Genomic DNA, 144179 nt, shown 5'->3' on the forward strand with positions numbered 1-144179 from the left:
GGATGCAAATACCCTTAAATTAAAGCTGACAGTCTGCAGTTAAAGCACATCTTGTTCGTTTCATTTCAAATCCATTTTGGTGGCGTATAGAACCAAAAATGTTACAATTGTGTCGATGTCCCAATATTTACGGACCTGACTGTAGAAGGATCAGAATAGGTCATCAATATCCGATCATGCGAGCGCTGCTTCCTCTTCATTAAACTACGTGTCATCTCCTCTGGAGCAGTGGTGTAGTATAATTACAAGTACTTGCTCCATTCAAGTGAAAGTTATTACACTGCACTGCTGTTAACTTCTGAGATATGGGCAGTGTAATGAACAGGAACCAGCGCTTGCATAGAGCATCTCTTCACTCTTTCTCCAGACCTTGGTTTCCAAATAAAATGCCAATTTTACTTTCATCTGAAAGCAGGACTTTGGCCCACTGTGCAACAGTCCAGTCCTTTTTTTCCTTAGCCCAAGAAAGACGCCTCTTATGTGGTCTCTTGGTCATGAGTGGCTTGACACAAGGAATGCTGTAGCCCGTGTCCTGGATACATCTGTGTTTGTTGTCTCTTGAAGCACTGACTCCAGCTGCATTTCATTCCTTGTGAATATCCCCTAAATTGTTGAATGGCCATTTCTTGACAAGGCTGTGGTTATTCCTGTTGCTTGTGCACCTTTTCTACCACACTTTTTCCTTTCCATTAATATTCTTGGCTATAACCAGCTTCTTTAGCGCCTACATTTTTTGGCATATCCTCCTTGTGTGCCTACATAATCATTTAAAGAGGACCTTTCACTAGAATAAAAAAAAAGTAAAACTAAGCATACAGACGTGGAGAGCGGAGCCCAGGGATCCCCCTGCACTTACTATTATACCTGGGCGCCGCTCCATTCTCCCGGTATAGGCTCCGGTAGCTTCATATGTTCAGTTCAACTGGGTGGAGCCTGCCGGCGTCTCCTTCTCCCAGGCTGTAGCGCTGGCCAATCGCAGCGCTCAGCTCATAGCCTGAGAGAGAAAAAAAACTTTCAGGCTATGAGCTGAGCGCTGCGATTTGCCAGCACTACAGCCTGGGAGAAGGAGACGTCGGCAGGCTCCACCCAGTTGAACCCTTACGTGTTTTGTGTCGATTAGCTGGCTACAGTGCGACATCATGAGTCTACAATAGTCTAATTTTCTGAGATACTGACTTTTGGGTTTTCATTAGCTGTAAGCCCAAATCATCAACATTAAAAGAAATAGATCACTCTGTGTTTAATTAATCTATATAGGAGTTTCACATTTGAACTGAATTGCTGAAATAAATGAACTTTTCCATGATATTCTTATTTATTGAGATGCAACTGTATTCTAGCTTGACCTCTGCCTGTTTACCACATTATACCCCCCACTGGCTGACCTGACCACTGTTGACTCCTGCTGCCAGCACGGACCTTTGGCCTTATAACTGTATTGAATGATCTCTACCTGTCAGACTTCAGCTTGTCCACCGACAGCGATTTTGCCTGTCCCTCAGTGCCACGCACTGGTGTCTCTTTCCCTGTCTGGGTCAGCTGTCATTAAACAGAGACTACTTCAAAAAGTAGCAACTTGGTGGCTCTCCCTGTATAGGTGATACACGGGGAAAACTTATATAATGGCCTTGGAAGTATCCCCAACCCAAATCTGTTGTTCAGTTACACTGTGGGTCCATACCTACTTGTGACACAGGTATACTACAAATAGTCAAATAATAGGCTTCAGATTTTCAGGGTGTAGCTGAAACCATGTTGTTGATAATTTCTTGATAGGAGTTTCAGTATATCAAAGAATAAGGGCTCATGCACACTAACATTTTCTTTCCTTGTCTGTTCCGTACCGTATGCGGAGCCATTCTTTCAATGGGTCCGCAAAAAACGGAAGTTACTCCGTGTGCATTCCATTTCCGTATGTCCGTTCCACAAAGAAATAGAACATGTCATATTATTGTCCGCATCCCGGACAAAGGATAGTACTGTTCAATTAGGGGCCAGCTGTTCCGTTCCACAAAATACAGAATGCACACAGAAGTCATCCGTATTTTTTGCGGATCCGTTTTTTTGCAGACCACAAAAATAGCATACGGTCATGTGCATGAGCCTTAAGTCGGCAGTCCTCAACTGATAGATCATAATCCAAATTCCACAGATCTGCAGTCGTATATGCATTGGAGGAGGGCCGTATCAGTGTCAAGATATGGTCTATGGCCAGGGCAAACAAAGTGATGAGGATTTGGGAGCAGTAAAAATATGTTTTTTCCTTTTTTTATATCTGGTCAGAATTAATTTAAGAGGCTGATCTGACCTTGAGACTAATTAATTTTAAAAGTCTGAATGAGCTTGTAACAAAGCACTGCTGAGTGACCTCTTGTCCAGTAGATGGCACCAAAATCCAGGTCAGGAAATGTGGCTGGTAAAGGAAGAAGTCTGAGAGGTGGAAGGAGGCATCCATGGGCAGAAGGAAGAGGAGGGGAATTCGGCCAGAAGGAGGCTTGAGCAAGCCAAGAGTATGTTGTTGTGCATTACTGTTGACAGAGACTGAGGCCATTTAGGGCTGCAAAGTAAAGAGCAAGGGATTTGCTCAGTGCTTCAGTGCTCCAGTGCAAAAGAACAGAGACACAGCCAGTGCGTGAGGTCTTAGTACACATGTGGATGGAGAGAGAGTCTCCCGTCCCACAAGAGCACTGCCGGAGAGACAGTCACTGCCAAGAAGTACTAATGCATCACGTTTGGTTAATTGTCTCTAAGCAAAATCTTCAATAAAGTTCTGCTAATGTCCAGTGAAGTCATGTTGGTTGCTAATATACAAAATTTGATTAGTGGTGTGATCTGTTGTCGGGATTACTTTGTTTTATCTCAGTAACAAATAATAAATGTTGATTTAATAGTTATACAAAGTTTGGGAAATATTAACAAGACAACATCTTTACTGGTGTTTGGCCAGGCTCACATCATGAAATGCAAGCGGGTGTGGACCCACTGTGCCACCGACTGGCTGTACTCTGGAGGGGTATAACTAAGCAACTACCTGGTCTTCACCAGAGCCTCTGATGGTGAGGATTGGCTTGAGCCGTTTGGGTAGTTGGCAGGTGCCACTCCTGAGCAGTTCCCGAGTCAGTGGCAGCTGACGAGGAGGTCAGAGTACCCGGTGAAAGCATTGAGGGGACGTGTGTGGCCAGGAGGGACAGCGATCAAGAAAGGTCAGTAAACGAAGTCCGAGGTCAGAGGCAGGCAGCAAACAGGCAAAGTGCAGGAGTTCAATAAGCACAGTCCGGTACACCATAAAGCAGATAAGAGAAACACCTTTGCACATGAAGCTAGAGACCATGAATTGCTCAGGCATCTTCCTGTGGTAGGAATCACCTTTAAATACCTCCTGCAATCCAGCCATAGGGTGTGTATGTGCTGCTTCATAGGTGAAGAGAGACACCCTTGCAAGCTCAAACACCAGTACAAGTCTCCAGCAGGAAGGAAACTCTAGCATGGAACACAGATGCCATAGTTAAGCTATCTGCTGCCTGCGCTTTTCAGCACGGCGGCAGGGAAAGAGGGAGCCCGGCGCCCTTGCCCGCGGTTAGGGGCAGCAACGCCGGCACGAACCACTGAGCTAACTCATCACAGTTTAGTTTTCCATTCTTCTGATCTGTCAGAAGAACAGAAAATAAAAAAGTTCATGGATGCTGTATTTTGAGCATCCATTGTACTTACTTTGCTCTTGTTTTAGTCAGTCATCTGAGATCCGTTACTTTTGATGGGGAAGAAGTGCTTTGTTGAAGACTTCTACTCCCATCAAAAATAACGCATCTCAGATGGAACTGACTAAAACTGGAGGCATTTATCATACCCACATGCAAGTTTCCTGGTGTAAAAAGTTGAAAATAAAGGGTCTGAGATCACATACAGTTACAGGGCAGGGTCGCCGAATGCTAAGTCACATAGAGGGAGATTTATCAAAACTGGTGTAAAGGAAACTGCATTAGGATACTTTCACATATCCGATTTGGTTTCAGGTTTTGAGATCCGGCAGAGGATCTCAAAACCTGACCACAATAGTTCCATTTTTTCCCCCTGCATTCTGAATGGAAAGACGCATATGTGAAAGTAGCCTTAGTTGCCCATGGCAACCAGATTGAGCCTTTTATTTTCCAAAGGAGCCCTGAAAAATTAAATTAAAGTTGGGATCTGATTAGTTGCGATGGGCAACTATGCCAATTTTCCTTTACACCAATTTTGATAAATACCCCCCATAGTTTATAAAAGTCACCAGAGATCTGCTGATTGTATAACTGTAGAGCTCCAAACCACCTCTGGCATTAACATCAGCACAAAAACTGTGTGCCAGGTTTTTCATGGCATGGGTTTCCATGGCTAAGTAGCTGGATACAAGCCTTACATCACCAACCACAATGCCAAGTATGATGAAGCTGCGTAAAGCATGCCGTCACTGGACTCTGGAACAGTGAAAATGTCCAGAGTGACAAATAACATTTTTCTATCCAGCAGTCTGTTGGACCAATCTAGGTTTAGTGAATGGCAGGAGAATGTTACTCACCTAACTGCATTGTGCCAACTGTAAGGTCTGGTGGACGAGGGATAATACTATGGGGTTGCTCTTCAGGACTGGTATATATGCCTTTGTTCCAGTGAAGGGAAATCTTAATGTGTCAGTATATCAAGACATTTTAGACAACTGTATACTTCCAACTTTGTGGAAACAGTTTGGGGAAGGTCCTTCCTGTTGAGTGTGCATGCACAATGCAATGTCCATAAAGACATGGGTGAATTTGGTGTCTTAAGAACTTGACTGGCTCCCACTTCAAACACCTTTGAGATGAACTAGAATGGAGATTGTGAGCCAGGCCTCTCTTCCTACATCAGTGTCTGACCTCATGCATGTTTTTTTGGAGGAGTAAAAATTTCCCCAGACACATTCCAAAATCTTATAGAAAGACTTCCTAAAAGAACAGACACAGTTTTAGCTGCAAATGGAGGCCAGCTCCATATTAATCCCTATGGATTTGGTTCCTGTACTGTAGTTGTTATGTCCTGATAGTTTTGTCCATGTTGTGTACAAGCCTGCAACTCTATTGTGTTGCAAGGGTATTTTTAAGAACGGATTGGTTCTGTCTTTAATTCGGTCTCTTTTTATATCACCTTCTATACTCTGTGTAATTATAGTTAGATAACCCCCATTGTGCTTATCTCAGAGACATGCATGCTGCACAGTGGACATCCTTGGGCTGAAGGGCATATTGCTACTCTGTATGTGATTTGTCTGTTTTAACTTATATTTAATCACACTTAGTAAATATATGTATTCACTTAGCCTGCGTAAGCTTATTCATTCTAAAATCTTTTGAATTCACGTTTTAAAACATCTATGAACAGCTATGTCTATGTTTTCCTTGCGTCGGTGTTGTGCCAAATTTATTTATTGCAAAAGGTGAAATCCACACAAAAACCCAGACACCACTGACATTCACAACAGGTCAATTTCTGCATGGAAAAAAAAGCTAAGTGTACATGAGATAGGACAAATCTCATTCACTTTGTTGGCACTATTTTACACCATGTCCACAAAACTTTGCACAAAAAACAAACAAACAAAAAACTTAATTCACAATGTGTGCAAGTAGCCTAAGAGTTACTCTGGTTAGATATACAAGCCAGTAAAAATCGGAGCCACATTGTAACCTCATTAGTTTTATAATGTGTACTGTACTATTTTACTGTACATTTATCTTATTGTATATGGCAATTCATACTTTCAGTTCCTTAATTTATGCAGATTATGTTTAATCATTGCATCCTATTCACCCAATAACAGAAATAAATCTATCAGTACAGGGTTCAACACACAAAAAGAAGAGGTTCCACTTGTTTGGAATGTATTTATTTATACTCTTTATCCCGAAATCCAATAAACACTGAGTGCAGCAGATAAACATAGATATATTTATATATTTATTATATATGAAGTAGAACAGAAATATAAAATCCAGAAAAAACAGAGCAGAATTACACAGATGCAGGCTTGGCCTGCTAATATCAAACCCACAAGACTATTTTTGCCAGCTAGGCACCAATTTCTGACACACGATATTGATATTTTTATACACATACCATTGAAATAAGACAAAAAACCCCATTCCATGCAAGAAAATAAAATACATATAATATTTTAACATGGTAAATACAAAATACATTTTCATTTGTTTTTGTTTTTTAATGGAGGCACCCTTCGTTCTCAATTGATAAGAGGTGTTGAATGAAAGCATTACTACTCTTAACATTTTAATAGGGTTGGAGGGTTTTGCTAACTTTCAAATTTCTGCTGGAAAAGATCTTCGCCTACCAGCTAATGTAGTCAATGTATGTTTTACTTTTAAATCTGGTACCATTAGCAAATAAAAATAAGGTTAAAAGGTTTACTGAAATTTCTAAACCTTAGTGGGGAGAGCCATTCACTACCAGAATGTAGCATTGCATTGTGACCATTCAAGTAAATGGTAATCTGTGTAACGCACGGGTGGGCCAGGTCTGGCAAAGATGCTCCTGCAAAGTTGATCTCTGCTCTGGCTTGTAAAGAAAACCCCTTTGATTGAGGGTTTAGAAAGCAAGGAAGTGTGAAATGTGTATATGCGTATGACGTGCGCAGAAACTATTATGGATTAACAATCACTGCACATGTTTACACAGATCAATGACCGCTACTGGTCACGTTATTCCTAAATATGCAATGAGCGAGTACAACAAAAATAGTTGAAGGGTTAAATGTGTTATTTTTTTGCCATTTGTCCCAAGGAAAAAAAGCTAATATCACTAAGGCAGAAGGCATATACACGAAGTGCATCTGAATAAGACTAAGCATACAATATATGGGGGGAAAACAGCATTGCGTACAGTGCACATACAAGCATGGAGTTTGCAGGCAGCATTTGCTTTAACTTATTTCTTGTATATGACGTTAATTTCTTATACAATTACAGAATGTTGCAATTAAGCAGAGCAGCCATAAATCCTACTTCTTCATTACTGTCTTTGTAGGTTACACAGTTAAAAAGCACCAAAAGGAAACATATATTTCACAGTGTCCCATATGCACCTTAAAACAAAGCCACACACTTCAAGATCCAAGTAAATTCAGTAAAATGTGAACACTGAAGCCTAAGACTTCTCTAGTAACACAATATGCTCCTTAATACAGTACATCTTGATTCTTACAGATTCACGTTACATTTTGAAAAGGGTTGTCCAGGTTCAGAGCTGAACCCGGACATATCCATATTTTCATCCAGGCAGCCCCCCTGACAAGAGCATTTGAGCATTTCATGCTCCGATGCTCTCTTTTGCCCTGCCCTGAATCGCGCAAGGCAAAGGCATTTTCAGGAGTTCCGGTGACATACCTGGCTCTCCTTAGTGCTGCCTGGCAGAGGCTTCCGCCCAGCAGTGAGCCTGGTGATGTCACCGGCACTGATGGCCGGGCTGTAGCACTGCTCTAGCCTGGAAAACGGCTAGGGTAGCGCTAAAGCCGGCCCATCAGAGCTGGTGAGGTCACCGAACACACTGCTGGGCGGAAGCTGTATTATTGTAACATGCTCCGATGCCAACATCAGGGGGACTGCCTGGGTGAAGTTATTAATATGTCCGGATTCAGATCGGAACCCGGACAACCCCTTTAAAATTTCCTAGAACACATGGTTATACCCAAGCTACTCTAAAGTGAATATTCACCTTTTCACATCATGCTGTTTTGGGTCCAATATTCTGTGCTGATTCATTTCATAATACATCTTCAATAGGGCTGGAACTTAGTTTTTCTGATGCCAAAAAATTCTAATCTCCTAGTTAAATTATAACATTCTGGAAAGGATCAGAGACTTGCTGCATACAGACTTCTAATAGAATTCAAAGTTTACGGTATGCAGGAAATCCGGTGTATCTGCATCAGAAGAAACAATCTCCAAATCTACTGTATATAAGAATATATTATAGTGGACCCATCAGCTCTCCTGACATACAGTGCATACACAAAGTCTTCAGACCCTTTCACTTTTTTCACATTTTATGTTTTGGCCTTGTGCTAAAATAAAAAAAATAAAAAATCAAGCCTCTTCTCCCCCTCCCAATATCATTCTGCCCTCAATACCCTATAATAACAAAGTAATAACAGAATATTTGAAATCTTTGTTAATTTATGTTCAATTGGGTTTAAAGTCATGGCTCTGGCTAGGCCACTCAAAGACAGCTACAGAATTGTCCCTCAGGCTGGGTTCACACCTGAGCGTTTTACAGCGCGTTCCTACGCGCTGTAAAACGCTCAACAGGCAAGAACCAATGATTCCCTATAGGCATGGTTCTCACCTGAGCGTTTTACAGCGCGTACGAACGCGCTGTAAAACGCCCTACGCCCCAAGAAGTACAGGAGCTTCTTTGGGGCGTATGGTTGCACGTTCCCGTACATAGACTTCCGGGAACGCGCGACAATGGGAGTTTGCTTGTTTCCGGAGCCGCGTATGGAAACGCCCGATGAAATCGCGCATACAGAGCGCAACAGCGTACGCTCAGGTGTGAACCCAGCGTATAAGACACTCCTGTGCTGTCTTGGTTGTGTCAGCATCATTGTCTTTTTTAAAAGGTAAATCTCGGCCCAGTCTGAGATCCAGGGCACTCTGCGTAAGGTTTTGATTAAAGGGGTTGTCTCCCTTCAGCAAATGGCATTTATCGTGTAGACACTTACTAATGTATTGTGATTGTCCATATTGCCTCCTTTGCTGGCTTAATGCATTTTTTTCATCGCATGATACACTGCTCATTTCCATTGTTACGACCACCCTGCAATCCTGCAACATTGCTTGCACACTAAGAAAAATCGCTGGCCTATGCGTTCTCCCGCAGTCCTGGGCACCTTTTCCTATAGTGTGCAAGCACGGCCACTGCTGCTTAATTGCAAGACGGCCATAACTCCTGCATACGAGCAGTGTATAAACGAGATGTAAAAAAATAAAATAAAATCAAGCCAGCAAAGGAGGCAATATGGATACAGTACATTTATAAGTGCCTTGTATTAACTTTGTCTACACGATACATGCCATTTGCTTAAGCAAGAAAACCTCTTTAAGAACATCTTGTACTTTGCTCCATTCAGCTTTTCCTCAACCCTGACCAGTCTGTGTCCCAGCCGCTGAAAAACACACCCACAGCATGATGCTGCCACCACCATGCTTCATAGTAGGGATGGTATTGGGAAGTGCCCGATTTACCCCAGACATGAGGTTTAGAATTGCGGTCACAAAGTTTAATCTTGGTTTCATCAGACCAGGTAAGGCTACTTTCACACTAGCGTTCGGGGCTCCGCTTGTGAGCTCCGTTTGAAGGGTCTCACAAGCGGCCCCGAACGCATCCGTACTGCCCTAATGCATTCTGAGTGGATGCGGATGCGCTCAGAATGCATCAGTCTGGCAGCGTTCAGCCTCCGCTCAGCAAGCGGACACCTGAACGCTGCTTGCAGCGTTCGGGTGTCCGCCTGGCCGTGCCTGGCCATGCGGAGGCAAGCGGATCCGTCCAGACTTACAATGTAAGTCAATGGGGACGGATCCGTTTGAAGTTGACACAGAATGGCTCAATTTTCAGGCTACTTTCACACTTAGAATTTTTTTTAAACTATAATGCAGACGGATCCGTTCTGAACGGATACAAACGTCTGCATTATAGGAGCGGATCCGTCTGTGCAGCCATCAGACGGACCCGCTCTGAACGCTAGTGTGAAAGTAGCCTAATCTCACAGTCTTTAAGTCCATTAGGTACTTCTTGGCAAACTCCAGACAGACTTTCATTTGTCTTTTACAGAGTAAAGGCTTCTTTCTGGCCACTCATAAAGACCAGATTGGTGGAGTGCTGAAGTTATGGTTGACCTTCTGGAAGTTTCTCCCATCTGCACACAGGATTTTTGGAGCTCAAATTGACCATTGGGTTCTTGGTCACCTCTCTTACCAAGTCCCTTCTCCCCTGTTACTTAGTTTTGTGGGGCAGTCAGCTTTAGGCCTCATGCACACGGCCGTGAGCAGTCCGTGGTAACCCGGACGGGATTACTGCTGACAGCAGGAGCGCACGGCGTCATTGGTTGCTATGACGCCGTGCGCTTCATGCCGCCGCCGCTGTACAGTGGTGTATGATCTATACGAGTGTATCACTGTACAGCAGTGGCGGCATGAAGCGCACGGCGTCATAGCAACCAATGACGCCGTGCGCTCCTGCTGTCAGCAGGAATCCCGTCCGGGTCACCACGGACCGCTCTCGGCCGTGGAACACGGCCGTGTGCATGAGGCCTTAGAAGAAGGAGTCATTGTTATTCCAAACTGATTCGATTTAGGAATTATGGACATCATTGTGCTCTTGGGAACGTTTAGTGCTGCAGAAATGTCTTGTACCCTTATTCAGGTTTGTGCCTTCACACAATCCTGGCTGAGCTCTACAGGCAGTTTTTTTTCTTCCTTCTGGCTTGGTTTTTGCTTTGATATGCAACTGAAACCTTATATAGGCAAGACTGTGTCTTTCCAGATCATTCCCAGTCAACTGAATTTACCACAGGTGGACTCCAGTCAAGGTGTAGTAACATCTTAAACATTATCAAGAGAAATTGGAGGTCCCCAGTGCTAAGTTTCAAGTGTCATTCAAGACCAAAAAGGTCTGAATACTTAAATCTATGCAAAAATGTGGGTGGACAGCACTCCTAAGTGGTGATGTGTCGGGTGCTCGTCTCCAGGAGGGGTGGTAAAAAGCCCCTAGTACAGCAGTTTGAAGAGATCCAGAAAAATAAAAAATGGAGACAGCACGTCCAAAAAAGGTGCAGAAGGTGGAATTTATTCCGGGTGCAACGTTTCGGCTATGTTAGCCTTTTTCAAGCATTGAACTTAAATCTATGCAACATTTTTTTCTGCTAAATTTCTTAAAACTCTGTTATCACTGTCATTATAAGGTACTGAGTGCAGACTGATGGAGGAAAATTACATGTTATTTTTATTTTAGCACAAGTCCTCAATATAGCAAAGTCTGAAGACGTTCCAAATGTACTGTATCTGGCTTAGTAAATTCTTGTATACCTCCATAAAATAACAGTTTCACAGAAATCTGTTTGAACTCTACATTGTGCTGAATTTCCCTCCTAGAAATTTATGAATAGGTTGATAACTGGGTGTTACCATTCCACTAGTCAAAGGAAGACCGCCTCAACATAGTACTGATTGAATGAACAGTGTCAAACTACGTTGAGAAACACCCCGAACTGTTAACACCCAGACGTCAATTTAATCATACATGTCTAGGAGGGACAACTGAAGATCTGCACAATGCAGGAAAGATGTTTCAGCAATAATATTTTATGTGGAATACAAGTATTTACTATAACAGGCATGTCAGAAGAGATTTTGAGCGTATTATTTTGGTTCTATTAAGTTTTAAAACCAAAACCTTGAACATTCATGTTGTTAAGCTTTGATATCCCATTGTTAAGCGTCAGCTGAGAAACATGTTAATTGCTAAATTGGAATGAAACTCAGGAATCTTTGGTTTAAGGTGTTCCTGGACATAAGAAAAGCTATAATAAAAATTAACAGACACTGTAGTAAAATGGAACTCAGGGACTATTGTATTGGAATATTCACATTTCTTTCCCCATGCATCTCCATACTTTAGACAAACACTGCATAGACTTCTGTGTACACATTTTATTACTTCAGCACTTTAAAGGGGTTTTCCAAAATTATTTTAATATTTGGCAGAGCGCACACGTGATCGCTGAGGCCAGTGAATCGCTGCAGTGGTCACAAATGATAAATGACATTTCCTCTGCAGGCCCAGCAGGGATCATAATGGTGATATGGGACATTTAAAAGTGTGCCCACTGCTCTGTCAAATTTAAAAAACCCTTTAAAGTCCCACCACCCAAGCAGTACCTGTTAAGAAATCTATCCTCACCTGCCAACTCTGTTCCGGCTCTGTAGCTTCTGGGCTGTCTTCACTGGATTTCTAGTCCATGGCTGTTAATTTCTGCACGGACCGTGTCACATGCGACGCTGCCAATGAGTGGCCTCCACAGTTATGTGAGAACAGTGGGGAGCAGGAAGTATACATTACTTCACTGGTAATGCTACATGGGTGGGTGGAATAACAAAAACAAAAAAACACACAACATAATATCCTGGACAACCATACAGACATCTTCAAGTTATTATGTGCAAGAACATATTAATTATAGTCTTATGTCCAGGACGACCCCTTTATTGGGATGACTTCACAAAAGAGATTTCTCTCAATCTACAGGCATACATGACCTGTAACAATGACATCAATATTATTTGAGTAAAACACTACCATATTGCACACATCGTGCTACCAACGTATTTACTGTATAAAGGATGCCTTAAAGCAAACAGTCTTAATTAAGCAAAGAACAATACAAAAAAAATATATCCTGCAACAAAAATATGAAATGCATATACAGTAAATTGAATGTATGCTGAAAAGCAATGACATAATTGCTGTTTTTACAAAGGTGTACATACTATAGGAGCATTCCAAACCATGTACCTCCTTTGGAGACCTTGAATAGAGGGGGATCTAGTCCTGGTTGACCCGAATCGCTATGCTAATGTGCGGCAACAACCTGTGCAGGACTCCTCTCAGAGAACCTTTAAGGGGTTTTCTAGCCTCAGGATAGGTCTTCAATATTAGAGTGGTGGGGGTCTGATAACCCCACTAATCAGCTCCGACATAGTAAGCAAAGCATTCTGCTTCCAGCTCAGTCAACTGTTTTGTTTCTGCTGCCAAAAGTTGATGTTGGACGTCCACTGATCTGATATTAATGGCCTATCCTGAGGACAGGTCACCAATATCTACAAACTGAAAAGCAAGGAGATAAAGAACTTGCCCAAGGGTCTTTGAATGTAAAAGGGTGAAGGAGGGAGAACTATGCTATTGTCTCTTGCATTGTAAAAGTCAGCACCATAACGAGACCCATTTTGATCTTTGCCAAGGGGACTTCATCGGTGTACACGTTATGGCAAAGTCTAATGCGCACTTTGCATTTTTATAAAATTTTGTAACCAAAACTGGGGAGAAAAAAAGTGAACACTTAAGAGATTTCCTTTATACTTTTCTCTGTAGGTTTTGCACCTGTTTAGAAAAAATAAAAAATAAAAATTGCAGCAAAACCAGAAAGCGTGAACTGGGTCAGAAAAAATAAATATGTTTTCATCTCATATTTAGTACAATTTTACAGCTGTCTGGAACTAGTTTGCTGCAATTTTCAGTTTTGATTTGCTTATGATGAATGAGAGTCAACACTATAGGTCTGTCATATAAACAGAATAATAAAAATTAAAAAAAATTAAAAAAATCACCAACATCCTAACAAACATTTAGTACTGGTTCTGTTGTAATTAATGTTTTCTGATGTCTATCTTCATAAACAGCTATAATATTAGAGTACACAGGTAGCAGAAATATTACTAGTTGTATACTAGTATACTTTCATAGTAATGGTGACCAGGAAACATTGTTAATATTACTGCGCCAGAATATAAACATAACCCTATGTATTAGCTTATTTAATCTTCAACTGAATACTATTAGGCTACTTTCACACTAGCGTCGGGGCTCCGCTTGTGAGCTTCGTTTGAAGGGGCTCACAAGCGACCCCAAACGCATCCGTACTGCCCTAATGCATTCTGAGTGGATGCGGATCCGCTCAGAATGCATCAGTCTGCCAGCGTTCAGCCTCCGCTCCGCTCAGCAAGCGGACACCCGAACGCTGATTGCAGCGTTCGGGTGTCCGCCTGGCCGTGCGGAGGCAAGCGGATCCGTCCAGACTTACAATGTAAGTCAATGGGGACGGATCCGTTTGAAGATGACACAATATGGCTCAATCTTCAAGCGGATCCGTTCCCCATTGACTTTCAATGGAAAGTCTGAACGGATCCGTTCAGGCTACTTTAACACTTAGAATTTTTTTCAAACTATAATGCAGACGGATCCGTTCTGAACGGATACAAACGTCTGCATTATAGGAGCGGATCCGTCTGTGCAGACATCAGACGGACCCGCTCTGAACGGCAGTGTGAAAGTAGCCTTAGTTGGATTTCCACATTCTGTATTTGGTGCAAATTTTTTTTTTTTTTGGTGGAATCCTTTCAAACCACTCCTTGCTTTATCTTCAAAAACTGCATAAAAAAAACATGAAAGTGGAACCCCCGCCATAACAGATGAACTAAAAGACAAACAGAAAGAGGAATTTAAGGTCTAAACTACACAGTGCATTCTTCAGGGCTAATCTGAGGCATTTCTTCATGAAAACCTTGGAGTAATTGGAAAAAAAAAATACCCAATGCTTCATGGATGTGCGTTCACGTCCATATTTCAGTCTGCAAACAGATCTGTACAATATGGATACCTTCCATGTGCATGCTGTATTTTTCGCACTCTAACAATACAGACAAGTAGAACATGTTCTTTAATTTGTGAAATGGCCAAATGGATGGACAAAAAAAACACTGATGTGTGCCGGGCCCCATAGAAATGAATGGGTCAGTGTGCTATTCACACCATACAGATGCAAAATACGGTTGTGTGCATGAAGCCTTACTGACCAAAAGCAACAATGGATATTGTACTGTTCTGACATTTTTATGGAAACTTGCGTTTTGTTTAATAAACCCATTTACGAGAGGCCAAAATAATTTGGAAAAAAATAAGGGTTCTGGTTGATTGGAAAGCAAATATGTATGACACAACAGTTGCCATGTATAGAGCAGTGTATATCAGATAAAGAACAATATATTGGGCTTGTGTAAAGAGTGGGAGTGTACATCTAATGATCAGAAGTGCTCAATATCTAGGTCTATATATCTTCCCCTATCTCATAGAAAGGTCAATGGGCTGTTATACACCAGCCTGTGTATGACTATACCCTAGCAACCAGCAATCTATTCCAAGCACTTAGAAAGAAGTTTCACGAGCTGGACCAATTCGGATCTGCATATAGTCCATGAACAATCTTGTTACATTAAAGCTCATTTAGTGGTAGGGCAGCATTTATCAGTACTACATCCTCATATTGCAGGAGTTTAACTATCAAAAGGTCCACCACTTATACAAAGGGTTCTTGAGAACACTAAATGGAAATACACATGCCAAATTCTTATTGGAGAAACTATCAGACAACCCTTTTCAAACTGAAACTAGCTTCTCTAACCCTCAGCCATACTTTCCTCTGCAGCCATTTATTAAGGAGGAATGTAGTATTATGTGGCCATCCATGAAAACAGGGGGGGTGGGGGACACCAAGTGGGTGACAGCCATCCATAAAGTCCATATCCTCCAACTGCCAAGACAATGACATTTTTTTTCTTAAAAATACTTGTACTTTAATAAGAAATATAAAATATATTTTTTTAAAAAAAGCACAACAACAGGTATGTGACCATCTACAGAAATGTCTGCAACGGGTAATTAACTGAACGTTCAACCATAGCTGCCAGCAAACTTTTCTAGAGGGCACCAGTATACGGTATGTACACGACAAATACCCAGTCTTCAAATTGGAACATGACCTCAACACTTCTAGATGCTGCCTGTTATCCAGCAGTGTTTAAAGCACATTCACTGTGAAGCAGGCTATAATTCATTTTGGAGGTCATCCTTATACAACCAAAATACAGTATTTGTCCTATGTATAAAAAGTAAAGTACAGCTACAAATATAATTCATCAATTAAAAAGTCTCAATCAAAAAGATACAAGTTCTGCTGTCTGGAAAAATGCAAGCTACTTGTATTACAACACATTCTTTGGATTTGCTTCTCTTTGTCAACTTAATATAAAGGCTATGGACAATTTGAATGCATTTTTTTTTTATTATTGCACTTTATTATTTTAGGCTACAAACATTTTTCCAATTGGTTTTTATTAAAGTTTTTAAACCGTTTGCCTTCTGCAGCCTTCATGTATTCACAGTCTTTACAGCTGTCCTCACTTAAATCTGTATGAGCTGCTCTGACCGCTTGATCTGTAAGGGAGCGGCCACATGTCACAGCAGTGCTGTTTTTTTTGGATGTGGTTATAAAAAAATTATAAAAAAAAAAAAACAACGCGTGCATTATTAAGAATTCATTTGTTTGCTGCATCTAAAACGCATCACCATTGCGATGTGTGGATGCACCTTAAACGTTATCTCGGCATTCCTGATCGTTCATAAGTACCAAGAAATTCACAGTTAAACCAGGCAGAATGCCTTGTAGGGCTAGCGATCTGTTGCTGTTAACACATGTGCAAATGCGTTAAATGCACAAAGGGTGGGCCCAAAACTATTTGTGCACCCTTGCTCCTACTTCCACTGCCAGCCCTCTCTCTCCTCAAATGGCAAGTATACACGTCCAGTCCTCTTCAGAGCACTTTCTGAAAAAAAATTCGACACAAATGACAATAAGAAATTTGCTCATTTCTAGTCAACTCCTGTAGTCAAACAATCAGGAAGGAGATGGGGTCAAAAGTATTTTTTTTCTCCAGAACGAAGCAACTGACTGGTAAGTTAAAGATATCACTATATTCAGCTGAGCTAGCCCTGCAAGGTATTGTGCCTGGTTTAAACAGTAAATTACCTGAAGTGACTCCCTTTAAGGCTGAGTTCACATGGGCGAGATTTCCGCGCGGGTGCAATGCGTGAGGTGAACGCATTGCACCCGCACTAAATCTGGACCCATTCATTTCTATGGGGCTGTGCACATGAGCGGTGATTTTCACGCATCACTTATGTGTTGGTGAAAATCGCAGTATGCTCTATATTGTGCGTTTATCACGCAACGCAGGCCCCATAGAAGTGAATGGGGCTGAGTGAAAATCGCAAGCATCCGCAATCAAGTGCGGATGCGGTGCGATTTTCACGCACTGTTGCTAAGATGACAGTCTATTCACTGTATTATTTTCCCTTATAACATGGTTATAAGGGAAAATAATAGCATTCTTTAATACAGAATGCTTCGTAGGTGGTCAATTGAGGGTTAGAAAATAAAAAATAATTAACTCCCCTTCTCCTCTTGATCGTGTAGCTGCCGGTCTCTTCTTACTACTTTAATCATGAGCTGCCGGCTAAAGGACCTGTGGTGACGTCATATCACATGGTCCAATCACATGGTCCATCACCACGGCAGCTACGCGATCAAGAGGAGAAGGTGAGTTAATTATTTTTTAACCCTCAATTGACCACCTACTAAGCATTCTGTATTAAAGAATGCTATTATTTTCCCTTATAACCATGTTACAAGGGAAAATATTAACATCTACACAACACCGAACCCAAACCTGAACTTCAGTGAAGAAGTTCGGGTCTGGGTACCACAGTCAGTTTTTTATCACGCGCGTGCAAAACGCATTGCAACCGCGCGATAAAAACTGAACAACGGAACGCAATCGCAGTCAAAACTGACTGCAATTGGGTACCTACTCGCGCGGGTTTGCCGCAACGCATCCGGACACGCTCGTGTGAACTCAGCCTAAGAAGGATCAAACTAATAGTGTTCCCCTACCACACGTTCAGACTAGAACACTATTTGTTGAACTATCTGGGAACCTATACAAAAACTACGGTCAAATACTTTTTACATCAGGGTTCTAAATGGTAGTAAAGGGTAAAAACATACAAATTTAGATACAAGCTGAGAGGAAGAGGAAAGTGTCCTATGCACAAGTGCATATAGATCAGAAGGGTCTTCAGGCTTTACCTGTGCGATTTTATAGCCTGTCTACACCTTTACATCAAAATATATAATTTACCAAAGTGCACCATTTTCTCCTGCTCTTCACACTGCAAACACCTAACATTTGCCATAGAGGAGATTTTGGTGGAATCCACCAACAATCTCATGTCTACGGTGCCATCACGACAAGACAGATCAGAAAGCTTAGATTTCAAGATAAGCAGCACCAGAAGTGTCTACTAGCCACGTATCCCAACACTCCACCAAACAGAACAAGAAACATGATAGTGGGAGAGTCAGGGCAAAAAGACATCTGGATGTTGGCCGAATGACGGCTAGCAGTTAGCTTTAGAATAAATTAACAAATTCATTTAGACTTTCCTAAAAGCTAAAGAGCCATTTTGGACGGAAAAGTGAGTGCATTCTTTAGTAATCGGTTATAGGAAAGTTGTAACTCTTTGAGTTAGTCCTGGAATTTATATTCCAACCACAAGACATACTGAACAGGAAAGCAGCAGGGAGAATTAATAAAAAGTGCAATTTTTTTTTCTTCTTTTTCTAAGGGGCATTACTTAGACGTGTATATAATAGGGATACCCTAGCAAATCAATTACTACTACTACTATAATTATAAACCTCCACCATGTAATCCATTAGAAATAATGGGACATTGGCTTTAGATTTCAAGCATAAATCAGCAATCAAGATGAAGTTTGCTATGCAATCAAAGTAGTGAAAATTCTTAAAAGTCTGACCAAAGCCATAATAAAGGCTTGAATGGTTTCCAGACATTTTGTAAATGCATCTGCCTACTGACCAATTCCTTTGAGGTGCTGTAAAACTATTTTTATGGGTGAACACATTCTGTAAAGAATATAAGACACAACACATGCATAACTTTCCTTATGTATGTGAACTCAGGAAAAAGGCGTATTGCCCCTTTTCCCTTTATACCGCAAATCTTGTACAATTCCATCTCTGCTCTATTCTCCCCTCAACATAGGGGCAAAGGTCCTAAAAATAAGTGCACACATAGCTGTAAGTATTCAATTATATACACATAGGAAGTAGTACTGTAAGTCTGGAAAGCAGTCATGATACAGCATTCACGGATATGGATTACTTAGCAATTTTCTTCCAACTTCTTAAAAGGTAGGTTCACACATGTGGCAACCAACTCCAGAAGACTGTTTTGGGCAAAGGAGACATGGCCCGATACTGCCAAATCCCCATTGACTATAATGGGATCCAAAAGGGATCAAGCTGCTTTCTGGTAAAAAAAATGCCCAAAAAAAAGCAGCAAAATCCCATTATAGTTAATGGGGATCTGGCGGTGTTCGGCAATACTTTAAAGGGGTTCTACAGTTATTAGTAGCGAGAAGACCACAGCGCTACTGCCAGCGCCACTGTCTTCTCAAACAGCTGATCGGTGGTGGTCCCGGGTGTCGGACCCCCGCCGATCAGATGCTGATGATCTATCCAGAGGATAGATCATCAGTTTCAAATAACTGCAGAACCCCTTTAAGCTCTGGCAGTCTATTCCTCTGCTGGAACAGACTACCAGAGTTAGTTGCTGCATATGTAAACCTACCCTGAATTCTTAAAAAAAAAAAAAAAAACAATATAGCAGTATCAAACTAAAACACCTTTCAGGATATAGCACCAAGGATTCCCTTCATGCTGGGGCTACATGGTGATCTGCAGCGCATCAGAGGGTCTTGGAAAAGACACGCAATCAAACACATTTGTCATCGCATGACTATTTTAGAGCTGTTAAGCTATTTTTTGCAGCTGTGCACAACTTGCATTGTGCATAATGGCAAAATCGCATGCGACTTGCAACCCGCGACCAAAAACCCACCAGTGTTGGATTCTTTTTTTCGTGACGGTCTTGTTGCATTATATAATGAGTCGCACCTTGACCCCACTGACAATCATTAGATGTGATGTTACAATACAACATTGCCATGTGGCCGAGCCTTGCTCCCATGGCAGAGCATCTGTCATCTACATATAGTTATGTGAAGTTTTAAGCAGGGAGAATATCATTGAAGATTAACCCCACCCACCCAAAATGATTGACCACTTTGTGTCGCACACTGGTACAGGGAAGGAAGGGAATCAGTGGGTGTGGGTGGGGTAATCAGGAAGGACTCGGTGTCTCTCCTAGGAGTTCTGTCAAGATTCTCTCTGCTTTTTACTCAGAAATCGTTCACCAAAATAGCTCCGTAATGATCCTTGACCAAGATAGCTCCTTATAAATATTTGCTAAAGGCTCAATTCTGTCCAAAAACCAATAGATTTCGTACTCTATGTATGTATTCAGCTGACTGTCTAAAATTAATTTTCCATAGAAGTCTAGAAGGGTCAGTCGATACAAATATTCATAGGATGCAGAAATATGGAAATGCATTTGACTGAAAATTCTACTGAGAATATGATAATATTGATTAATATAACTCATTATACAGTGACAGATGCTCTTAAGAATTTCAGGCAGGCCTTCACATGTCATCATTCACAGAAAATTACACCCATTGAAATGACGGAACTTCGCTTACTGGGGAAACACACTGGAAGTTCACCAAGTAGAAGATCTGTAGAAGGTTAGCACCAGGTGTCATCTTAGCTCCCTATCGTTGAAAGACATTTAGGAAGTGGGGCAGAGCAGTGCCGGTTTGAGGCAGATCCTGACAGGCTAAGTAACCACTTTATCAATGCAGTGATATAAACACCCTTCATCTACAATGGACATAAATAGGTTTCAGCACCAGTAAATTTTATAACACCATAGACCTCAAAGGCTTTCCAGAGATCACATTTCTCCAGGTCTTGTACTAGCTTGTCCACAATTCTTTTTCAATAGTTAAAGATGCATTCACTCAGAAGCTTATGTTTCAAGTTTCAGGCTGGAAATAAAGAGTTTCATTCTTTCAGCCAATAAGTTAAGCATTTCAATAAAAAGCAATTACCTACACCACCCTTTCCAGCAAGTTGGCTGGATTTAACTCCCTACTATACACAAACCGGCTAGTAAGGGTCTTCCGTTTTTAAATTATACAAGAAATGAATCAGAAAATGTGATGGCAGAGAAATACTGGCCTTTGTTTCTCTAATTTCACCCACATCTTTATAAAGGAACTTTCTATCTAGAATAAAACTTACATTTACAATGAGCAGCAGACTTTTTTCTGGTCCCTCCAAATTGCTATACAGATTCTCAGTTTCAAAGAAAAATACTCGAACAACTGGTCTTAAAAGGGGTTACCCCAAGATAAGTATCTGGTGGGCATCGGACCTCTGGACACTCATTGATCCTTAGATTGGGGGTCCCCAAGTCGCCCAAATAAATGGAGTGGTGGGCAAGCATTGTACTTAGCTATCTCGGGCACTGCCATAGAGAAAGAATAGAGCGACAGCAGAGAAAGTATTAATATGTGAAAACTACCGTGCATTGTAAATGCAATACCATTAGATTGGAAATGATACATACAAATGATGCTGATACACAGACCCACGTAAGTCATATCCCATTGTACTGGTTATAAAGGGAGTATTACCAATATGAAAATTAGGCGTGGTCACTAGGATCTATACAGAGATCATAAAACTTAGTGTTTTTAGATCGATTATTTACAGCTGTCTACGTTATATACAGTGTAAATAACCGTGAATATACCGTGTAAATAACATCCGATTGAACACATCTATGTTCATAAGGATGCATGGATATATTACATAAAACACATATCCGCAATGCATAGCTGTAGACCCTTTATCTCTAGTCAACTATACATAATATAAATGAGAGCACTTAGTAACTATTCTAGTTTCTCACCATTATTTACGCTAATTTTGCCTGCGCCAAGTAATTTAATGTAGCCTATTTCATTTATGTCTTTTTAGGACTGCCCTGTGGCAATATTTTTCATTGACATTAAGTGAAGCATGTCACACATAGAAATAAGAGTTGCCACTGCAGAAATTAAATAAGCATAGACATATGAAAAAGTATACCAAATATTTAACTGCCCATTTTTTTTTTTTTTAGATGAAAATATTCAACTATATAGATAGGTTTTCCTCATAATGAATCCACATCCAGAGACTCATGCTGTAAATATGTATACCTCCTGAAACTTTTAACTTACAAGTTCTAAGAATATAGTTTAAAAGCCACAAAAAATGTGCAATTCACATTTGTTGCTTTTTGCTCCACTACATATAAAATGACACACATACTTATTTCATAAAGACTAGTAAGTGCCATCACATTCTAAGTTTAAATTGTACCATCATAAGCAAGTAAGGATATAAGATGAGCCATTTTTATAGACGTCTATTAACCTAGATAGAGGTCAATTCAAGTCAATGTGATGCACACCATCTTACAGAACAGCACCACATATGAATCATGACCTTAAAGTACGTACTAAATGGGTGGTGTAGCAATAGCTTACGAGTGAATTAACCTTTAAATAGTTAAACTGCCTTTACGGTTACAGTTCCTTCTCCCTACTATTTGCTAGCAGCCGCCACTTTCTCGAAGTCTTGTGCATTGCAGAACTCCTTTATGGTGACTGTCAAAAGGTTGCTTGTAACATCCGTCACTACCACATTGGAACAAGGTGACATGTCTGGGCGCCAGTCTCCACCCTCTTCAGGGTCAGATTCATCAGGCTCTCCTTGGCCACGCTTGCTTGCAGAAGATTCTGGTGGAATGGAGAGATCCAGTGCTTCAGATTCCCGCCAGTCAGGAACAGCTGGACTTAGGGTCTCAGGAAGTAATTTAGGAGGTCTATCATCAGATGGAGCTGGTGAAGGACACCCAGATGTACTAGAGCTCTCATCACCAAGACCTTGGTTAGCGCTTTCATCTTCTGCTTTTTCTCCTTCCGGATCTTCAACATTTGGCTTGTTATACAGGGAGAATGCTCCATACTTCAAATGGCGAATTTGATTACGAAGCATGCTCTCGCTGTACTTCTTGCTTTTCCCAATAACTCGGTTTCGGGATGGAATTTTAGGGCGTGCTAGAGGTGCTTTTGCTCCCTTGTCAATTACCTTCAGATTAAGAATGATTCTGCTCCGTTTTGGCTCTCGAGGTTTGGTCTTGCGGTTGATGATCCGTACAGTCTCTGAAAAAGGAGACACAGGAGCACGAAGCCCAGAAGTAGTTCCCGAGGGTACTGAGGGATCTGGACGGGGAAGAGGGCGTCGAGACATACTATGACAGCGTCGTATATCTTTCTTCAAACGATGTACGGCAGCGCTGGAGTGCAATTTAGGGGAAGGACTTGAGCCGGGTTTAACTCCAAAGTGGACATCATTTATACGAAGAGCTTCAGCCTGTGCTCTTGCCTATAAATACATAATATAAGTACATAATATATTGTGTAAATAGTTGCACAGCCTATAGAACTATTACATTCCTCAATCTGGAAGCATTTAAAGCGTACCTAAACTTTAAACATACTTTGCATTAATCAATACTACAGTGTGTGTACAAGAATAATGCAATTTTGGGCCACTATACTGTATGAATTGTATCTGGCATTTTAGCAGTTTCCTCCTGTGCATGCTGAATGTCTAGTTTGCAGATCTCCCAGAGCTGGTGGGTGGAGAGTAGCTGCCATCCACTACACACAGAAAATGGAGGAGAATCTGCCTTCCATCTTTCTCTTACTCACTCAGAAGCAGACCCTGGATCATGGAGGACTTTATATAGAATGTATGGTTGTGAATAAAGAACCTGTGTTTATTAAGCTAAATCAGTCTCTCTGCTGTTTCTTGGAGTCCTGTCTCACTCTGCTCCTTCCATCTACATAGACTTGTATTGACAATTACTACCTGATCCTTCAGTGAGCTGCTCCTGTCTCTGATGGATTCAATGCATTATAAAAAAATAAAAAATATAAAAAGCATTTGGGGCAGGGAGGGGAGAAGCTAAATAGTTGATAACATGTCTCTCTAATAAGGGAGATACTAAAAGGATGAAGAAAAGGATGACGAAAAATAATTATCATCAATTTGTAAAATTAGAGAGGTATATTTAGTTTCCTGTATTTGTTAGAGATGGAATGAACATATATTTCACATATACAAGTGTATACTAAATTTCCTGTGCTTCCTAGACAGGGAATGAACAGGCTATATGCACAGTTTATAGTGAACACATAACATACAGATGCAGCAGGCAGTAAAGTAATTCCTAGCACATTAACATACAAGCCTATCACACTGCTTTAGTTGAACAATGTTCAGGTTGTTGAGGCTGTACTACACAGCCTGTTTCTGCAGGCAAATGTCGGGAAGGAAACGCTCCATACAATACAGGCTTTACACTGTCAGCTTAACGGTCGAGTTAATGTTTCCTAAATCTGTAATTGTCTGTGCTTTTTAGGCATGGAATGAACAGGATATGTGTAGTTTATAGTGAAATGAACAGATATTCCATAGAAGTAGCGTTCACTTTGTATTCCCTGTGCTTCTAATACAAGGATGAACAGAGTATCAATACAGTATATAGTGGCTTGCTTGTTTGATATAGAATAAACAGTATATATAGTTTATGAAGACTTAAGAGAAATTACTGTAAGATTTCTCTAGCTTAAACAGGTTGGTGGTAATAGTCCTTGACTTGAGTTAAAGGCGTTTTCCCATCTCAACAGTTGATACATATCCTAACGATATGTCACAAATGTCAGATAGTTACAGGTCTCACCTCTGAGAAACGCTCCTAAGCTCGAGAATAGGACCCAGAAGTGCTCTCCATTCAATGCAATGAGACTTCTGAAAACAGGGAAACGAGTGTGCACGCCTATTTTTGGAGGTGCCATATTTGTGAATGGACAGCAAGGTGCCCAAGCATGACCACTCCCCTTCTACTGCCATAGGACTTCTGGAAACAGCCGAGCCAGCGCCAAGCTATTTTCAGTAAATGAAGGGTTGCTGCATTGGCAACTACTCTCTCTCTACTTTGGAGGCCTCGTTCTCAAGATAGTATGTGGGTCCCAGAGGTCTAGCACCTATCTGGGATTTGTGGCATATCCTAATGATATGCCACAAATGTTAAGATAGGAATACCCCTTTAACCGAACACACAACATTTTTAAATAATGCTGTCAGCAGGATTACATATCTTGGTGCACAATTAAAACACAAAACCTCTTAATAAGCATGTTGAAAAGGTTTAATTTATTTAATATACACCATGAGTAAATTTAAGCCTTTCCCTTTAGAAAACAACACAAACTTTTATTGAAAGAGTTTTCTGGACGTTTTCGCTAATATGTGGCTGGTAATATCCTGTAGACCAAAGATCTTTTACATAGTACTTGCCCGTCCCACTGCTCCGCTACCCTCGTATGGGGCCTGCAGGCTCTTCTGCTCAGGTCCCGACCAGACGTGACCGCTTCTTTTCCTGTTCAGCTTTATTTTATACTATGCAGCTGAACAGGAAAAGAAGCGGCCCACATCCAGTTGGGTCCAGTATATGTAGATCAAGTGATCTTTCCGCTATAAACTACACATATATCCTTTTCCCTGTATAGGAAGCAAAGGGAATTTAGTATACACCTGTATATGTGGAATTTGTGTTCATTCCATCTGTAACAAACACAGGAAAAATGATATCTCTCTAGTTTTACAAATTGATAATATTGTTCATTCTTTTTCATCATTTTTCTTAATTCTTTTTAGTATGTCCCTCTAATATTACAAAGTTTCTTATGGTTGCTTGTCCTAAGTTGTGTGAAAAGTCAGAGCCCATTTAAAGTGTTTACTACACGTGACTAACAGTGACCACTGTTCTGGCTTAGGGCTCATGCACACAACCGTATGGCTTTTTCAGTGTTTTGCGGTACGTTTTTCACAGATCCGTTGTTCCGTTTTCTTTCCGTTTTTCCGTATGCCATATACAGTAATTACATAGAAAAAATTGGGCTGGGCATAACATTTTCAATAGATGGTTCCGCAAAAACGGAACGGATACGGAAGACATACGGATGCATTTCCGGATGTGTTCAGGTTTTTTTGCGGACCCATTGACTTGAATGGAGCCAAGCACCGTGATTTGCGGACAAGAATAGGACATGTTCTATCATTTCACGGTACGGAAATACTGAAACGGAATGCACACGGAGACACTTCAGTATTTTTTGCTGAACCATTGAAATGAATGGTATATGTATATGTACCGCATACTGAACTCAAAAAACGGCCAGTATACTGAACGCAAAATACTGTCGTGTGCATGAGCCCTTAATCTAAAATCTCAATGTGAACAAAAAACATTGTTAAAAAAATAAAGAAATAAAATAAAAAAAGGTTTAGGTGCATTACAAGCCCCAAAAGCTATGGACACCTCTGACATGAAAAAAAATATAAAAATATTTTGAAATGTCAGTTATCTTGAACAAAAAAAAAAAAAAAGCAGCATGAAAATTTCATTCTGCAATCTTCATTCCTTTACAGACCACCTCATGAACAATATGCAGCCTGGTTCTAGTTTTATCAAGATGTGTTCCTACAAGGAATACCTGCCGTATCTTTGTAGGATGCATTGCTACATATCTCAGCTAAGTACTTACTTTCCTTCTGAAACACGACAACCCCTTTAATTTTCAATGGTATATTGCCAAAATGAAAACAAATACAGCAAAAAAAAAAAAAAAAATTCTGTATTAAAAAATAAATAAAAAATATTTCCAACAGAAGTGTCCCTTCAAACAAATCTGAAGTTAAAGGGGTTTTCTGGTAAAAAAAATAAATAAAAATATTTTAACAAGTTCTGGAAGCGTGGCCCCTGAAACAGAAGATTCATTCTTACCTGCTCCACGCCGCTCCAGTCCTCTGTGCTGCCTTCACTCTCCTTCTTCCATACCCAGCATGGGTCACATTTGGCTGGCTATGGGCATGGTCACATGCTTCAGCCAATGACTGGTGTAAGACCGTGACAGATCTCACACAGGTTAGAGGCAAGGAAGGGGTGGATATCTCACACCCCTATTCCACCACAGGTGAGACCAGCTGAAGGTACTCAGGCTGGAATAAAGCACCTCCACGGGTGTCAGTAAGGCCTCTTTCACACAGGCGTTCCGGATTTGCTCCGGATGCGTAGCGTGTGCATTGCGGGAAAACCGCACGAGTAGGAATGCAATTGCAGTCAGTTTTGACTGCGATTGCGTTCCGTTGTTCAGTTTTTATCGCGCAGGTGCAATGCGTTTTGCACGAGCGTGATAAAAAAAAACTGATTGTGGTACCCAGACTTCTTCACTGAAGTTTGGGTTAGGCGTTCTGTAGATTTTATTATTTTCCCTAATAACATGGTTATAAGGGAAAGTAATAGCATTCTTAATACAGAATGCTTACTAAAATGTGGCTTGAGGGGTTAAAAAAAAAATATTAACTCACCGGATCCTCTTGTTCACGCAGCCGGCAATACTTTCTTCTTTCAAGACCTGCAAAAGGACCTTTGATGACGTAATCTTCTATCTTCATTCAGCAGGACCTGTGCCGACGTCACCGCGCTCACCACATGGTGAGCGAAATTACATCATCAAATGTCCTTTTGCAGGTCCTGAAAGAAGGAGAAAGAAGACTATGCCGGCTGCGCAAACAAGTGGATGAGGAGAGTAAATTATAATTTTTTTTTTAACCCCTCAAGCCACATTTTGAGTTGCATTCTGTATTAAGAATGCTATTTTCCTTTATAACCATGTTACAAGGGAAAATAATACAGTAAATTGACTTATCAATTTACTAACATCATCTCCTAGCAACCATGCGTGAAAAATCACATTGCATCCGCAATTTCTATGGGGCCTGCGTTGCGTGAAAAACGCAGAATATAGAACATGCTGTGATTTTGTGTGAAGTGATGCGTGAAAATCACAGCTCATCTGAACAGCTCCATTGAAGTGAATGGGTCCGGATTCAGTGCGGGTGCAATGCGTTTGCCTCACGCATTGCACCCGAGTGGAATTCTCGCCTGTGTGAAAGGGGCCTAAGGGGAAAGTGTGCAAACAGAGGCCTGGTGAGGCTCTGTGAGTGTGGTCTCAGCTGGGCAAGGCTGAGAGACCACGAGGCTGGGAGATATTCTGACCGTGCTGCAGCCTGGGGATTGGTGGACTATTGGGCTGAGAAAGCCGCACCTGAACTGTGATGTATACTGTAGGTGAGTCAGAGAGACACGTCTTATGTTTTAGTTAGTGCCCAGATGGGCAGGATTTTATTTTGTACCGTTTAGGTTTGTGCTTTTGCCACAATAAAGCACAGTTTGAACATGAAAGTCCGTTGTCTGTGAAGATATCTGTGAGCGTGACCCCAGTAAAAGAGAGCTACCCCTCACAATTGGTGGAGGATGTGGGCAACGTCCATGCTGTTCTGGACATTTTATTTTTTTGCTGGGTTGCAAAGGAAATTGCTGTGTGGAGCTTAAAGGGCCAGAAGCCCAGTAAGAGACTGACCGATGGAAATGACTGCAAAATGGTACAGCCCGTGGGAGAAATCCTGTGAGTTAGTGATCAGGAGAATCCCGCTGGGGGTCATTCTAGACTCCCGCCAGCAAGTGTCTCGGGTCCTGCCTGAAATTCTGGACTTTGTAACGAGGGGGCCAGAGACAAAAACTATAATGTCGCTGACCTTTGTGCCGGACTATGGCTCCGTACAGTGGGAGCTCTTGAAATGTGAGACCCTGAGGGTAGAGTTCATACTGGGCAAGAACTTTCTGTTCTTTGGGCAGATATGGAGCGGCAAGAATGCTTCAAGTTCTGCGGTTGGAGTTCCGGAGACAGATATGTGCCGTTGACAAGGGCAACCAACGGGAAGAAAAGGAGGTGGAGAGCGGATTGGCTCTCAGGAGTTCCTACATTTCCTGCAAATGTGCACAGAGTCCTAAAGGGTGCAGCTGGAGTGATCGTCCGGAAAAAGTCTGGACTCAAGGCCAGGGTGTTTCCAGTAGCAACGGTTTCATCACAGAGTCTGCAGGTGATCGGAAGAAGGATGATGATCTCGGTAGAGATGACCCTGGAATGTCGTCGTCTCCCGAACCCGTGACATCAGGGGGTAAGAATGTTCCTGTTGATTGTGTGGCAGACCCCGTGACAGTGAGCCAGCGGCAGTTGCTACTTGCTTGGCCGGTATGGTGCTAGACACCCAGTTAAGAAACTGCTACAAAAATATGTGACAATGTAAAAAAAACTGTGTCTGAACAGGCGGGTAAGCCTGTTGTGGTTGCTCCCTCACAGGAATCTGCAGGGGAGAAGGTTACTATGTTGCCTAAATTGCTTGTGACCAAAGCTAGTTTTGGGATGGCAAAACTCCGAGATCCTATGCTAGCCCGAGTAAGAGGTAGCACGAGGGAGAAACCTGGAAGTAATAAAATGCTAACTGTACAGGACAGGCATGCGGTTAATAAGAACTATCCAGTGGTTCTCACTGAGCGTGAGACTGCGGTGAGAACTGGGACTTATGGACTTGCTGGTAGAAATACGCTCATACATGAAGGAATATTGGGCCGTGATTTCCCGTTGTTCCATGACTTGTGGGGAAGTGGAAACACTTCTGCAGTCCGTGACGAAACTCCTGCAGAACTGGTACCTAATCCTTTAAGTGAAGTGACCATTAAAAACAATGGTGCAGATAAGGTGCAAAATGAGTGTGCCAAGTTGGCGGAAATGCATAATGAAAGTGGGATGTCATCTGAAATATCTGATGCTGATAACATGCCTTTTCCTTTGCAGGTTGTGGTCAGGGGAGAAGCGCCCCCTGGTGGTAAAAATGTAAATGATTATGAAGCATTATTTTCTTCATCTGCTATTTTTCATGAAGAACTATATGACTTGATCAAGAGATTTGAAAAATTGCATATAAGTAGTGTGGAGCGAAGTACAGCTCCAACTCAGTGTTTGAATGTGCAGGAAAATATGGTAGGGTATAGTTGTTAGCGCACTACTTTTGAGTAGGGGGTTCCAGTGCTGTCCGCACTGCCCACTACTCCTATCTCTGTAACCTATCACATACAAGGGGACAATAGCACAGACGTACCCCTGGATTTGTGCACCAGTCACCTCATGCACACTGATTGAGATCTTGACCAATCAGTGTGCATGAAGTGACTGTGGTGCACAAATCCAGGGGTACGTCTGTGCTATTGTCCCCTTGTATGTGATAGGTTACAGAGATAGGAGTAGTGGGCAGTGCGGACAGCACTGGAACCCCCTACTCACCAGTAGTGCGCTAACAACTAGAGTGGCAGGAGCAGCAGCTCCATCAAATAGCACATATATGGGAATATGGTGTGCTACTGAACAACAAAAGATATCAAACTCTATGGATTATATATTTGTACACTACACAGTACAAAAACACTCCCAGCACAAAGATTGTGTGAGAGAAGACTCATGAAATATATGGTTGAATACAACAACATAATTACTCACTCTTGCGGCAAATATTATAGGAGTATCTCCCAAATATGGCTCCGCAGTTTACACTGGTGTATTGCAAGTGCATAATCCCTAAATAAAGCCTGATAGTTTTAATTTGTATTAGTATAGGATTGTGGTTTTAATGATAGAAATAAAGAATGTCGTTTTATAATGGAATGGTAGGAACCCTATAGGGATTTTCCGCCCATTTGACCGGTATTGTATCTTTCGCAGAATTAATAATGACCTGAGCAGTATATGTGACATATGTGCTGTAACCGATAGCAACTCAGAGAGTGAAGCTACCATGAGCGGAGACTGATACTCGTGACAAGGAGACAAAGGCCCTCTCCTTGGCTGGAGCCCTTGAAGAAGCTAGGTGAATTTGAGAGACTGAACAAGCAACTCAGAGCAGAGATAGAGGATCTTGTGAGCTCAAAGTATGACGTCGGGAAGAAAGTCTATGAGTTGGAGAAGTCTAAGCCAGAGCCTATTAAGAAGGTCTGGAGATGGTGGCACTGCAGTGCTGGCCGAGGCAGAGAAGATGGAAGATGCTTCTGCTGAAACAGTTGATGGGGCTGATGTGGATGCCGAAGGCCAAAGACCCGTGGTAGAGTGTATCCCGGGCCTGGAAGACGACCCCTCCGCCTACAAGGCCTTCCAAATAGCCAGCAGCCTGCTGGGGAAGAAGTACGAGGAGGTGAACGATCAGTTTTCGGATCCTGACTCTCCTGACTCCTCCCCAAAAGGAGAACAGTGTCCTGGATGGGTCTCTGGAAAATGTCAGAAGATGAGGAGTCTGCTGAAGACCCCGGTGCCTCTTGCCTCGATGAGAAAGAGTTAAGAGGGCAAGTATATGATGCCATGTCTGAGAAGGATGAGAAGGCTGTCAAAAGAGACTGGAGACTCCAAGAAGACAAAGGTTGAAGAAGTTAAGGTCGATGTGTTGGTGGACGTGAAGTCCCCAGGTGCTGCAGAGACCAAAGTTAAAGAGGACCTTTCACTAGAATAAAACATCTAAACTAACTATACAGACATGTAGAGCGGCGCCCAGGGATCCCCCTGCACTTACTGTTATACCTGGGCGCTGCTCCGTTCGCCCGGTATAGCCTCCGGTATCTTCATAGTTAGGCTCCACCCAGGGGAACCTGCCGGAGTCTCATTCTCCCATGCTGTAGCGCTGGCCAATCGCAGCGCTCAGCTCATAGCCTGAGAAGCTTTTTGGCCAGCGCTACAGCATGGAAGAATGAGACGCCGGCAGGTTCCCCTGGGTGGAGCCTAACTATGAAGATACCGGAGGCTATACCAAGCGAACGGAGCAGCACCCGGGGATAATAGTAAGTGCAGGGGGATCCCTGGGCGCCGCTCTACATGTCTGTATAGTTAGTTTAGATGTTTTATTCTAGTGAAAGGTCCTCTTTAAGACAAAGGGAGCGGCAGCCGAAGTGGAAAAAGCAAAGAAGCAGAGGTCTCTGAAACTGCCACCAAAGCTGGGGAAATCACTGCTAGAAAGAAGGAAGAAGTGAACCAGATGCACCTAAAAGAAGCGAGCGGGGGCAAGCTTGCTCTGCTGAAGGAGCCCCGCAAAGCAAAGGAGAAAGTGTCTGAACACGACCATGCCTGGGAACAACTGTGGGAACAGTTCAGTCAAGAGCTGCAGCAGTCCAAGAAAGGACATGAAGAGCATGTGCGGGAGCCAGAGAATCTAAAAAGAGAGCGAGATCAAAGAGTACGAGAGCACATCAACATCACCAGGGAAAGAGTAGAAAACAGTATCTGGCCAGGAGATGGGCACAGGAGGCCTTTAGGCAGTTTCTATTGGGCAAGACGTCAGTTTTGGTGATAAACCAAGCTCTGCTGGCGTGGGTCTGGCAGAATAAAGGGAAGGTTATAGGCCAGGTGGATGCCCTCTCACCAGCCTCCCGTGGTTATGCATGTGTTCACCCTCACGGGCTTGAACAAAGGGGGAGTATGTGAGACAGTGACAGATCTCACACAGGTTAGAGGCAAGGAAGGGGTGGATAGTGCAGCCCACACCCCTATTCCACCACAGGTGAGACCAGCTGGAGGTACTCAGGCTGGCATAAAGCACCTCCACGGGTGTCAGTAAGGGGAGAGTGTGCAAACAGAGGCCGGTGAGGCTCTGTGAGTGTGGTCTCAGCTGGGCAAGGCTGAGATACCACGAGGCTGGGAGATATTCTGACCATGCTGCAGCCTGGGGATTGGTGGACTATTGGGCTGAGAAAGCCGCACCTGAAACAGTGTGTGAACTGTGATGTATACTGAAGGTGAGTCAGAGACACGTCTTATGTTTTAGTTAGTGCCCAGATTGGCAGGCTTTTATTTTGTACTGTTTATGTTTTTGCTTTTACCACAATAAAGCACAGTTTGAACATGAAAATCCGTTGTCTGAAGATATCTGTGAGCGTGACCCCAGTGAAAGAGAGCTACCCCTCACACTGGCTTCAGCGGTGACAAACGCAGCACCTCAGTCATTGGCTGAAGCGGTTCGTGTGACCATGACCATAGCCAGTCAAAGGTAAACCGTGATGGGTCTGGAAGATGGAGAGAGTGATAGCAGCACAAAGGACTGGAGCAGGTAAGTATGAATCTTTTGTTTCAGGGGTAATACTGCAGGAACTGGAAAACAACTTTAAGGGAGATAAACTGACTGTACGTAACAAGAGAAAACCATGATGAAGAGAAATTTCATACCTACCTTTAAAAGGAATGTTTTTGGCTTTGGTCCTCTCTTCTTAGGGCCATATATTTCCTGCTCTCTCTCTCTGCGAATATACAAAACAAAGGAACATAAAATAGATGCCATTTGGATATGTTGCTCTAAATGAAAAGTACAAGGAAGATATTACTGCATTTCTAGCTAACAAAAATCTCTATGATACAACCAGAAAAGGAGAAAGATTACAGATACAAAACGTATAAAAGGGTTAATTCTCCAAACACATTATAATGCAAATCCTGCCACTGCCTTACAGGTACTATTAGAAGAAATTTTAGATAAATAACCCCTCAGTTAAAAGTGAACTCTCCTTTTAAAGGGAGTCTGTCACCAAAATATGATGTTATACACCACTTACATGGCTCTCTAGAACACCTATCCATGATTCTAATGGTACCTTTGTAATTTTCTTCTGAGTTTCACCCGCAGGAAAAACAGTTTAATCCATATGCAAATGAGGGCTCGCAAGTGCCCGGGCGGCGTTCTGTGTGTAGGAGCCCAGGCTGCTCTGCCTTCTTTTTACATTACTCCTCCCCAGCCTCTTCCTTGGCCTGCCCTGCAAGTCCCTTGCGTCATCCACAGTACCGGCCGATATCCCGCGCGTGCGCAGTGCACCGCCGGTGCGAGCATGCGCACTGTGATGCCAATTGTGGGCATGGCATTGCTACATGTAGTACGCATGCGCCGGCCTCCAGTCCTCCTGTTTGCTTCTGGTCCGCCCCCTAGTCACTGGTTTCATGCCTGTGCTGGCGCATGCACACTACATGTAGCGATGCCATGCCCACAATTGGCATCACAGTGCGCATGCTCGCACCGGCGGTGCACTGCGCACGCGCGGGATATCGGCCGGTCCTGTGGATGACGCAAGGGACTTGCAGGGCAAGCCAAGGAAGAGGCTGGGGAGGAGTAACGTAAAAAGAAGGCAGAGCAGTCTGGGCACCTACACACAGAACGCCGCCCGGGCACTTGCGAGCCCTCATTTGCATATAGATTAAACTGCGTTTTTCCTGCGGGTGAAACTCAGAAGAAAATTACAAAGGTACCATTAGAATCATGGATAGGTGTTCTAGAGAGCCATGTAAGTGGTGTATAACATCATATTTTGGTGACAAACTCCCTTTAAACAAATGGTAAAGCAGCCAATGGTGATAATATTTGGAACTTACTTTTGCTCAAATGCAACAATAAGTCTAGAGTCCAATATGTTTTCCTCTGGTTCCCATGTGCTGTACCTGTAATAAAAAAAAAAAAAAAAAAAAAATAATAATAATAAAATCAACCAATAATTTCCTCAGTCCATTACCAAGTTAAAAAAAATGAAACAAATACTTCAATCAAAATGCAGTTTATCTAAATCCTTAATGACTAGGCATGAAAAGGACCTAATGACCAGAAACTTTCTCACGGTCCTAACTTTAATTTGTGGGACAGTCAGAATAATTTTTGCAAGTTTTTTTTATGTGACACCTGGGACATATTTATTTTTTTAGAGAATTGTTTTTCTATTTTAGCTTTATTTTGGGAATGTTTTTAACCCCATAAGGACCAGTGCCGTACATGTACGGCGAGCTGATTGGGCAGGTGCAGGAGCTGCGCCCGCCCGATCAGCGGCAGGGGTCCGGCAGTCACTGATAGCTGCCCCCCTGCTGTATGCGCCGGCATCGGTGAAAACACTGATGTCGGCGCATTAACCCTCGTACTGCCGCGGTACGTGCGGGGTGGCCATCCGGGCCCCGTGTTGCTGTGATGCTGCAGCATCGTGGCTGCCTTCAGTGACAGCCTGTGAGATCCAGCCCCCTGGATCTCACAGGCAAGCAGGCTGAAGAGTATTATACTTACAGCCAATGCATCACAATACAGAAGTATTGTGATGCATTGTAAAGGGGATCAGACCCCCAAAAGCTGAAGTCCCAAAGTGGGAGAAAAAATAAAGGGGAAAAAAAAAATAAAAGTTTTACAAAAAACATTAAAAGTTTCAATAAAAAAAAATAAAAGCGTCCTTTTCCCAAAATAAAGTAACAAAAAATTTTGTGAAAAAAATTAATAAGTAGACAGATTAGGTATCGCCGTGTCCGTATCGACCAGCTCTATTAAAATATGACATGACCTAACCCCTCAGGTGAACAGTCAAAAAAAATACTTTATCATCACCTTAGATCACTAAAAGTGCAACACCAAGCGATCAAGAAGGCATATGCCCCCCAAAATAGTACCAATCTAACAGTCACCTCATCCCGTAAAAAAAAATGAGCCTCTACTCAAGACAATCGCCCCCTCCCCGAAGAACCTGCTGTGATACGCGTCCGTAAGAACCTGCTGTGATATTTTTATACATGACCTAACCCCTCAGGTGAACACCGTAAAAAAAAAAAAAAAAAAAAAGTATATATTTTTGACACACTTTTTGTCACCTTACATCACAAAAAGTGTAACACCAAGTGATAAAAAAAGTCATATCCACCCTAAAACAGTACAAATCAAACAAACAATCTCATACCCAAAAAAATTTGCCCCTACCCCTACAAAAGAGTCGCCCAAATTTTTTTATTTTTAAAAAAAAATGTAACTGAAACAACCAACCAAAAAAGTTGTCAAATTTGGTATTGTCGTGTCCGTAACAACCTGCTCTATAAAAATACCACATGATCTAACCTGTCAGATGAACACTGTAAATGGCAAAAAATAAAAACTGCGCCAAAACAGCTATTTTTTGTTACCTTGACTCACAAAAAGAGTAATATAGAGCAACCAAAAATCATATGTACTCTAAAATAGTACCAACAAAACTGCCACCTTAGGCCTCATGCACACGACCGTATTTTTTCACGGTCCGCAAAACGGAGTTCCGTTGGTACGTGATGCGTGACCGTTTTTTCGTCCGTGGGTCTTCCTTGATTTTTGGAGGATCCACAGACATGAAAAAAAAAGTCGTTTTGGTGTCCGCCTGGCCGTGCGGAGCCAAACGGATCCGTCCTGAATTACAATGCAAGTCAATAGGGACGGATCCGTTTGACGTTAACACAATATGGTGCAATTTCAAACGGATCCGTCCCCCATTGACTTTCAATGTAAAGTCAGGAGTTAATATACCATAGGATCTGAGTTTTCTCCAATCCGATGATATATTTTAACTTGAAGCGTCCCCATCACCATGGGAACGCCTCTATGTTAGAATATACCATCGGATTTGAGTTACATCGTGAAACTCAGATCCGACAGTATATTCTAACACAGAGGCGTTCCCATAGTGATGGGGACGCTTCTAGTTAGAATATACTACGAACTGTGTACATGACTGCCACCTGCTGCCTGGCAGCACCCGATCTCTTACAGGGGGCTGTGATCAGCACAATTAACCCTTCAGGTGCTGCACCTGAAGGGGTTAATTGTGGGTATCATAGCCCCCTGTAAGAGATCAGGGCTGCCAGGCAGCAGGGGGCAGACCCCCCTCCCTCCCCAGTTTGAATATCATTGGTGGCCAGTGTGCAGCCCCCCCTCTATTGTAATATCATTGGTGGCCAGTGTGCGGCCTCCCCTCTCCCCCCCCCCCCCCCCCCGATCATTGGTTGCAGCGAGAGAGAGTTCCGATCGGAGTCCATGGCAACCAGGACGCTATTGCAGGCCTGGTTGCCATGGTTACTTAACAATATTACAATATTAGAAGCATCATACTTACCTGCTAATGATATTAATACAATAGAGGGGGGCCGCACACTGGCCACCAATGATATTACAATAGAGGGAGGGGGGGCCGCACGCTGGCCACCAATGATATTACAATAGAGGGAGGGGGGGGGCCGCACGCTGGCCACCAATGATATTACAATAAAGGGAGTGAGGGGGGCCGGGGGAGGCCACACACTGGCCACCAATGATATTACAATAGAGGGAGGGGGGCCGCACACTGTGCCACCAATGAAAATAATACAATAGAGGGAGGGAGGGGGGCCGCACTGGCCACCAATGAAATTAAAACTGGGGAGGGAGGGGGGTCTGCCCCCTGCTGCCTGGCAGCCCCTGATCTCTTATAGGGGGCTATGATATGCACAATTAACCCCTTCAGGTGCAGCACCTGAGGGGTTAATTGTGCGGATCACAGCCCCCTGTAAGAGATCGGGTGCTGCCAGGCAGCAGTCATGTACACAGTTCTCAGTATATTCTAACTAGAAGCGTCCCCATCACTATGGGAATGCCTCTGTGTTAGAATATACTGTCGGATTTGAGTTTTCACGAATGAAAGTAACCTACGGCCACGGATCACGGACGCCAATCTTGTGTGCATCCGTGTTCTTTCACGGACCCATTGACTTGAATGGGTCCGTGAACCGTTGTCCTATTTTTTTGACGGTCAGGAAACACTGATCACAGATGCGGCTGCAAAACTGTGCATTTTCCGATTTTTCCACGGACCCATTGAAAGTCAATGGGTCCGCGAAAAAAATACGGAAAACGGCACAACGGCCATGGATGCACACACCGGTCGTGTGCATGAGGCCTTATCCTGTAGTTTTCAAAATGGGGTCTTTTTTTTGAGTTTCTACTCTAGGGGTGTTTCGCTGTTAAGCCTTGCTTTGTTAGCGGAAAAAAATTGATTAAAAATGGAAAACCTGCCAAAAAATGAAATTCTGAACTTTCGTCTACATTTTCCTTTAATTCTTGTGGAACACCTAAAGGGTTAACAAAATTTGCAAAATCAGTTTTGAATACCTTGAGGGGTGTAGTTTCCAAAATGGGGTCACTTTTTTGGAGTTTCTACTCTAGGGGTGCATCAGGGGGTCTTCAAATGTGACATGTCAACTTGAAATTATACCAGGGAAATCTACCTTCCAAAAACCATATGGCGGCGTTCCTTTCCTTCTGCGCCCTGCCGTGTGCCCGTACAGCAGTTTAAGACTACATATGGGGTGTTTCTGTAAACTCCAGAATCAGGGCAATAAATATTGAATTTAGTTTGGCTGTTAATCCTGGCTTTGTTAGCGGAAAAAAAAAAATGGATTAAAATGGAAAATCTGCCAAAAAAGTGAAATTCTGAAATTTCATCTACCGTATTTTCAGGCGTATAAGACGACCCAACTTTTCCATTTAAAATATAGGGTTTGGGCCATACTCGCCGTATAAGACTACCCCTGCCTGCCCAGCCCTCCCTATCTCAAAGACGATCCTCTCCAGTCCAAGGAACTGACCATGGCAGCCAGGGCTTCAGTAGCGTCCTGGTAACCTATCTTTTTCTTTTCACATTCCCAGTTTCCCCACATAGGAACTACTAGGGGCTGGGAAAAGATGGTGGGTCCATTGCCATGGGGGATCTTTAGATGGCACTGTTATTTGGGGGAGGGGGATCTGTAGATGGCACTGTTATTGGGGGGGGGGGGGGGGGGGGGGATCTGTAGATGGCACGGTTATGAAATATGCAGTACGCAGCCCTGCAGGGTGAGTGAATGTGAGGTCACGGTTAATAGGCAAAGCGAGGGTTGCTCTTGGTACTCACAGTTTTTATTTACCCTAGGTAGGCATACAGCAGTGATGGAGAGGCTGGCACATGAATCCTCTGGGGCACTCTCTGTGTATAGGGACCAGGCCAGGTGGTAGGTGAGGTGCCCTGGGTGTTGGAAGTTTAATGTGCCGGTGGCAAGATCCCTTAAAGTTCGTGACGCCAGTGCCGGTAACGAAGGCACACCGATTTGTTGTAGGAATAATTGAGGTACACAAAGTTGCAGTGAACCAGAACTTCTTTTTAATGAACAGTTCAACTATATACAGTCCTCAGTTAGTTCCATAGGCACAATGTTGAATACAGGCAGGCTTCATATAAACGGCAGGCAAAGTCTTTGCAAGATACTCAGGAGGGTATAACACTTACAGATCAGGCTGTACTTTCCTCAGATCCTGTCAGGCTTTCACCAAGGCCCGTATGCCCTATTGCTGGCTTTATCCTTGGGTAGGGAAAACTTCCTCAGGTATACATCTTCTTGCTGTAAATATCCTTCTGCACTTCAGCTTTCTATTTGGCTGGCTAAAAATGGCTGTGCTATGTACTTGATAAGGTGCTATATATCCTCAGGAGGTAACTTCACCTGGATTAACTTCTGAGCTTCTCTTGCTCAGGGACCTCAGGCAGGCTAGCCTGAGCTACTTAGCCTCCTGGATTAGACTGAACTAACTCTTTCCTGTCTGGGCCTAACTATATATATTAGGGGGTTCCCTAGCTCCCTCTACAGCTTGGGAGGAGAAATTACACCCCTAACAAGCCTGGTACACAGGAATTAACATGGCATTACACATTACAATGCAATATCAAATACAATAGCAATTTCCCACAGGAGGTGGGACAACATGACCCTTAGTAGTGCTCACCCTTACGTAGTGGGACACTACACTATTATTTGGGGGGGGGGGGGGGGGAATCTGTAGATGGCACTGTTATTGGTGGGGGGAGGGGGGATCTGTAGATGGCACTGTTATTGGTGGGGGGAGGGGGGATCTGTAGATGGCACTGTTATTGGTGGGGGAGGGGGATCTGTGGATGGCATTATTATGGGGAGGGGGATCTGTGGATGGCACTATTATGGGAGGGGGATCTGTGGATGGCACTATTATGGGAGGGGGGATCTGTAGATGGCACTGTTATTGGTGGGGGAGGGGGATCTGTGGATGGCACTGTTATTGAATGGGAGGGGGATCTGTGGATGGCACTATTATGGGGAGGGGGATCTGTGGATGGCACTATTATGGGAGGGGGATCTGTGGATTACACTATATAGCATCTTATGCTATATGTGTCATCCACAGATCCCCCTCCCTATAACAGTGTCATCCACAGATACCCCCTCCCCGCCGCTCACAGGAGTATACATTTTTAAACTGTAATCTGTAACTTTAAAATCAGCGCTTATCTCTTTACTACCTTACTCTCAGCTTCGGTAACAGGCAGTGTGGGCGGCGCTTACTCATTGACGTCCTGCGCCACCTAGTGGGAGGAGCAGGCGCGTGACGTCAGTGAGCGAGCGCCGCCCGCACTGCCTGTTACCGGAGCGGAGAGTAAGGTAGTAAAGAGATGAGCGCTGATTTAAAGTTAAAGTTACGGATTACAGTTAATAAATGTATACTCCTGTGAACAGCGGGGCCCTGTATATTCTAACCCCCAGGCAAGCGTCCCCGTCACCATGGGAACACCTGGGGGTTAGAATATACCATCGGATCTGAGAATACCTGGCGTATAAGACAACCCCCGACTTTTGAAAATAATTTCTAGTGTTAGAAAGTCATCTTATACGCTAGAAAATATGGTAAGTTTTCCTTTAATTCTTGTGGAACACCTAAAGGGTTAACAAAGTTAGTAAAAAATCAGTTTCAAATACCTTGAGGGGGTGTAGTTTCTAAAATTTCTAAGCCTTCTAACATCCCAAAAAAAGAAATTTTCATTTACAAAATGATCCAAACATGAAGTAGACGTATGGGAAATGTAAAGTAATAACTAGTTTAGGAGGTATCACTATCCGTTTTAAAAGCAGAGAAATAGAAATTTGGAAAATTGCGAATTTTTTCAAGTTTTTAGTAAATTTGGTATTTTTTTTTTTATAAATAAAAATGAAATATTTTGACTCAAATTTACCACTGTCATGAAGTACAATATGTGATGAGAAAACAATCTCAGAATGGCTTGGATAAGTAAAAGCGTTTTAAAGTCATCACCTCAAGTGACACTGGTCAGATTTGCAAAATATGGCCTGGTCCTAAAAGTGAAAAATGGCAGGGTCCTTAAGGGGTTAAAAAAGTTTTTTGTTTTTAAAATTTTGCAAACTAACACAAAAATTATTAAAATGGGCTCCCTAATTTGTGTTGGCCCTTTTGATATACAATACGGTAATATGTATAGTTTCACATGAACGCGACAACTATGGCAACGATATTGGTTGGAGTGGGCTTCTTTTTTTTTTTTTCATTTTACTGTCATTTTTTGAATATAATTTTGGAACATAATATGTCCCCCCCAAGAGGTCACTAAAAGATATTGGCATTTCATTTTTGTATTTGCACTTTTCCACTGTAACTGGGGCATCCAAATGAGCCCCCTGTGGGGAGACAGGCAGAGCTGATCAGGGTCTGTTAAGATCCTGCAGTTTTGCTATGCTCAAGACCCCAGCGGTCATGCAATTGCCGGGTCCAAAAGAGGAAGTATTATAGCCATACATGTACGGTGCTTGGTCATTATGGAGTTAAGAAAAATAAAATTCAACCATTAGTACACTCCCATCTGTCAGATAATGTTAGGCTTCTAGTTCAGTGGAAGAAAAAACTCATGCTCTTTGCATGTGTGCAACCACCAAAAGAACTGCTATTTGGAGCCGACCTTCGCAAATTTTATTGAGGAAAGGGCAGTTTTACAAGAAACAGAGGTGATGTGGTGGACACAAACTCCACCCATCTGATTTCAATGGGGCATCTGCATGGTAGTATTTCTGCTGTGGAAAAAGAATTGAGACATATGTCTATTCTTAGATACAGAGTCCAATAGGTCGGCACTGCCGGTTAGGTAGTTTGTGGTGCTCGCGTCCTAGGATTGGCATCCCATAAAGCAAGAACAGAAAGGACCGTCACTCACTGAAGTAGTCTGCAAAACTCTTGTTTATTGTCACATAATCCAATATCCTGTGACGCGTTTCGACACTCGCAGGTGTATTTGTCAAACAGCAATACACATATTCCAAAAAAACACCATTAAATAGCCCAGCCCTTCATTAAGGTGTGCGCATCACATGATCGTGATGTCATAAAAACAGGTGTAAACACGCACTTTAAACAAATATTCATTTAAACAAAATAATAAATCTCAGCTTGAATATTGTCTTCTCCTGTTCATATCCATAGTCCCACAAATGTGAAAAAATTGCAAATCAGTGCCAAAAAAAATATAAAAAATATCGAGATAGTAAAAAAAAAAAAAAAAAAAAAAAAAGATCCAGTAGAGCGAAAACAGCATCACGTGCCTCTCTCTACATCATGTGGAACATCACATGACATTGCTAACCTGCCGGGACACATTAGACGCTGAGATTCACGTACACCACAGTCCGGAGAGACTGCAACGTACCAGCTGCCTTGGAGGACACCACACGATTTATGTGGCACTACAAGTGTAGAAATAGAAGAACTAAGATATCTCGATATTTTTTTATATTTTTTGGCACCGATTTGCCATTTTTTCACATTTGTGGGACTATACCTTTGGAACACTTATATGCAATGTTCACATTGTTGTATTACAGCTGTACATCATATATTTTTATTCTTTTTTTTTTTAAACATGCTCTTTTTATTATAGCATTCATCAATAAAGCATAATATCACATATACTTTTTGAGTAATTGGGAAAAAGACATGACCAGTGCAACTGGTCTAAATAGCAAATTAATGCAAGTCACAAGTATAACCTCTATCAAAAGATAACAAGTGGTTCACAAACCTAACTTATCATGCATTGTGATATTGCAGGTTCCATACATTAAATTTCCCACTTTATAGGACATAAAATAATTCACATACCAAAAAATTGGACCAAAAAACATAATCTTAAAACAAAACCTAAAAGTCGAGTTGGTTCACTCCCTAAACCTGATCAGCCGTGATCTGATATTTATATACCAGATAGTGTATGTTTTAGACCTGTTTATCTTCCACAAAGCTGTAGCTTTATAATAAGATGCTTGTTAAGATAGGGACCTATCCTTACTCTCCGATTAGTTCCCTTCTGGGTTGATAGGAACCTCCGTTCCTCAAACACTTTCCGGATGGAGGGGTCTCAAGATCTCTGTTCTTGTTGAGTAACTATGTGCGACAACCAAGGTTGCCAAGTTTTCAAAAACCCTTGTCTGTTGTGAGACTCCCAACTTGCCAATTCCTCCATTCTGCAGAGGTGATTCATTTTCTCATACCACATGGCTATACTAGGCGGTTCTGTAGTTCTCCACAACGCTGGAACCAATAACTTGGCGGCTGCCATCATATGTGTCTGTAGATTATTTTTATGAGGAGTAAATTTGCCCTCTGGTTACCATAGCAGAACTAGGGGGGCAGTAAGTGACAAGTTTCCTATACAGATCTTATTCATAATACACTCCACTGAATCCCAAAACGGTCTAATTTTATGACAATGCCACCATATGTGGGAGATGCTACCCACACCCTCCATACATCTCCAGCACTCACTAGAGTTGATTAAGTGGATGTTTTGGAGGAATTCAGGTGTACGGTACCATCTGGTTAAGGTTTTGAGTGAATTCTCCTGCACTCTGACACATCTGGAGAAACCATGTGAGTGTGACAAAATAAAGGCTCTACTAGGTTCATCAAGACTTATCCCTAGTTCCCTTTCCCATTCTTTAAGGTAAGTGGGCGGAATGTCCCCTCTTTTTTCTAGAATCTGTCTGTATATTAAGGATAAAGTTTTAGTTGGCAATTTTGGCAATAAGACCATGGTCTCTAACCAAGATGGATCCATCTTAGAGTGGTTTTTAGATACCTTAAACTTCTTACATGTGACTTCAAAGTCCCATTTTTGAATATCTGACCCTACTCTCGGTGGCTCCCCTCTGAGAGATTCATAGATATCAGTGACGAGAGGCAGTTTCAAAAGGTCCCCTACTCTGAGCTCTGATACAGATTCCCACACCGGATTGGCTTCTATAACTCTATCTGAAAGGACATAGGGCAGTATGTTAAGGGGAGTAATAGGGGATAGACCTCCTTTGCTTAGGTTTAACGCTGATGACCTCTGACATTCTTTAATAGTGCTTTTAGTTATAACACTTATAAGTTCCTGAGGGCTTAAAGTTGGAGGTTTGTGCCATAACAAGTGCGAACTATTTTTCCCAAATACCTCTTTCAAAGCGTACAGATCTCCAGATCTAGTTAAAGTCAACCATCTCTCTAGATGGATAGCCTGGACATAGGCAGAGATATCTGGCAAAGAAATTCCCCCATGCCTCTTCTTCCTTACAAGTAGGGAGTAAGGTAATCTGGCTTTTTTGTTACCCCATAGAAATTTCCCCATAATAAATCTCAATCTGTTCAGGAATGATCTGGGTATTGCTATTGGGAGGGAACGAAACATATATAGTATTTGGGGGAGGATGTATGAGGTTAATACGTTTTTCCGTCCTAACCATGAAATCCTGGGTGATAAGGATTTATTCAGGAACGTTTGAACTTTTGTTAATAACGGAGAGTAATTAAGATGGAACAGCTGGGTAGGGTTGGCTGGTATCATAACTCCCAAGTATTTAATCGCTGTGGAGGGCCACTTAAAAGGGGACATACCTCTTATCTTTTTCAATTGGGAAGGGGTTAGAGAAACTCTGATGGCTTCAGACTTTTCCATGTTAATTTTAAAATTGGAAATCTCTCCAAAGGCTTTAAAGGTGTCTAATATTTGCTTCATTGCTTCGATAGGGTTGGTGACCATTAGTAGCAAATCGTCAGCAAATGCTGCCATTTTCTGCGTATCACCTCTGAATTTGATTCCTCTAATACTAGGATCCTGTCTGAACTTTAGCAGAAGCGTTTCTAGGACTAATATAAATAGAGATGGGGAGAGGGGGCACCCCTGCCTAGTGCCATTCTTAATAACGAAGGGGTCAGACAATGTACCATTCACTAAAATACGGGCTGTGGGAGCTGAGTACAGGGAGAAAATTGCACTGACAAATGTATCAGGGAAGCCAAACGCCAATAAAGTACTACGCATGAAAGGCCAGCCAACCCTATCGAATGCCTTTTCAGCATCTGTCCCTAGTAATATTAAAGGCATGTTTTTCTTTTTAGCATAGCAAACTGTATTTACCACTCGGCTAACATTGTGCCTACCTTCTCTGCCGGGCACAAACCCCACTTGCTCCTCCCCCACCAACCCAGGCAGCAAACCTGCTATACGATGACTTAGCAATTTAGCCCACCATTTTAAATCTGTGTTGAGGAGTGAGATTGGACGATAGCTACCACACGCTTCAGGATCTTTCCCTTCCTTGGGAATGATAGTGATAGTAGCCTCCTGGGCCTGCGAAGGGAGAACCGAGCCACCGAGGAGGGAGTTGCACATCTTGGTGAAATGTGGAATCAGTATTTCCGCAAATTTCTTATAGTACACTATAGGAAAACCGTCTGGACCTGGGCTTTTCCCAGATGGGATGCTATTGAGAACCTTGGCAACCTCCTCCTCAGTGAACGGCTTTAGTAGATCTGTCCTGTCTCCGGCAGACAAGGCAGGCACATCAATAGATTTCAGGAAATCATCTATGTTATTTTGCAGCAACGTACTATCTCTAGTTTCGGGCCCCCCTTCTCCTTCCAGGTTATATAGCGAAGTGTAGAACTTACAGAATTCTTTCGCTATAGCTGGTGTAGCCGTTAACCTGTGGCCTTCTTTAGATTTAATTACTTGGATAAAGGACTTATTCCTCTGGGACTTTAACAGGTTCGACATCAATTTAGAGCCCTCATCCCCATGTGAATAGTATTTAAAACGAAGAGCTTGTAGTATTTTAGCTGATTTAATGTTCAGTTTGTCCTTTAGCTGAGACCTTAGGGATTTTAGCTGATTTAAAACCTCCACTGTCTGAGACTTTTTATGTAGTTTTTCCAGTGTGGAAATCTGCAAAAGCAGAGAATTTATCAACGGTGTTCTTTGTCCTTTAACTTTGGAACCTATGCTAATAAATTCCCCCCTTACTACAGCCTTGTGGGCCTCCCACAATATTGGGCATGACATCTGAGGGGTTTCATTTAAGCTAAAATAGTCTAGCAGTACCTTCTTAACCCTATCTTTATGTTCATTTTCCTCCAAGAGGGTTGAATTGAGCCTCCATGACCAGGACCTCACAGGCATACCCTTCAATAATAACTTCAGGCTCACCGGGGCATGATCTGATATCGTGATCGACCCTATGGAGGCTTCCTTAACCATGGGAATAACATTATTAGATAAAAATATATAATCTATGCGCTGGTAAGAGCCGTGCACTTTAGAGAAAAAGGTGAAATCTTTCTCCTCAGGGTGAATCAATCTCCACACATCAGATAGGCCCATATCTGCCAGAGTTATCTGCAATCTACATTTCTGTCTTCCCGATAACTGGGGCGTGGCAGATGTGGAGTCCATCCCATGATCTAGTGCAAAATTGAAATCCCCCCCCTAGTACCAAAATCCCTTCAGTGAATATTTTCAAAGAATCTAAAACCTGTATCGGCCATTTAATTTGACCCTTGTTTGGGGCATATATTGCCGCGAGGGTGACCATTGAGTTTAAGACCTTCCCCTTAAGAAATAGAAACCTGCCGTTGGGGTCGATTAATTTCGCTGTTAACTGAAATGGGATATTCTTACTAAAACCAATAGAGACACCTCTAGATGCAGAAGAGTGAGTGGCATGGTGCCAATCTGGGAAATGTTTACTGGACTTATTGGGGACATGGTCATGTCTGTAATGTGTTTCTTGCAGAAACACAATATCAGGGTTTTCCTTTCTAAGTGTGTGGTAAACTTGGCTACGCTTCTGCGGAATGTTCATTCCATTCACATTAAGTGAATAAAGTGTAATGTGCGTCATACCTAGAATACTTGGTATCCAGACCAACCTTCTCATTAATATCAGTGAACCTAGAGACTCGACTCGAAAAAGTAAAATAAAAAGGCATTAAAACATAAAAAACACATATAAAACAGGATGAAAGGACTTCCCAGTCCTATAGGCGCTGTACAGCGCAATGGTGTAATTACATTTTGAGAATAAGAGATTGGGGGAGGGACATAGGTAAAGACTTCTAGAAAAATCTAGATGAACCACTCACCCGACCTCTTATATAAATGCAATAAAACTGACCGATTAACTTCAACTCTTCAAGAGTTCAGAACTCGTGCCAAATGTATGGACAAAGAAATTGCTATTCCACGACCTCTGAGGCCTATGGTGGTATTACAATAGCTAAGCTTCTCTCTCAGTACCAAGGCATATCAAACTGAGCATCTGATTAGATTGCTAGCAATAGCTGAACCTGAACAATTCTCAACAGTGACAACTTTAAATATCTATTACTAAAGAGCACATACATAGTAAGTAGATAAACAAAGGCTCTCTCTGGGATAAGTGACTACCATGAGAGAAGCTAAACTTCAACCTCCAGCATCAGAAGACAGCAAATCAGTCCCCTGTCAGCGGTTTCTTCTTTGAATTCTTGTGCTTAGGCGTATCCCGCCAGGGTAACGGGTCAGAAAGCTTAGGCAACTTCTCCATATTAGCTGAAGGGAGCCATTAAGGGATATCCAGGGGAGAAATCTCCAGGGCCTCCCATATCTTGGTAAGTTCATCTGGATGACGTATTACAATTTGCCGGCCGTTAATAGTGGTACTCAAACCAAACGGAAAAAGCCACCTCATGGGCAGCCTCCTCTCCCTCAATTCGGCCGCGAGGGGTTTTAATGCCTTCCTTTTAGCTAGCGTGCTTGCTGCCAAGTCCTGAAAGAACAGGATTTTGTTCCCCTCAAAGGCGACCTCTTCTCTCTCCCTTGCCGCTTTGAGCACTGCAGATGTATCGAGGTAGTTCAGAAGAGCACAGATGATATCTCTCGGCGGTTCACTTGCAGCAGGCTTAGGCCTAAGCGCTCTATGCACCCTTTCAATAATGATATTTTCGGCCCGCTCTGCTCCCACAAGTATGGCGAATATCTGCCCGACACTGTCCAGCAATGCTTCTGCCACCACCGATTCTGGGACACCTCTTATCCTTACATTTTTTCTTCTCCCCCTATTCTCTTGATCTTCTAAGTGGAGGTATATACTGTCCACCTGGGAGCCTAGTGATCTCACATGGCTTTGTAAGCCCTTGCTATGTTGTACCACAGCCGCTTGAAATTCCTCCAGCGCTTCTACTCTCTGCCCCACATGAGTTACCTCCGTTCTGATGACCGCCAGCTCCGTCAACACTGGAGATAAGGCTTGAGCTAGGGACTGCTGTAGAGACCTCTGCAGAAAGGCTCTGGTGATCGGAGCAGGATCTGGTTCGTCAGGTAGATCTGAGGGAGCGCAGGAGCTTGCGTCCTCCGAATCCATATCCAAGGCTGCAGCGTTGTCCTCAGCCGCCGCCATCTTCCCTCTGGCTGCAGGAGACGCCGTCCTCTTGTAACGGTATTTATCCAGATCCCCGTGCGATTTTCTTGCTTTTGTCACCTGGGTGACCTCTCCACCTCTCTCCTTGTTAGTTTTGCCCATATTTATGTCGGTCAGGGCTGTAAAAAAGCTTTAGATCGGGTGGTATGGTGAGGAGCTCAGAGCTCACATGTCTTCCACCATGCTCAGTTGGCTCCGCCCCCAAATTCTCATTTTTATTCTTGATAACGATCACTTAATCACATTAGATTTTTATATTTTATAATATATCCTCCAACCTAATATTGCAGCAATCCAGCAAAAATAAATCAGGGGTTCATACTACATGCTATTTTACTATATTTATTTATTAAATAAGATATTTTAATACTCATACCAGATGGTGAGTGCCTGTTTTTACTTTGCATATTTATTAAAAGAAAAACTGTTGAAAAAAAACATCTATACAAAAAACAATCCTTTCATAAAAAGCTGTTTAATTCCTAGTCACGGTTCAGACCCATAGGTTCCAAAGTTTGGAGCCCATGGATCCAATAAGCCTCCCTTTTTCTTAATATTAAGGTACTGTCACCGCCTCTCCTGGGTTGCTTAACCCCTTCAATGATCTGAAATCGCAACTGCGATATATTGTGTCTCGCTTGATGAAAATGGTGTGGTATTGGTAGTAGCAGATTAGCCTTCCTGATCGTAGACTTGTGCTTACTGACTCGATCTTTCATTCTTGTGGACGTTTCCCCTACATACAAAAGACCGCTTAATATTTTAAAATGTATACAACGTAATTACTATGGCATGTTAAGAAGCCCCTAATAGGGATATGTTCCCCTGATCTAGGATGGGTGATGTAAGGGCTTTTGAGGACACAATTCACTGATAATATGCCAATGCTTATTCACAATAGTGCGAACTTTCTGTATCCATGGATGATACTTTATCCCTTTTAGTGGTAAACAGCTTTTTTATTTTTCCATCTTTAGTCTGTGGGATTTAATTTTTTTGCCGTTTAAGTAAATGTGAGGGATATCCTCTTTCTGCAAACCTAGCCGACATTTCATTTAATCTGATGTCACATTGTTCGGGATCCGGCACAATACGTCTCACCCGTTGATATTGAGAATATGGTAATGCCCTTTTTGTATTAGTGGGGTGATTGCTGGTATAAAACAATATACTATTGCGATCTGTGTCCTTTGTATATAAATCAGTTACAATCCTATTCTCTGCATTTTTAATCACCCACGTGTCCAGGAAGGAGATTCTGCTACCATCAAATTGTAGAGTAAATTGAAGTTCAGGCCACACCGAATTGATGGACTCAGAAAATCGCTTAAGGGTCGATATGTCGCACCGCCATATGCAAAACACATTGTCGAAAAATCGACGCCAAAAAATGCAATACTGTATATATAGTGGATGCGAATAAATAAAATCGCGTTCAAATTGCGCCATATAACAATTTGCATATGGCGGTGTGACATTCTACCCCATCGCGGTTAGTAAAACGTGTCTTGGAACAAAAAATAATTCTGTTCCAATACTATAGTAAGGAGTGAAACAAAAAAAATCCCTTTCTTCCTTTTTGTATGTGCTACCCTCTAGTATATCCCGCACTGCATCCAAACCTTTCGTATGTGTGATCGACGTGTAAAGACTTACAAACATCGAATGTAGCCAAGATGCAATCCGCATCAAGCTGTATCGATTTTACCTCAGACAAAAAATGTTGAGTATCCCGCAAGTATGAAAGGTGCTGTTCTAATCAGGGGAGTTAGTACCTTATCTAAAAGTATAGCTGGGGGAGAGAGAATCGAATCGGTAGCAGCCACTATGGGGCAACCTGGTGGATGAGTCCTAGATTTATGAACTTTAGGCAAAGTATAAAACACCGGTATGATCGGATGTTGATTAATTAAAAAATTCGCCCAATTTGGTGTCGATCGTTCCATTCTCTCTATATTGTTCCACAACTTGTAAGAGCATGCGTTTAATATCTCCTGTGGGATCTGACTGTAAGACACGATATGTGTCCCCACTCTGTAGTTGTTTCATCATCTCTGCGACATAGTAGGATTTATCGAGAATCACTAAAGCCCCTCCCTTATCAGCAGGTTAAAAAACAAGGGACTTGTCTTCTACTAACTGGGAGAGGGCGTTTCGCTCATCTTTTGTGATATTATGATGTATATAAAAGTCGCCCTGTTTAAATCTCTCAAGTAGTATAGACAAGTCCCGTTGTACAACATTAACAAAATGTTTCGACAGGATGATATAATTTTCGGAGGTACATATTTACTGTTGATTTTCAGATCAAACTGTTTCAGGGTTAAAATATTAAGCGGTCTTTTGTATGTAGGGGAAACGTCCACAAGAATGAAAGATAGAGTCAGTAAGCACAAGTCTACGATCAGGAAGGCTAATCTGCTACTACCAATACCACTCCATTTTCATCAAGCGAGACAATATATCGCAGTTGCGATTTCAGATCATTGAAGGGGTTAAACAACCCAGGAGAGGCGGTGACAGAACCTTAATATTGAGAAAAAGGGAGGCTTATTGGATCCATAGGCTCCAAACTTTGGAACCTATGGGTCTGAACCGTGACTAGGAATTAAACAGCTTTTTATGAAAGGATCGTTTTTTGTATAGATGTTTTTTTTTTCTTGAGTTTTTCTCAACAGCTTTTCTTTTAATAAAGTTTATGTTTTTTCATGTGGTTTTGTGATTTAAGATGATCGAATTGAGCTGCTACCAATATTCGTATGAAAATCTGGATGAATTCTATGATGGTCATATTGATACATGCTTCTCTGTAGGCGAAATGATGCGATGTTGTGTGGCAACTTATGGATACGAACAGGAGAAGACCATATTCAAGCTGAGATTTATTATTTTGTTTAAATGAATATTTGTTTAAAGTGCGTGTTTACACCTGTTTTTAGGAGGTGTGTCTTATGACATCACGATCATGTGATGCGCACACCTTAATGAAGGGCTGGGATATTTAATGGTGTTTTTTTGTAATATGTGTATTGCTGTTTGACAAAGACACCTGCGAGTGTCGAAACGCGTCACAGGATATTGGATTATGTGACAATAAACAAGAGTTTTGCAGACGACTTCAGTGAGTGACGGTCCTATATGTCAATTCTTGACGCCGATTCTGCAGCAGGTGGCGACATGGACGAGCCCATTAAATGTGGCTAAATCAGGGTGTGAATCCACAGCATGTCAAACAGCAAATCCATGGCTGAAATTGGAGGGTGAATAAAAAAAAATCCCTATGTGGAACATGGCATTATTTAGTACAATCTGCATTTAAAGCCCTCCAGTATAATTTGGGCAATAGTACTGCATGCGACACAATATTTTCCTTCAAATATGACAGAAACTGCAGTGGATCCTCCGATGCATATGTGAAAAACAGGTAACTGGATAAAAAGCAATGAGTGTAAACACTAAAAAAATAAATACAAAACACACAAACACACACTTATAAGAAGCACTGGAATCTTACTTGATAGCCCAACCTTTCCATTTCACAAGATATTCGATTCGGCCCTGGAACAGAAAATAGTAATTACTTAAATCTTAAACTTAAAACTTCCGTCATATTTTCAGCACATTCACATTCCAGTTTTGAGCGAGGCCAAAAGACTGGTACAATTGTATGCACTGTTCACTGCAGGGAGGCAGCAATTTAGCCTGTGTCTTTGCGGATTATTGTACATCACGGTTTTAGGGTCCATTCACATGTTCGTATGTGTTTTGCGAATCCGCAAAACACAGACACCAGCAATGTGCATTTCGCATTTTACGGACCACACATCGCCAGCACACTCATAGAAAATGCCTTTTCTTGTCTGCAATTGCAGACAAGAATAGGACATGTTTTATTTTTTTGAGGAACGGAAGTGCGGATCCGCAAATGCGGATAGCACATTCCGGCCTCATTGAAAATTAATGGGTCCGCACCTGTTCCGCAAAATTGCGGAATGGATGCGGACCCGTTTTGCGGATGTGTGAATGGACCCTTATTGTGATTTTTGGCTAACCACCCGAAAAAAAGTGCAACAAAACCGCAATGTACAATAGCCCTAGGTACAGATGTATGACTGTTCATAAATGTTCCCCTATATCTGTAAAAATTTTGGGCCATGATTTTTGATTCTGTTGTCCAGAAAAATATTTTAGTACAATAAATACAGAACGCAGGACTGATGTCTGGTCTGGGGTCTGTATTTATTTTAGTAATTGTACTTATTTTGGGGTCTGAGGTCTGTAATTGCTCTGGGCTTGATGTCTGAACACACTTTTGGGTCTGGTCTGAATGTTCTACAGTGGGTTTCACCATGGAGTTTTACCCAAGGTTGACCATACATTTTGCCCTTTGCATTGTAAAGTATAAAATCTAAGGACAGATATGCAACATTAGAAATCCTTTTTTATTTAATTTTTTTCCTCAGGCAGCAGAAAGGCTACGTGCACCTATTATAGGTGTTCAATAGGGCTTAGAAATTACTCCATTTATTATGGGCAGGCATTCGTTCCTTGCTTCCAAGTGCATGTCAGAAGAGGCAGGAATTATGCATTTGTTATGGAACTGCCCTGATACACTAGCTAGTAGTACTAAATCTAATCCATGTGGTATGTCATGGCACCCAGGGGGACCCATTGGTGTGTATTTTGGGATATGTAGAGGAATTCCCAATGAAACAAAATGATAGAGAAAATAAATGTCTTCATTCTCATGGAAAAAAAGGGTTTGTCAAACAAGGTAGAGTATAATAATCTGAAAAAAATATGGTTCCCTGGGTAGATGCCCTTCAGGCTTGGAATTATTTGTTCTGCTCAGGGATAGAATGTCTGCTAAATGGTTGGTCCAATCATTTTTGTATAGACTGTTACCCCATACTAGAAATGAGCGAACCTTCCAAGATTCGGTTTGTTGAATTTTTGACATAATAAGAAAGAAAGAGACAGAGAGACAGAGACAGAGACAGAGAGAGACACAGAGAGAGACAGAGCCAGAGAGACTCTAGCATGCTACGCAGCTTGCATTGAGAGAAGTGTAATCCTGGGTAGGAGATTCTAGTCCTCGTCTCAATTTCAATTGAATATTACTTTGGGGGTCTCTCTCTGGTTCATCTGTAATGAATCCCAAAATAGTAGAATGGATTTGCTCATTCTTGGTTCTAACAAACCCAAATATTTTGTAAATTCACTTCAGAAAAATAAAGAGACATCTGCATGTGAAAAACATGAGAAATTAATCTTTACCCCCAAAAGGATTTAAAAAAGCAGAGCGTTTCATAACTACAGCGTATCCTTCTGCTGTTCAGCTTTCTAAAAATACTCATGTAGCAAAACTAGAAAATTAGATAAAAATGCAAGAAAAAAGGGGGGTCAGTCAGCACATCCCAATGCACAGGCGCACGCTGCCATGGCTAGAAACACAAAGAAAAAAAAATACAATGCAACAGCACTCTGCAAACCAAATAAAGTACAATAATGCCATAGTTATGGAAAATATTTTGGTGCTAATGCTACGCTTATTTAGTAAATTTGAGATTCTTGGCAAATACATCTTGTACAAAATTATTTGGGCCCGTCTGCTGGTGTCAAGGTAATCTCTATAAGATGAAAACCTAACACTAAATACTGCCTGTTATAGTGCAAGACTGGCCACCATAAAAATCAGCCTATAACTATGGCATTATTGTACTTTATTTGGTTTGCAGAGTGCTGTTGCACTGTATTTTTTTTTCTTTGTGTTTCTAGCCATGGCAGAATGCACCTGTGCATTGGGATGTGCTGACTGACCCCCTTTTTCTTGCATTTGTACTGAGCTGGAGGGGTGGCTGACTACTGTTGGTCGTGCACTCCTGACTAGCCTGTCTGCCCCATAGGCTGATTTTAATTACTGTAAGTACAAGGGCTCATGCACACGAATGCGTCTGTTCCGTTTTTTCTGCAGACCGTATGCGGAACCATTCATTTCAATGGGTCCGCAAAAAAATAGAAGTTACTCCGTGTGCATTTCGTTTCCGTATGTCCCTTCAGCAAAAAAAATAGAACGTCCGATTATTGTCCGCAATACGGCCAAGGATAGTACTGTTCTATTAGCGCCCAGCAGTTTCGTTCCGCAAAATACGGAATGCACACGGACGTTATCGGTATTTTTTGCAGACCGCAACATACGGTCATGTGCATGAGCCCTAAAGCTGTAGCCTGCTTTCACTGCACTCATTGGAAGCCTTTTGGCACCAGGAGAGGTATAGAGTGGGCTCGGCATGCATGCTGGTACCTGTATTCCCTGGATTTAATGGAGGCCATTATGGCACCAAAAATGGTAAAAGGCAGAGTGGACCCAGCATGCATGTGGAACCTGCACTCCCTGAATTTTATGGTGGCTGTTATGGCACATAGCAGGTAGTATTTAGGGTTAGGTTCCCGTCTTACAGAAAATTAGCTAAGCCAGCCGTACATCTGCAACTAGCTCCTTCAGGACAACGACCCTTTATCAGAGAAAAGCAGATAAAATACGTTTTTCTAGTTGAGAGGCTTTGGGGGGAACCTCTGGGTGGGTCCCATTTTTATTATGAAGACCACTTAGTATATGTGTTGACTACTGAAGGCAAGTCATCAATCCTCTGTTTATGGAAAAAACATATGCAAATGAGTATGTTTATCAGCTGGATGACCATATATAACATATTACTCCCTTGGACAGAATATCTGAACCCCCTGTAGTTTAGCAGAAAATGAGTTAGAGAATCATACCACTGCTTCTGAAGAACTGCAGGTAGTCCAGTTATTGCATTCATAATATGAGCACAAATAAAAATCTGTGTTACACATGTCTAAAAAGTGGCTGAATACTGGGTTTTTTTTTGTTTAAAACTGTAACTAAAAAACTTATGGTGACAGTCAATGAACAAAAGTGTATTTTCTGACCAATATTTTCCATAGCTCAGAAATGTACTGGATATTCTTCTCTAGTGATAATCATTTTCACTATTACTGCAGTGTATCGCTAGAGGAGTGGTCTGTATATTTTACTGTATAGATCAGGTATGAATATCATCTGGGCAGTGTAAAATGTTTACTTTATTTAAGTTTGTGTTTGATGCAACTGATTTGGTGTGGTGATCCAGACGCTGGTAAACCTCTGGGTTATGGCATCAACAGACTGCCTAATTAGACGCAGAAGGGTGATTAGATGAGCAAGCCCTTATCTTCTCACTACTTTTCTAGATAAAAAAAAAAAAAAGACCCTCATATGTGACAGAGCAAGCATGTTCTCTGATTGATGGCATGCACAGAAGTCCATGTTATCCTCCCCCTGGGAACATTCAGGGCTCATGCACACTACTGTAATTTGCCTGGAAAACACAGTCAGTGTGTCTGCCGGATGTTCCAGCCAACTGTTGCTTCTGTGAACTGAAATTTATTTTATTTTTTTTAATTTAAAGACTTAATTATCAAATTGACATACAAAAGTAAACCTAAAAAAAAAAAAAAAAAAAAAAAAAAAAAGTCCTCTAGTTATTCCAAAGTGAGAGAAATCTTATTGACTATCCACGACTCTCAATAATGCGCCTTCTCAAAAATGCAGAATAGGTTCATTGCAGGGCACCAAGCCTCAAAAGACTGGGGTTCATTACTTTTCCAATTTTTTGTGATTTGGCAACAAATAAAGCTTTCAATCCCACCAATAAATTGCAGTTTTTCCATTTATACAGCTATTATTACCAATTATAAATGGAATTTTAATCTGAAAATTAATCATTCATCGTCATAACTAGAGATGAGCGAATTTTTAAAAAATTCAATTTGCCGGTTCGCAGAATTTTTTGGGAAAAATTTGCTATTTCCCGGCTGCAGAGAGCCTGTATAGTGGTGTAGAACACTGTGCCGTGCAGTAACACCCATAGGGGAGTATACTGTGGTAGTGAAACAATACTGTGAGTCAGCATGACATGCAGATGACAGGCTCTTAAAATCACTGCACACTTCACTTATTTGGGCAGTCACAGGGCCAAAACTAACCAAATAGCTCACGTATGAACTCAGCCTTACAGGTCAATGCTAGCGCCAAGAAGAAGCGCACTCCTTTTACACAGTCGTCAGCTGATTCCACATGGATGTCTACAGACCCTGTTCTATTAAACACTTATACAAGTAGAGCCCCCCCGACAGAGTTGAGAGGGTGTCAGCAGTAAGTATGTGTTGATGTCACTGATTATTTTGCCCTTCCTCTGATCCTTCAGAACAATAACCCTCAAAAAACAGATCCCATCTGTGGAGCATCCGCCTTCACTCGGTCAGCAATCCATCAGTATTGCTACTGCAAGAAGAAAAAAAAAAATAAGAACACAAACAACAACAAAGCGCTTATTGTTCTCCGGTACTGTATTTTTCTCTCATGGGATTAATTACCATACGCGTTTTGGAGACTACGACTGAAGTGAACCACTGAAGGAGTCGTAGTCTCCGAAACGCGTATGGTAATAATCCCATGAGAGAAAAATACAGTACCGGAGAACAATAAGCGCTTCAAGGAAGGGATCGGTGAATCTGCATCTTGTTGTAAAGAAAAGCTGGATACCTGCCGTTTTGTGCTGAGACTCATTTTCCCTGGTGAAAGTTAACCCTGCATACTATGAACAAATAACGCAGAAGGTATATACTTCCAGGTGATCTCTAAGACGGCACAGCTAACTACAACCACCGAGGATCCCGAAAGTTTTCTTCCATTTATTTCGGCCACAAGCGAAAACCGCACAATACCGCAGCCTATAAAAGACTTTCACTACACGTGGGACGCCACAAGTGATATGGAAACCGGCATTATCTAAAAACAGTGAGTAAAATTATTCCGGCTCAGTCTTGCAATTAGGCAGCGTTTTACTTGCGGCATTACTGCGATTCAGGATAAGTGGCAACTAATCCACATAAAAAACACAAGTGACTATTTACTCAAAGTATTTTATCCAACTATTAGATCGAATTTCTTCCTGGGATATTGCTTTGGGTCAATTAACCCTTGGAAAAGACTGCTATATTTCTGATTACATCCCAGTCGATTATATTTTTGTTTATAGCCCAGCTGATTATACTATTGATGACTGTATTTTAGGAATTTTATAGTAATAATTTATGTGTTTTAGTAAAATTTCATTATATGTCACAAATATTATATGTTATAATAAATATCTTTATATATTAACTCTCCGTGTGGCATCAAGTGGTGGTGTGCCCTACTATTTTAAACAGTTTTCTTAATTATTTTAAAGGATTGGGTGAATCCTTTTGCAGGTGCACCCACACCATTCTTGAGTAGTAGGTGAGCCCTCTCTAAACATTTGAATTAACATGATAGAATTAGTAGTCAGAAAGTGTCTAACCTGTAAGTATTGGTAAAAATTAAGAGTGGGGTACACCAAATGTAGCTCTGAGTTTTTCAAAAGTCAGGATAGTGTCCCCCTCATAGAGTAAGTGTAGTGTTTTTAATCCTCTGCTGTCCCATCCCATTAAAGACAAGCCTGGCATATGTGGTTCTAAACATCTAATGGAGATAGATAAGGGAATGACTATTCACTTTGATGAAGCAAGCAAACATTTCCAGATGTTAAAAGGAATGGGATACAGTAGCAAGAGGGCAAGGTACCTATACAGGTAGGAGGTATGATGCTTCAGCAAATATTCTAAGAGGAGCCCTTTTAGCTCGAGTATTCTCAATTTGGACTCATTTATGCGTGGAGGACAAGTTGAACCACTCCATCATAGCATCAAGAGTGGCTGCCTTATAGTATGCGCCAATATTGGGGACACTCATTCCACCTTCTAAAAAGGAATGGTAGAGCATCTTTTGGGCCACTCTAGGTCGCTTGTTCTCCCAGATAAATTGCAGTAGAAGATTCTGTATCTTAGTAAGGAAGGATTTGTGTATAGGTAAGGGTATACACCTAAGTACATACAATATCTTTGGCAAGAATGTCATCTTACATATTTGAATACGAGCTATCCAAGAGAGTTCTAGGCGTGAGATCCTGTTTAGTTCGGGCTTAAAGGAAACCTGTCACCAGGATTTTGTGCATAGAGCTGAGGACATGGGCTGCTAGATGGCCACTAGCACATCTGCAATACCCAGTCCCCACAACTCTCTGCGCTTTTATTGTGTTAAAAATCCGTTTTGATCAATATGCAAATGAACCCGATATGAGTCCTGTATCCGGAGAGGAGTCCAGTGGAAAGGAGCCCAGCACCGCCCCGCGTCCTCCGAATCTCCTCCTTGCTGGCTGACGTCACAGAGCTGGAGCGCCGAAATCTCGCGATGCGTGAGCTAGCGCATGCGTAGTTAGTTCCCTGTGCTGATGCCAGCACAGGGAATAAACACGATGCCGACACTGCGCATGCGCTAGCTCGCACATCGCGAGATTTCCGTGCTCCAGCTCTGTGACGTCAGCCAGCAAGGAGGAGATTCGGAGGACGCGGGGCGGTGCTGGGCTCCTTTCCACTGGACTCCTCTCCGGATACAGGACTCATATCAGGTTCATTTGCATATTGATCAAAACGGTTTAACACAATAAAAGCGCACAGAGAGCTGTGGGGACTGGGTATTGCAGATGTGCTAGCGGCCATCTAGCAGCCCATGTCCCCAGCTCTATGCACAAAATCCTGGTGACAGGTTCCCTTTAAGGGTGCCAAGTAGCTGTCCTAAATTATGGAAAACCACTGTTGTCACCAGAAAACACAATGTAATTCCCAAGTAGGGAATCCCATTCGGCGACCACACAAAGGGGTACTGTACAGACAGGCGCTCGACAGTGAGGGGTTCCAGCAATATTGGAAGCACCAGAGACTTTGAGGAGTTGAGCCTATAATAAAAGACACCTGAGAGAAATGAGTGAGAACATCCATAAGAGCAGGAAAAGAGGTATCTGGGTTTGTGCATGTGATAATCACGTCATCCGCATATAGGCCAATGGGTGTGATTAGCGCTACCCACTTGTACTCCCATGATGTCAGGGCGGGATCTAATGGCCTCAGCCAAGGGTTCCATCACAAGAGCAAAAACTACAGGGGATAGGGGGCAACCCTGCCTTGTGCCATTGCTAATTTGGAAGGGAGAGGATAAGAACCCTGAAGCAAATACTCTGGCCGAAGGGTTGGAGTATAAAAAGCTAAGAGACCTGTAAAGCCAATTTTGTTGAGAACAGCCTCCAGAAACTCCTAGTGCGCCCTATCAAAGGCTTTTTCAGCATCTAGGGAAAGGAATGCACCTGGGGTCCTGGAGATCTGCATAACATGCAAAAAATTCAGCGTACGTCTTGTACCGTCTCTGGTTTGCCTACCAGCTACTGTACAAAACCTACTTGGGCTGCATTTACTAGACCTGGCACAAGTTGAAGACGAGAAGCCAGCACCTTTGCATACAGCTTAAGATCACAGTTTAAAGCTATAGGTCTGAAATTTTCTGGGTTTGGTGGGGGATTTGCCTGCTTTAGGCAGAGTAGTTATTGTTGCGGCGAGGTGACGTGAGTCGATAGTGCCCTCTGTCTGCCATGCCTGGAATAAACGTAGAATTCAGTGGAGAACAGCTTATAATAGTCACTAGAGAGACCGTCAGAACCAGGGGCTTTATGGGGGGGGGGGGGGGGAGTGAAGTCTTAATGCTATAGTTAATTTCTTGTCTGGTGAATGGGGTATTCAAAGCGGATAGTTGCTCTTCTGATAATTTAGAGAGGTTTACTCAATTTAAAAGTTCAATAAAAGAGATTCGCGATCAGATATGAACTATCATGAAACACCAAGATACTGTCAGTTCAGTGGAGCTGCAGTCGGTCACGGATCGTGTTTCCCGGGCTGATCCCAGCGGTATAACCCTCACCAATCTGATAGTTATCCTACAACCTGTTGAAACCCAGAATACCCCTTTAAGCTATGATTGAACCCAGTTTATATACTCGTAATGAGAATTTATCAAGGCCATGTAACTTTTTTGGCCTTATTTAGGTACACATTTTGAAACATTTTGCATTTTTACACCACTCACTGCAGATATGAAAAGTGGGCATAGTTAGGTATGAGAGTCATTCCAGATTTAAGTTACTCCAGTAAAAGAGTGGCAAAAAAAGTGAAGTAAAGGTACAACCACATGGTACTATCGGTGCGGTTGTGCCACAGCCAATCTTCAGTTTGGTACTGCGCAACCATACATGCCAAATAGGACCGCACTATTTTGTCTGCCTATATTGTTAAAGGGAATTTGTCCTCATGACCTTGCGGCGTGTGCCAGTGGTTGAGGTATTTTTTATTTTCTTTGGTCGGCACTCTACTGGGGGTCACAAGAGGAGCATTAACTACACTGGGGGCCATTAAGAGAAGCATTTTATACAATGGGGGGGGGGGGGGCGTTTGATGTCCAGGAGGTATATTAGGTAATCTGAGGGTACTGCAAGGTTTCAGGTGTGTAGACTTTTTATATCCACTGTATAATATCTTTTTTTTATTTTTTATATATAGCATTCATTTCATACTATAGATTATATTTTATGGGAGGAAGTTAGCCATCATGGTGGATTCAAGGAAATAGAATTACCAGTAAGTCGAATTATCGTCTTTCCATTTCATCCACCATGATGTCTACGGATGAGAACTAAGATTACGTTGTAGGGCGCGTTACTGCATGCAACACTTTTTGGCCAAAGACCAAATCGGCAGAAGCAGAAATATTTAGGCGATGTGTTTTATAAAAGTATTAATACTAGACCAAGTCACCGCCTTGCATATCTGGTCAAGACACCCCCCAGCTTTCTCTGCCCAAGAAGAGGCCATAGCTCTAGTGGAATGGGCCTTTATTCCCATAGGACAAGTTTGACCCATTAGGGAGTAGTGGTTTTTATTCAACGCCCTATGGATGCTTTGGAGAGCTTTTTCCCCGCAAACTGTATTAATCATTTTTCCTGAAAACTTCTGTGGCCCTTAGGTACTGAATAATGGTTTCCCTTACATCAAGGAGATACATTTTTCTTCCTTGGGATCTTTCAGGTCACTACAGAAGGATGGTAAATAAATAACTAATTTCCTGGTCTCTATGGAAATTTGAAACTACCTTAGGGAGGAAGCCCGGGTCTAATTTTAATACAATCCTGTCAGGGAAAATAGAAAGATAAGGTTCCCTACATGAAAGGTGCTGAATCTCTCCTAGGCGCCTAGCAGAAGTTATTGCTAATTAAGAAGGCAGTCTTAAGAAAGGTGTTTTATGGAGATGAATGTAATTGGAGCAAATGGTGATTTTGTCAACGCATTAAGGACTAAGTTTAGGTCCCATTGAGGAATCTTATGTTTTAATGATGTTCTAAGTCTAGACGCAGCTCTTATAAACCTTCTACCCATGTATGATCGGCTAGATTGAAAGTATAGATATCAGCCCTAGGGGCATTCTACGATACCAAAGTACTTGGCCTAAGTCTAGGCCCCTTTGAAGGAATCCTAAGATATTTTGTATGCAGGGAGAGGATATATCTGGAGAGGCTTCTCCCAACCACGAATAGTACTTTTTCCAGATCTTTAAATAAATGGCGGCAGTAACCTTATTTCTGCTAACGTTTAGTGTATTGATAACTTTTTCCGAGAGGCCTTTACTTCTTAAAGGGGTTATCCCATCTTAGACAATGGGGGCAGGATATGCCCCCATTGTCCGATAGGTGCGGGTCCCACCTCTGGGACCTGTACCTACAAGGAGAACGGAGAAAGTTGGAGGGCGCACTGCGCATGCCCAGCCGTCCTCCATTAATTTCTATGAAGCCGCCGAAAATAGCCGAGCACTGGCCCGATGGAAATGAATGGGAGCAGTGGCCGCGCATCTGCAGTACACTCCCATTCACTTCAATGGGAGAGGCGGGGAGCTGCGCCTGGTGGTGGACGGAACCTGGGAAACCCGGGGTCCTCCAGCCACAACTCTCCCCGGCTCTGTTCTCCTTGTAGGTGCAGGACCTAGAGGTGGGACCCTCACCTATTAGACAATGGGGGCATATCCTAGTGATATGCCCCCATTGTCTAAGATGGGATAACCCCTTTCAGGATCCAGGCTGATAGTTTGAAGAGACCTGGATTTTGATTTAGAAGTGGCCCCTCTGAAAGAATATCCTCCTGGAAAGGTATCAGTCAGGGATCTTAGAAAGCCAACTTATTTAGGATGGAGTACCAGCTTCTCTTGGGACAATAGGGTGTTATCAATATTACTGTCATCGGGTCTGTTGAAATCTTCTGCAGAACCCTGGGAATTAACGCCCAAGGAGGAAACGCATATGCCAGGTTCCAAGTCCATTTTATTGAGAAGGCGTCTACCGCCCATGGCTTTTCCCTGGGATCATAGGGAACAAAAGTGCTTAACCTTTGTGTTTCTTTTTGAGGCAAATAGGTCTATTTGTGGTTGGCCCCATCTGGTTGATATCCTTTGAAATATCTCTGGATTCAAGGACCATTCTCCTGGGTCCAGAGGCAAATCTGCCTCTGAACTTTCTGATCCTTTCAGATGAATGACTGTAATAGATAGGACGTTTTCTTCTGCCCAAGAAAATATTTCTCTTGCTAGAGACTTTTGGCACCTGGTGCCCCTACTAGGAGAAAGTAGTCTAGGTAAAAGATTACTAGCTAGACCTTCCTGTCTGAGGGAAGAAATTTCCACTACAAGTTTCGTAAAGACCCTTGGTGCCGAGGAAATCCCAAATGGAAGGACGCAGAATTGAAAATTGGGCAATATGTGTCCCGGGCCCTCTAGTGCAAACCGAAGATATTTCTGTGAGCTCTGATGGATGGGTATATGGTAGGAGTCTTTGAGATCCACGGATGTCATGTAGGCCTGCTTTTTCATTAGGGGAACAATGGACGAGATTGATTCCATTTTGAACTTCCTGTATGTTATAGACTTGTTTAGGTCTCTTAGGTTTAGGATGGTTAGAAATGAGCCATCTGGTTTTTTTTGTACAAGGAAAAGCCCTAAGTAAAGCCTTGTCTTTTTCTGACTTTGGGACCTCTTTTACTATGCCTGATTTTTTAAATATGTTTGACAGAGTGGTGGGGCTGTGGGAAGTTATTTGAAATTTTCTTGGGGGGGGGGGGGGGGTTGAAGCAAACTATTTTGTATCCATTTTTTACAATATCTATTACCCAAGGGAAGGGTTGGATGTTACAGATTCCCATTGGGTCAAAAACTTTTTCAACCTCCCCCCTACTCCGGCGCCATTGTTTTACATTTTGTTTGTTTTGGGGGTTGGGGAGGAAACCTCTACCTTTGCCCCCCTTCTGATAACTCCAGCGCCCAGTTTTTCATTTTCCCCTGTATGGCCTGGATTGTTGACTGCAGGGACGAAAAAAAACTTTTTTGTTCTTCAGAAAACCCTTTCTTTTTGTCTGCTGCCTTTTCTAGGATCTTATCTAGTACAGGCCCAAACACATTCTCTTGAGAACACTATGGAGCCTAATTTTGACTTGGAGGTTCTGCCGCAAAAAAATAGAATATTTTCAATTTCAAGTTGAATGGGTCTCGATCCGTCCCGGATGTCGCACGGACGTTGCCCGTGCATTGGGGACCGCAATTTATTGCAGAAATCACGCTGTATGCGTGAGTATGATTCTCCGTTCTGGACCGTCAGGAGTGCACAGCATTATCATGATTTATAATTCTGTGTGCCTCTGCCTGACCTTACTGATACAGGATCATACTGACAGCTTTATGTCTCTACGATTCTGTAGAAGTAAGGTCACACACAGGTACACAGCATTATAAACCATGATAATGCCCTGCGTGCCTGCAAGTCCAGAACGGAGGATCACACTCATACACAGAGCATGATTCAAAACATCCCTAAAAAAGTCTTCACACGTGGCAGATTCTGCATGACTGAATATCAGTTCCATTCACATTAATGGGCCTTGCAGAAATCCAGGTGCTTAAGGACCCTATTACGCGAGTTCCACACATTGGACTCGCAACATGTGTAAGCTAGAGAACCCGTCCTGACCTCCCAGCACTGACGAGTCGCATTGCATTATATTGATTTATGATGCTATGTAACCCTTACAGTTCTGGAATGTATTGGATAACACTGATATAATGCTGTCAGTGTTATCCAATACATTCCAGAACAGTAAGGCCCCTTTCACACGGGCAAGTATTCAGCGCGAGTGCAATGCGTGACATGAACGCATTGCACCCGCACTGAATCCTGACCCATTCATTTCATTGGGGCTGTGTACATGAGCGTTGTTTTTAACGTAGCACTTGTGCGTTGCGTGAAAATTGCAGCATGTTCTATATTCTACATTTTTCACGCAAAGCAGGCCCCATAGAAATGAATGGGGCTGCGTGAAAATCGCATAGCATCCGCAAGCAAGTGCGGATGCGGTGCGATTTTCACGCATGGTTGCTAGGAGATGATGTTCGTAAATAGGGATGAGCAACCCCCGGACCCCATTAAAGTAAATTCACTATATTTTCACTTCTAAACATGGTTAGGTCCTTCTATCTTCATTCAGCAGGACCTGCACTGACATCACCACCTGTGATGACGTCATTGAAGGTCCTTTTGCAGGTCCTGCAGGAAGAAAGAAAGAAGACGATACCGGCTGCGTGATCAAGTGAGTGTATTAAAAAAAAAAAAGAAAAAAAAGTTAATCCCTCAATGGACATTTTAGTTAGCATGTTAACCATGTTAGGGCTCTTTCACACTTGCGTTGTCCGGATTCGTCGTGCACTCCATTTGCCGGAGGTGCCCGCCGGATCCGTAACAACGCAAGTGAACTGAAAGCATTTGAAGACGGATCCGTCTTCAAAAGGCGTTCAGTGTTACTATGGCACCCAGGACGCTATTAAAGTCCTGGGTGCCATAGTAGTAGCGGGGAGCAGTATACTTACAGTCCGTGCGGCTCCCGGGGCGCTCCAGAATGACGTCAGAGCGCCCCATGCGCATGGATCACATGATCCATGTGATCACGTCATCCATGCGTGTGGGGCGCCCTGACGTCATTCTGGAGCGCCCCGGGAGCCGCACGGACTGTAAGTAAGTATACTGCTCCCCCGCTACCCACTACTACTATGGCACCCAGGACTTTAATAGCGTCCTGGGTGCCATAGTAACCATTCAGAAAAAGCTAAACGTCGGATCCGGTAATGCGCCGAAACGACGTTTAGCTTAAGGCCGGATCCGGATTAATGCCTTTCAATGGGCATTAATTCCAGATCCGGCCTTGCGGCAAGTGTTCCGGATTTTTGACCGGAACAAAAAGCGCAGCATGCTGTGGTATTTTCTCCGGCCAAAAAACATTCCGTTCCGGAACTGAAGACATCCTGAACGGATTTCTCTCCATTCAGAATGCATGGGGATAATCCTGATCAGGATTCTTCCGGCATAGAGCCCCGACGACGGAACTCTATGCCGGAAGAAAAGAACGCAAGTGTGAAAGAGCCCTTAGAAGGGAAAATAATAAAATCAACAGAAAACCTAACCCAAACTTCAGTGTCATACGGACAAACGGATCCGTTTCCATTTTTTTCACATTTTTAAAGGGTTTCTATCACTTCGTATGACAATTAGCTCTCAGACACTAGCGATCCGCTAGTGTCTGCTCTGGCCAACCATCCTAATATAACAGCTTTTGGGGCAGCTGTTTTGCTAAAAAAATAACATTTATAAATATGCTAATGAGCCTCTAGGTGCTATGGGGGCGTCATTAGCACCTAGAGGCTCCGTCTACCTTCATACACAGCCACCGCCCAGCGCGTCCCTCCAGCCCGCCCATCTCCTGCTGAATGCGATCCTCCGTGTGACGCAACGGACGAATTCTCGCGCATGCGCCGTGCGCGGCTGTATTCGGCGCATGCGCAGTGAATGTCTGACCGCTTCCCTGCTCAGACATCTCCACTGCGCCTGCGCCGATGACGTCATAGTGCTCCAAGGAACAGGCACAGTGGAGATGTCTGAGCAGGGAAGCGGTCAGACATTCACTGCGCATGCGCCGAATACAGCCGCGCACGGCGCATGCGCGAGAATTCGTCCGTTGCGTCACACGGAGGATCGCATTCAGCAGGAGATGGGCGGGCTGGAGGGACGCGCTGGGCGGTGGCTGTGTAAGTAGGTAGACGGAGCCTCTAGGTGCTAATGACGCCCACATAGCACCTAGAGGCTCATTAGCATATTTATAAATGTTATTTTTTTAGCAAAACGGCTGCCCCAAAAGCTGTTATATTAGGATGGTTGGCCAGAGCAGACACTAGCGGATCGCTAGTGTCTGAGAGCTAATTATGTCATACGAAGTGATAGAAACCCTTTAAAGGTTTGCGCATGTGCAGACCGAAAGGACGGATCCGGCATTGCAGTATTTTTAATGCTGGATCCGGCACTAATACATTCCTATGGAAAAAAATGCAGAATCTGGCATCCAGGCAAGGGTTCAGTTTTTTTGGCCGGAGATAAAACCGCAGCATGCTGTGGTATTCTCTGGCCTGAACAGTCAAAAAGACTGAACTGAAGACATCCTGAACGAATTGCTCTCCATTCAGAATGCATGGGGATAAAACTGATCAGTTTCTTTCTGGTATAGAACCCCTGTGACGGAACTCTATGCCGGAAAAGAAAAACGCTAGTGTGAAAGTACCCCGAGACTCCCTGCACACATTGTGGATTATGCACATATTTTTTCCTGTGCGGATTCTTATGCAGAAAATCCACAGCGTAATGCACTACCAGCAAAGTGTATGTGTGAGATTAGACAAATTTCATGCACTCTTTTTTCGTGTGGAAAGTGAACTGCTGTGCAAATTTTAAAATCCACAGCATGTCAGTTCCAGGTGCTTTTTTGTGCAGATTTCACCCTTTTCACTGCAAGGGTAAGCACTGCAGAAAATCTGCATCATGAGCCTCAAGTAAGGGTACTTTCACACTTGCGGCAGGACGAATCCGACAGGCTGTTCACCCTGTCGGATCAGTCCTTCCGCTATTTCGCCATGCTGCTGGACCGCCGCTCCGTCCCCATTGACTAATGGGGACGGGGCGGAGCTCCGGCGCAGTGTGGCAGTTCGCGGTGAGAAGTCGCCGGACTAAAAAGTCGGACATGCAGGACTTTTAGTCCAGCGGCCTTTTGCCGTGCTGCGCCGGATCTCCGCCCCCATTATAGTCAATGGGGACGGAGCGGTAGTCCGGCGAAATAGCGGAATGACTGATCCGACAGGGTGAACAGCCTGTCGGATTCGTCCTGCCGCAAGTGTGAAAGTAGCCTAACACATGCAGTTTTTTCATGGAAATACACAGAAATTCAAGTAGATTCTCTGTTTTGAAACCTGTGTATTTGCATTATGAGATCTTATATTATGGATTGATTTTTATTAGTATCTTGATTATGGGATTTAATTAATCACGTGTGATTATTTGTGCTATAAAAGTTTATATTACATGATCATGCGTTTAATTTATTATTGGTATCACAATCATGGGATCTAATTAGGAATCGACCGATATTAATTTTTTAGGGCCAATACCGATAATTTGTGAACTTTCAGGCCGATAGCCGATAATTTATACCGATATTCTGTGAATTTTCATTTTTTTTTTTTTAAATTAAATTCCTACACAAATCTGCTGAAAATGAATATGTTTATTGTTAGTGTTTTTTTTTTTTTGTAAATCTTTCTTTTTCATTTATACTTAAAATTATTATTATTTTTACTAACTTTTAGCCCCCTTAGGGACTAGAACCCTTGTCCTATTCACCCTGATAGATCTCTATCAGGGTGAATAGGACCTCACACTGTCCCTGCTGCTCTGTGCTTTGTGCACACAGCAGCATGGAGCTTACCATGGCAGCTAGGGCTTCAATAGCGTCCTGGCTGCCATGGTAACCGATCGGAGCCCCGCGATTACACTGCTGGGGCTCCGATCGGGGGACCCTGTGGCCACTGCCACCAATGATTAATACTGGGGGGGCGCACTGCGCCACCAATGAAGATAAATCTCTCATTTATTCATATACAGGAGGCGGGAGCTGGCTGCAGAATCACATAGCCGGCTCCCGACCTCTATGAGCTGTAGCTGCGATCCGCGGTAGTTAACCCCTCAGGTGCCGCGGATCGCAGCTACCGCTCATAGAGGTCGGGAGCCGGCTATGTGATTCTGCAGCCAGCTCCCGCCTCCTGTTCAATTTGAATGAATGAGTAAGTCCACATCATTGGTGGTGCAGTGGCCACAGCCCCTCCCCTCCTCTTCCCATCTGTCTCTTCATTGGCGGCGGCGGCAGCAGCAGCAGCATCACAGGGGGAGGGAGACACTGCTTCCTTCTCCCCTGTGCTGCTGAGGGAACACGGAGAGCGCTGAGAGCAGCGCGATCCTTGTTCCCAATACGTTATCGGAATATCGGCAAAATAGATGCAGATACCGATAACGGTCAAAATCCTGAATATCGGCCGATAATATCGGTAAAACCGATAATCGGTCGATCCCTAGATCTAATTACTGTATTTTTTGCCTTACAAGACGCACCGGCCCATAAAGACACACCTAGGTTTTAGAGGAGGACAATAAGAAAAAAATATTTTTCATTAGACCTCAGATCAGGCCAGCAATCAGACCCCCAATGTTAATAAGACCCCAGTAAGACCTCAGATCAGCCCCCCCCCCCCCCCCCCCATGCAATCTACTAGCCCCAGCACCATTTATGAGCCCCCATGCCATAGATCAAATAAAAAAAAAATTAAAAAAAATAAAATTAAAAAACACTTACCTCTCCTGCTCCTGGACGCCGCCGGTCCTCAGCGCCCGCGATCACAGAGCGCCCTCAAGTTGTGCGCAGCCACAGCACAGCCGAGGACCACGAAGCGGTGAGCACAGAGCCTTCACCGCTTCCTGGTCCTCCGGTACTAACGAGCGCTTCCATCTTGACAGCCTTTCATATTGTTGGTCTGTTGCACTGCCCAATAATATCATAGAAGGCCTTTATTGAGAGAGATTCCCTCATAGGACAGTGTATTCTTAGAGCCACATTGATGTTACAATAATGATTCTGAGGGACATTGTCCGGTATTGTGCCCCATGTATTTTTCTGTATCAAATTGCCATGTCGTCCTTCTTTCCAATGTCTGATCAATATTATGAATTTTGATTAATAAAGATTTCTATATATTTTATGATTAGTCCCATTGATCCGTTTTTTGTGGTGCAATTGATGGTCTATGATCTATGGGTGTTTGAGGATTATGAGGTTGTTGTAGGTGTTTAGGGTCCTTCCAGAGGCTTACTGTGAATGAAAATACACTGCAGTACACTATACAGTGTACTGCAGTGTATTGTAGAGCCATCAGACCCACGAAATCTTCAAGAACCAAGTCGGTCCGAGTCAAAAGTGAAAAAAAAAAAAAAAAAAAAAAAAAAGGAAAACAAACAAACCTAACATTTTCCCATATATGCACATTTATAATTGGGTAAAAATGAAGAAAATAAAATACCCTAAACATGTTTGGTGTTGCCACATCCGAAACGACCTGCTCTATAAAAATATCACATGACCTAACCCCTCAGGTGAACACCGTAAAATAAAAAAAATTTAAAAAGTGCCAAAATTACAACATTTTTGGTCACCTTGCCGCAAAAAGTGTAATAATGTACCCAAAAATGGTACCAATAAAAACTCTTCCTGCAAAAAAAAAAAAAAGCCCCTGCACAAGACGATCAGCAGAAAAATAAAAAATATAGCGTTCAGAAAATGGAGACAAAACCTATTTGTTTCAAAAATGCTTTATTATGTAAAACTGAAACAAAGAAAGTAGACATATTTGATATCATCGCATCCGTAACAACCTGCTCTATAAAAATAGCACATGATCTAACCGATCAGAAATAAAAACGGTGCCAAAACATCCATTCTTTGTTTACCTTGCCTCACAAAAACCATAATAGAGCGATTAAAAATCATATGTAACCCAAAATAATACCAATAAGGCTACTTTCACACTTGCGTTCGGGGTTCCGCTTGTAAGTTCCGTTTGAAGGCTCTCACAAGCGGCCCCGAACGGATCCGTACAGCCCCAATGCATTCTGAGTGGATGCGGATCCGCTCAGAATGCATCAGTCTGGCACCGCTTGGCCTCCGTTCCGCTCAGCAGGCGGACACCCGAACGCAGCTTGCAGCGTTTTGGTGTCCGCCTGGCCGTGCGGAGCCAAACGGATCCGTCCAGACTTACAATGCAAGTCAATGGGGACTGATCCGTTTGACGTTGACACAATATGGTGCAATTGCAAACGGATCCGTCCCCCATTGACTTTCTATGTAAAGTCAGGAGTCCCTATTAATATACCATCAGATCTGAGTTTCCTCCAATCCGATGGTATATTTTAACTTGAAGCGTCCCCATCACCATGGGAACGCCTCTATGTTAGAATATACCATCAGATTTGAGTTAGATCGTGAAACTCAGATCCAACAGTATATTCTAACACAGAGGCGTTCCCATGGTGATGGGGACGCTTCAAGTTAGAATATACTAAAAGAACTGTGTACAGGACCCCCCCCTCCCTCCCCTGTATTTAACACATTGGTGGCCAGTGCGGCTGGCCCCCCCCTCCCTCCCCTGTATTTAACTCATTGGTGGCCAGTGTGGTCGGCCCCCCCTCCCTCCCCTAATTAAAATGACCGACCCCCGCATCATTGGTGGCAGCGGAGAGTTCCGATTGGAGTCCCAGTTTAATCGCTGGGACTCCGATCGGTAACCATAGCAACCAGGACGCTACTGCAGTCCTGGCTGTCATGGTTACTTAGCATTGCTTATAGCACAGACCTTTCATTTACCAGTAGGAGGAGCGTCCGGCCGGTCACAGACATCGCAGGTAAGTATAATGCTTCTAAAATTGCTAAGTAACCATGGCAGCCAGGACTGCAGTAGCGTCCTGGTTGCCATGGTTACCGATCGGAGTCCCAGCGATTAAACTGGGACTCCGATCGGAACCCTCTGCTGCCACAAATGATGGGGGGGGGGGGTCGGTCATTTTAATTAGGGGGGGGGGGGAGGGGGGGCGGCCGCACTGGCCACCAATGAGTTAAATACAGGGGGGAGGGAGGGGGGCAGCCGCACTGGCCACCAATGAGTTAAATACAGGGGGGGGGAGGGAGGGGGGGCCGGCCGCACTGGCCACCAATGAGTTAAATACAGGGGAGGGAGGGGGCAGTCATGCACACAGTTTTTAGTATATTCTAACTTAAAGCATCCCCATCACCATGGGAACGCCTCTGTTAGAATATACTGTCGGTTCTGAGTTTTCACGAAGTGAAAAATCAGATCTGAAAAAAAGTTATGCAGACGGATCCATTCTGAACGAATGCAAGCGTTTGCATTATAGGAGCGGATCCGTCTGCACAGACACCAGACGGATCCGCTCCGAATGCAAGTGTGAAAGTAACCTAAAACTGTCCCTTATCCCGTAGTTTCCAAAATGGGGTCACTTTTTGATTGGTTCTACTGTAGGGTGCATCTGGGGGGCTTCAAATGGGACATGGTGTCTAAAAACCAGTCCAGCAAAATCTGCCTTCCAAAAACCATATGGTGCTCTTTTTCTTCTGCGCCCTGCCGTGTGCCCTTACATCAGTTTACCACCACATGTGGGGTGTTTCCTGTATACCGCTGAATCGGGGTAATAAATATTGAGTTTTGTTTGGCTGTTAACCCTCGATGTCTTAAAGAAAAAAAATGCATTAAAATGGAAAATCTGCCAAAAGAGTAAAATTTTGAAATGTAATCTTCATTTTCCTTTAATTCTTGTGGAATACCTAAAGGGTTAACAGTTTGTAAAATCTGTTCTGAGTAACTTGAGTGGTGTAGTTTCCAAAATGGGATCATTTATGGGGGCGGGGGGGGGGGTTCTACTATGTAAGCAAAGTGACTTCACACCTGAACTAGTCCTTAAAAAGTGGGTTTTGGAAATTTTCTTAAACATTTAAAGAATTGCTTCTAAAAAATTCTAAGCCTTCTAACATCCCAAGAAAATAAAATGACATGATGCCAACATAAAGCAGACATATGGGAAATGTTAAGTAATAAATATTTTATGAGGTATCACTTTCTGTTTTAAAAGCAGAGAAATTGAAATGCAGAAAATTGTGAATTTTTCAAATTTTCTGGTAAATTTGGGATTTTTTCATAAATAAAAGGTTTACTATATTGACTCAAATTTATGACTGTCATGAAGTACAATGCGTCACGAGAAAATCTCAGAATGGCTTGGATAAGTAAAAGGATTTGAAAGTTATTACGACATAAAGTGATACATGTCAGATTTTGAAAAACAAGCCTGGTTACGAAGGTGCAAAATGGCCCGGTGGTTAAACACAAAAACACACAAGCATTTTTTGTATGGACATTTTTGTTATTAGCTGGCATTATTTATGCTAATGGCTTCTTTGAAAGAAAAAAAAAAAAAATATGCATTCTGGAGCATTTGCCATTTTTTCCAGGATCGGATGTGGACCCAAACAATGTTAGTGTGCATGAGGCCTGATAATGATTTATAATGCTGGGGGTTCCTGCCTGACCATGACTGTACTGAATTATAATCACAGCAGTATCTACTGAACCATACTCACTGTACTTTAGTTGCTGCTGAGACCAGATTTTACTGGTATTGTATTATGAGTTTTTATTTGTAGTATTTCTGTTAACATCTGCACTATCTGCTAGGCTATGGTTTATGTATACCTTTAGTAACAATAAATATTGGTATACACTTCCTACATCTGATACTATTACTTGCAAATCCAGTCCAATTTATTGATTTGTATGCTTATTTGCTGTCTGGGTATACAGCCGACTTGGCGCTCGTAATAAGTCTTTTTCATTAACCATGAGCAGACTGAATATTTAATTTCTAAGCTATTAAAGCTGTAATGGGGCTTACGAGCACCAGCAAAATACCAAACAAGCAACATTTTACGCTACAGAGTAGTTCTTTTTCTAGCTGGCTGGGGTTTCAGCCGAAAGTGTTGAATTCTAGGAGCTAAAAAACTGTATATGTCTGTGTGTAACAGACTATGGGGAAGATTTATCAAAACTGGTGTCAAAGAAAACTGGCTTAGCTCACCATAGCGACTAATCAGATTCCACCTTTCATGTTCAAAAGGAGCTCTGAATACAGAAAGGTGGAATCTGATTGGTTGCTGTGGGCTACTAAACCAGTTTTCTTTGATACCAGTTTTGATAAATCCCCCCCCCCCTCCTCCTACACATAGAAGAATAACTCAGCTACCTAAAGACTACAGTTCTGTATGTGTTACATGAGGTGTCAACTACTGATGAGGGAAGAGAGCTTCAGATGATACATCCGAAGTCGCTTTGTTCATAACTTCGGAATAATACTGTATGGAGATCCATCTCAGTACTAGAATGTATGGGCTGATGAGCCGAAGTTAGTTATTCACAAAGTCACGCATGACTTTGTTGAATAACTTCTGTAATTGATTTTTAAAGTGGAAAGTCTGTTCCAACTAGTAACTCCGAACCAAAGCCGAGATGGAAATATGAATGCAGATATAAACACAGGCGAAAGCATGAAAATTACTTCCACAGCATGTGAACGAGGTTTTGTGGGGGGGTTCTAATCACACGCATTATCCGCTACTTTGTTGCAGATTACAGCTCAGTACAAGTTCGATGGAACCTATAGCACCCATTGCAGTCTAAAGGCCCAGACTGTACCGCCATAAGCCTCCCCATAGGCCCAGACTGTACCGCCATAAGCCTCCCCATAGGCCCAGACTGTACCGCCATAAGCCTCCCCATAGGCCCAGACTGTACCGCCATAAGCCTCCCCATAGGCCCAGACTGTACCGCCATAAGCCTCCCCATAGGCCCAGACTGTACCGCCATAAGCCTCCCCATAGGCCCAGACTGTAACGCCATAAGCCTCCCATAGGCCCAGACTGTACCGCCATAAGCCTCCCCATAGGCCCAGACTGTACCGCCATAAGCCTCCCCATAGGCCCAGACTGTACCGCCATAAGCCTCCCCATAGGCCCAGACTGTACCGCCATAAGCCTCCCCATAGGCCCAGACTGTACCGCCATAAGCCTCCCCATAGGCCCAGACTGTACCGCCATAAGCCTCCCCATAGGCCCAGACTGTACCGCCATAAGCCTTCAATTTAAAATGGAGGAATTTTCTCTCATATCACTACAGAATCTGAAAGAAAAATGTGGACACTACATCGGATACTGTTTTAGGCTGAGGCTATACGACAATGTCCAAGGATCACTGTGTAGCAGTTCAGCCATAGACCCAAGAATCAGAGAACAATTCCAACCCTGCTCAATTTTCTTGCAATTCTGGGGTCACGGCAACTTGAGAGTCACACTACAACCCTGTTCATTTCTATGGCTGCACTGTTACACCGCGATCTTAGGTTGTGCAATAAGGGGTGGTGGTGAGGAATGGTGAGTAGCCCCCACCTTTGCGTTACCCTGCTGCAGAAGCAAATAATACAGAAACAATAGGGGCTCCATGTCAGAGTAATACAGGTTACGTGCACGAGGCTGTGTCTGAATAGGAGAAAGATTAAGTACCTATCAAGAAACTACCAGACCGCATAAAATATGAATAAATGTTATTAACACATTACATAACGGACAATCCATACATAGAGGATGAGTGCAGGGAAAGGCGGCATCCACAGGAGGAAGACACAAAAGCAGTGATTCAATACTGTATCCACGTATAGACAGCAATAAAGTGCAAGTGCATAGTGCCCAACTAGTCAAACATATGTAACACAGAATCCATTACCATTATGTGTTTCCTCCAGGATGGCGCCAGCCCCGAACGCGCGTTTCGGCGAACCTTCGTCTGGGGGTGGCGTCATCACCGTAGGGCACACATTAAATACCCCAATTGGCCAATGATAGAGTTCAACACATAATTAGCTATTATTACCGGCACCTACGCAACACCAAAAGAAAAGGAAGGCAGAGCCGCATCAGTATGACGCGGCATCTAGCACGATGTGAAGATTGAATCACATGATCGCGCGCAAAATCCCATGATGACGTCGGCAGTCCGGCAATACCATGATCGCAGGAGTGCGACGGCACCAGGCACAAAATTGTTAAGGCGCAGGCCCAATGCATCCCCATGGAAACATTAAAATACAACAATGCATAAATGAATTTGTGCATATCCATATTTGATCAAGATGTAGCAAATAGTGATTATACATATACCCTGATAAGAAAAAAAAAAATACAGAAATCTACAGTAGTCCCTCAAGATACAATATTAATTGGTTCCAGACGACCATTCTATGTTCAAACCATTGTAAGTTGAATAATTGGTTCCAAAGCCCCAAAATGTCACCCAAGATAAGAGAAAATGAATATTTAAGAAAAATAAGCAGATAACTAAGACAGATAAACAAGTCCTTACATATTACAGTCAGGAATAGCTGATAACTAGCAGGTAATCCAGCTATTATACCGGAGAAGTGGCCTTGATTGGTTGGATCCGAATCTGAGACATTGTATGTTGAGTCTGGTTTCAACTTACAATGTGTCAAAAAAGACCATTGTATGATGAAAATATTGTATCCTGAGGGATCGCTGTATATACAATGTGCACAAGTATGAATGATAAGTGGTGTGTAATGAAAGTGAATTTAAACATGAATAATTATGAATTATAATGTCTATACATGGTGCATCAATGTACAAATCTATACAATGTGTATGTAATTATATATGTGTAAGACGTGTGAATATTATAAGTCTAAATAGAAGCGAGTTAGTTGCCTGACAAAGGTGATGCAAATATAAAAGAATTAAATGAATGTGATAAAATACGTAAAAAATACATGATTAGTAATACATGATTAATAAATAAATCAATCCAATAATAAACAATTAAAATCATGTGTAATATAATATATATATATATATATATATACACACAGTACAGACCAAAAGTTTGGACACACCTTCTCATTCAAAGAGTTTTCTTTATTTTCATGACTATGAAGGCATCAAAACCATGAATTAACACATGTGGAATTATATACATAACAAACAAGTGTGAAACAGAAAATATGTCATATTCTAGGTTCTTCAAAGTAGCCCCCTTTTGCTTTGATTACTGCTTTGCACACTCTTGGCATTCTCTTGATGAGCTTCAAGAGGTAGTCCCCTGAAATGGTCTTCCAACAGTCTTGAAGGAGTTCCCAGAGATGCTTAGCACTTGTTGGCTCTTTTGTCTTCACTCTGCAGTCCAGCTCACCCCAAACCATCTCGATTGGGTTCAGGTCCGGTGACTGTGGAGGCCAGGTCATCTGGCGCAGCACCCCATCACTCTCCTTCATGGTCAAATAGCCCTTACTTTCAAAGTTTTCCCAATTTTTCGGCTGACTGACTGACCTTCATTTCTTAAAGTAATGATGGCCACTCATTTTTCTTTACTTAGCTGCTTTTTTCTTGCCATAATACAAATTCTAACAGTCTATTCAGTAGGACTATCAGCTGTGTATCCACCTGACTTCTCCTCAACGCAACTGATGGTCCCAACCCCATTTATAAGGCAAGAAATCCCACTTATTAAACCTGACAGGGCACACCTGTGAAGTGAAAACCATTTCAGGGGACTACCTCTTGAAGCTCATCAAGAGAATGCCAAGAGCGTGCAAAGCAGTAATCAAAGCAAAAGGTGGCTACTTTGAAGAACCTAGAATATGACATATTTTCAGTTGTTTCACACTTGTTTGTTATGTATATAATTCCACATGTGTTAATTCATAGTTTTGATGCCTTCAGTGTGAATCTCCAATTTTCATAGTCATGAAAATAAAGAAAACTCTTTGAATGAGAAGGTGTCCAAACTTTTGGTCTGTACTGTATATATAGAAATATACATAAATATCCAAATTTATACAATATGCGAACTAATTATGCGAGTATTAGATGTATATTAAAGCGCATGACTATGCAAATTTATTAAACTCAATCCACATGACTGGAATACCTCAGAAAAAAACATTATAATTTAAAATTGCATAACAATACATACACATATAGGTCCAAATGATACTATGATCAAATTACACACAAAAAAGAAAAAAAGCATTATGCGTTCAATTTCACAAAAATACATAAAATATATAAAAAAAATATATAAAAATCGGGGAATATGTGCCAGTACCAAAACGATACTCAAAATGACCAACCACAATAATAAAATTCCTCTTCTTCCCCCAGGATCCACAACAACATATAAGAGGAAGGGGGCTCCTGGCGGTACATCCGGGAGGGAAGAAGAGGAATTTTCTTGGGAGCAATGGGGGAACACAACAGGATTTCTTGAAGGTAATTAACCTAATTATGTGTTGTCCCCTTCGGAAATATCAGTTCTTGAAAAAGGGTTTAACCTTTTCCACCTGTGCCCCCTTTAATCATTTTACAGCAATAAAGGACTTTCATATATTTGCTCGTTCTTAACTTTTTAAAAGGTGGCACCACAACAAGGAATATTCGGATCACTTCATCACTAACGAGGAACGGGAGGCTGTGCGAACTCTTGGAAGGTGAACAGGGCAGGGATATTGAGATACCTCCATCAATTAGATGCAAGTTTCCTCCACTTTCCTTATGTCCCTCTATTGATATGTTTGTGAAACTGGTTTCCAAGGAATTTATTAATATTCCTAAGATCGTATCGAGGGATCGCAATGTTTGAGTTTGGAAAATCTGTCCAAATTACCTGATGTTGTCTTTAAACCCTCAGACAAGGGGGGCAACATCGTGGTGTGGCCCCACTCAATGTATGAGAAGAAGGCCTATAGACAAATAAGGGACTTATAAAAAAACTAATATTCAACCCATTGTCTTCTTTTGAGGCCAGCATGCGGGATATTCTGGATAAAGCTTTGGATGAAAGTGTAATTTCCAAATCCTTATGACGCCTTGATCGTGAGAGAACCTACGGTACCAACATTATAACTTCTACCAAAGACTCACAAGAACGATAGGGTCTCTCCAGGTAGGCCCATCATTTCTGGTAGTGGCAATTTAACCGAGAGGGTTGGGCGCTACCTGGATTCACAATTTAAGGGTATGGTGGCTAATTTACCATCTTTTATTCAGGATTTCCTGCGTAAGATTGAAGGAATCCATTTGGAGGAGGACATGGTGCTGGTAACATGTGACATTGAATCACTGTATACCAGCATCAGACATCAATATGGAATTCAGTCCGTCGGCTATTTTTTAGAAAGGGAAAATGATAGGATGGCAAAAAGATTTTTAATTGATTTATTGGAGTTTATCCTGACGCATACTTTCTTTATTTTTGATGGGTCCTTCTACATGCAGCTCCAGGGGACAGCGATGGGGGTGCCTTGTGCCCCCTCTTATGCTAATTTGTTCCTGGGGCTGTGGGAGAAGGACCTATTCCTGTCAGATCAACATCCTTTGATGGACTGCGCCATTTTTTTAGCGCGGTACATCAATGATGTGTTTTTGATTTGGCAGGGCGATTCTTTGCAGTTACAGCCATTTTTTGCAATATTGAATGACAACACCAAGAATATCAGACTTACTTTTAAGTGTGATAGGGACATTATCGCCTTCCTGGATGTTCAACTCTGGAGGGGGCTGATGGTGCCATTGTGACTAATATCTTTAGGAAACCGACTGCAGTAAACTCATACTTACACGCCTCTTCATCTCATCCCCCACAGAGGATTCGATCCATCCCAGTTGGACAGTTCTTGCGGGTGCACAGGATTTGTTCCACTGATGATATATTTGAAGAACGGGCGAAAGAATTCAAGCAAGGCTTTACCAATAGGGTAGAGAGTCAATGGTCCATCAAGGCGGCGTATCAAAGGGCAAAGTCATGTACCCACTTTGATCTGCTCTACTCGGAGGATGATGAAGTAAGGTTTATCACGATGCATACTCCTTGCTTTAATCATGTAATTGTTTTTATTATTTAATATATTTAGTGTTATATTTCATCATGTATCATGTATCACTCCAGGGTCACATTTTTTATATATTTCTTATTGTGGTCGGTCATTTTGAGTCTCGTTTTGGTACTGGAACATATTCCCCAATTATTATATTTTATTTATGTATTTTTGTGAATTTGAACGCATAATGCTTTTTGTATTTTTTTTATTAATTTCATTTGGATCTATATGTGTATGTATTATGTATCGTGTACTGTTACGTAATTTTAAATTATAATCATGTTTTTTCCTGAGGTATTCCAATCATGTGGATTGAGTTTCATAAGTTTGCATAATCATGTGCTTTAATGTACATCTAATCCTCGCATAATTCGTAATTATAATTACACATGATTGTAATTATTATTGGATTGATGTAGTTAATTATTAATCATGTATTTTTTTCACATTCATTTAATTCTTTTATATTTGCATCACCTTTGTCAGGCAACTTACTCGCTTCTATTTAGACTTATAATATTCACACGTCTTACACATATATAATTACATACACATTGTATAGATTTGTACATTGATGCACCATGTATAGACATTATAATTCATATTCATAATTATTCATGTTTAAATTCACTTTCATTACACACCACTTATCATTCATACTCGTGCACATTGTATATACAGCGATCCCTCAGGATACAATATTTTCATCATACAATGGTCTTTTTTGACACATTGTAAGTTGAAACCAGACTCAACATACAATGTCTCAGATTCGGATCCAACCAATCAAGGCCACTTCTCTGGTATAATAGCTAGATTACCTGCTAGTTATCAGCTATTCCTGACTGTTATATGTAAGGACTTGTTTATCTGCTTATTTTTCTTAAATCTTCATTTTCTCTTATCTTGGGTGACATTTTGGGGCTTTGGAACCAATTACTCAACTTACAATGGTTTGAACATAGAATGGTCGTCTGGAACCAATTAATATTGTATCTTGAGGGACTACTGTAGATTATCACAATATGTCTATTTGTTCATGCCCAATCATCACTTACATCATACACCATGAATTATGCACTATCACTCATTTAGTCACATTTTGTGTTTATTTTGTTTTTTCAATTGTGTTAAAATATTTTAAGATCATTTTTTTCACACCGTTATTTTTATTTTCATATCATCACTTTTTTCTCATCAGGGTATATGTATAATCACTATTTGCTACATCTTGATCAAATATGGATATGCACAAATTCATTTATGCATTGTTGTATTATAATGTTTCCATGGGGATGCGTTGGGCAGGCGCATGCGCAATTTTGTGCTTAGTGCCGTCGCACTCCTGCGATCATGGTATTGCCGGACTGCCGACGTCCTCATGGGATTTGTGCGCGCGATCATGCGATTCGATCTTCACATCATGCTAGATGCCTCGTCATACTGATGCGGCTCTGCCTTCCATTTCTTTTGGTGTTGCACCTATACGTAGGTGCCGGTAATCATAGCTAATTATGTGTTGAGCTCTATCATTGGCCAATTAGGGTATTTAATGTGTGCCCTCCGGTGATGCCGCCAGCACCAGACGAAGGTTCGCCGAAACGCGCGTCGGGGGTGGTGCCATCCTGGAGGAAACACGTAATGGTAATGGATTCTGTGTTACATATGTCTGCAGATGAGGTGCTGGCTAATTTAATATCCAAGTTATGTCTCAAGGCTTATTTTAAGAGCTGAACATTGATTTATAGGATAGCTGCCTTACATCTGGTGGCATCAGAGGCAGAGCTTGTTAACAGCTCATTTGCATCCCTTCCCTCCTTTGACTAGTTGGGCACTATGCACTATATTGCTGTCTATACGTGGATACTGTATTGAATCACTGCTCGTGTCTTCCTCCTATGGATGCCGCCTTTCCCTGCACTCATCCTCTATGTATGGATTGTCAGTTATGTAATGTGTTAATAACATTTATTCAGATTTTATGCGGTCTGGTAGTTTCTTGATAGGTACTTGTAATATAGGCATATGTGTATTTTATTTCACATGGTGTTTGTACATGCGAGCATCGGCTCAAGTGATACGTTTTTATTGGCTTACGTTTATTCGCTGGTATTTGATAGGAGAAAGATTGCTTTTTTGCATGTTCATCCAATGAGGCAAGAATCATTTCACTGTTTGCTATGAATTTCCATCATAATCTGCAAATATCAACTCTGCCCACCCCCCCCCCCCCAAAAAAAATAAAAATAAAATGGTGTAGTGTGCACCATATGCCCAAAAGAGGCCCACTAGGTAGAGCAATGCCAGGTTGCTGTAGGTAAAGCACTGGAAACTCCTCCTTTTACTTCCTACAAGTAGTGAGACTTTGCAAATAGAATACACTTATTGTTTTTATCAAGATTATAGCAGAAAATCGCCATGAATGTGCTCGTAAATCTCCACCATGATGGTAAATGGTATGACAAACATGTGTAAATGCTAGGATTTCATCAGGACAAAGGGAAGGAAACCAATCCTAACAGCATACACTACTTAGCTTAGTGTGAGCAGCTGCCAACAGTGATGTCGTGTCCCCACCTGGCACGACTGAAGTCAGTCACCAGGGCAGAAGTGAACAGCGACCTACACAATCTAATGAGTGGAAACATTTCCTTCAGCAGAAGCCAGCGCAGAGAAGGAAAGAATTTCAGCAAACGTCACAAGGGCATATGAGGCCATAGGGTGGGGGGCACAGCGGGGAATCCCAGGCAGCTCAAGCTGCAGACAGATGTATGGATTTTTTTACTTTTGTGGTTTATTCATGCTAGGGTTACATGCCGCAAGTAGTCACTTGTAAATCGCTGGAAATGTATGCTTTAGAACAGGCCTGTTCAACCTGCGGCCCTCCAGCTGTTGCAAAACTACAACTCCCAGCATGCCCGAACAGCCTACAGCAGGGCATTGTGGGAGTTGTAGTTTTACATCAGCTGGAGGGCCGCAGGTCGAGCATGCCTGCTTTAGAATGAGACCTTGCAATTGTCACAAAGATTCCTACTAAGGGTATGTCCACGACAAAGCCCACCACGTTTCACACGGCAAAAACCACTGCACTGCAGGTTCTGCTATGGATTTGCATGCGAACGAGGGGTCCGTGGGGTAACTGCGCCAAGAGCGGGCCTGCACAGTCTTGGCACAGACTTGAAAACTGCGCAGTGAAAATCCTGGGCCGCATCAACTGCATTAAAATGGGAGGCTTGTTCCAGCGCAGATTTGGCCCAGTTTTGTGTGGCAACGTATCCATGCACAAAATCCTCCATCTGAACATACCGTAATGCTACCTGCAGAGAAACGGCATGAAAACAGCACCCGCACCATTTGCTGCAGTTCTGGTGCAGATTTTCTGGTTCTTTTAACAACCCCATTGAAATCCAGGGGAAAAATCACTACATTTAAGGTGCAGAACTGCACAACGGATCCACACAGCAGGTCAAATTCCACTCGCAAATCCACATTGTGTGCAGTTCTCTTAGGGCAGACATATACACAAGCAAGCTGAACACGTAAACTCACAGCGCGTCAGCGAGACGGATACTGGCCGTGAGCATTCTGCGGACCGCACAGGGCCAGCCCTATATAGAAACGCTTATTCTTGTCGGCGAGAACAGGACATGCTCTATATTTTTTCTGGGGCTGCAGAACGGAACTACGGATGCGGACAGCAGACAGTGTGCTGGCCGCATCCTTTGCAGCCCCATTGAAATGAATGGGTCCGCACACATTCTGCAGAATTGCGGAACAGATGTGGAGCCATAAATACGGTCGTCTGAATGAGCCCTAACCCTGAAAGTCCTGGAATCTAAGGTATTACACTGACATAATGTTGTCAGTGTGATGGAATACATTCCAGGTTTCTAAGGGTTAGGGCTCATGCACATAAACTTATTTCAGGGTCTGCATTTTTTGCGGGTCGGATGGGGACACATTCATTTCAATGGGGCCGCAAAAGATGCGGACAGCACACCGTGTGCTTTTGCCTCCGTAAGTCCATTCCGCTACCACGCAGACCAGAATAGTCCGTTCTGACAGAGGGCAGGATGTTCCGCAAAATGCAGAATGCACAAGGCCAGTATTCAAGCTTTGCAGATCTGCAATTTGTGGTCCGCAAAAACTGCTACGGCCGTGTGTGCATGAGTCCTAAGGCTCCATTCACATGTCCGTGGTGTGTTGCGGACCCGCAAATTGCGCTTCCGCAACACACCCGCCCCGGCACCCCTATAGAAATGCCTAGTCTTGTCCGCAAGCTGCAGACAAGAATAGGACATGTTCTATCTTTTGAGGACGTGCGGACCTGAAGATCAGGGCCGCGCTCCGCAAATGTGGATGCTGACAGCACACTGTGTGCTGTCCGCATCCATTCCGTCCCCATAGAGAATGAATGGGTCTTCACCCGTTCCACAAAATTGTGGAACGGATGCGGACGTGTGAATGGAGCCTAATGCTGTGCGATCCTGTCAGCGGAAGGCAGGTCAGGACGGGACCGCGAGTTCATCGCATTCAACTCACTGGCGCGTGTCTGGCCTTAGGTGCGGCAGCAGGGACACAATTCTATAAGCAGATGAACCCAAACATCTCGGATGTCATTAGAACCAGCAGTGCCAAGTGTTCTTCATATAACAGTACAGCTAGATGTGAATGTCTGCATCCAGTACATTCCCACTGCAGGCTGCTGCTAGTACTACAGCCACTAGGGGGCGATAGTCAATACTCAGGGCCGCTTACTGGCATTGGGCCAGCACCAGAATAAGCAATTAGATGCCAAACATCAGCATCGGGTAGGTAATAGGTGCCCTCCACACCGCGGGGAGCTCCAGGGGGCGCCACTGCGCCGCTCCACGGGCCTCAGCTCTGAATACTGAAAGCGCAATAGGAAAACCAAAAGAGACAAGCGGGGAAAAGAAAGTGACGGCCCGTCAGCCCCGGCGCCACATTTGACAGGCTGCCCCTGCAGCTCACCTTTCTTATACGCCGTTTTATAATGGACTCGGCGGCGAAAACCCGCTCCCCGACTGCAGACAGCTCCATGTTCAGCGCGGGCCCGGCAAATACCAGCAGCTGCAGCAAGCGGACGGCTCCTCCTCCCAGAGCACTGCTGTCACCTCAGTAGATGCTAGAATGGAGTTGTTAAAAGGAGGTTTGTGACGTCACTGGTCACATGACCAAATGGGGGGCGTACTGCCAAAGACGGACTGCAGGAGCTTGTGGAAGGAATAGGGGCTGTGTGCGGGTAAAGCCTAGAATGGATTGGCTTCTTTGAGGGCATGACGTCATGAGATCATGTGACTGCTTCCTCGCGCCCCTTACAGACTGTGCCAGACGCAGGAAAAGGGCTGCTCGAAGCTTTTATAAAGTCCCTCACAGTTACATTGCTCACTATACAGTACACCCCCTTACAAGGTATTCTAACTCAATGAGGTGGTTTTTCCTTCTCAGTGCCCCCTTCACACGTGATTTTGCCTCCTCTGTGCCCCCTCCACATGGTGGCTTTGCCTCTTCTGTGCCCCCTCCACATGGTGGCTTTGCCTCCTCTGTGCCCCCTCCACATGGTGGCTTTGCTTCCTCTGTGCCCCCTCCACATGGTGGTTTTGCCTCCTCTGTGCTCCCTCCACATGGTGTTTTTGCCTCCTCTGTCCCCCTCCCCACGGTGGTTTTGCCTCCTCTGTCCCCCTCCCCACTGTGGTTTTGCCTCCTCTGTGCCCCTCCCCACTGTGGTTTTGCCTCCTCTGTGCTCCCTCCACATGGTGGTTTTGTCTCCTCTGTGCCCCCTCCACATGGTGGTTTTGCCTCCTCTGTGCCCCCTCCACATAGTGGTTTTGCCTCCTCTGTGCCCCCCCCCCCACACTGTGATGCCCTTTAAGTGCCCCACACATTAGTTATACTAATCATAGTAGATGTGCTCCCTCACAGTAGATATATACAATATATCCCCTCCTCCAGTCCTCCCTCCATATACACTATATACCCTCCTCCAGTCCTCCATCTATATACATTATATACCCTCCTCCCTCTATATACCCACCTTCAGTCCTCCATCTATATACCCTCCTCCAGTCCTTCATCTATACACTTTATACACTCCTCCCTCTATATACACTATATACCCTCCTCCAGTCCTCCATCTATATAGGGAAAATTCTTACCGAGATTTTACTTTCCTTGAGTCCGAAGGCAGCACAGAATGGGTTAACCTTGTCCTCATCTTTTCCAGGACCGCCCACCTAGAACATATTAATTGACAATTAATCAATCAATTCACTCTCCTATAAGGTCTCCTCTCCCACAATGCCTCCTTGTGTTTAAAAAATAGACTCCGACAAATAGTGGATGCCAAAAAAAAATAATTTATTAGGGAGGGTATACTTGTGCTGCCTTCGGACTCAAGTAAAGTAAAATCCCGGTAAGAATTTTCCCTTTCCCATTTCGTCCTTCGGCAGCACAGAATGGGATTTTTATAGATCTCAAAGGGGGGGATTTTCAGAAAGAGCTGCCGACAATACGCCAGTGCCAAAGGCTGAGCTTCTAGCGTTGATGTCCAGACGGTAGTGTTTCACGAAGGTGAGAGATGAAGACCAAGATGCTGCATTGCAAATTTCTTCTATCGGGACTTGTGCCATCTCTGCCCAGGAAGTAGCTGTGGCTCTGTTGGAGTGAGCTCTGACAGGAAATGGAGGAGGTATGGCCTCAAGTGAATACGCTTCCAGAATAGTGGACTTTATCCATCTTACGAGGGTATCTTTGGAAGGTGAGAGTCCTTTCCTTGGGCCAGAGAAAAGAACGAATAGGTTTTCACTGCCTCTGAATTCTCCTGTTCTTTGGAGATAAATTTCTAATGCTCTTTTCACATCCAAGGTATGGCAGAGATTCTGTTGTTCATTGAGAGGCTCGGGACAAAATACAGGAAGGAACGCTTCTCTATTTTTGTTTACTGAAGACGGAACCTTGGGCATGAAGAATGGCATTGTGCGAAGCAATATTCCATCCGGAAGGAAACGTAAGTATGGAAACTTGGATGATAAGGCTTGGAGTTCCCCCAGTCTTTTTGCAGAAGTGATGGCTGTGAGAAAAAGTGCCTTATAAGAAAGCCACTTGAGGTCAGCTTCTTCCAATGGTTCGAATGGAGAGAGGGTCAGTCTTTTCAGAACCAAGGAAAGATCCCAGACCGGAAACTGATTCCTATGCGTAGGGTTAAGTCTTAACGGATGATGGAGGTATTTATTCTCAGTCATGGAATTAATAGCGGTCATATGTGATCTTAGGGTATTGGGCTTCAGCCCTTTCTGGAATCCATCTTGGAGAAACTGAAGGATGGAGGAAACATTAATATTTTCATGGCCAGTCTCCGACATCCAGGACATAAATCTTCTCCAGACTTTAGCATATTTTCTATTCGTAGAATCTTTTCTGGAAGAAAGCAGCGTATTAACAACTGATTGTGAGAGGCCTTTTCCCTCTAATCTACTTCTTTCAGCCTCCAAGCAGTAAGGTGTAGACGGTCCAGACTTTGGTGATGCAGCCCATTCTGAATCAGAAGATCCGGACGTAGGGGAAGTTTTCAGAAGTTGCCTTTGGACAGCTGGAATAGGAGCAGGAACCACGACCTCCTCGGCCAAAAAGGAGCTATTATTATGGCTTGAGGTTTCTCCTCTACTATTTTCCTCAGGACTCTCGGGATAAGGGGGACTGGAGGGAAGATGTAGACCGACAGATGTTTCCAGTTCATAGAAAATGCGTCTACTACAGTGGGATTGTTGTGACTGTTTAGAGAGCAGAACCTGTCCAGTTTCTTGTTTTTTGCTGATGCCATCAGATCCCAGGTCGGTGTCCCCCATCTGGCTATGATCTGGTGAAAGATGATTGGGTTGAGCTCCCAGTCGGCTTGATTGATCGTCTTCCTGCTCAGATGGTCTGCTCGAGTATTGTAGCAAGCTCTGATATGCGTTGCTTTTAATTCCAGCAGATGTAATTCTGCCCACTTGAATATTTCCTTGCATAGTTTCAGAAGACGAGAGCTTCTTGTCCCACCCTGTTTGTTTAGATAAAATACGGTCGATAGGTTGTCCGACCGAATCAACACAGGCTTCCCTGATATATAGGTTTTGAACCGGTAGAGGGCTAACAAGACTGCTTTCATCTCTTTATAGTTTGAGGACTGTTTCTTCTCCTTGGAAGACCAGAGGCCCTGCACCCATTTGTCCTGGAGGTGAGCCCCCCATCCTTGACCGGAAGCATCTGTGGTGATGATCACTGGGGTAAGAAACTGGAATTTTTTTCCTATAGTCAGATGACTCATGCGTAACCACCATCTGAGGCTCTGGATAGTAGAGGGTCTCATCCTCATTCTTGCGTCCAATTTGAACTTGTTCCGACGCCAGGCATGTAGCATATCTTGTTGCAGATCTCTGCTGTGAATATTCGCCCAGGAAACAGCATCTGAGACTGATGTGAGATGTCCGAGTGTCTTCATCACTCTGCGGACCGATGGGAAATGAAGAGACATCAATATTTGTATTTCTTTCTTCAGTGTCCTTATTTTCCCAGGGGGGAGATAGAGCTTCATGGCCCTTGTGTCTATTGTGAAGCCCAAGAAGGTCTTGGAGGTAGCTGGAACAATATCCGACTTCTCCCAGTTCACTAGGAATCCCACTGACTGTAGGTGTTCTATAGTCTTCTTTAAATGTAAACGTAGTAGGGCTTCCGACTCGGCTGCAATTAGCCAGTCGTCCAGGTAGGGGAAGATCTGGATCCCTTGGAGGCAAAGTGCTACTGCAATTACAACAGCTATCTTCGTAAAGACTCTTGGGGCTGAACATAGTCCAAACGGCAGGGCTTTGAACTGATAGTGGAGTGTCACCCCATTTCTCCTGATGGCCACTCTTAAGAATTTTCTCGACTCTTGACTTATTGGGACATGGAGGTATGCGTCCTTTAGGGCTAAAGACGCCATAAACACCTTCCCCCTGAGAACAGCCGTGATGGATCTTATCGTCTCCATTTTGAAGTGGATTTTCTTCATATATAACGGTCCAGGTAGCGGAGGTCTATAATCAACCGACTTTTGCCATCTCTTTTTGGAATACAGAAAATCCTGGAATATACTCCCAAATTTTTCTGAGAATTTGGAACTTTCTCCAGAACTCCTTTGCCTGGGAACTCGTTTAGCAGTAGAAAGACTTGTGGATTCTCCCCCTTGCTGAGTATAAATCTGTCTCTTGGCAAGTAATCGAGTTCTAGTTGATAACCTCTTCTTATAATCCCTAGGACCCAGATGTCTGAAGTGATGTGACACCAGTTTTCGTAGAAGAGAGATAACCGACCTCCTACTTTCTGTCTTCTGGCGTCAGAACTCGGATTTTGGGGGTCTGTTGTCCTCTCCCTTTCTCTTAGACTTCTCTGAGGAGGTCCAGGCTCTTCGATCAGATCTTCCCCGTCCAGAACGTCCTCTGAAGTTTGATCTTCCTGAATCTTGTGCCCTATAGGGGCGAAAAAATCTGTTTTTGTCCCTGCGTCTGGGTTGCGGAAAGTTCAAAGCTTTATCTTCCTTGTTAGCTTCCAGCAATTTATCTAACTGCGATCCAAACAGCTTCCCAGGTTCAAAGGGAAGGGCACACAGGTTGTTTTACGAAGAGGAGTCACCTGACCAAATCTTCAGCCAGAGAGATCTACGGATCGAGTTGGCCAATGCCATGTTCTTGGCACACAATCGTATGGTATCAACCGGGAAGTCACATAGAAATTCCGCTGCTGATTTGAGTGTAGGCAATTGCTTGAGGAGTTCTTCTCTTGATACTCCATCTTCAATGTCCCTGCCCAGATGGCTGAGCCACAATCTAAGTGCTTGAGCAACAGGAACGGTCGCCATCGCAGCCTTATTAAGAGAGGCGAGATACGTATGTTGTCTTTTGAGGAGACCATCGGCCTTTTTTTTCCATAGGATCCTTCAACAGGGATGAATCGTCAGAGGGAAAAAATGATCTTTTTGCTAATCTAGCTACAGCCGGGTCCACTTTAGCCGGGGTTCCCCAGGAGGATGATTCCGCTGGATCTGTTTTCTATACACTTCTGAACCCATTCTTTAGACATCACGGCATCCAGGACTGGGTGTCCAGGGAACACTGACGCCTTCTTTTTAGGAAAATAAAAAAGATCCTCTTCATTATGTTTGCTGCATTTTTCCTTATTGGCTTCCATAATATTCTTGACCTCTTTAATCAGCTGATTTCTGTCTGCTTTATCAAATAAAAAATTATCTTCAATAACGGGAGAATCCAAAAAAGATGAGATTTCTCCTTCAGAGCGTGACGATTTCTCAGACGAGGATGGGGAACGCGGTCTCCTTTTAGTACCCTTCTTCTTTGCCTTAGATTTTTTAAGGAAGGCTTTAAAGAGGGAAACCATCTTGCTCATCTCGTCGTCCGAAGAATCATCAGGGTGAGAACATTGCTCACATATATTAGTGGCGTGATTATCCGGCAGGGGTTGAAGACAGGAAATGCAGAGGGGAGAGCTAGACCTCCGTTTTTTCCTTGGCGGAGAGGGTTCCTGGGTATCCCTATGGCACCTTATGCAGAGATCCTGAGGGAAGTCATCTAGGAGTGGCTGCTCACATGACTGGCACATCCTGTGCCTGCTTTTGCGGGAACTTTTTTCTCCTCTGCCGGACGTGCTGGACATCTGAATAGAGAAACAGAGCATTAAAAAAATAAAATATGCTGCAGACTTCAAGAAAAGCACAGGTTCCCATATTATCAGAAGGTTTGCCTGACAATAGGACAGGCCTATACCTTTAAAACGCTAGAGCTCGGCTGCCAGGCACAACAGGCACCGAAGCTCAGCAACACCGCTCTTTTAAATTCAAATTTGGCGCCAGATCGGGGGAGAGGCCGCTTCAGATGACGTCAGATGCACTGCGCCTGCGTTCCTCATGCGTTCCACCATACCGGAAGTATCGGCATCGGAGCTTCCCTCAGCAGGTACTTGCGGCTCTTCCTGATAGTTTAGTCCCCGATCCAAAGGGCGCTTAGCGGGTCAGACATGGAGCCAGGACACACATGGCTATCCCCATTCTGAGGCCTCTGCACCTTGTCACAACAAGGTATAACGGCCGCACTATATAGGTGGGCTTCATCCTCAGATGAGGACAAAAAAAAAAACACAAGGAGGCATTGTGGGAGAGGAGACCTTATAGGAGAGTGAATTGATTGATTAATTGTCAATTAATATGTTCTAGGTGGGTGGTCCTGGAAAAGATGACGACAAGGTTAACCCATTCTGTGCTGCCGAAGGACGAAATGGGAAACATTATATACCCTCCTCCCTCTATATACCCTCCTCCAGTCCTCCATCTATATACACTATATTCCCTCCTCCAGTCCTCCCTCTATATACACTATATCCCCTCCTCCATCTATATACACTATACCCCTCCTCCAGTCCTCCCTCTATATACACTATATACCCTGCTCCAGTCCTCCATCTATATACACTATATACCCTCCTCCAGTCCTCCATCTTTATACACTATATACCTTCCTCCAGTCCTCCCTCTATATACACTTTATACACTCCTCCCTCTATATACACTATATACCATCCTCCAGTCCTCCCTCTGTATACACTATACACCCTCCTCCAGTCTTCCTACTATATACACTACTCTGTCTATATACACTATATACCCTCCTCCCTCCATATACATTATATACCCCTACTCAACTCCTTCGTCTATATGCACTCCTCCCTCTATATACACTATATACCCTCCTCCAGTCCTCCCACTTTATACACTATATACCCACCTCCACTTCTCCCTCTATATACACTATATGTCCTCCTCCCTCTATATACGCTCCTCCCTCTATATACTCTCCTCCCTCTATATACACTATATCCGCTCCTCCAGTCCTCCCTCTATATACACTATATACCCTCCTCCAGTCCTCTCTCTCTATACCTTCTCCAGTCCTCCATCTATATACACTATATACCCTCCTCTAGTCCTCCCTCTATATATATATATCCCTTTCACCAGTCCTCCTTCTATATACACTTTATACCCTCCTCCAGTCCTCCTATATACCCTCCTCCAGTCCTCCCTCTATATACACTCCTCCCTCTATATACCCTCCTCCAGTCCTCCCTCTATATACATTATACACCCTCCTCCAGTCTTCCCCCTATATATTCTCCTCCGTCTATATACACTATATACCCTCCTCCACTCCTCTCTCCATATACATTATATACCCCCTCCTCCACTCCTTCGTCTATATACACTATATACCCTCCACCACTCCTTCCTTTATATACACTATATACCCCTTCCTCAACTCCTCCCTCTGTATACACTATATACCCCCTCCTCCTATATACCCTCCTCCAGTCTTCCCTCTATATACACTATATCCATTCCTCCCTCTATATACACTATATCCCCTCCTCCAGTCCTCCCTCTATATACACTATATACCCTCATCGAGTCCTTCCTCTATATACAGTACAGACCAAAAGTTTGGACAGACCTTCTCATTCAAAGAGTTTTCTTTATCTTCTTGACTATGAAAATTGGAGATTCACACTGAAGGCATCAAAACTATGAATTAACACATGTGGAATTATATACATAACAAACAAGTGTGAAACAACTGAAAATATGTCATATTCTAGGTTCTTCAAAGTAGCCACCTTTTGCTTTTATTACTGCTTTGCACACTCTTGGCATTCTCTTGATGAGCTTCAAGAGGTAGTCCCCTGAAATGGTTTTCACTTCACAGGTGTGCCCTGTCAGGTTTAATAAGTAGGATTTCTTGCCTTATAAATGGGGTTGGGACCATCAGTTGCGTTGAGGCGAAGTCAGGTGGATACACAGCTGATAGTCCTACTGAATAGACTGTTAGAATTGGTATTATGGCAAGAAAAAAGCAGCTAAGTAAAGAAAAACGAGTGGCCATCATAACTTTAAGAAATGAAGGTCAGTCAGTCAGCCGAAAAATTGGGAAAACTTTGAAAGTAAGGGCTATTTGACCATGAAGGAGAGTGATGGGGTGCTGCGCCAGATGACCTGGCCTCCACAGTCACCGGACCTGAACCCAATCGAGATGGTTTGGGGTGAGCTGGACTGCAGAGTGAAGGCAAAAGGGCCAACAAGTGCTAAGCATCTCTGGGAACTCCTTCAAGACTGTTGGAAGACCATTTCAGGGGACTACCTCTTGAAGCTCATCAAGAGAATGCCAAGAGTGTGCAAAGCAGTAATCAAAGCAAAAGGTGGCTACTTTGAAGAACCTAGAATATGACATATTTTCAGTTGTTTCACACTTGTTTGTTATGTATATAATTCCACATGTGTTAATTCATAGTTTTGATGCCTTCATAGTCATGAAAATAAAGAAAACTCTTTGAATGAGAAGGTGTGTCCAAACTTTTGGTCTGTACTGTACACTGTATGCCCTCCTCCAGTCCTCCCTCTATATACACTATATCCACTCCTCCCTCTAGTAGTATCCAAAGGCAAGGCAGCACACCGGTCTTAATGTAAAAAAGTGGATCTTTTATTCCAGCCCAATGCAACGTTTAAGCTCTTCAATGGAGCCACTCCTCCCTCTATATACACTATATACCCACCTCCAGTCACCATCTATATACACTATATCCACTCCTCCCTCTATATACACTATATCCCCTCCTCCAGTCCTCCATCTATATACACTATACCCCTCCTCCAGTCCTCCCTCTATATACACTATATACCCTCCTCCACTCCTCCCTCTATATACACTATATACCCTCTTCCAGTCCTCCATCTATATACACTATATCCACTCCTCCCTCTATATACACTATATCCCCTCCTCCAGTCCTCCCTCTATATACCCACCTCAAGTCCTTCATCTATATACACTATATCCCCTCCTCCCTCTATATACACTATATCCCCTCCTCCAGTCCTCCCTCTATATACACTATATACCCTCATCCAGTCCTCCCTCTATATGCACTGTATATCCTCCTCCACTCCTTCCTCTATATACACTATATCCCCTCCTCCAGTCATCCCTCTGAATACATTATATACACACTCCTCCCTCTATATACCCTACTCCGCTCCTCCCTCTATATACCCTCCTCCAGTCCTCCATCTATATACATTATATACCCTCCTCCGCTACTCCCTCTATATACCCTCCTCCAGTCCTCCTCCTGTATACACTATATACCCTCCTCCCTCTATAAGCCCTGTTCCAGTCCTCCTCCTATATACATGCCTCCGCTCCTCCCTCTATATACCCTCCTCCAGTCCTTCTATATGCCCTTCTTTGCTCCTCCCTTTATATACTCTATATACCCCCCTCCAGTCCTACCTCTAAATACACCTCTCCCTCTATATACACTATATACCCTTCCCCACCCCTTTCTTTGTATACATCAGAAACTCTCATCCGGTTCTTCCACTATATACAGTACATTATAGTATATAAAGGAAGGACTGGAGGACAGTATCTAATGTATTTGTGCACCCCTCTACATACAGTGCACCCCCAACAGGCAACTAAAACGTTATTGCCAGAAATAAATAATTGCGACTATAACCTATATTCGTCCATAAAGTTAAAATTATCAAGATTATTATTTAAATTTTTTTTTTTTTTTGCCTAGCCCTAGTCCCACTGGTAGCCAGAGGCGTAGAAAGGGCCGCGAGGGTTGCATTGTATGGAAGCCAAGCACTGACAGGGAACATACATTACCATGCTGAAGTAGGAAAATGTATTCTACCAGTGATCAAAGTGTAAATTAAAGGGGTTATCCAAGGCCTTTAATGCCCCCCAAAGGCATATCTATCACGAGGCAAACAAGGCATTTGACTAGGGCGGCACTTGCCAATGGGGCGGCAAAATGCCTTGTTTGCCCGTTGTCCCATCCGTCTTATACGCCGGTATACTCAGATCCGATGGTATATTCTAACCCCATAGTGACGGGGGATGCTTGCCTGGGGGTTAGAATATACAGGGCCACGCCGCTCACAGGAGTACATTTATAAACTGTAATCAGTAACTTTAACTTTAATCATCGCTGATCTCTTTACTAGGATACCTTACTCTTAGCTCCGGTAACAGCAGGCAGTGCGGGCGGCGCTCACTCACTGACGTCATGCGCCTGCTCCTCCCACTAGGCGGCGCAGGCGCGTGACGTCAGTGAGTGAGCGCCGCCCGCACTGCCTGCTGTTACCGGAGTAAGGTATCCAAGTAAAGAGATCAGCGATGATTAAAGTTAAAGTTACTGATTTAAGTTTATAAATGTACTCCTGTGAGCGTCGGGGAGGGGGATCTGTGGATGGCACTGTTTAGGGGAGGGGGATCTGTGGATGGCACTGTTTAGGGGAGGGGGATCTGTGGATGGCACTATAACGGATCCGCTTCCGTTAATGGACGCTTCCTAGGTTGCGCCGAGGACCACAAGCACCGCACTGGACACCACAACCACCGCAGACTCCACAACCGCCGTAGCTTAACTGGAGCCGCGCCGTCTTCCTTCCACCCTGAATGAACCTCCAGCATTCAGGACCGTGTGGGAAAGATCTCTCCTCTAGGGAATATGCCGAGCATAGCAATCCCCAGCGTGATACAGCAATTCCCTCCAATAACGAGACAAGGCTGCGTTTTGAAGGGTCAGAAAAACATGAACTGAACTGAACTCTTTATTGAGGGCTACCCGCCCGTATTTATGCAGGTCCCCTCAATGCATCATGGTTTCCTCCTCTCTGCCCTGGAGACACCCGAAGAGCAATTCAGTTATCTCCCAGGACAAAGGGAAACCACCAATACACATTTGGGAACAATAGGAGAGGAATCCCCACCCCGAATACACAAAATCCTCCCTTCTGTCTGGGATATAATTATGGATTAACATAACTATCACAGACAGTAAAAATACAGTTTTTAAACATACACTGTAACTTTAAAACCATACATTCCATCTCCATAAAAATTACATATTTAAACTCAGCATACATCAAACATAAACACTTCCAAAAATCACACAAATCCCTCCAGCGGATCACAAGTTTAGTGGAAGTCCTTTATGACCAATCGCAAGCACAATTTCCTGCCCAAAACAGTTCCATAGATTCTTTAGTATACACCGCTGACCGCGTTCGGTCCTAAGAACAGTCCAGACATGCGGCATAGTTCTGTTCTTGAAGGGTAATATGTCCCGGGGCCATAGTCGTAGGGCAGGAGGCTAGCCATAAGTCCTCTACAATGCCCAGTGGCAAATGGCAGTTTGTCACACATCTCCCCTTTGGGGGGAAGACTAACCAGGCACCTGACCTTCTGTTGGTCAGTGCCTCCGTTAGTTGATCCACCAACCCACAGTAACCATATGCCCGAGTAGCCCACCCACAACAAACAGGTACAAGGGTGACACACCCACAAGAAACAGTTACTGCACCTGGGTATTTTGCTGTGGTGATGGGGCAACATGCTGTGGGGACTTGAGGGAGGGCAGAGGCCGACTGCACTCTGCCCAGCTGCCAGCTCTTCTGCTGGGGTGCTGAGACCATAGTCCGGTTCAGTAGCCAGAGGAACATGGGAGTCAGCAGGGGTTAACATCGCCTCTGTTAACCCTGAGGCCACGTTAGGAGTTAACTGGGGAGGGGAATTTGTACTTACCCCCTCCTCCTGTTGTCCTGGTGAGGGTAGTGGGGGATCTGGACAGGCTGTCCAGCATCCCGGTAGGTCAGGCGCAGAGACCACGGTTCCATCTGTGCCGTCTGGGCGATTGGTGTCTCCCCTTGTTATGGTAAGCTGCCGCTGGGGAGAGAGGGTGCTTCGCTCCTCTCCCTGAAACACAGGCTGCCGCTGGGGAGGAAGGACGACACCTTCAGCTCCCTGGGGTACACACTGCCGCTGGGGGGGAAGGACGACACCTGCGGCCCCCTGGGGTACACACTGCCACTGGGGAGGAAGGACGACACCTTCAGCTCCCTGGGGTACACACTGCCGCTGGGGGGGAAGGAGGACACCTTCAGCTCTCTGGGGTTCACACTGCCGCTGGGGGGGAAGGACGACACCTTCGGCCCCCTGGGGTATACACTGCCGCTGGGGGGGAAGGACGACACCTTTGGCCCCCTGGGGTACACACGGCCGCTGGGGGGGAAGGACGACACCTTCGGCCCCCTGGGGTACACACTGCCGCTGGGGGGAAGGACGACACCTTCGGCCCCCTGGGGTACACACTGCCGCTGGGGGGAAAGGACGACACCTTCGGCCCCCTGGGGTACACACTGCCGCTGGGGGGGAAGGACGACACCTTCAGCTCCCTGGGGTTCACACTGCCGCTTGGGGGGAAGGACGACACCTTCGGCCCCCTGGGGTACACACTGCCGCTGTGGGGGAAGGACGACACCTTCAGCCCCCTGCGGCACACACTGCCGCTGGGGGGGAAGGACGACACCTTCGGCCCCCTGGGGTACACACTGCCGCTGGGGGGGAAGGACGACACCTTCAGCCCCCTGTAACTCACATTTTTGCTGGGGCGCAGGGACGGAATACTTTGCTATCTCTGCCCGATATTCTGCTTCCTGCTGCAGATACTCCGCCAGTTCTCTCCTCACTTCCGGTACCAGTTTCTCTGTTAGGTGGGGCCCGTAGATAGCCAACCGCCTCTTCAGCATAGCGTCAAACCGTACGTGGCTATACCAATACTCCAGCTCTGCTTGGTGTTCCCAGGATGCTGCTCCTCGCACTAGGGAAGCCATCCCACTGCTTGCCACCAATGTAACGGATCCGCTTCCGTTAATGGACGCTTCCTAGCTTGCGCCGAGGACCACAAGCACCGCACTGGACACCACAACCACCGCAGACTCCACAACCGCCGTAGCTTAACTGGGGCCGCGCCGTCTTCCTTCCACCCTGAATGAACCTCCAGCATTCAGGACCGTGTGGGAAAGATCTCTCCTCCAGGGAATATGCCGAGCATAGCAATCCCCAGCGTGATACAGCAATTCCCTCCAATAACGAGACAAGGCTGCGTTTTGAAGGGTCAGAAAAACATGAACTGAACTGAACTCTTTATTGAGGGCTACCCGCCCGTATTTATGCAGGTCCCCACAATGCATCATGGTTTCCTCCTCTCTGCTCTGGAGACACCCGAAGAGCAATTCAATTATCTCCCAGGACAAAGGGAAACCACCAATACACATGTGGGAACAATAGGAGAGGAATCCCCACCCGAATACACAAAATCCTCCCTTCTGTCTGGGATATAATTATGGATTAACATAACTATCGCAGACAGTAAAAATACAGTTTTAAACATACACTGTAACTTTAAAACCATACATTCCATCTCCATAAAAATTACATATTTAAACTCAGCATACATCAAACATAAACACTTCCAAAAATCACACAAATCCCTCCAGCGGATCAAAAGTTTAGTGGAAGTCCTTTATGACCGATCGCAAGCACAATTTCCTGCCCAAAACAGTTCCATAGATTCTTTAGTATACACCGCTGACCGCGTTCGGTCCTAAGAACAGTCCAGACATGCGGCATAGTTCTGTTCTTGAAGGGTAATATGTCCCGGGGCCATAGTCGTAGGGCAGGAGGCTAGCCATAAGTCCTCTACAATGCCCAGTGGCAAATGGCAGTTTGTCACAGGCACTGTTTAGGGGAGGGGGATCTGTGGATGGCACTGTTTAGGGGAGGAGGATCTGTGGATGGCACTGTTTAGGGGAGGGGGATCTGTGGATGGCACTGTTTAGGGGAGGGGGATCTGTGGATGGCACTGTTTAGGGGAGGGGGATCTGTGGATGGCACTGTTTAGGGGAGGGGGATCTGTGGATGGCACTGTTGAGGGGAGGGGGATCTGTGGATGGCACTGTTGAGGGGAGGGGGATCTGTGGATGGCACATAGGAAGGGGTAGGGTTTAGAGAGGAAGGGGTTTGGCCTTGACAGGAATGGGTGGGTCAAATTTATATTAGTCTCGCCTAGGGCAGCACAAAACCAAGATACACCACTATGCCCCCCCCCCCCCCCCATATGTGTGGGCTCCTCACAGAGGTTATACTTGCCTCTCTCCCCGGCACCTGTGTCGCTTCTCATACCAGCATGGCCGCCGCTTCATTTACCCTTTGAGCGGATAAAAACATCTGGCGAGGAGGGGTTTGGTCAACCTCCCTAGCGTCACCCACGATGCTTTGTACTAGAGGGCCCCAGCTTCCATCCTGAGTAAGCTCTACTTTTCTCTGCCTCTTTTCATTCTTTTTTCTTTGGCGCCTTCATCTATTCTTCGGAGCGGCTTCCTTCCCTCCCAATCCTTTCCAAGCGTGGACTCCCTGTAGGGATACTTCTCCAACACTTCTGCTCTACTTCCATTTTGAGCTTTTCACCTGGCGACCATCAGCTTCTGTGTCCAGTACCTCCTCTGAAGTGCCTACAGCTGAGGCAACATCTCTTTTGGGGGACACGGTATCGGGGGCCCAGTAGGGTAGCCTCTGGCTGCTTTTTTTTTCTTTTTTCTCCTTCAGGCTCCTTCCCCAGCCTCTATGTCCCTACGGAAGCCCATCCCCACCAGGATCACTGCTTATTTCACGTGCGCCCACTTAATATTTTGCAGGTCACGCTTCACTCCTGGACACAGGTCCCAGCGACCGAGGGTTTCGTCTCGCAAGTTACTTTCCTCTTCTGCATCCTTAGGTCCCTCTCAGGACAGGACTACAGCTGGTGATGTAACTTTTCCTATGGTTCTTTCCATCACCTCAAGGGACAGCGCTGATTCTAATTTTGAATCTGAGCAGAGCGCTAAGCTATCTTTAGCCATGTAGGACCTCATCAAGGGAGTCAAAAATGCTGTGTGTTCCTGGATGAACTTGTCTACTGAACTGTTGGCATTACGTTAGTACTCTTCAGTACATACGCTGTTGGGCAGGAACACACAGAATTATAAATGATAAGGCATTGAGTTTGTCACAATAGTAGTTAACAGTCTGAGAAATACTGCTGTCACACAGAGGGCACTTCACTGACTGAATATGCTGATGTGAAATTGGGTGCACTTAGGGGGCCATTTATTAAAACCCAGCCTTTTAGAAGCTAGTCTTAATAACCCCTATATCTGGCGGTGCATCTGTCGAAGTTATGAAGAGACGCCGGCATCTACATAACTTCGGTGGATCCACTGCCGGTCTCAATGGAAGACAGCTTCCGAGCTTTCTTTCTGTCTTACATTTAGACCATTTTCTACGTCTAAAACAGATGTAAATAATGATGAATAAGACGGGCCTGCTGGTCCCTCCCTTTCCCCACTCCCACGTTACACCTACTTTTTTTGACCTGGCTTGAGCAGGGAAAAGTTGCAGATTGCGGTGCAAATAACCGTTGCGCCGCAATCCGTGCCAGAAATACGCCTCTGAATTGTGGCTTTGTTTTTTAATAAGTGTTCTTTATGAGGTTTGATTTATAAAATTTTAATATCTTCTAAGAACTATAAGTTTTTTCATTATGTTCTGGGGCAGAAAACAAGTCAAGAGGGTGTACTATAAAGCTAGGGCCAGATAATAAAATACAAAATACTGCTCAAAAAAATAAAGGGAACACAAAAATAACACATCCTAGATCTGAATTAATTAAATATTCTTCTGAAATACTTTGTTCTTTACATAGTTGAATGTGCTGACAACAAAATCACACAAAAATAAAAAAAATGGAAATCAAATTTTTCAACCCATGGAGGTCTGGATTTGGAGTCACACTCAAAATTAAAGTGGAAAAACACACTACAGGCTGATCCAACTTTGATGTAATGTCCTTAAAACAAGTGAAAATGAGGCTCAGTAGTGTGTGTGGCCTCCACGTGCCTGTATGACCTCCCTACAACGCCTGTGCATATTCCTGATGAGGTGGCGGATGGTCTCCTGAGGGATCTCCTCCCAGACCTGGACTAAAGCATCTGCCAACTCCTGGACAGTCTGTGGTGCAACGTCACGTTGGTGGATAGAGCGAGACATGATGTCCCAGATGTGCTCAATTGGATTCAGGTCTGGGGAACGGTCAGGCCAGTCCATAGCATCAATGCCTTCATCTTGCAGGAACTGCTGACACACTTCAGCCACATGAGGTCTTGCATTGTCTTGCATTAGGAGGAACCCAGGGCCAACCGCACCAGCATATGGTCTCACAAGGGGTCTGAGGATCTCATCTCGGTAACTAATGGCAGTCAGGCTACCTCTGGCGAGCACATGGAGGGCTGTACGGCCCTCCAAAGAAATGCCACCCCACACCATTACTGACCCAATGCCAAACCGGTCATGCTGGAGGATGTTGCAGGCAGCAGAACGTTTTCCACGGCGTCTCCAGACTCTGTCACGTCTGTCACATGTGCTCAGTGTGAACCTGTTTTCATCTGTGAAGAGCACAGGGCGCCAGTGGCAAATTTGCCAATCTTGGTGTTCTCTGGCAAATGCCAAACGTCCTGCACGGTGTTGGGCTGTAAGCACAACCCCCACCTGTGGACGTCGGGCCCTCATATCACCCTCATGGAGTCTTTTTCTGATTGTTTGAGCAGACACATGCACATTTGTGGCCTGCTGGAGGTCATTTTGCAGGGCTGTGGCAGTGCTCCTCCTGTTCCTCCTTGCACAAAGGCAGAGGTAGCGGTCCTGCTGCTGGGTTGTTGCCCTCCTACGGCCTCCTCCACGTCTCCTGATGTACTGGTCTGTCTCCTGGTAGCGCCTCCATGTTCTGGAAACTACGCTGACAGACACAGCAAACCTTCTTGCCACAGCTCGCATTGATGTGCCATCCTGGATAAGCTGCACTACCTGAGCCACTTGTGTGGGTTGTAGACTCAGTCTCATGCTACCACTAGAGTGCAAGCACCGCCAGCATTCAAAAGTGACCAAAACATCAGCCAGGAAGCATAGGAACTGAGAAGTGGTCTGTGGTCACCACCTGCAGAACCACTCCTTTATTGGGGGTGTCTTGCTAATTGCCTATAATTTCCACCTATTGTCTATCCCATTTGCACAACAGCATGTGAAATTGATTGTCACTCAGTGTTGCTTCCTAAGTGGACAGTTTGATTTCACAGAAGTGTGATTGACTTGGAGTTACATTGTGTTGTTTAAATGTTCCCTTTATTTTTTTGAGCAGTGTAGTATTAGTATTTTCATTTTAGGTAAAATAAAGTCATTATCAGGCTTGAACTATTAAAAAGGACGATACTTAAATGTGTCGGCCTGTTTCTGCCCTGCAGGCCAACCAGAATACCTTTAGGGTATCATGATGAGGTTCCCAATTTGTTCTTATTTTTTTCTGACTTCTAAATGCAGTACAAATGATCTTTATTCTCCGCTCCCACTGTATGATAATGATAAAGGAGACTGGCAGCCTAAACCCTGTGCCCTCTCCTTTAACTGATGTCTTTGGCGCTGGGAATGTCATCCCTGGGCCTTCCTGAGATCTCGCTTGGCCTCTTGATATTTTGTTCATGTGACGTTGTGCAGCGCTCTCAGCACATGAGCTGTAAGGCTGGGCGCACTTATTCTGGTGTTCTCTACTATGCTCGCCCTGAACTCCGGGAGCATGCTCCAGAACTGAAGTGCGCGGTGAGGAGCCGACCTCATGGCAGGAGCTGCCAGCCTCCTTTATCATCAGCATACAGAGCGGGTGCGGGATAAAGATCCTTTTTAGTGCATTTAGAAGTCAGAAAAAGATAAGAAGTACATCATGATACCATAAAGGTGTTCTGGTTGGCTTGGAGGGCAGAAACAGGCCAATGCATTCTCTTTAATGTTATTGTTAATATTCAAAAAAATTGTATTTCTACAATTATGGATCTATATTTATGTCTAATATTGTAGGTGTCATTCTGAAAGCATCTATTAAAATATAGGTATTTTTTACTGTGATACAGTTCAACCTTTTGTGTTTTCATTTTTTTAAGTAACTAATGCTCTGGGTATAGCAAAAGTGTGCAGGTAATCTGCCCTCAGATTTGTTTTGTGGTTCCTCCTTGTTAAATATCACTGTAGGTTAAAGCAATACTGTCTGGACAGTATATTAAGAAAACAAATGTAAGACAGAAGGTAAGTGAAGCGTCATGTGACCTCCCCTGCCAGACGAATAGGCTTTTTATATACACTTTGGCCCATGGGTTAATACAGTAAAGTCCTGACACTTCTATAACTGGTCCACCTTGGCTCTGTTCTGACACATTCCTAGAACTGGTCCACCTTGGCTCTATCCTGACACATTCCTAGAACTGGTCCACCTTGGCTTTATCCTGACACATTTCTAGAACTGGTCCACCTTGGCTCTATCCTGACACATTGTAACGGGGTTCCGAAGGTGCACTCGGTCCCCCATTAGCCGCAGACCTGCTGCTTAGCTTCGGGAACGAGGATCTGTGTTTTACCTCGTTCCCAGGGCGGCTTTACTAGCTGGGTGGCTCCCTGCTCCTAAGTCTGCCTTGAGCACCGAGCTGATCACTCGGTGCTCGACTGGTTGGTCTGTCGGCCATGTGACGCTGGCCACGTCACATGACCCGCACTCCCCACTATAAATACAGGCAGCCTGCTGGCCACAGGTTGCCTGTTAATTTAGGTTTCACCTGTGATTTGGTCTTTCCTGGCGTACTTACCTCCTGCTGAATTCCTGACGATCCTCTGCCTGCTCCTTGTGTACTTTGCTGCTCTCCTGGTATTCTGACCCCGGCCTCCTCCTGACGATCCTCTGCTGACTCCTTTGGTACTTCACGTCTCTCCTGGTATTTATGATCCCGGCTTCTCCTGACAATTCTCTGCTTGCTCCATTTGTACTTTGTAGCTTTCCTGGTATTGACTCGGTCCGTTCACGTCCTGTTGTTTGTCTGTCTGTCATCCCTGCACTTATTCCAAGTTAGGGATTGCCATCCAGTTGTCCCCTGTCATTAGGACTTGCGAGGCAAGTAGGCAGGGCCAGGGGTAAGGGTGGAGCGCAGTGGTCACTTCCCTCCCCCACTGTATAATGAATCCTCTGGTGACCCTGACTGACCATGTCTCTAATCTGACGCAGATGGTGCAGGAGTTAGGGAAAAAACTCAGTTCTTTTGAGTTAGGGCAAGGTTCTTCCACTCCTCAGGCCTCCAGTCCGCATTTCGAGCCCCAGATTAAGCTCCCAGAACCCTTTTCTGGAGACCGGAAGAAGTTTCTCTCTTTTAAGGAGAATTGCAAACTTTACTTCCGTTTGCGCCCCGTGTCCTCTGGCCCCGAGAGTCAACGCTTGGGCATTATCATTTCCCGATTACAGGGTGATCCCCAGGACTGGGCGTTCTCTTTACCTGCTGGCGCCAGTTGTTTATCTTCTGTGGAGGGGTTCTTTCAGGCCCTGGGTACCCTCTATGATGAACCAGAAAGGGCTCTAGTAGCCGAGACGGCTCTAAAGGCACTGGTTCAGGGCAATCTACCAGCGGAGGATTATTGCACCCAATTCAGAAGGTGGTGTGTCCCCTCATGATGGAACGAACCAGCCCTGAAGAGTCAGTTCAGGTCAGGTCTGTCTGATAAATTAAAGGATCTTCTGGTCAGTTATCAACTTCCAGAGACCTTAGAGGAGATGATGACCCTTGTTGTGCGACTTGACCGACGGGTTAGAGAGAGACGACAGGAACAACAGTTCTCTTCCCAGATGGTGGTCCAGCCGGAGGCCTATCCCAGAGACAATGCTGAGGTCTCCACCGAGGAACCCATGCAGGTTGGCATGACCCGAGGGAATCTTCGCCGCAGACATGGAGAATGCTTTTACTGTGGAGATCCTGACCATTGGATCAACCAGTGTCCTAAGAAGGTCCTCTCTGTGAAGTCTCCTAAGGCAAGGCAACCTAAAGACCAGGTACATCCTGAATTTTCTAAAGGTAAGCTTTCGGTACCCATTACGATTTCTCTGGGAGTAGATAAATGGCCAGGTAAGGCCTTTATTGATTCTGGCTCAGCGGCTAGCTTTATTGACTCTGAGTATGCTGTAAGATTGGATATTCCTATGTTGGCCTTACCAACTCCTATTCATGTCATGGCTATTGATGCTACTCCTCTTATTGGTGGTACGGTGAGCTTATGTACCTCAGAGATTTCTCTAACCGTGGGTGTGTGCCACTCAGAGAGATGTTCGCTTTTAGTCCTGGAGAACCTACCGGCTGAGGTGGTACTATGGTTGCCTTGGCTCCGACTACATAACCCCACTATAGATTGGTCCAATGGGGAGTTGGTGAGATGGGGGCCTAAGTGTGACTCGTGCTTGTCCGTGGTACAGGCTGGGGTCTCAGTAAAGTCTGATACTTTACCCTCTGTTGTTAGAGAATATTCTGATGTATTCTCATCACCAACCCCGGAGGTTCTACCCCCCCATAGACCTTATGATTGTACCATAGAGCTAGTAGAGGGGGCCAAGTTTCCTAAGGGATGAATTTATAATCTTTATATGCCCGAACGCAAGGCTATGGAAGATTATATTAAGGAGAGCCTTGGTAAAGGGCATATTAGACCTTCTGTATCTCCTATGGGAGCGGGGTTTTTCTTTGTTAAGAAAAAAGATGGTGGTCTTAGGCCATGTATCGATTACCGGAGATTAAATAAAATCACTGTCCAGAATAGATACTCCCTCCCATTGATTCCGGATTTATTTAACCAGGTTCTGGGGGCAACCTGGTTTTCCAAAATTGACCTGAAAGGGGCATGCAATCTAATCCGAATCAAGGAGGGATACGAATGGAAGACGGCGTTCAATACCCCGGTAGGACACTTTGAATATCAGGTGATGCCTTTTGGACTCAGCAATGCCCCAGCTGTGTTCCAAAACTTCATGAATGACATTCTTAGGGAGTTCTTAGGTAAATTTGTTATTGTCTATCTTGACGACATTTTGATATTCTCTCCTGACTTCGAATCCCATGTGTCTCATGTTAAACAAGTATTAGAGGTGTTGAGGGAGAATCAGCTATCCGCTAAGCAAGAGAAATGTGTCTTTGGTGTACAGGAGATTCTGTTTCTAGGGCATGTTCTGACTCCTCACGCCTTCAAGATGGATCCTGGTAAGGTACTAGCAATTAAGGAATGGGTAAGACCTTCATCCTTAAAGGCCTTACAACGGTTCTTAGGTTTCGCCAATTACTATCGTAAATTTATTATGAATTTTTCCGTAATTGCTAAACCGTTGACCGACCTTACTAAGAAAGGGGCGGATTTGGAGAATTGGTCTACTGAGGCCATTTCTTCATTTGAAAAATTAAAAAAGGCATTCAGTAGCGCTCCCATTTTGATCCAGCCTGATCAGGAGAAACCTTTTATTGTGGAGGTTCATGCGTCCGAGGACGGCGCAGGAGCAGTCCTTTCACAAGGTCCTGCTAGCCTCACTAACCTGAGACCATGTGCCTTCTTCTCCAGAAAATTCTCTCCCATGGAGAGAAACTACGACATAGGGAATAGGGAGCTGCTGGCCCTTAAATGGGCTTTTGAGGAGTGGAGACATTTTCTGGAGGGGGCAAGGCATTGTGTAACTGTTGTCACTGACCATAAAAACCTTATGTTTCTCGAGTCTGCTAAGAGGTTGAATCCCCGTCAAGCCAGATGGGCTCTGTTTTTTACTCGTTTAGATTTTTCCATTACGTTCAGGCCGGGAAGTAAAAATGTGAAGGCGGACGCATTATCTCGGAGCTTCCAGGCTTTTCAACCTACTGAGGTACCACCTGAATCCATCCTACCAGCAAAAATCTTCTTAGCAGCTCTTACCCAGGATATCTCGGCTCGCATTAGGTCTGAACAACATCTGGTACCGGTATCCACCCCAACAGATAAGTTGTTTGTTCCTGTACAATTTCGTCTCCAGCTGTTGGGTGAGTGTCACGATTCTGCCTTTTGTGGACATCCGGGTGTTGAGGGCACTAAGGATCTGGTTTCTAGATCTTATTGGTGGCCCACTCTAACTAGGGATGTCAAGTCCTACGTGTCAGCCTGTGAGGTTGTGCCAGGTCCAAGACACCTAGGACTCGCCCTGCTGGTAACCTACGACCCCTACCCATTCCCAGTAGACCCTGGTCCCATATCTCGATGGACTTTATAACTGACCTACCGCTGGCAGAGGGTAAGACTGTAGTTTGGGTAGGTAGTGGTCGATAGGTTTAGCAAGATGGTCCATTTCATTCCCCTGTCTAAACTCCCGAATGCCAAAACCCTAGTGTCTATTTTTGTGAAAGAAATTGTTCAATTGCATGGTATCCCGGAAAATATTGTTTCTGACAGGGGTGTGCAGTTTGTGTCCAAATTATGGAGGGCCTTCTATCAAAAATGTAAAATTTCATTGTCTTTTTCCTCTGCCTACCACCCTGAGAGTAATGGGCAGACTGAACACCTTAATCAGTCTGTGGAACAATTCTTGAGGTTGTATGTTGCTGATGACTAGCAATTATGGGTGAAATTTCTTCCATTGGCTGAATTTGCTTTGAATAACCGTGTCAATTCTTCTGCTGGGGTTTCACCTTTCTTTTGTAACCATGGTTTCCATCCCCGTTTTCATTCTGGGTCATCCGTCTCCTCCTCTAACCCTGAGGCGGATAGGTTCTCCTCTGAACTGTGCACAGTTTGGGCCCGGGTTCAATCGAACTTAGAAAAGGCTCAAAGTTCTCAGAAACTCAAGGCCGATAGGAGACGTTCAAGGGGGGTGAATTTTCAGGTTGGGGATAAGGTATGGTTGTCCTCCAAGAATCTCTCTCTTAAGGTAGATTCTAAAAAGTTTGCTCCTCGTTTTGTTGGACCATATAAGATCACGGAGGTGATTAACCCGGTATCATTTAGGTTGGAGCTGCCCGAGTCATTCCACATTCATAATGTGTTCCATAAATCTCTACTTAAAAAATATTTTGAACCGGTAATACCAGCGAAAGCCTCGCCTCCGCCGGTTCTTGTTAATGATGCTATTCGAGTATGTGGTGTCTAAAATAGTGGATGTCAGGAAGGTGCGTAATTCTTTGCAGTACCTGATTCACTGGAAGGGGTATGGACCTGAAGAGAGATCTTGGGTACCTGCCAGGGAGGTTCATGCTCCTAGACTTGTTCGAAAATTTCATTTAGAACACCCTGAAAGGCCATCGCCTGAAGTCTTGGGTCCGGTGGCCCCTCGTAAAAGGGGGGGTACTGTAACGGGGTTCCGAAGGTGCACTCAGTCCCCCATTAGCCTCAGACCTGCTGCTTTGCTTCGGGAACGAGGATCTGTGTTTTACCTCGTTCCCAGGGCGTCTTTACTAGCTGGGTGGCTCCCTGCTCCTAGGTCTGCCTTGAGCGCCGAGCTGATCACTCGGTGCTCGACTGGTTGGTCTGTCGGTCATGTGACGCTGGCCATGTCACATGACCCTCACTCCCCCCACAGGTTGCCTGTTAATTTAGGTTCCACCTGTGATTTGGTCTTTCCTGGCGTACTTACCTCCTGCTGAATTCCTGACGATCCTCTGCCTGCTCCTTGTGTACTTTGCTGCTCTCCTGGTATTCTGACCCCGGCCTCCTCCTGACGATCCTCTGCTGACTCCTTTGGTACTTCACGTCTCTCCTGGTATTTATGACCCCGGCTTCTCCTGACAATTCTCTGCTTGCTCCATTTGTAATTTGTAGCTTTCCTGGTATTGACTCGGTCCGTTCACGTCCGGTTGTTTGTCTGTCTGTCATCCCTGCAATTATTCCATGTTAGGGATTGCCGTCCAGTTGTTTCCTGTCATTAGGACTCGCAAGGCAAGTAGGCAGGGGTAAGGGTGGAGCGCAGTGGTCACTTCCCTCCTCCCTGTGTGTGTGTGTACGCGACCGTTACACACATTTTTAGAACTGGTCCACCTTGACTCTATCCTGACACATTCCTAGAACTGGTCCACTTTGGCTCTGTCCTGACACATTCCTAGAACTGGTCCACCTTGGCTCTGTCCTGACACATTACTATAACTGGTCCAACTTGGCTCTGTCCTGACACATTCCTATAACTGAAGAATGAAAGAAAACCGGCACTCCCAAAAATCTTTGCTGGTGATAGATTTATTGGTCACATATATGAGTGACCAATAAATCTATCACCAGCAAAGATTTTTGGGAGTGCCGGTTTTCTTTCATTCTTCTGATTTTGGGATTACCTCCACACAAACCGAGCACCCCTCAACCAGTACGCTGTGCCGCCTGACTTCATTACACAACATTCCTATAACTGGTCCAACTTGGCTCTGTCCTGACACATTCTTAGAACTGGTCCACCTTGCCTCTGTCCTGACACATTACTATAACTGGCCCACCTTGGCTCTGTCCTGACACATTCCTATAACTGGCCCACCTTGGCTCTGTCCTGACACATTCCTAGAACTGGTCCACCTTGCCTCTGTCCTAACACATTCCTATAGCTGGTCCACCTTAATCTCTGTCCTGACACATTCCTAGAACTAGTCCAGCTTGCCTCTGTCCTGTCTATATTCCAATAACATATGGACCCTTTTGTCTGTGTTCCGAAGAATGGAGTTATACTAGCATCACCTTCTAAGGACGACATATGCCCTGCATTAGCCATGAGAGCATATATATATAATTCATGCTTTGTCCAAGGTGGATATCATGGGCAAATTAAAGGGCCTTAATGACCAGAGGCTTTTTTGTTATTTGGCGCATGTGGTGATTTAGCAGTCCTAACTTTATAGCTACTTTTTTTAAAGGGGTATTCTCATCTTAATGATCACTGTTAAATCTGTTAATGATTTAACAGTGATCATTTTTCTAAATATATTTAATTAACAAATTCCCACCCCTTAGAAGTAAATAAACTTATACTTACCTGACTGTTGTCTTCCGTCTCCCCTGGTTACGGCCACCGCTCTTCTCAGGAATCGCGGTGGCCGCGCGTGCCCAGACGACTTCTTCTTTTCTCCCGGCCGGCCGCGCGCTGTACTGAACGCGCACGCCGAGGCCACGCATGCGCTATGTCACCAGGGCGCATGCGCGGCCTCGGCGTGCGCTCTTCAGTACAGCGCGCAGCCCAGCCGGGAGAAGACTTCAATCAAGATAGATCCCGCCCCCTGCCGAGTGCCGAAACCAGGAAGTGGACAGCTCGCCGGGAGCAGGTAAGTATCAAATAGCGTGTTGAGAGTATAAAAACTAACACCAAAATAAATGTAAATGGGTTCCCTATTGTCAGTCGTTTCTTGATATTATTGTAAGGTTTTGGGTGGCGTGGGCAGTGTCTAGGGTACACTGACACTTGAGCGCTTTGCACCAAGAAGAGGGCAGAAGCAGAAATAAACTACTTCTCCTCAAACTCGAGCCCAGCACAGAGCGCCGTTCATATGTGCTGCTTTGTCATTATGGAATTAATACCAAAGGAACAAGTTGTTTGAATCCAATCCTGCACCCATTTTCAAGCTTGATATTCATTATATGCTGGATCGATTGGGATGTCCCTTCCTTCTTTGGTTTGACTACAGACATTTAAAGGGCATTTAATCTGTTACCCCAATTTTGGACCGTTATCTACAGTTATATTGTACACAAGCAGTACTGCAAATATGGAGTTCAGATGACTAAGTTTTGTTTTCTAATGCTCTTGGGAAGAGAACCTACTGGGGGGTCATCCTTAAAGAGGTTTTCCAGGAGTTTTATACTGATGACCCCAAAGGTCATCAGTATCTAATCGGAGGGTATCCGACATCCAGGACCCCTGCTGATCGGCTGTTTGAGAAAGCCGATCAGAAAACCACTTTAATATTACTCTCAAATCTGAACTTGCTAAAATATCAGGACGGCTGGCATAATGTCCAATCTGAATATGATGACACAGTAATTTCCTTTTTTGTAGTGTTAGGTCATGACAGAGCCTGTTAATGCAACATGCCCCAGTACTGAAGTATTATAGTGCTTTTATATCCGCAGCATTCACAGGCTTAACTGGATGAACATATGTCTTTTTTTCAGCCTTACAAACTATGTTACTAACATTCAAGTCCCCAAGTGGGACTAAAATAAATAAAATAAATTATTGTTCCATACTTAAAAGGTTTATGAGGGCCAAAAAATAAGATACGAAACTGGTAGTGTGTGTGGATCCACAGTTTCAACCAACTGGTTTGACTTTGGGCTAAACCTAATGGCTCATGAACACGACAGTTTGTATTGTGTGGTCCGCAGAACACCGATCTGCAAAAAATGCGGATGATGTCCATGTGCATTGCGTATTTTTTGGAATGGAACAGCTGGCCCCTAATAGAACATCACTATCCTTGTCCGTTATGCAGACAATAATAGGACATGTTCTATTTTTTGCCGGACTGGACATACGGAAACGGAATGCACACGTAGTAACTTCCTTTTTTTTTTGCGGACCCATTGAAATCAATGGTTCTGCATACAGTCCGAAAAAAACCCGGAATGGACACAGAAAGAAAATAAGTTTGTGTGCATGAGACCTAAAGGCATTATCCTGTCAGTCCTCTGGACTTCACACTTTATATAAGGATGTGGATGTCATGGTCTTACCTTCTTGCTGTTCTCCTTCGTTTGACATGTGCTGGCGGCCATCTCGGTTTCTGGGTTTCTTGTAGCCTCCCACCCTGCGGCTTCTCCTTCCCACTGGGAGGAGCTGGATGCCTAGCTCATATTTATAGGAGGTCTGTGGCTTCAGTTCCTTGCTTGGTCCTCCTGTGTTCACATGCTTCTAGACTGCTGCTGCTTCTGGTTCCTGATCCTGGTTTCGTCCGACTACCCTGCTGGTTCCTGATCCTGGTTTCGTCCGACTACCCTGCTGGTTCCTGATCCTGGCTTCGTCTGACTACCCTGCTGGTTCCTGATCCTGGCCTCGTCTGACTACCCTTCTGGTTCCTGACCTCTGGCTTCGCAAAGACTCTGCTTCGGTTTCGCCATCCGCTTGGACTTTTGCGTTACAGCTTTATTTTCAATAAAGCCTTCTTATTTTCACTTATCTCTTGTTGTACGTCTGGTTCATGGTTCCGTGACATTAGGACCAAGCCATGAATTCTGACGGTACAGGGCCATCCTCGCTACCCACGCTGGTTGCCAGACTTGATCAGCAGGATCACCTGTTGGGTCGGTTCGCTGTGGCGTTGCAAACCCTGCTTGAACGCACGGCTCATTTCGCTCCCGTTGCCGATGGGTCGGTTGTCGCTCCTGGGCCCGCTCCTACTGCCGCTCCGGTTGTTGCGCCAGAGTCTACCCCGACACCTGTTGTTGCACCTGCGGTGTTTCGGGGTATGACCGGTTCTGCCCCTCCTCCACAGCGCTTTGGGGGAGAGCCAACTCAGTGCCGAGGTTTCCTTAACCAGGTGGGCATTTATTTCGAGTTGCTGCCACATGCCTTTCCTACTGAGAGATCAAAGGTGGGCTTCTTGATCTCGCTGCTCTCGGACAAGGCCTTGGCCTGGGCCAGCCCTTTATGGGAGAACAACAATCCGGTGGTTGCCGAGTTTTCCGGTTTTGTTGCTTCTCTTCGGAAGGTATTCGATGTGCCGGCTCGTGCTGCCTCTGCTGCGAAGCTCCTTATGTCCATCAGACAGGGTTCACGATCCGTAGCTGAATACGCCATTGAGTTTCGTACCCTGGCAGCAGAGGTGGGCTGGAATAATGAGGCTCTGGTCGCTGCTTTCTCTCATGGTCTCTCGGATGCCTTGAAGGATGAGGTTGCAGCTAAGGACCTACCAGTGGAGCTCGAGTCTCTTATTTCTTTCCTGATTTTGATTGACACCAGACTCAGGGAGAGACCTTCCTTTAAGGAGAGCCTGCGGAGGTTTTCTAACAGATTGGCGCCTACGTTTGCTGTCCCACCCGTGCCTCCCTCTCCTCCCACGCCTCCTGGGGATGACTTGTCTGGGGGTGAACCCATGCAGCTGGGGTTTGCTCGCCTGTCCGAGGGGGAGAGGGTACTCCGGAGACGCGAGGGCCGATGCATGTACTGTGGTCTCGGTGGGCATTTTCGGTTGGCATGTCCGAACCGTCCGGGAAACGCTCGCACCTGAGATCCTGTCGGGGGCAGATCTTGGGTGGAGTCTCCTCGTCCCCGGTTTCCCGTGTTGACAAACCACTGATCACTGTTGTCCTCTCCTGGGTCGGGGGCTCGGTGACGACCCAGGCGTTGGTGGACTCTGGTGCTGGTGGTTTGTTCATTGATAATGTGTTCGCTGCCGCCAATTCCATTCCTCTGCAGGCTCGAGGTTCCCCACTGGCTCTTGAGGCGATAGACGGCAGACCCCTTCTGCCGCCACACGTGACTCATGAGACCCTTCCAGTGGGGATAGCCATTGGTGCCGTTCACAGAGAGTCGGTCTGCCTCCAGGTTATTTCGTCTCCACACTACTCGGTGGTCTTGGGGTACCCCTGGCTCCGGAAGCATAATCCGACTTTCGATTGGAGATCGGCCGAGATCCTCTCGTGGTCACCGCAGTGTGGGGCTAGTTGCATCCATGGGTCTGTCAAGTTGCTGTGTACTTCCTCGGACTCTCTGTTGCCTCCTGAATACGAGGAGTACCGGGATGTATTCGATAAGGTGCGCGCGGTTGCCCTACCTCCGCACCGCCCATACGATTGTGCCATAGAGTTACAATCTGGTGCCGTTCCTCCTCGTGGCAAAGTCTATCCACTGTCGGTAGCGGAGAATGAGGCCATGGAGGAGTACGTGAGGGAGGCGCTTTCACGCGGACACATTCGCAAATCCTCGTCCCCGGCAGGGGCTGGATTTTTCTTTGTGAAAAAGAAGGGCGGTGAGTTGAGGCCTTGCATCGATTACAGGGGTCTCAATCGCATCACGATCAAGAACGCTTACCCGATACCCTTGATTTCCGAGCTGTTCGATCGCCTTAAAGGGGCCACGGTCTTTACCAAACTCGACCTGAGGGCGGCATATAACCTGGTAAGGATCAAGGCGGGCGATGAGTGGAAGACCGCGTTTAACACCAGGACCGGTCATTATGAATCCTTGGTTATGCCCTTTGGGTTGTGCAATGCGCCCGCAGTCTTTCAGGAATTCATCAACGATGTTTTCCGTGACCTGTTGCAGCAGTGTGTGGTGGTCTATTTGGATGACATCTTGGTATATTCTGAATCCATGGAGGCCCACATTCTGGATGTCAGACGAGTGTTGCAACGGTTACGAGAGAACAAGCTGTTCGGTAAGCTTGAGAAATGCGAATTTCACCGATCCCAGGTAACCTTCTTAGGTTACATCATTTCCGCTGAGGGGTTCTCCATGGATCCTGAGAAGGTTTCGGCTGTCTTACAGTGGCCCCAGCCCAGTGGTCTTCGTTCCCTGCAGCGCTTTTTGGGCTTCGCCAATTATTATCGGAAGTTCATCAGGGACTTTTCCATGCTAGCCAAGCTTCTCACGGATCTGACCAGGAAGGGCAGTAATTCCCAGGTCTGGCCGCTCGAGGCCATCCGAGCTTTTGAGGCTCTAAAGTCCGCCTTTGTGTCGGCTCCGATTCTGTCGCATCCCAACCCTGGGTTGCCCTTTGTTCTCGAGGTGGACGCGTCTGAGACGGGAGTAGGCGCCCTTCTGTCTCAGCGTAGAACACCAGAGGGTCCTCTGCTTCCCTGTGGGTTTTACTCCCGGAAACTGTCTTCCGCGGAGTGCAACTATCAGATTGGTGACAGGGAGTTATTGGCCATCGTGCAGGCCCTTAAAGAATGGAGGCACTTGCTCGAGGGTTCGGTGGTTCCGGTCCTCATCCTGACAGACCACAAGAATCTGACCTACCTTTCTGAGGCCAAGAGATTGACACCACGTCAGGCCAGATGGGCTCTGTTCTTGTCACGTTTTAATTACGTGGTCTCCTACCTACCCGGTTCCAAGAACATCAGGGCGGATGCCTTATCACGGCAGTACTCCGAGCTGTCCAGGGAGGAGTCGATTCCGACTTCGGTCATACCTCCGAATCAGATCTTGGCCGCCATTCGCACCAGCCTGACCTCTCCCCTGGGTGAGCAGATTTTGGCGGCTCAATCTGGTGCTCCCTCTGGGAGACCCAACGGCAGATGTTTTGTGCCTGAGGAGTTGCGCACTCGGCTGTTGCGAACCTACCATAACTCCAAGACCGCGGGGCATCCTGGAAAGAATCAGCTGTCCTGGGCTGTTTCACGTCTGTTCTGGTGGCCTTCCCTACGTTCCGACATCGCCGCATATGTAGCGGCATGCTCCGTTTGTGCCCAGAGTAAGTCCCCTCGGCACCTTCCGTTGGGCCTTCTGCAACCCATAGCCACCGGGGAGCGCCCATGGTCACACCTGGGGATGGATTTCATTGTGGACCTCCCTGCATCCCGAGGCCATACGGTCATTCTCATGATTGTGGATCGGTTTTCCAAAATGTGCCACTGTGTTCCTCTCAAGAAGTTACCCTCTGCACAAGAGTTGGCCACGATTTTTGCCAGGGAGGTCTTCCGGTTGCACGGTTTGCCCAAGGAGATTGTGTCGGATCGGGGGAGTCAGTTTGTGTCCAGGTTCTGGCGTGCCTTTTGCTCCCAGTTGGGGATTCATCTCTCCTTCTCCTTGGCCTACCACCCTCAGTCCAATGGGGCCGCAGAACGATCCAATCAGGCCTTGGAGCAATTCCTTCGTTGCTATGTCTCCGATCACCAAGACAATTGGGTTGACCTCCTGCCTTGGGCTGAGTTTGCCAGGAACACGGCGGTGAACTCTTCCTCTGGGACGTCTCCCTTCATGGCCAATTATGGGTTCCAACCTGCCGTGTTACCGGAGGTATTCTCTCCCCAGGATATTCCGGCTGTGGAGGATCACCTTTCCGTTCTACGTGCTTCTTGGGTACTGATCCAGAAGTCCCTTGAGGTCTCTGCGCAGCGCCAGAGACTCCAGGCTGATCGCAGACGAGCGCCTGCTCCTTCCTACCAGGTCGGAGACCGTGTATGGTTGTCCACCCGCAACCTCAACCTTCGAGTGCCCACTCCCAAGCTGGCGCCTCGCTTTGTTGGTCCCTTCCGAGTGCTTCGCAGGGTTAACCCGGTAGCCTATGCCCTTGCGCTTCCTCCTGGCATGCGGATCTCCAACGTGTTTCATGTCTCCCTGTTGAAGCCACTGGTGTGTAATCGTTTCACTTCCTCGGTTCCTCGGCCTCGTCCGGTCCAAGTGGGTAATCGTGAGGAGTATGAGGTGAGCAATATCCTGGACTCACGCCTGGTCCGCGGTCGGGTGCAGTTTTTGGTCCATTGGCGTGGTTATGGTCCAGAGGAGCGTTCCTGGGTTCCCTCCGCAGATGTCCATGCTCCTGCCTTGCTCCGAGCCTTCCACGCACGCTTCCCTCAGAAACCGTTCTTTACTCCGCGGAGGAGGGGCCCTTGAGGGGGAGGTACTGTCATGGTCTTACCTTCTTGCTGTTCTCCCTCATTTGACATGTGCTGGCGGCCATCTTGGTTTCTGGGTTTCTTGTAGCCTCCCACCCTGCGGCTTCTCCTTCCCACTGGGAGGAGCTGGATGCCTAGCTCATATTTATAGGAGGTCTGTGGCTTCAGTTCCTTGCTTGGTCCTCCTGTGTTCACATGCTTCTAGACTGCTGCTGCTTCTGGTTCCTGATCCTGGTTTCGTCCGACTACCCTGCTGGTTCCTGATCCTGGTTTCGTCCGACTACCCTGCTGGTTCCTGATCCTGGCTTCGTCTGACTACCCTGCTGGTTCCTGATCCTGGCCTCGTCTGACTACCCTTCTGGTTCCTGACCTCTGGCTTCGCAAAGACTCTGCTTCGGTTTCGCCATCCGCTTGGACTTTTGCGTTACAGCTTTATTTTCAATAAAGCCTTCTTATTTTCACTTATCTCTTGTTGTACGTCTGGTTCATGGTTCCGTGACAGTGGACTTCACTGCAGGGGAACCACCAGGCTGCTACTTCCTAGAGTAGTCTGTGTGGTTGACAGCTGCACACTGAATCCAAGAAGCGATTAACCTTTGCAATGCTGTAGGCCAGGGGTGCACAACCTGCAGGCCACATGCGGCCCCCAGAGCCACCCACTCCACATATTAGGTATCGCTGCGTCCGTAACGACCTGATCTATAAAACGGTCATGTTACGTTCCCCGCACAGTGAACGCCATAAAAATAAAAAAATATAAACTATGAAGAAATTGAAATTTTGCCCACCTTACTTCCCAAAAAAGGTAATAAAAGTGATCAAAAAAGTTGCATGTATGCCAAAATAGTACCAATCAAACTGTCATCTCATCCTGCAAAAATCATACCCTATCCAAGATAATCGCCCAAAAACTGAACTATGGCTCTTAGACTATGGAAACACTAAAACATGATTTTTTTTGTTTCAAAAATGAAATCATTGTGTAAAACTTACATAAATAAAAAAAAAGTATACATATTAGGTATCGCCGCGTCCGTATCGACCGGCTCTATAAAAATATCACATGACCTAACCCCTCAGGTGACCACCAGAAAAAAAAAAAAAAAAAAAACGGTGTAAAAAAAGCAATTTTTTGTCATCTTACGTCACAAAAAGTGTAATAGCAAGCAATCAAAAAGTCATATGCACCCCAAAATAGTGCCAATCAAACCGTCATCTCATCCCACAAAAATGAGACCCTACCTAAGATAATCGCACAAAAACTGAAAAAACTATGGCTCTCAGACTATGGAGACACTAAAACATGATTTTTTTTTGTTTCAAAAATGAAATCATTGTGTAAAACTTACATAAATAAAAAAATTGTATACATATTAGGTATCGCCGCATCCGTGACAACCTGGTCTATAAAAATATCACATGATCTAACCTGTCAGATGAATGTTGTAAATAACAAAAAGAAAAACGGTGCCAAAATAGCTATTTCTTGTTACCTTGCCTCACAAAAAGTGTAATATAGAGCAACCAAAAATCATATGTACCATAAACTAGTACCAACAAAAATGGGGTCACTTTTTTGGAGTTTCTACTCTAGGGGTGCATTAGGGGGGCTTCAAATGGGACATGGTGTCAAAAACAGTCCAGCAAAATCTGCCTTCCAAAAACCGTATGGCATTCCTTTCCTTCTGCGCCCTGCCGTGTGCCCGTACAGAAGTTTATGACCACATATGGGGTGTTTCTGTAAACTACAGAATCAGAGCCATAAATATTGAGTTTTGTTTGGCTGTTAACCCTTGCTTTGTAACTGGAAAAAAATTATTAAAATGGAAAATCTGCCAAAAAAGTGAAATTTTTAAATTGTATCTCTATTTTCCATTAAATCTTGTGCAACACCTAAAGAGTTAACAAAGTTTGTAAAATCAGTTTTGAATACCTTGAGGGGTGTAGTTTCTTAGATGGGGTCACTTTTATGGAGTTTCTCAAATGGGACATGGTGTAAATAAACCAGTCCAGCAAAATCTGCCTTCCAAAAACCATACGGTGCACCTTTCCCTCTATGCCCTATTGTGTGCCAGTACAGTAGTTTACGCCACATATGGGGTGTTTTTGCAAACTACAGAATCGAGGCAATAAATATAGCCTTTTGTTTGGCTGTTAACCCTTGCTTTGTTACTGGAAAAAATTGATTAAAATGGAAAATTTGCCAAAAAATCTAAATTCTGAAATTTTATCACCATTTGCCATTAACTCTTGTGGAACACCTAAAGGGTTAACGACGTTTGTAAAATCAGTTTTAAATACCTTGAGGGGTGTAGTTTCTAGAATGGGGTCATTTGTGGGTGGTTTCTATTATGTAAGCCTCACAAAGTGACTTCAGACCTGAACTGGTCCCTAAAAAGTGGGTTTTTGAAAATTTCAGAAAAATTTCAAGATTTGCTTCTAAACTTCTAAGCCTTGTAACATCCCCCAAAAATAAAATATCATTCCCAAATTGATCCAAACATGAAGTAGACATATGGGGAATGTAAAGTAATAACTATTTTTGTAGGTATTACTATGTATTATAGAAGTAGAGAAATTTGGTATTTTTTTATAAATAAAAATGAATTACAATATGTGACGAAAAAACAGTCTCAGAATGGCCTGGATAAGTCAAAGGGCCAGATTTATCATTACTCTGACAGCTCACTCCACTTTAACATAGGGCTAAAGTCAGTTTTAGCCAAGTCAGATTTATGATCGGCCCTTTAAGACTGTAATAAATGTGGTTTGACGGTAGCAGTTTATCCGTCAGTAAGCAGCTTTACAAAAGTCGCACATCTTTACGAAAAAGTCGCACGTTTTTATGAAAAAGTCGCATGTTCTATTAAAAAGTCTCTTAAGATAAGCATGGTCCTCACTGGAGTGAAATTGGGACTTTTTTGCGACTTTTTTGCGACTTTTTTAAATAGTCCCAATAGTAAATCTGTCTAGAGATTCATTTACATAAGAAAACACGCCCACTTTCAGAAAACTGGCGAGCATAGTGCAGAGCAGAAAAAAGTCGCAAATTTGTGCGCAGTTTTAGCGTTTGGGACTTTTTTGGGACTTTTTCACTCCATTATTCTGACCTGAGCTAATGATAAATCTGGCCCAAAGTGTTTTAAAGTTATCACCACTTAAAGTGACATTGGTCAGATTTGCAAAAAATGGCCTGGTCCTTAAGGTGAAATAAGGCTGTGTCCTGAAGGGGTTAAAGGTCCAGATTGCTGCATTAAGTGTTTTATTTGACACTAGGCTAGCTTCTCTTCCCCTAATTCATGAGGTTTTTTCAAGGCAATTGCTAAAGGAATTCCAGCTAGGTTCTCTAAAGTGCCCACTGGTGGTATTCCAGAGTTTGGTAAAGGAACCTTTTGAGCCAATTTCTGATATTTCAATCAAAATGTTGACTTTCAAATGTGTCTTCCTAATAGCTATCACATCGGCCAGTTGGATAGGGGAGATTCAGGCTTTGTCCATCAGACCCCCATGTACTTCTATTCAGGAAGACAAAATTACACTTAGACCAGACCCGGCATTTCTCCCTAAGGTTGTGTTAAATTTTTATAAAGCTCAGGAAGTAGTCCTCCCGTCTTTTTGTTCGGATCCAAAAATTCTGAAAGAGGTAGAGTTGAATTGTTTGGATGTTAGAAGATGTGTATTGACTTACTTATGCAGAAATTCTTAAAATGTCAGACCACTATCCGGCGCTGCAGGCATAGAAATCAGTCTTTTTTGGAGAGTTCCTTGGTCTTCATGGAAGTGTTAGGTTAGTGATGCCTCTTGCTTAGGTGTTGTAGCCTCCGAGGTGAAAACTGTAAAAATAAATAAATAAAAACTGTGCCAGAGCAACTAATTTCTTTGGTCACCTTGCCCCAGAAAGTGTAATATTGAATGATCAAAAAATCATATCTACCCAAAAATGGTAACAATAAAAACATCATCTCTTTCTGCAAAAAATTAGCACCTGGGCATAAAAAAAAAATGGCATTCAGAAAATGGAGACACAAAAATATAATTGTTTTTCAAAAATGGTTTATGTAAAACTGAAACAAACAAAGAAAGTAGACATATACCTGGTCTATAAAAGCGTCCATACCAACCTGCTCTATAAAAATGAACATTGTAAAAAACAAAAGATAAACTGTGCCAGAAAAGCCATTTTTTTGGTTACCTTGCTTCACAAAAAAGCTTAAAGGGTTTCTATCACTTTGTTTCACCTATTTAGCTTTCAGACACTAGCGATCCGCTAGTGTCTGCTTTATCTAACCATCCTAATATAAGAGCTTATTGTCCTGCCGTTTAGCTAAAAAAATAACTTATATAGATATGCAAATGAGCCTCTAGGTGCTATGGGGGCGTGATTAGCACCTAGAGGCTCCGTCTACCTTAACAAACTGCCGCCGCCCAGCGCGTCCCTCCAGCCCGCCCATCTCCTCCGGAATGCGATGCTCCTCGTATTCGGCGCATGCGCAGTGAATGTCTGATCGCTTCCCTGCTCAGACATCTCCACTGCGCCTGCGCCGATGACGTCATAGTGCTCCGAGGAACAGGCGCAGTGGAGATGTCTGAGCAGGGAAGCGATCAGACATTCACTGCGCATGCGCAGAACAGAGACGCGCACGGAGAGGATCGCTTCAGCTGGAGATGGGCGGGCTGGAGGGACGCGCTGGGCGGCGGCAGTTTGTTAAGGTAGACGGAGCCTCTAGGTGCTAATCACGCCCCCATAGCACCTAGAGGCTCATTTGCATATCTATATAAGTTATTTTTTTAGCTAAACGGCAGGACAATAAGCTCTTATATTAGGATGGTTAGATAAAGCAGACACTAGCGGATCGCTAGTGTCTGAAAGCTAAATAGGTGAAACAAAGTGATAGAAACCCTTTAATATAGAGTAGGGTTGTCAAAATTTCGATACCCAATCAATACTTTTGTCCCGGATACGATACCGGGATTTCCATTTCTAATATCACAGAACATGAGCGTGCTCATGTTCCCTTAGCAGCACAGGGGAGAAGGAAGCAGTCTCTCCCTCCCCCCTGTGCCGCGCTGCCAATAAGGAGGGAGGGGTGGGCGCACTGCGCCACCAATGATAGGAGGACTTTTTATGGGATCTCCCTGCACTTAGTATTATTCCTGGGTGCCGCTCCGTTCGCCCGCTGTGCCGCAGTTACTGTCTCCTGCTCCGTATGCTAATTACTACTATCAGATCAATGGGGATGAGACATCAGCTTCTCTCCTAGGCGTTCTTTCTCCCTGGCTGTGACGGGGGAGGAATGCCAGGAGAGAAGCTGATGTCTCCTCCCCATTGTAGTAATAAGCATACGGAGCAGGAGACTGTAACTGGGCCACAGCGGGCGAATGGAGTGGTGCCCAGGAATAATAGTAGGTGCAAGGAGATCCCTTGGCGCCGCTTTATGTAGCCTGCTAACTTAACAAAGTCCGAACCCATGAAAGGTCGTCTTTAACTTTTAATACAGAAGGCAGGTGCTGGCAGCAGAATCACATAGCCGGCACCTGACCTCTGACAGGGAGCTGCGATCAGCGGCAGTTAACCCCTCAGGTGCGGCACCTGAGGGGTTAACTGCCACTGATCTGCTGCCGACACCCGCCTCCTGTATTAACCCCTTAAGGACACAGCCTTTTTACACCTTAGGACCAGGCCATTTTTTGCAAATCTGACCAGAGTCCCTTTAAGTGCTGATAACTTTAAAGTGCTTGATAACTTTTTTCGTCACATATTGTACTTCATGACACTGGTAAAATGAAGTCAAAAAATTATTTTTTTTTGCACCAAAAAATACCTAATTTAACAAAAATTTGGAAAAATTTAGCAAATTTCAAAGTTTCAGTTTCTCTACTTCTGTAATACATAGTAATACCCCCAAAAATTGTGATGACTTTACATTCCCCATATGTCTACTTCATGTTTGAATTGTTTTGGGAATGATATTTTATTTTTTGGGGATGTTATAAGGCTTAGAAGTTTAGAAGCAAATCTTGAAATTTTTCAGAAATTTACAAAAACTAAATTTTTAGGGACCAGTTCAGGTCTGAAGTCACTTTGCGAGGCTTACATAATAGAAACCACCCAAAAATGACACCATCTAAGAAACTACACCCCTCAAGGTATTCAAAACTGATTTTACATACGTCGTTAACCCTTTAGGTGTTGCACAAGAGTTATTGGCAAATAGGGATGAAATTTGTGAATTTCATTTTTTTGTATAATTTTCCATTTTAATCCATTTTTTCCACTAACAAAGCAAGGGTTAACAGCCAAACAAGACTGTATCTTTATTGCCCTGACTCTTCCGTTTACAGAAACACCCAATATGTGGCCCGTAAACTACTGTACGGCCACACAGCGGGGCGTAGAGTGAAAGGTGCGCTGTTTGGTTTTTGGAGGGCTGATTTTTATGGACTGGTTTATTTACACCATGTCCCATTTGAAGCCCCCTGATGCACCCCTAGAGTAGAAACTCCCTAAAAGTGACCCCATCTAAGAAACTACACCCCTCAAGGTATTCAAAACTGATTTTACATACGTCGTTAACCCTTTAGGTGTTGCACAAGAATTATTGGCAAATGGGGATGAAATTTGAGAATTTCATTATTTTGTCTAATTTTCCATTTTAACCCATTTTTTCCACTAACAAAGCAAGGGTTAACAGCCAAACAAGACTGTATCTTTATTGCCCTGACTCTGCCGTTTACAGAAACACCCAATATGTGGCCGTCAACTACTGTACGGCCACACAGCGGGGCGTAGAGTGAAAGGTGCGCCGTTTGGTTTTTGGAGGGCTGATTTTTATGGACCGGTTTATTTACACCGTGTCCTGTTTCAACCCCCCGGATGCACCCCTGGAGTAGAAACTCCCTAAAAGTGACCCCATCTAAGAAAGTACACCCCTCAAGGTATTCAAAACTGATTTTACATACGTCGTTAACCCTTTAGGTGTTGCACAAGAGTTATTGGCAAATGGGGATGAAATTTGAAAATTTCATTTTTTTGCCAAATTTTCCATTTTAACCCATTTTTTCCACTAACAAAGCAAGGGTTAACAGCCAAACAAGACTGTATCTTTATTGCCCTGACTCTGCCGTTTACAGAAACACCCAATATGTGGCCATAAACTACTGTACGGCCACACAGCGGGGCGTAGAATGAAAGGTGCGCCGTTTGGTTTTTGGAGGGCTGATTTTTATGGACCGGTTTATTTACACCGTGTCCTGTTTCAACCCCCCTGATGCACCCCTGGAGTCGAAACTCCCTAAAAGTGACCCCATTTTGGAAACTAGGGGATAAGGTGGCATTTTTTGGGGGACTATTTTTAGGGTACATATGATTTTTGGTTGCTCTATATTACATTTTTGTGAGGCAAGGTTACCAAAAATTGAAATTCTGAAATTTCATCTCCATTTGCCATTAACTGTTGAGAAACACCTAAAGGGTTAATAAAGTTTGTATAATCAGTTTTGAATACCTTGAGGGGTGTAGTTTCTTAGATGGGGTCACTTTTAGGGAGTTTTTACTCTAGGGGGGCATCAGGGGGGCTTCAAAAGGGACATGGTGTCAATAAAAAAGGCCATCAAAATCGGCCTTCCAGAAACCATGTCGGTCCTTTCCTTTTGCGGCCTCCCTTTTACTGATACAGCAGTTTACGACCACAAATGTGGCATTTCTGTAAACTGCAGTATCAGGGTAATAAATATTAACTTTTGTTTGGTTGTTAACCCTTGTTTTGTTACCGGAAAAAACGGATTGAAATGGAAAAGTGCCAAAAATTGCGTTTTTGGCACCGTTTTTTTTATTTTTTTTTGACCGTGTTAATCTGGAGGGTTGGATCATGGGGTATTTTTATCGAGGAGATTCTTACGAACGCGGCGATACCTAATAAGTCTACTTTTTTTACATTTATTTAGGTTTTAGACTATATTATCCTTATTGATACAAAAAAAAAAATTTTGTATCTCTAAAGTCTAGGTGTCATTTTTTTTTTTTTTTTTATCTGATTATCTTATGTGGGGGCTCATTTTTTGCGGGACGAGCGGACGGTTTTATTGGCACTATTTTGGGGGCTATATGACTTTATGATCGCTTGCTATTAAACTTTTTGTTATGTAAGGTGACAAAAAAAAATCTTTTTTTGCACCTTTTTTTTTTTTTTTTCCTTGACCGTGTTAATCTGAGGGGTTAGGTCATGGGGTATTTTTATAGAGGAGATTATTACCGACGCGGCAATACCTAATATGTCTACTTTTAATAAATTATTTTCGTTTTTTTGGGTGTCTCAAGTCTGAGAACCAGTTTTTTTTTCCGATGTCAGTGCTAAATTGGGATATAAATTTAGTACTCCATGGAAGTGTGATACTCCCTGAAGCAACCAATAATGCAGAGGCCCGGATGATCGGGGCACGTGTCACATTGAGTAGTGGTGTCCTTCCGTATCCCCCTCCTGTGACACACTCTGCACCTTTTTTGGGTTCGTCCCTTCTTTCCAGTATGGGGGACCACACCTGGAAAGTGTTGGCCAGGGACGATCCGGGCACCTACAGTTCCCGAGGTACTCCGGCCTGCTCTTTCCCGGTCCGAAAAGATCAGGGCCATGAGGACTGCCTCATAGAACTGGAGGAATGTCCCTGTGCTGCCAGCGCTTCGGGATAGTACAAAAGAGTTGTACATGGCAACCTGCACCAAGTAGACCGCAACTTTTTTGTACCATGTCCGGGTTTTGCGCATGGCGTTATATGGCTTGAGGACTTGATCCGAGAGATCAACTCCTCCCATATACCGATTGTAGGCGACGATACAATCGGGCTTGAGGACCGTTGCCGCGGTACCTCGCACAGGGACAGGGGTGATGCCGTTACCATGAATTGTGGACAGCATAAGGACATCCCTCTTGTCCTTATGCCTGACCAGCAACAGGTTTCCAGTGGTAAGGGCACGGGTCTCACCCATGGGGATAGGTACCTGGAGGGGGAGGGCAGGGAGGCCGCGTTGATTTTTCCGCACGGTCCCACAAGCGAACGTGGATCTGGCGGCAAGGGACTGGAACAAGGGGATACTGGTATAAAAGTTATCCACGTACAGGTGGTAACCCTTATCCAGCAGTGGGTACATAAGGTCCCACACAAGTTTCCCGGTAACACCCAGAGTGGGGGGACATTCTGGTGGTTGAATCCGGGAATCTCGCCCCTCGTATATACGAAATTTGTAAGTGTACCCTGAGGTACTCTCACAAATTTTGTATAGCTTTACGCCATACCTCGCCCGCTTGGAGGGCACATACTGGCGGAAAATGAGTCTCCCCTTGAACGCAATGAGAGACTCATCAACTGCGACCTCCCTTCCAGGTACATAGGCCTTCATGAATTTGGCCCCAAAGTGATCGATGACCGGCCGTATCTTATACAGACGGTCATGGGCAGGATCACCTCGGGGTGGACATGCTGCATTATCGGAATAATGCAGACATTTCCAGATGGCCTCAAACCGGGAGCGTGTCATGGCTGTACTGTAAAGTGGGGTCTGGTATAGGACGTCCCCACTCCAGTACAGCCTGACACTGGGTTTCTTGACCAGGCCCATATGCAGCACGAGGCCCCAAAATGTCCTCATTTCGGCTGCACTGACCGACGTCCAGCCACCGGGCCTGGCCAAAAAGGAGCCCGGGTGTTGAGCGACGAACTGTTGGGCGTACAGATTCGTCTGCTCCATCATCAGATATACCAGTGGGTCACTGAAAAAATGACAAAAAAAGTCATATTCAGTGTAGCCCACTGTGGAAATCTGGATTCCTGATTGGCCTACAAAATCAGGAGTCACAGACTCGTATCGCTCTGGGCTACACCAGACAAGTTCACCGGCAGGGGGCTCCGGTGGATTTAACTGGTGGGCCGGGAAACCAGTACGAGCCCCAGAGCTGCTCGTACCAGGCTGGGCCACAGGGTCCCTAACGTGGCGGTCCCCTTGCTCCGCCTGGCGGCGTCTCCGCCGCCTTGGGGGCTCATCATCATCGCTAGATGATGAGGAGGACGCGGATGACAACAGGAATGTGGGGTCATCCTCATCCTCACTGGGACTCTCGGAGTCAGAGGCAAGCTGGGCATATGCCTCCTCGGCCGAGAACGTCCGGCGGGCCATAGGGGAGTGTGTGTCTGCGTGTATATGTGCATGTGTGTAACTCTTTATTTTGTGTGCGTGTGTGTGGGGGCACGGGTGTTCACGAACTCACCCTAAAACTAACAGAAAAAAAAAAAAAAACAACTAACTAAAAAAAGGGCAAAAAATGTGAAAAAAAAAATTCAAAACCGCTGATCAACCGTCCGAAGTTGATCAGCGGTGAGGTGTGCGATGCGCTAACAGTGGCCGGACACTAAGTGCCGGCCACAGTCAGCGTACACCAAAAAAGAAAAAAAAAAGAAAAAAATGCACCCCAAAAAAGGTGGGGGGGGGGGGCAGGAAGTGGCAGCACCCCTAGGGGGTCTAGGGTCACACAGCTGTGCTGTGGACCCCAGACACCCTAACTTAGGGTGATGCAATAAAAGTTCACAAACTAACTTTCCCTTTTTTTTCCCTGCCTAAACCAAACTTTCCCTGTGCTGTCCCTATGTACCTGATGGGGGGTGCTGGGGCACAGATCGGGTCCTGGGGGCACAGATCGGGTCCTGGGGGCACAGATCGGGTCCTGGGGGTGCTGGCAGACACACGTGCAGGCAGCTCCTCTCTCCTCCGGCTCCGGAACACAAAAGGAGGAGGAATTTGCCGCCGGACCGCCCACAGACCAATCAGAAAGCGATCCTGAGTGGTCATGTCACCATCACCACTCAGGATCGCTGGATGGTGATTGGTGGAGTGAAATCACACCACCATCACCATCCTGTTCCGGGTAATCGGGTCTTCAGAGACCCGAATATCCCGGAAACGCAGAAAACCGCAGGTCTGAATTGACCTGCGGTTTTCTGCGATCGCCGACATGGGGGGGTCACAGGACCCCCCGACGCATTTGCCCCAGGTGCCTGCTCGATGATTTGAGCAGGCACCGGGTTCCGATCACCGCCGGCCGAGCGGCAGTGATCGGAACCATTCATGACGTACCGGTACGTCATGTGTCCTTAAGTACCAGGACATCATGACGTACCGGTACGTCATGTGTCCTTAAGAGGTTAAAGGTTAATTATCATTGGTGGCGCAGTGCGCCCTCCCCCCTCCAGTATTAAAATCATTGGTGGCGCAGTGCGCCCCCCTCAACCCCCCCCCCCAGTAAAAAAATCATTGGTGGCAGTGGCCACAGGGTCCCCTCCCCTTCTCTTCATTGGTGGTGCAGTGGGAGTCCCGATCGGAGCCCCAGCAGTGTAATCCTGGGGCTCTGATCGGTTACCATGGCAGCCAGGACACTACTGAAGCCCTGGCTGCCATGGTGAGCTCCCTGCTGCTATGTGCACTATGCACAGAGCAGCAGGGAGGGTGTAAGATCCTATTCACCCTGATAGAGCTCTATCAGGGTGAATAGGACAAGGGATTAAAACATCCCAGGTTCTGGCCCCTAAGGGGGAAAATTGTTATTAAATAAAAAGTAAAAAATAAAAATAAAAAATATTAAGTATAAATCCCCCCCTTTCCCAATTTTACATATAAAATATATAAATAATAAATAAATAAACATATACCATATCGCCACGTCCGAAAAGTCCAAACTATAAAAATATTTAAAAAATCTATGCGGTAAACGATGGAACAGAAAAAAAAAAAACTGTGCGATTTGCCATTTTTAAAAATGCGGAATGCACATGGCTTTTTTGTGATTTTTTTTTTTCACATGGTATCGAGTATCACAATACTTTTTTATGGTATCGAATCAAAAATTTGGTTTCTCAACAACTCTACCTGCTTCCACAAAATATTGATTAAGGGGTTTGATATACCTGCTTCCACCAAATATTGATTGAGGCCTGCGATATACTTGCTTCCACAAAATACTGATTAAGGGGTTCGATATACCTGTTTCCACCATATCTTGATTAAGGGGTTTGCTATACCTGCTTCCACAAAATACTGATTGAGGGCTGCGATATACCTGTTTCCACAAAATACCGATTAAGGGGTTCGATATACCTGTTTCTACCAAATATTGATTGAGGCCTGCGATATACCTGCTTCTACAAAATACTGTTTAAGGGGTTTGATATACCTGCTTCCACAAAATACTGATTGAGGGGTTCGATATACCTGTTTCTACAAAATATTGATTGAGGCCTGCGATATACCTGCTTCCACAAAATACAGATTCAGGGGTTCGATATTCCTGTTTCCACCAAATATTGATTGAGGGCTGCGATATACCTACTTCCACAAAATACTGATTAAGGGGTTTGATATACCTGCTTCCACAAAATACTGATTAAGGGGTTCGATATACCTGTTTCTACAAAATATTGATTGAGGCCTGCGATATACCTGCTTCCACAAAATACAGATTCAGGGGTTCGATATTCCTGTTTCCACCAAATATTGATTGAGGGCTGCGATATACCTACTTCCACAAAATACTGATTAAGGGGTTTGATATACCTGCTTCCACAAAATACTGATTGGGGGCTGCGATATACCTGCTTCCACAAAATACTTATTAAGGGGTTAGATATACCAGTTTCTACCAAATATTGATTTAGGCCTGCGATATACCTGCTTCCACAAAATACCGATTAAGGGGTTCAATATGCCTGTTTCCACCAAATATTAATTGAGGGGTGCGCTATACCTGCTTCCTCAAAATATTGATAAAGTAGTTTGATATACCTGCTTCCACCAAATATTGATTGAAGCCTGCGATATACCTGCTTCCACAAAATACTGATTAATAGGTTCGATATACCTGTTTCCACGAAATATTGATTGAGGCCTGCGATATACCTGCTTCCAGAAAATACTAATTAAGGGGGTTTGCTATACCTGCTTCTACCAAATATTGATTGAGGCCTGCGATATACCTGCTTCCACAAATACTGCTCTTTTCTAGGGACTTAGGCACAGGGTCATTTTGAAAATGACAGGCAGAGGAAGAGGCAGGCCGTTCCACAGGGGTGGTAGGGGTCGGGCATGTGCACCAGGCCTGAGCCTAAGTGGGAAGTTGGAAAAGGCGCGTGCGATTACTTTAAAGGGCACACCAGAGTTGGTTGAGTGGCTCACTCAGCCTTCCGCTTCTGCACCCTCCTCACTCTCTTCTGTGTGCACCCCCAAATACACCACCACCATAGCCCCTCCACTCGAGTCTGAGGAATTATTTTCCCATCCATTGCCAGACCTTACTGATGCGCAGCCATTCTAGACATCGGATGAGGAAAAGGTAGCAACGGCCGCCAGCCAGCCGTACCCAGATCAGCCCAAGGAGGGAGATCCCCACTGTTGCTGCCTACTCCGAGGTCTCAAATGTCAGTGGTGGTTAAGGTGACGATGATGATGTGTCGATGGACGTCACGTGGGTGCCTACAAGAGAGGAAGAGGAGGGGAGTTCAGAGGGAGAGACGGAGCAACAGAGAAGGAGGAGAACCAGGCAGAGCTCGCAGTGCACAGGAGGCATAAAGCAGACTGCAAATGTATCTGGAGCGAGCCATCCACCATGCACGGTCACATCTTCCGCTCCCAGGACGCCAGCACATGGTCCCGCAGGGTCAGCTTTTTTTAACGTGTCAGCTGCTGACAATAGTGTTGCCATCTGCAGCCTGTGCTGTCTACGCATAAGTCGCGGTAAGCCCAACACTCACCTAGGGACGACCTCCTTAAGAAGGCACCTGGCCTCCCATCACTGAGCCCAGTGGGAGCAATGCCGTCAGAACCCTCCTGCCTCTTCTCCCATTTGTCCTCCACTCCACCTTCCACCGTGCCGTTGTCGCTTTCATCTGGCAGAAGGCACTCTTCCGTGGCCCAAATTGGTACACCGCAATGGAATGTCCCCGGAAGGAAATATTTCTCCCAGAAGGGCCTCCCAGAGCTATATGGCCACTGAATATATCTCTGGCACACAGTGTCTGTGCCAAGATTCATCTCACTACAGACACGTGGTCTAGCAAACATGGGCAGGGAAGTTATATAACTTTTACTGCCCACTGGGTGAACCTTCAAGCATGTAACCCGTGGTGGCTCCCGTGTGTATTTGGTGTTACTATCTGCATGCCTGCATGGTAGTTACTACCGTGGTGTCACTGAGCCTGCATGGTAGTTACTACTGTGGTGTTACTACCATGCAGGCCTGCCTCTTCTTCTCCTACTCCATCCTCTGTCTCCTCCTCGGCTGTCTCCTCCTTTTCCACTGCTACCGCCTCTTTCGGTACGCCCCCAAGCTCCCCAGAGCCTATTCGACGTCTCAGGTGAGATGTTGCCATGCTGTGCTGTGGCTGTTGTGCCTGGAAGCCAAGAGCCACACCGGTCTTGCACTGCTTTCAGCTCTACAGTCACAGGCCGATCAGTGGCTAACCCCGCTCAATTTGACACTTGGTAAAGTGGTGCGCGACAACGTTGCCAATCTGCTGAGCGCGCTGAAACGGCAAAATGACACAATGGCACATGCATGGCACACGTCCAAATGCACCGGGGTCTAGGACATCTTGCGGCAGGCCAGGAAAATCCCTGGCTATTTTAGAAGATCTTACACGGCCATGGCTCGCCTTGACGTCTGATTTGTGACTGCCCGACGCGTTGGAACTGCACCTTGTATATGCTTGATAGACTGCTCCAGCAGCAACGTGCAGTTAACGACTACCTGTGCGAAGTCCGCGGCAGGACAGGTTCTGGGGAGCTTGGTTTCTTTTCACTGCGCCAGTGGCTGCTCATGCGCGACGCATGTGTAGTGTCCCACTAGGTAAAGGTGGGCACTACACAAGTGTCAATTGGGCCACGTTGTTCTCCACCTCCTGTGGAACAGTGGCATTGTATTTTACATTACATTTTAATGTATATTGCTATATTTTTATGTGCATTTTCCCTGCTTTATCTGTGTATCAGGCCTGTTAGGGTGCAGTTCCTCCTCCTAGACAGTAGAGGGAGCTAGGGAACCCCCTAGTATAAATAGCCAGGTCCAGACCAGAGAGAGGGTGTATAGTCAGTTCAGAGTGGGCACTTTAGCCAGGCAGGAGCTGAAGGCCAGGTTCTGACATGCAGCTAGACAGCCCAGGCTTCTAGTTGCCCCACCAGGAGAAGGGACTGCCTCCTGAGAGAAACTAAGTGCCCATAACAGAACAGAGCCAGTATTCCAGCCAGACAAGAGAGCTGAAGGGCAGAAGTATTTATTTGTAAAGCAAGGACATATACCTGAGGAAGTTTCCCTAACCAAGGATAAAGCCAATAATAGGTCGTACGGGCCTTGGGATAAAGACAGACCATGATTTCTGAGGAAAAGTGCAGCCTGATCTGTAAGTGTGTTAACCCTCTGAGTATCTTGCAAGAACATTGTGCCTGCCATTTGTATAAGCCTGCTTGTGACTGCTGCTGACCTATGGAACTGAACAAAAGACTGTAAATAGTTGATTGTTTCCAGTAAAAGGAAGTTTTGGTTCACCACAACATCGTGTTCCTCAATTATTCCTATTATAAATCGGTGTGTGCCACCGTTACCGGCACTGGCGTCATGAACTTAAAGAGACCTTGCCACCTGCACATTAAACCTGCAACACCCAGGGCACCTCACCTACCACCGGCCTGGTCCCTATACATTGAGAGTGCCCCAGAGGACTCCTGTTCCAGCCTCTCCATCACTGCTGTACGCCTGCCCAGGGTCTTTCATAAACTGTGAGTAACTAAGAGCAACCCTCGTTTGCCTATTAACCGTGACCTCACCATCGCAATACCCTGCAGGGCTGCGTACTGCACATGCAGACTTCTGCGGCCTTTTGATGAGATTACCAAACTGTTCAGTCGCAGCCAGGGCGACATCAGTGACATCGTACCTTACGCCTTCTTTCTGGAGTGTGAATTGCGTCGTGTCATTGATCAAGCCGTCGAGGAGCAGGAGCTGGAAGATAAAGAAATCGCAATGCTGAATTAATTCCTAGGGGGGGCTACTCCATCTGAGACAAGTCAGCAGGAGTCTGAAGAGGAGTCAGAGGAGGATGGTGGCTGGGGGGAGGAGGAGGAGCAAGAAGAGCAGGGTTTGAGGGGGACTTTAAACTTTTCGGGGATCCATGGTGTTGTTCATGGCTGGAGGGAGGACACCGAGGACGACATTCTCCTGGACGATGAGCAGGAGCCAGGGTGCTCCACCGCTTCCAATTTAGTGCAAATGGGGGCCTTTATGCTCCAGTGTTTGAAGAGGGACCCCCGTATAAAAAGCATAAAGGGCAAGGACCAGTACTCGGTGGCAACGTACTTAGACCCCTGGTACAAACACAAAATGGCAAACATGTTTCCAGCATCACAGAGGGTTGGCAGACTGCAGCATTTCTATGCCTTGCTACGAGAGATGCAGCATTCTGCCTTTGTGGGCGCTGGCAGAGGAATTTCCACCCACAGTGAAATAGTTGCGGGTATCAATCCTACCGCGCCTGCAAGAAGAGGGCGGTTTGAAGATGTGTTGGTCACTTCGGATATGAGATCATTCTTGCAGACAACCCATCGACAGCCGCCCTCCGGATTCAGCCTCAGGGAATGCCTAGACCGACAGGTGTCCGACTACATCGGGTTAACGGCCGATATGGACGCTCTGAGAAGCGAGGAACTACTGGGTGTGCAGGTTTGACCTGTGGCCAGAGTTGGCACAATTTGCCAATTTGGGATCGTGACCGATAAGCGCACTCGCCTAGCTCACGACAGTGTGGACTACCTCACATTTCTAAAAATGAATGAGGCATGGATCTTGGAGGAATTCAACACCTGTGACGACCACGTGTAATTAAATTTCCTCATGCCAGCCCACACATATCTGCCACCACACAGAACTAAGAACGGTCCTTGTCTTAGGTATATACAGCGGCTTAAAAGGCCTTTTCTGTCAGGTGAATGCCTAATTTTTGGGGCCTGTACTCCAGTGGCCTACAGTAAAATTTTCGTCCAGTGACCGCCTAATGTACCTCCAGCCACATCATCACAAGTTCTTTTCTGTCATGTGAATGCATCATTTTTGGGGCCTGTACTCCAGGGGCCTACAGTAACATTTTTTATCCAGTGACTGCCTAATGTACCTCCAGCCACATAATTACAAGTTATTTTCTGTCAGGTGAATGCCTAATTTTTGGGGCCTGTACTGGCCTACAGTAAAAATTTGATCCAGTAACCGCCTAATGTACCTCCAGCCATATCATCACAAGTTCTTTTCTGTCAGGTGAATGCCTAATTTTTGGGGCCTGTACTGGCCTACAGTAAAATTTTTATCCAGTAACCGCCTAATGTACCTCCAGGCATATCATCACAAGTTATTTTCTGTCAGGTGAATGCCTAATTTTTGGGGCCTGTACTCCCGTGGCCTAAAATAAAATTTTTCTAGGCTCCAGCAGGGCACATTTTAGAGAGTTTCCCTTTAAGACGCATAAAAATGGCCCCTAATTAAAATACATATTTTTTGTGGGAATTTTTTGCCAATGATCCCCCTCTGGTATGTCACTGTCCATTTTGTGTGACTATTTGTGCACTTCTAGTAAGTATTTGGTGACTGCAAATATGGCCTGAAGGTTTTTCAGGTTAGCCTGCCATTAAAGTCAATGGTGCCCGCCACGAACACGCAGTTTGCAAACTTTTGATCGCGAATGCGCGAAGCGAATATATTTATTCATAAGATACCATTATGATTTAAAAGTGCCTTGATAATTAATTGCATTAGTTTTTGGCCTTCTGTGCCTGTTTTGGGGGGGGGGGGGGGGGATTTAAAAAGTCAGTAGTTTAGTTATCTCTCTGCACCTGGGGAGGGGGTCTAGGCTGTAATGGGCATTTTATTGTGATTTATGCAAAAAACTGGTGTAGATTACACCAGAAATCTGCGCTTAGTTCCTAGCTGGTGTAGATTTGAGTTGTAGTTCGCAGATGGCATGACACGCACAACAATTAAAGGGAGTCTGTCACCAGTGACCACTTTGTCAAATTGAGGGGAAGACTCATAACTTCAGGTCACCTGATTTCAACACCGTTATGACACTTTTTCTTAAAATACTAATTAACCTTTTAGCCCAAACTATGGCATCTGTTCTCGTGCCAAAACTCTGTTCCTTAAAGGGGTTGTCCCACGAAAAATATTCTACAGTGTTCAAACCAGCACCTGGATCTGAAAACTTTTGTAAATGCATGTATATAAAAATATAGCATAGCCACTGAGTTTTTCAATAAAAAGTATCTGTCACAACAAGACAGCTGAGAAGCTCTGACAGAAGCCTTTCAGAACCTCCTCCTTGAGTTTTCTTTGTTTTGGTTTTCAGTTCCTCATCTCGTTAGCCTCTCTCAGCTGTCATGCAGTTGGACTGATTGCATCCCTTTAAATTCCTCCCCATGATGCATTAGTGTGCGGCTTATACAACTTCCTGGAGTGTGTGTGCATGCTGTTCCTATTTCCCAGTCTTCTGCAAGATAAGAGCTGTACATTTATTTGTGATTTTCTGTTTGCTGGATCTCAGGTGACCCTGACTCCCTCCGTGTCTAGTGTAGGGAGCCGGTGGTCGTGTCCCCTCACTATTGTAGGGATTTTAGGTGTTATATAGGTACGAGGATATGCGACCATCCACCTTTGGGGTGTTTGCATAGGCTGAGCAGTCAGGGAGAGTGCCAGGTCTCATGCAGGGGTCTCCCTTTTGTTCCTTAGTTTTGGATCCAGTGAGTCATAGATTCTTTTACATTGTCTTGTTTCCTGTACACCATCCGTGACATTATAAGCCGCCGAAACCGTCTCAAGCATGGATCCGGTTTCAATTTTGGCTGAACGCTTCCAGGGTCTTTCATTGGAGGTAGCTGATCTCCGTAAGACTTTTTCTCAGTTTCAAGTGACCGGTTCAGCTTGCGTTCATGGAGTTTGTTCTGAGCCTAAGATCTCGCTCCCGGATACGTTCTCCGGGGGTAGTGAGAATTTTGTGCGTTTTAGAGAGGCTTGCAAACTCCATTTTCGCCTTCTTCCCCATTCCTCTGGTGATGAGGAACGGAGGGTGGGGATCATTATATCGCTGCTCAGGTGTAACGCTCAGTCCTGGGCCTTTTCGCTGCTGGAGGGGGCACGACCTCTCCGTTCAGTGGATGAATTCTTTTAGCCCTGGGTCAGATATATGATGATCCGGATCGTATTGCTCTGGCTGAGTCTAGACTACGTCTGTTATGCCAGGGTAAACAATCCGCAGAGACATACTGCTCAGAATTTCGGAGATGGGCAGCTGATACTGGTTGGAATGATGCTGCACTCCAAAGTCAATTTTGCCATGGTCTTTCAGAGGGATTGAAAGATGCATTTGCCTTTCATGAGAGACCTACCTCCTTGGATTCTGCTATGTCTCAGGCCGTTCGTATTGACAGGCGTCTTAGAGAGAGAGGAGAGATCTCTCCTTCCTGTCATACTCAGTCCCGGGACAGTGCAGCGGTCTCATTCTGTGCGCAGGGGTCTCAGTCGCTGTCAGCCCCTTCTGAGCAGGAGCCCATGCAGCTGGGGTTGATTGCCTCTGACAATAGAAGATTCAGCCCGCATGGGAGGGTTTGTTTTTGTTGTGGAGGTATAAATCATTTGGCAGATGTTTGTCCCTCTAGGAGATACAGGCAGTATTCTGGGAGTAATAAAGAAACAAAAAGGAAAAAATCTTTTAAAAATGTTCCGTCTGTTACTATTGGCAGGGTTGAGGCGGAAATTGAAGGTTTTCCGTTTGCTTGTAGTTCCCGTTTTGTCCTGCCTGCTAGGGTGGCGCTAGAGAGCAAGAGCATTTTTTGTGAGATTTTTGTGGATAGTGGAGTAGCTGTCAATCTCATTGATAGTCAATTTGCAATAACTCATGGTTTCCAGGTATGCACTTTGGGAAAGGATATTCCTGTTTTTGCTTCTGATTTCGCTCCACTTTCTCAGAAATCATTAAAGGGCATAGTTCACAATATCCGTTTAATTGTGAGTGATGCTCATGTTGAGGATGTGTCATGTTTCGTCCTTAGCGGTTTGCCTACTCCTCTAGTGTTGGGGCTACCCTGGCTCACTAAACATAACCCCACCATTGATTGGCAAGCGAGGCAAATAAATGGTTGGAGTGACTTTTGCAGAGAGAATTGCCTCACGACATCTGTTTCTGAGGTTTCTACTAAGACTGTACCACCTTTCCTCTCTGAATTTTCGGATGTCTTCTCTGAGAATGGAGCTCAGGATTTGCCCCCGCACAGGGAGTACGATTGCCCTATTAATCTCATCCCAGGCGCCAAGCTGCCTAAATCTCGTTTATACAATCTTTCCCAACCTGAGAGGGTCGCTATGCGTGCTTATATCTCTGAGAGTCTGAGAAAAGGACACATACGACCCTCGAAGTCACCTGTTGCCGCTGGTTTTTTCTTTGTTAAGAAAAAAGATGGTTCTTTAAGACCTTGTCTGGATTTCAGGGAGCTGAACAGTATCACTCTTCATAACCCTTATCCGCTTCCTCTGATCCCGGACCTGTTTAACCAGGTTGTTGGGGCTAAAGTCTTTTCCAAATTAGACCTAAGAGGGGCATACAACCTGGTCAGGGTCAGAGAAGGAGACGAATGGAAGACGGCCTTCAATACCCCTGAGGGCCATTTTGAGAATTTATTATGCCTTTTGGTTTGATGAATGCCCCAGCCGTTTTTCAGCATTTCGTGAACAGCATTTTTTATCATTTAATGGGAAAATTTGTATTAGTGTATTTGGATGACATTTTGATTTTTTCTCCTGATTTCAAAACTCATAAGGAACACTTACGTCAGGTCTTGCTCATCCTGTGGGAGAATAAATTATACGCAAAACTGGAAAAATGTGTGTTTGCGGTTCCAGAAATTCAATTTCTGGGGTTTCTTCTCTCCGCTTCTGGTTTTCGCATGGACCCCGAGAAGGTCCGCGCTGTGCTTGAGTGGGAGCTTCCTGAGAATCAGAAGGCGCTGATGCGTTTTTTGGGCTTTGCCAATTATTACAGGAAGTTTATTTAAAAATTTTCCTCTGTTGTTAAACCACTCACTGATATGACCAGAAAGGGGGTAGATTTTTCTTCCTGGTCGGTAGAGGCGCGTAAGGCCTTTTCTAATATCAAGGAGAGTTTTGCTTCCGCTCCCATCCTGGTACAACCTGATATTTCTTTACCCATCATAGTTGAGGTTGATGCTTCTGAGGTAGGTGTGGGTGCGGTCTTGTCTCAGGGTTCCTCTCCTGCCAAATGGCGACCGTGTGCCTTTTTCTCGAAGAAACTCTCCTCCGAGAGAAATTACGATGTGGGAGATAGGGAATTGTTGGCCATCAAGTTGGCTTTTGAGGAATGGCGCCATTGGCTAGAGGGAGCCAGACACCCTATTACCGTGTTTACTGACCATAAAAGTCTGGACTACTTGGAGTCAGCCAAGCGTCTGAACCCGAGACAGGCAGATGGTCTTTGTTCTTTTCAAGGTTTAATTTTGTTGTCACGTTCCGCCCTGGGGTTAAGAATGTGAAGGCAGATGCCCTGTCACGTTGTTTTCCGGGAGGTGGGAATTTTGAAGACCCGGGTCCCATTTTGGCTGAAGGTGTGGTGGTCTCTGCTCTTTTTCCTGAATTGGAGGCAGAGGTGCAGGCAGCCCAGTCAGAGGCTCCTGATCTTTGTCCTCCTGGGAGGTTGTTTGTGCCTCTCGCTTTGAGACACAAGATTTTTAGGGAACACCACGATACGGTCCTTGCTGGGCACCCGGGGGCAAGAGCCACACTGGATCTCATCGCTCTGAGATTTTGGTGGCCTGCGCTTCGTAAGTCGGTTGAGGGTTTTGTGGCAGCCTGCGAGACTTGCGCTCGTGCCAAAGTCCCTCATTCACGGCCATCAGGTCCTCTCCTTCCCTTACCCATTCCTTCCCGTCCTTGGACACATCTGTCCATGGACTTCATAACGGACCTGCCTCGTTCCTCGGGGAAGACTGTGATTCTGGTGGTGGTGGACCGTTTTAGCAAAATGGTGCATTTCATCCCTTTTCCTGGTTTGCCCAATGCTAAGACGCTGGCGCAGGCATTTATTGACCACATTGTCAAATTGCATGGTATTCCTTCAGACATAGTCTCTGATAGGGGCACCCAGTTTGTTTCCAGATTCTGGAGGGCTTTCTGTTCTCGCTTGGGGGTTTGGTTGTCATTCTCTTCTGCTTTCCACCCGCAGTCGAATGGCCAGACAGATCGCGTCAATCAGAATCTGGAGACATATCTGCGCTGTTTTGTGGCGGAGAATCAGGAGGATTGGTGTTCTTTTTTGTCCCTTGCTGAGTTTGCTTTAAATAACCGTCGTCAGGAGTCCTCTGATAAGTCACCATTTTTTGGTGCATATGGGTTTCATCCGCAGTTTGGGACTTTCTCGGGAGAGGGGTCTTCTGGTTTACCTGATGAGGACAGATTCTCCTCGTCTTTGTCATCTATTTGGCAAAAGATTCAGGATAATCTAAAGAGCATGAGTGAGAGATATAAGCGTGTGGCAGATAAGAGACGTGTGCCTGGTCCGGACCTGAATGTTGGTGATCTGGTGTGGTTGTCTACCAAGAATATCAAATTGAAGGTTCCCTCCTGGAAGTTGGGTCCTAGGTTTATTGGGCCTTACAAGATCCTGTCTGTCATCAATCCTGTTGCCTACCGTCTTGATCTTCCTCAGACTTGGAAGATCCATAATGTTTTTCATAAGTCCTTATTGAAACCTTATGTTCAACCCATTGTACCCTCGCCTTTGCCTCCTCCTCCGATTATGGTTGATGGGAATCTTGAATTTCAGGTCTCTAGGATTGTGGATTCTCGTCTTGTCCGCGGTTCTCTCCAGTACCTCGTTCATTGGGAGGGTTATGGTCCTGAGGAGAGGATGTGGGTCCCAGTGACGGACATTAAGGCCACTCGTCTCATCAGGGCTTTCCATAGGTCCCATCCTGAGAAGGTGGGCTCTGAGTGTCCGGAGTCCACTCGTAGAGGGAGGGGTACTGTCACAACCAGACAGCTGAGAAGCTTTGACAGAAGCCTTTCAGAACCTCCTCCTTGAGTTTTCTTTGCTTTGGTTTTCAGTTCCTCATCTCGTTAGCCTCTCTCAGCTGTCATGCAGTTCGACTGATTGCATCCCTTTAAATTCCTCCCCATGATGCATTAGTGTGCGGCTTATACAACTTCCTGGAGTGTGTGTGCATGCTGTTCCTATTTCCCAGTCTTCTGCAAGATAAGTGCTGTACATTTATTTGTGATTTTCTGTTTGCTGGATCTCAGGTGACCCTGACTCCCTCCGTGTCTAGTGTAGGGAGCCGGTGGTCGTGTCCCCTCACTATTGTAGGGATTTTAGGTGTTATATAGTCGAGGTACGAGGATATGCGACCATCCACCTTTGGGGTGTTTGCATAGGCTGAGCAGTCAGGGAGAGTGCCAGGTCTCATGCAGGGGTCTCCCTTTTGTTCCTTAGTTTTGGATCCAGTGAGTCATAGATTCTTTTACATTGTCTTGTTTCCTGTACACCATCCGTGACAGTATCTGTATAGCGCCACCTGCTGTTTGTTTTTTTCTTATTTCTTTGACCTGCTCACTGAGAAGGCCGCACATGCTCAGTTTTATCCTTCAACGGCCTCCTGAGCTGAGAGGGAGAGCTCAGACACGCCCCCTGAGCTGCAGCAGAAAATACACTCCCCTTGAGCTATCAGCTTGATACAAATCTAGCAGAGCAATAAATTAGGACCCATGTGAGGTACAGGGCTGGTTCTAGCTTTGTTAATAAGAGGTTGTCATGTACTATATGATGGCAGATTTCCATTTTTTAGATTAGTCGTGGAATAACCCCTTTAATGTGCTCAGCCTCTCCCTTTCTGCATCCAGACCCTCCCTTTCTGTGTCCAGCCTCCTTTGATTGCAGAACCATGAAGTGTTAATGGAAGGAACAGAGCTTTGGTGCAATGAGAACAATAGTAACACCCCTGTTCTGCCAAAAATGTAATTTGGATATAAGGAAAAACCTCACTACTCTTGAACAGAGCCTCTTATCAGGAAAAGGCAAACGGTATTGTAATCAGGTGCCCTAAACCTATGTGTCTGTGCCCTTAGATTAAAAGTGTGGTTGCCAGTGACAGACTCCTGCTCCACTTAGGGCGAGTTTATATCTGCGTTGTGAAGTCCAGCAGTCTGTTCTTGCGGAGGATAAGACTGACAGAGTTCACTTTATCCAGCATAGCCGACAGCATCATGCATAGCCAGACCACTGTAATGGGATCCTGCTGGTTTGCGGCATATGTGCAGGCTTTCGTCCGGCTGTGTCATATTTTTGTTGTCTGGCTGAAAGCCGGTATATACGCCGGATACGCAGAAAATCCAGAGTCTACAGCGCAGATGTGATCCCAGCCTTAATTGTGGTGTATCTGGTACCAAAGACTACGGCCAGCATATTAAATGCCAGTCGTAATGAATGCCCCCTAAATTTTTGCAGATGCTTGCTGTGCTGATCACAAAGGATCTCCCTGTCCCTGGAGACTCCTGCCCGAACACTGCAGTAATGGGGTAAGATTTATTAAGTCTATCTCCAGTGCAGAGGTGCATGCCTGGAGCTGGTGAAGGCTTCATGGATAAATGTCCGCCACAAGCCCTGCCCTCTTTTAGGCTAGGGCTACATGGCAACGATTTGTCGCACGATAAAAATGGTACAACTTCACTGTGATATGTGTCACACCTATGTCGCACAACATTTTTTCTAATGATAATGAATGGTGTCGCACTGCTATATTGACAATGATTATTTTGCCGTGTAGCCCTAGCATTACCAATAGTGTAGATTGTGGCAGAGAATGTGCAAAAAGCACTGTTTCCTCAAAATAAGTAATACCATAGCCCATAATCAATTCCAATCAATACTAAACTTTTTGCATTACAACGATAATGCTCAATGACCCAACATTTGACCAACATCTGTACAAAATTTGGCCCGCCATTGACCACTTCAACACAAAGTTTGCAAAAGTGAACACCCCAGAAAAAAATGTCTGCATAGACTAATCCCTATTACTTTTCAAAGGGGGGTAAGATTCCGCCAGTACCTGGCAAGGTATGGCATAAAATTTATAAAATCTGTGAGAGTAGCTCTGGGTACACTCACAAGTTCCGAGTTTATGAAGGGAAAGGCTCCTGGATTGAAACCCCAGAATGCCCCCCTGTCGTAGGAGTTAGTGGGAAGATAGTGTGGGACTTAATGCACCCACTGCTGGATAAGGGTTACCATCTCTTTGTCTAAAATTACTACACAAGTCTACCGCTGTTTCAGTCCCTGAGTTTCAGAGGTACTGTAGCGTGTGGCACAGTACACAAAAATTTGAGAGGCCTCCCTAGATCCCTGGTATGGCAATCACTGAGAAATTGAGACAGTCATGCTCTTTCTCTCCTCAATGAGAACATGGTGGTGGTTAAGTACAAGGACGTCCTTGTACTGACCACCATTCACAGTAACACCAGCTCCCCTTGTACAACAACCACTACCACTAAGCCAGACTGCATCCTGTACTACAATAGGCACATGGGAGGGGTTGATCTTTCAGATCAAGTTCTGAAGCCCCACAGTGCCACAAAAAAAACAAAAGTGGGATACAAAAAGCTGGCCGTGCACATTGTACACATGGCACTGTACAATGCATATGTGCTATTTAGATCTAGAGGCAAGAGACAAGATCATTCCTACAATAAGAGGTGGTGATAAATGCCCTAATTCTTCCAAACCAAGCAAGGGAGGGCCCCAGTACTTCAGGACCTCATGGTACCCAAGTTTACCAGGGCAACATTTCCCTGGTGAAGTCCTCCAAACAGGAAGGGAAGGAACCAAAAAAGATGCAGTGTGTGTTCTAAAAGAAGGATAAGGAAAGACACCATTTACCACAGCAAATTCTGCCATATGCATCAAGGATTATTTCATAATCTACCACTCATCCATGGATTAAATTCATCCTTGATGTACCCTGTAGTTTTACCACCTTACAGTACAGACCAAAGGTTTGGACACACCTTCTCATTCAAAGAGTTTTCTTTATTTTCATGACTATGAAAATTGTAGATTCACACTGAAGACATTAAAACTATGAATTAACACATGTGGAATTATATACATAACAAACAAGTGTGAAACAACTGAAAATATGTCATATTCTAGGTTCTTCAAAGTAGCCACCTTTTGCTTTGATTACTGCTTTGCACACTCTTGGCATTCTCTTGATGAGCTTCAAGAGGTAGTCCCCTGAAATGGTTTTCACTTCACGGGTGTGCCCTGTCAGGTTTAATAAGTGGGATTTCTTGCCTTATAAATGGGGTTGGGACCATCAGTTGCGTTGAGGAGAAGTCAGGTGGATACACAGCTGATAGTCCTACTGAATAGACTGTTAGAATTTGTATTATGGCAAGAAAAAAGCAGCTAAGTAAAGAAAAACGAGTGGCCATCATTATTTTAAGAAATGAAGGTCAGTCAGTCAGCCGAAAAATTGGGAAAACTTTGAAAGTAAGGGCTATTTGACCATGAAGGAGAGTCATGGGGTGCTGCGCCAGATGACCTGGCCTCCACAGTCACCGGACCTGAACCCAATCGAGATGGTTTGGGGTGAGCTGGACCGCAGAGTGAAGGCAAAAGGGCCAACAAGTGCTAAGCATCTCTGGAAACTCCTTCAAGACTGTTGGAAGACCATTTCAGGGGACTACCTCTTGAAGCTCATCAAGAGAATGCCAAGAGTGTGCAAAGCAGTAATCAAAGTAAAAGGTGGTTACTTTGAAGAACCTAGAATATGACATATTTTCAGTTGTTTCACACTTGTTTGTTATGTATATAATTCCACATGTGTTAATTCATAGTTTTGATGCCTTCATAGTCATGAAAATAAAGAAAACTCTTTGAATGAGAAGGTGTGTCCAAACTTTTGGTCTGTACTGTTATATCTGATTTTGTCCACATAGTTTACATGTCCACTTTTCACCAACCACTACATATTCATTTCTGTAAAACACCTGTTTGGTCAAAGGTGCCCCTTCCACCCCTTAAAGGCTATGTACACCTTTGGGGGCATTTTCTTTATTATTGCATTGTACTCATTTTGAGCTAAAATTATTATTTGGTCTTTATTAAAAATATGAGAAATATATAAGGTACAGGGCACTCAAGAGACCGTGACCATGTGGTTAACAAATATATAGTTTTATTTAGATTAAGTCAAATAAAATAAATGCAATAAAATACACAATAGATAAATGCTTCTATAATAATATCACTATATTCATGCTATTCAAAAGTCCGCTAACATATAGATAATCATCAAGGCGGACCTCAGTAGTATGACCAGCAAAAAAATTGTATCAAAATAACTAAAAGTTCATCCAATATTATGTCCAGTCTTTAAAAATAGATACCTGAGTATAGTTGATATGGACCAAGAAATCAAATGTCCCGTATTTAGTAGCAGCGGCGTCTTGCCGAAAACAGGTGAATTACTTGCAAGTAAAATAAATTGTAATCGACCAAACCTTGACTTTTGACCACTCTCCGAAATGTGCCTCTGGTTTCTGCAGCACTTGTAAAATCAGGAGATTGCAGGCGGCTCTGTAAATCGCTATCCAAGCCTATAGACTTCCGCTTTTAAATCGAAATTGCGCAATGGTATAATGACGGAAAATTTCGTCAGTAAAGGTCCACTTCTGCTTCTGTATATTGGTCAGTCTCCGGTACTTCGGTCTTTCAGTACAAAATTTGGGGGGTGTCGCACCAGACGCGTTTCGGGGTCTAGCTATTTGCCCCTTCCTTAGTGGTATGCTTCACCCCTTCCAAAGTCCCTCTTTTATACTCAAACTTGTGTGATTTCATTGGTCTCTGTTTCAACATCAGGTCAGGTTCATTAATTGCTCAGGTGTGCATCGTTAGTATTCAGTCTTTCACAATGCCTTGCTGGATAAACTCAAACTTAAGCAGAAATGAAAATTTACATACCTTTCTGAGAGATATAAACGTTAATGAGAAGAATCTAAAATTTACTGGCACAACGAGTCGGGTAAACATAGAATACTTGGATTTGAATATCAGTATCCAAAATGAAAATATAATATGCAGTACCTTCACTAAGCCCACTGCCAGGAATAGTTATATTTTATTTAACAGTTGCCACCTCCCGAGCTGGTTAATCAATATCCCACAGGGACAATTTCGAAGGGTTAAAAGGAATTGCACTTTAGACAGTCAATTTGACCTTGAAGCTAATAAAATGAGAGAAAAATTCTTGGAGAAAAATTACCCTAGTGAAATTTTAGATCAGGCATTATACCAAGTCAAAAGCATGGACAGGAATTCATTTTTTGAAGACAAAGCAATAGTACAACTAGATCCTGCCCAAGAAATTGTACGGATGATCTTGCCCTTCAGTGACGACTATAAGAAAATACGTCAAATTGTGGCAAAACATTGGTATTTGTTGCAGAAGGACAAGATCATAGGTACATTAATACCACAAAATCCAAGGATCACGTTTTCAAAGGCGCCCAATTTAGGCTTAAAGGTGGCTCCCACAGTTAAGAGACAAACAATCAAAGAGTCCAACATCTCAAGCTGGATGGGCCTACAAGGTTTCTTTAGA

At 44.3% G+C, this 144179-nt stretch overlaps 1 protein-coding gene across 1 annotated transcript; it reads right to left on the reverse strand.

The window, feature by feature from the left end:
- Positions 1–22023: 22023 nt before the first annotated feature.
- CBX6 (chromobox 6) lies at positions 22024–84176 on the reverse strand. Its single transcript, XM_040407240.1, has 5 exons — positions 84060–84176; positions 51596–51639; positions 34090–34155; positions 32903–32969; positions 22024–23113 (listed from the first exon to the last, which is right to left on the reverse strand). Exons 1-5 carry the CDS (start codon positions 84126–84128, stop codon positions 22271–22273), a joined length of 1089 nt encoding a protein of 362 aa, XP_040263174.1. The 5' UTR covers positions 84129–84176; the 3' UTR covers positions 22024–22270.
- Between the last annotated feature and the right edge of the window lie 60003 nt (positions 84177–144179).

This window comes from Bufo bufo, chromosome 9 (genome assembly GCF_905171765.1).
Source record: "Bufo bufo chromosome 9, aBufBuf1.1, whole genome shotgun sequence".
NCBI classification, from domain to species: Eukaryota; Metazoa; Chordata; class Amphibia; order Anura; family Bufonidae; genus Bufo; species Bufo bufo.

Bases quoted from the DNA above. Each gene is read 5' to 3' on its own strand.
- CBX6 (XM_040407240.1), bottom strand. From the start codon at position 84,128: ATGGAGCTGTCTGCAGTCGGGGAGCGGGTTTTCGCCGCCGAGTCCATT. The intron at 51,640-84,059 runs GTGAGCTGCAGG...TTTCTGTTCCAG, and splicing joins TAAAACGGCGTATAAGAAAG to GGCCGAATCGAATATCTTGT. The intron at 23,114-32,902 runs GTAGGTATGAAA...ATGTATTTATAG, and splicing joins CAAAAACATTCCTTTTAAAG to GCAAGAGCACAGGCTGAAGC.